This window comes from Oncorhynchus mykiss, chromosome 18, assembly GCF_013265735.2.
Source record: "Oncorhynchus mykiss isolate Arlee chromosome 18, USDA_OmykA_1.1, whole genome shotgun sequence".
NCBI lineage: Eukaryota > Metazoa > Chordata > Actinopteri > Salmoniformes > Salmonidae > Oncorhynchus > Oncorhynchus mykiss.
The window spans coordinates 23,888,652-24,032,500 of record NC_048582.1 but is presented as its reverse complement, the minus strand read 5'-3'; the positions used below and the strand labels follow the sequence as shown (position 1 = coordinate 24,032,500).

Here is a 143,849-nt window from a genome sequence, read left to right as displayed (position 1 = left end):
AATCTACCAAGACCTGGCCGTCCCTCTAAACTTTCAGCTCATACAAGGAGAAGACTGATCAGAGATGCAGCCAAGAGGCCCATGATCACTCTGGATGAACTGCAGAGATCTACAGCTGAGGTGGGAGACTCTGTCCATAGGACAACAATCAGTCGTATATTGCACAAATCTGGCCTTTATGGAAGAGTGGCAAGAAGAAAGCCATTTCTTAAAGATATCCATAAAAAGTGTTGTTTAAAGTTTGCCACAAGCCACCTGGGAGACACACCAAACATGTGGAAGAAGGTGCTCTGGTCAGATGAAACCAAAATTGAACTTTTTGGCAACAATGCAAAACGTTATGTTTGGCGTAAAAGCAACACAGCTCATCACCCTGAACACAACATCCCCACTGTCAAACATGGTGGTGGCAGCATCATGGTTTGGGCCTGCTTTTCTTCAGCAGGGACAGGGAAGATGGTTAAAATTGATGGGAAGATGGATGGAGCCAAATACAGGACCATTCTGGAAAAAAACCTGATGGAGTCTGCAAAAGACCTGAGACTGGGACAGAGATTTGTCTTCCAACAAGACAATGATCCAAAACATAAAGCAAAATCTACAATGGAATGGTTAAAAAATAAACATATCCAGGTGTTAGAATGGCCAAGTCAAAGTCCAGACCTGAATCCAATCGAGAATCTGTGGAAACTGCTGTTCATAAGTGCTCTCCATCCAACCTCACTGAGCTCGAGCTGTTTTGCAAGGAGGAATGGTAAAAAATGTCAGTCTCTTGATGTGCAAAACTGATAGAGACATACCCCAAGCGACTTACAGCTGTAATCGCAGCAAAAGGTGGCGCTACAAAGTATTAACTTAAGGGGGCTGAATAATTTTGCACGCCCAATTTTTCAGTTTTTGATTTGTTAAAAAAGTTTGAAATATCCAATAAATGTCGTTCCACTTCATGATTGTGTCCCACTTGTTGTTGATTCTTCACAAAAAAATACAGTTTTATATCTTTATGTTTGAAGCCTGAAATGTGGCAAAAGGTCGCAAAGTTCAAGGGGGCCGAATACTTTCGCAAGGCACTGTATGTATATTTTTCTGTGTGCTCTGGGGCAACGGTGTCTAGATGGAATTTGTGTTTGTGGTCCTGGTAACTGGACCTTTTTAGGAACACCATTATTCTGTCTTACTGAGATTTACTGTCAAGGCCCAGGTCTGACAGAATCTGTGCAGAAGATCTAGGTGCTGCTGTAGGCCCCTCCTTGGTTGGGGACAGAAGCACCAGATCATCAGCAAACAGTAGACATTTGACTTCAGATTCTAGTAGGGTGAGGCCGGGTGCTGCAGATTGTTCTAGTGCCCTCGCCAATTCGTTGATATATATGTTGAAGAGGGTGGGGCTTAAGCTGCGTCACTGTCTCACCCCACGGCCCTGTAGAAAGAAATGTGTGTTTTTTGCCCATTTTAACCAGACACTACAACACAACTTTCCATCCCTTTGTATAGCAGACCCTCATGCCAAATTGAGGCAAAAGCTTTTTTTGAAATCAACAAAGCATGAGAAGACTTTGCCTTTGTTTTGGTTTGTTTGTCAATTATGGTGTGCAGGGTGAATACGGAGTCTGTCGTAAGGTAATTTGGTAAAAAGCCAATTTGACAGTTGCTCAGTACATTGTTTCCACTGAGGAACTATCCAAGTCTGGTGTTAATGATAATGCAGAGGATTTTCCCAAGGTTGCTGTTGACGCATATCCCACGGTATGGTATTGCCCATCCGGAGTGGTGCAGCGGTCCAACGCACTGCATCTCAGTGCTAGAGGCGTCACTACAGAGCCTGGTTCGATTCCAGGCTGTATCACAACCGGCCGTGATTGGGAGTCCCATAGAGTGGCGCACAGTTGGTCGGGTTAGGGTTTTGCCGGGGTAGGCCGTCATTGTAAATAAGAATTTGTTGTTAACTGACTTGCCTACTTAAGTAAAGGTTACTTTTTTTTTTAAAGAACTGAACACACACTAGGCTGATGCTGACACAGTCGAGGTATTTATGACTCCAGGGCTGTGAACGCCATGGCATCCCGTTCCAGCAGACTACTCTTCTCTTCTCTCTCAGTGGAGCAGGAAGAACCCCCCATTGACCTGGGGATCCACAATAGCTCCCTGGGAGAGAGGGCTAGAGGGGGGGATGGAGCGGGGAAGTAGAGAGGGATGGAGGATGGGAGAGAGGGATGGAGGATGGGAGAGAGGGATGGAAGAGAGATGTAGAGAGGAAGTGAAAGAGGGAGGAGTGTAAAGAGGAAGGGGGAAGTCTCTCGCTCTCTCTCTCTCTCTCTCTCTCTCTTTCTCTCTCTCTCTCTCTCTCTCTCTCTCTCTCTCGCTCTCTCGTGACCGATAGTTGAACCTACTGTTTCTATACCCAGCACGTGTTGCCATAACACAGGAGCAAAGCCTTGATCTGCCTGTCAAGCTGACTAAATAAGAAGGTCTGGGGTCAAAGCTTTGCCGCTTAAAGGGCTTAATTCCATTCGGCCTTTCTTGTGTGAACTGTTGAATTCCAGGGTTTGTTGAGTATTAATTTAGAGCTCTATTCAATTCAAAATTCAGCGTTCCAGCTTGATTTGAAATTAATTTGATTAGAAATTTTCCTGTGTTAGCGTAGTCTGTCGGATCAATAGGAAATAACTTTGGCATTTCTAGTGTGCCATCTGTAACCCTTCAGCAATACAGATTGAATAGAGCCCTCTCTGCTCCAGAGATCAAGCTGTTCTACGCCTTTCACAGCCACAGTGAGGTGCCTTGAGTGAGTCTCTGAAATCACTCTGCTCAAACACACTGACATTGAGCACACCATTTAGAATGCAACTTCTGGTAAGAAGAGGGGAGGTTATGTGCGTGCCTGCTTGTCTGCCTGCCTGCCTGTCAGAAAAAGAGAGAGAGAGATCAACCAAAGATGCCATGCCCAGATGATGTCTTCACTGAAGCCTGCCTGGCCGTGTCTCTGTGTGTCTTCTGTCCTAATCTCTAATCCCATCTCTAGTCCCATCTCTGTCTTCTCTGAGTCTTGCTGGGGGAGGTGGAGAATGTGGAAAGTTGTAAGTTCCTCGGCGTACACATCACAGACAAACTGAAATGGTCTAACCACACAGACAGCGTGGTGAAGAAGGCGCGACAGTGTATCTTCAACCTCAGGAGGCTGAAGAAATGTGGCTTGTCACCGAAACACTCACAAACCTTTACAGATGCACAATCGAGAGCATCCTGTCGGGCTGTATCACCGCCTGGTACGCCCACAACCGTAAGTCTCTCCAGAGGGTAGTGAGGACTGCACAACGTATCACCGGGGGCAAACTACCTGCCCTCCAGGACACCTAAACCACCCAATGTCACAGGAAGGCCATAAAGATCATCAAGGACAACAACCACCCGAGCCACTGCCTGTTCACCCCGCTATCATTCAGAAGGCGAGGCCATCAAAGCTGGGGACGAGAGACTGAAAAACAGCTTCTATCTCAAGGCCATCAGGCTGTTAAACAGCCATCACTACCATTGAGTGGCTGCTGCCAACATACTGACTCATATCTCTAGCCACTTTAATAATAAAAAATTGGATGTAATAAATGTATCACTAGTCACTTGAAACAATGCCACTTTATGTCATGTTTACATACCCTCCATTTCTCATCTCATATGTACAGTCGAAGTCGGAAGTTTACATACACCTTAGCCAAATACATTTAAACTCAGTTTTTCACAAATCCTGAAATTTAATCCTAGTAAAAATGTCCTGTCTTAGGTCAGTTAGGATCACCACTTTATTTTAAGAATGTGAAATGTCAGAATAATAGTAGAGATAATTATTTATTTCAGCTTTTATTTCTTTCATCACATTCCCAGTGGGTCAGACATTTACATACACTCAATTAGTATTTGGTAGCATTGCCTTTAATTGTTTCATTTGGGTCAAACGTTTCGGGTAGCCTTCCACAATCTTCCCACAATAAGTTGGGTGAATTTTGGCCCATTCCTCCTGACAGTTGGTGTAACTGAGTCAGGTTTGTAGGCCTCCTTGCTCGCAAAAGGTTTTCAGCTCTGCCCACAAATTTTCTATAGGATTGAGGTCAGGGCTTTGTGATGGCCACTCCAATACCTTGACTTTGTTGTCCTTAAGCCATTTTGCCACAACTTTGGAAGTATACTTGGGGTCAGTGTCCATTTGGAAGACCCATTTGTGACCAAGCTTTAACTTCCTGACTGATGTCTTGAGATGTTGCTTCAATATATCCACAGAATTTTCTTTCCTCGTGGTGCCATCTATTTTGTGAAGTGCACCAGTCCCTCCTGCAGCAAAGCATCCCCACAACATGATGCTGCCACCCCCGTGCTTCACGGTTGGGATGGTGTTCTTTGGCTTGCAAGCCTCCCCCTTTTTCCTCCAAACATAACGATGGTCATTATGGCCAAACAGTTCTATTTTCTTCTCAAAAAAGTACGATCTTTGTCACCATGTGCAGTTGCAAACCTTAGTCTGGCTTTTTTTATGGCAGTTTTGGAGCAGTGGCTTCTTCCTTGCTGAGCAGCCTTTCAGGTTATGTCGATATTGGACTTGTTTTACTGTGGATATAGATACTTGTGTACCTGTTTCTTCCAGCATCTTCACAAGGTCATTTGCTGTTGTTCTGAGATTGATTTGCACTTTTTGCACCAAAGTACGTTCATCTCTAGAAGACAGAACGTGTCTCCTTCCGGAGCGGAATGACGGCTGCGTGGTCCCATGGTGTTTATACTTGCGTACTATTGTTTGTACAGATGAACGTGGTACCTTCAGGCATTTGGAAATTGCTCCCAAGGATGAACCAGACCTGTGGAGGATTACAATTGTTTTTCTGAGGTCTTGGCTGATTTCTTTTGATTTTCCCATGATGTCAAGCAAAGAGGCACTGAGTTTGAAGGTTGGCCTTTAAATACATCCACAGGTACACCTATAATTGACTCAAATTATGTCAATTAGCCTATCAGAAGCTTCTAAAGCCACAACATAATTTCTGGAATTTTCCAAGCTGTTTAAAGGCACAGTCAACTTAGTGTATGTAAACTTCTGACCCACTGGAATTGTGATACAGTGAAATTATAAGTTAAATAATCTGTCTGTATACAATTGTAGGAACATTTACTTCATGCATAAAGTAGATGTCCTAACCGACTTGCCAAAACTATAGTTGGTTAACAAGAAATTTGTGGAGCGATTGAAAAACTAGTTTTAATGACTCCAACCTAAGTGTATGTAAACTTCCGACTTCAACTGTATATACTGTACTCTATACTATCTACTGTATCTTGCCTATGCTGCACGGCCATCACTCATCCATATATTTATATGTACATATTATCATTCATTCCTTTACACTTGTGTGTATAAGGTAGTTGTTGTGAAATTGTTAGATATAATTTATAAAAATGGATCCCAACCCCATGCAGCTCAGAGGCCCTGCAATCAGCCCTGTCTCATCCTCCAGACATCTTTCTCCACCTCCACCATGAAGGTCGGGACGGAGGGTCATCTCATCTGTAAAGGAATGAGTTAGTCATATTTCTTCTCTCAAGGGAATCACATCCCTGTGTGACTTCCACACCAAATAAATGCCACGGCAGTATGTGTTTTACATAAGCGCATGTAAACTCAGCTAAAGACAGAAACGTCCCTTTTCGGGACCCTGTCTTTCAAAGATAATTGGTAAAATTCCAAATAACTTCACAGATCTCCATTGTAAAGGGTTTAAACACTGTTTCCCATGCTTGTTCAATGAACCATAAACAATTAGTGAACATGCACCGTTGGAACGGTCATTAAGACACTAACAGCTTACAGACGGTAGGCAATTGAGGTCACAGTTAGGAAAACTTAGGACACTAAAGAGCACTTCCTACTGACTCTGAAAAACACCAAAAGAAAGATGCCCAGGGTCCCTGCTCATCTGTGTGAACGTGTCTTAGGCATTCTGCAAGGAGGCATGAGGACTGCAGATGAGGCCAGGGCAATAAATAGCTTGTTGTCATTGCAGGCAATCTCAACTCTGTGCGTTACAGGGAAGACATCCTCCTCCCTCATGTGCTACCCTTCCTGCAGGCTCATCCTGACATGACCCTCCAGCATGACAATGCCACGAGCCATAATGCTCATTCTGTGTGTGATTTCCTGCAAGACAGGAATTTCAGTGTTCTGCCATGGCCAGCAAAGAGCCCGGATCTCAATCCCATTGAGCACGTCTGGGACCTGTTGGATCAAAGGGTGAGGGCTAGGGCCATTCCCCCAGAATTGTCCGGGAACTTGCAGGTGCCTTGGTGGAAGAGTGGGGTAACATCTCACAGCAAGAACTGGCAAATCTAGTGCAGTCCACGAGGAGGAGATGCACTGCAGTACTTAATGCAGTTGGTGTCTACACCAGATACTGACTGTTACTTTTGATATTGACCCCCCCTTTGTTCAGGGACACATTGTTCCATTTCTGTTAGTCACATGTCTGTGGAACTTGTTCAGTTCATGTCTCAGTTGTTGAATCTTGTAATGTTCATACAAATATTTCACACGTTAAGTTTGCTGAAAATAAACGCAGTTGACAGTGAGAGAACGTTTCTTTTTTTGCTGAGTTTATGTGTGTGTCAGCATGCATCGCTCTCTGTGTGTAATGAATAGTCAGGGAGAAAAAGGTGTAGATTCACACGCAGATCGCGGTAGATGTTAATTAAGCCTTCGCAGAAGGCAGGAATCATGGTCGCAGGCAATGGTCAAACACAGGTAGGTAGTCAAAAACAAACAATACCTCACAATCATACAAACAAAAATAACTGGACTAAATAGGGAGCTGATGAGACCAGGTGAGAAATGAACACAGGTGAAATCAATGAACAAAAATGGAAGACAGAGCTATGTTCCAGAACACAAAGAAACAGGGCTACGTTCAAGAACACAAAGACAAAGAACACAAGGTTGACTAAGAAAAGAAAAGCAGAACCTTACACTGTGTGAGGTGTGTGTGTCGCTCTCTCTCTATAGTGTGTGTGTACGTGTGTGTATGTGTGTGTGTTTATGTCCACATTCTCGCTTGAACTGCATGTAAGGGTGGGTGCTTACATATCTGTGCCTCCTCAGTCCATCAGCCCAGAGCAGCACAGAGAAGCCCAGAGCAAGGCCAGAGCAGGCCATAGCAGCCCAGAGCAGGCCAGAGTAGCCCAGAGCAGGCCAGAGCAGCAAAGAGCAGGCCAGAGTAGCCCGGAGCAGGCCAGAGCAGGCCATAGCAGCCCAGAGCAGGCCAGAGCAGCACAGAGCAGGCCAGAGCAGCCCAGAGCAGGCCAGAGAAGCCCAGAGCAAGGCCAGAGCAGGCCATAGCAGCCCAGGGCAGGCCATAGCAGCCCAGAGCAGGCCAGAGCAGCACAGAGCAGGCCAGAGCAGCACAGAGCAGGCCATAGCAGGCCAGAGCAGGCCAGAGCAGCACAGAGCAGCAAAGAGTAGCCCAGAGCAGGCCAGAGCAAGGCCAGAGCAGGCCAGAACAGCCCAGAGCAGGCCAGAGCAGCCCAGAGCAAGGCCAGAGCAGCCCAGACCAGGCCAGAGCAGCCCAGAGCAGGCCAGAGCAGCCCAGAGCAGGCCAGAGCAGCACAGAGCAGGCCAGAGTAGCCCAGAGCAGGCCAGAGCAAGGCCAGAGCAGGCCAGAACAGCCCAGAGCAGGCCAGAGCAGCCCAGAGCAAGGCCAGAGCAGCCCAGAGCAGGCCAGAGCAGCACAGAGCAGGCCAGAGTAGCACAGATCAGGCCAGAGTAGCCCAGAGCAGGCCAGAGTAGCCCAGAGCAGGCCAGAGCAGCCCAAAGCAAGGCCAGAGCAGCCCAGAGCAGGCCAGAGCAGCCCAGAGCAAGGCCAGAGCAGGCCATAGCAGCCCAGAGCAGGCCAGAGTAGCCCAGAGCAGGCCAGAGTAGCCCAGAGCAGCACAGAGAAGCCCAGAGCAGCACAGAGAAGCCCAGAGGAGCAGCACAGAGAAGCCCAGAGGAGCAGCACAGAGAAGCCCAGAGGAGCAGCACAGAGAAGCCCAGAGGAGCACAGAGAAGCCCAAAGGAGGCCAGAGAATCCCAGAGTAGCCCTGTAATTGCCCTAACCTTGTGTTCCTCTTCGCTAGACGTGTGACCTCTTTCCCAGCGGAGGCTAGCAGTTGTCTTTGCTAGTCCATGTCTGCAGGTCAGACAGTTCACACACTTCACATACTTACAGTGTATGTATCATTCTTCCTATAGTAGAGTAGTGGCTTGGGAAAAGTTGTTAGCTGCTGTCATGTGATCTTCTCTCTCTATTTCTGACCCCAACTAAAGTACTCATCACCACAGATGTGTGCACTCATCATCACCGTGACAGTTCAGTGCAGAGATTTACAGCAGTGTTTAGGTTGCCTCCGACCGGACACATCCTCTACTCCCACTGAGCTTTATCATGCCACTAATGACCATGTGGTCAAGTTTCTTGTGTAGAAACAATTGGCCGCTTGAACATCCTCCACAAAACCTTACCTCTCTCCCCTCCCCCCGGCCAGAGGTCTATGTTTAGGTTGCCCTACCCCTTTGAGCCCCAAGCCTCTACCCCTCTGTGCCTGTGGGAGGGAGAGGGGAGAGGGGGAGAGGGGAAGAGGGGAAGCGGGGGCAGCTAGTAATGAACCCAGGGCTATTTCTGGAAGGACAGCTCATGTGTTTTGCCTAATGGCGCGTTGCGTCTCCTTAGACTGTGATTGGCTGCACTCAGGGCTCCCTGGCACATTCTTCTGTCCATTCACTAGACAGACAGACAGATGGACGGACGGACGGACGAGGTTTAGGAGGGTCCTGAAACTGCCCCATAGCAATATGGGTTACAGTTAAACATAGACCAATACAATGATTATTTTGCAATGGCAGCTGAAACTTTAAAATGGATTCTCAATTCCTCTCTCCCTCTCTAAAACTCAAACCACTTATCGAATTCCAGCCCCTTCCTCTCTCTCTCCTGCTCTGGCATCTCTCTTGGTGTTCTGAGTGTGTTGCTCTGCTCACTGCTTTCTCACACAGGGGCATCTCAGTGCCATGACTAGACTCACACTGCGAGTGATCAGGCGTCAGGAAGCCTCTTCGTGTTCCCTCTCCACTCAGAGCTTAACCCAGTCAATCACACAGGAGGAGACTGTGCCTCCAGGAGTCATAGACACATACATGGCAGCCACACACAGATAAGACGTCTAGACACACATTTGTATCAGATAGTAAATGATTTGCATGTGTTACCTCGAAAGGACTAACTCCCTCCCAATAGAAAAGACATACCGGTACATCAAGGCACCAAATTGAAAAAGAATAGGGATGGAAGAAGTGAAAATTAAGGCCTGAATTCACTTGGAACATGAACCCTGTTCAACTGAGGAAGTGACAAAGATTTATTGAGAAGGGAGGACACATCTCCGACTTCAGAAGACGGAGGAGAACAGAGAGGAAAGAGAGAAGAAAGAGAAAAGGTCTGCTCTGCTCTCCCTTCAAAATGGCCACTGCACAATTCAGTCAAAGCCCCTACCCATGACCCTTTGACCCCCAGTGACCTCTGCGGGTCAGCAAATGATGCAAAAATCGAAAAGTGTTTTTGTCGTGCATGAACTGTGGCCAGGGCCTTGGGGCAAACATCTATAAAGAAAACAGAGGGGGGGAAAGAGAGAGGAGGCGGGGAGAGAGAGAGCGAGTGAGAGAGGACGGTGTTTGGCTACAACATTTGCCAGACTCTAAACTTCAGTAGGAGAGGGTGTTGACTGATAAATATTGATGACTTTGGGAACACTTGTGGTGTTGTGCAAGACTGAGGCTTGTTTGTGCAAGATGAGTCAGTGGGACAAGTGGAGGACTGAACAGAGGAGAAATACAATTAAAATCTCCATGATTTACATGAAAGACTTTACAGTGTCCTTATTACTATCACTAATTCATTACATAACATTTCATTCAAGAGACATTAGCAATACCAGTTGTATTAGCGACTCTTGAAATCAAGTAAAGATGGTCTGTCATTTGAGGTTGTGTGTAAACAGTGCACGTGAATGCATGCAGAGTTGGACCAGTTGGCTACTTTCTCCACAGAACCGTAGTTTATGTACCACGATCTCAGGGTCCTATAGCTCTAGATGCCTTTCAGACCACTTTTCAGTCTGCGTCTCTCCCTCAAGTTAGTCCGCCCACTCAAACTCCTCTTTTTTTGTATCCCCCTGCCTATTCTACACTTTCTCTTTGTCCTGCTCTACCCTTTTCCCTTACACCGGCCCTACTTCTTTCTCCCTCAACTCTCTCTCTTCTTTTTTTCTTCTCTTCTCCTCTCTTCTTTTCTCTCCTCCTCCCTGTGACTGACCTGTGGGAGGAGCTCTATTGTCCGGGGTATCCCAGGGTGCACTGGGCCCCCCCTTCAGGCAGCTTGTCATGTTAATGTGTGTGAATGGGATGGTAATGGGATGTTAATATCATGTGCTCTTTTAACATACCGTCCAACAGTGCAGGAATCCCCAGAACCCTTCCTGCCCTTTTTACGCAATATCTTTTATTTCATTTCAAAGACTTCATGGCATAAAAGGTGCTCTCTGAAATCTGACAATAGAGAATCTGAGAATGTCTAGAGAGGGTGTTGGGGTGGAGGTTTGTAGCTGGGGGTGTTGTTGTCACTCTTGTCACCCACGAGGCACTCTGTTTTAATTCCTCAATATGTAAAGGTTAACGGAGCCAATGCGTGGGATGAAAGCACAACTTTCTCCATATTCTTTGATATTATGAAATCAGAGATCAACGATGAATAAAGCCAGGTGAAGAAAGTCCCCCCCTGTGATCGTATAAGTCATTATGAGATTGGCTGATCTGTGATCGCGTCACAGGGTCTTTGGTTATAGTATCTTTGGTAATTTGGTAATTGAACTCCGGTGATGTCATGTCAGTGTCACAGTCTACTGGCTTCATTTCAGCTAGTTGCATCAGCTTCTCAGACAGGGCCAAGAGCCTCACACATAGTCTGTGACAGCAGTTGATTCTGTACGCACTACATTCCATATCCACTACACCACGGTCTGTATTACAACAGTCCAGTCAGATGACATCAGAGGGCCACAAACAGATGCACCCTTTCCACCCTAATGAAAGCAGGACGTATAATTACTAGCAAGCAAGTAACCCCTTATTAGTGTAATCATCAGAATACGACCATGTCCCTGCTACAGCCTTGTAGCAATGGTGGGGGTGACTACATTGGGTAAATGTATCAGAAAGTAGAGATCTAGATTCTAGGGGATCATCCAAATCACACGTGACACAGATCAATCAGAAGCCTTGTTTAAGCCGGTTACAATATGGTTCATATCAGTGGATAACCCCTTTTTTTTTTGAAGACAAAGCCCTGACTTTAAGTGGCTGTTTGAAGTGGTGGTTATCAGATTTGAGATGTACTGATGTTTCTTCCCCAGAGCCACTCTCCCATATCTAAGCTCTCCTCCTGAAACGGTCCCCTGGGAACCTTCCCAGAGCGGGCATCAAGGGGACGAGGGAAAGGGCTAAAGGGGAGATAAAGGTTGACTCTTTCTTTCACTTCATCCATCTGTCTGAGGCGCTCAACGGTATCACGTGACCAAGCAAGACCTGTGGAACAGCAGGAAAACGCATCATCAGCTGAGCAACGCCGACACAGCCGGACCATAGCGCTGCTCTGCTGGGAAACCAGTCCGTGGGTACATATCCACTTCTCCCATGGGTAAATCCTTCACTGCATTGCACTAGCAAATCCAAAGAGATGCTTTGTTGACTTTTCCAGGATGGATCTCTACCAATTTCACATAGAGTGCTGTATCAGTCCTGAGTTACACTTTATAGAGTTACTCAAGTCTTCTGGATGTGTATGTAATATCATGAAATTGGGGAAAGCCATAATCTATCTTTGTGTTGGTTCATCGCTGGGATCTTTATGTTGGCTCATCTCTGGCTGTCATTATGGGAATATTAGCTGTGAAAGAGCTTTGTGGTTCAGGGGCCCTTCGCTCTCACATCTGGCAAACGAATCAGAGAGACAATGGATAGCATACATCCCAGTCTGATATGTGATCCAACAAAGGGAGCCTACAACTCCCATTAAATGACTATTATAAACCGGGTAGCTTCAGTCCTGGATACTGAAACATCATTCCAGCCGTGTGTATACCAGACAACATACCACACAACTTGTTTACTGTTATATTCGAAATATAATAGCAATATGGCACCACATGGGTTTGTGACATATGGCCAATAAACTGCTAAGTGCTGTATCGAGGCACTCCGCTTCGCATCATGCGAATAAACCACCATTAGGCATGCCTTATTGCTATTATAAACTGGTTACCAACGTAATTAGAGAAGTAAAAATAAATGTTTTGTTATACCTGTGGTATATGGTCTGATATACTATGGCTTTCAGCCAATCAGCATTCGGGGCTCGAACCTCCCAGTTTATAATTAAGTGATAATGCCTGAGAAGCCGGTGTTTGGAGTATATATTGGCACGGGTGTTGTTATATTGGAAAGCTGTGCCTATATATCCCCCAAACACCAGCTTCGAGGGCCTTATCACTTTTATACAACGGGTTACCAACATATTCAAATAATGATTTACATATTTGAATAAAAAAGTTATTTGGATTAATTTATTCATACTATTTCATCCTTCCACAAGATATAGTCCCCACACAGATCTAGGGTTGCTACCCAAGCCGGCTGGTCGTTTGTTCTATCGGTTTGGTTGCCAGAGACGTGACACAGTCATTCAGTCTTTTTGTTCTGTATCTATGGACGCGACCCAGTCATTCGTTCTAAATGTTCCATTGCTATACTGGCTTGGCAACGTTCTTATCCCTTGCTCACAAGGGGTCTGAGGATCTCATCTCGGTACCTAATGGCAGTCAGGCTACCTCTGGCGAGCACATGGAGGGCTGTGCGGCCCCCCAAAGAAATGCCACCCCACACCATGACTGACCCACCGCCAAACCGGTCATGCTGGAGGATGTTGCAGGCAGCAGAATGTTCTCCACGGCATCTGTCACATGTGCTCAGTGTGAACCTGCTTTCATCTGTGAAGAGCACAGGGCGCCAGTGTCAAATTTGCCAATCTTGGAGTTCTCTGGCAAATGAAAAACATCCTGCACGGTGTTGGGCTGTAAGCACAACCCCCACCTGTGGACGTCGAGCCCTCATACCACCCTCATGGAGTCTGTTTCTGACCGTTTGAGCAGACACATGCACATTTGTGGCCTGCTGGAGGTCATTTTGCAGGGCTCTGGCAGTGCTCCTCCTGCTCCTCCTTGCACAAAGGCGGAGGTAGCGGTCCTGCTGCTGGGTTGTTGCCCTCCTACGGCCTCCTCCACATCTCCTGATGTACTGGCCTGTCTCCTGGTAGCGTCTTCCTGCTCTGGACACTACGCTGACAGACACAGCAAACCTTCTTGTCACAGCTCGCATTGATGAACCATCCTGGATGAGCTGCACTACCTGAGCCACTTGTGTGGGTTGTAGACTCCGTCTCATGCTACCACTAGAGTGAAAGCACCGCCAGCATTCAAAAGTGACCAAAACATCAGCCAGGAAGCAAAGAAGTGGTCTGTGGTCCCCACCTGCAGAACCACTCCTTTATTGGGGGTGTCTTGCTAATTGCCTATAATTTCCACCTGTTGTCTATTCCATTTGCACAACAGCATGTGACATTTATTGTCAATCAGTGTTGCTTCCTAAGTGGACAGTTTGATTTCACAGAAGTGTGATTGACTTGGAGTTATATTGTTATATTGTGTTGTTTAAGTGTTCCCTTTATTTTTGTATATAGATATAGATATAGTGTATATAGAAAATTATGCTGATTCCTTGACTCCCGACACTTTCATTACTATACGACAGCAGGAGATCGATTTTGAATATTGAAACAATGTTGCAAATGTCGGAGAGACAGAAAGCAAGATTTATATAAATCTCCAATGTTGAAAACAAAATGTTTGTCTAAAAGTGAGATGATGTGTAGATGCGTTTTATAGTGCAGATCAAGTTTATAAATTGCCTGGCTGGGCTGATGAGACAGTGGATTGCGCAGTAAGATGGAAGAGAGTAAATAGGCATTTTAATGCATATATTTAACTGGTGGTGTCACAACTTCTGCCGAAGTTGGTTCCTCTCCTTGTTCGGGCGGCGTTCAGCAGTCGACGTCACCGGCTTTCTAGCCATCGCCGATCCACTTTTCATTTTCCATTTGTTTTGTCTTTGTCTGTATTTGTGGCCTTGTATTTTTACGACTATTGTTAAATTATTGAGTAAAATTGCCTTCATTACTCATATCTGCTGTCCTGCGCCAGACTCATCTCACCAGCTACACACAGACGCATTACAGAATTACTCACCTGAAATGGAGTTAGCGGGAGCAGACGGCCCCCCTTTCTCGGTCGAAGAGCGAGTCCAGCAGCACGCGACCTTGTTACAACATCCGGGCACCGCCATGGATTGCGTGCTGCAGACGATGGATAGATGGGAGAGAGAAGGAAGTTTTCCAACGCCTCCACCAGCCTCACTACAGCGAGGTCCACGGTCCACTCCTCCTTCACCCAGTCCCAGCGTGATTCGGCTCGCACTCCTGAGGGAGTATGATGGGACGGCTGCCGGATGCCAGGGGTTCCTACTCCAGCTGGAGCTCTACCTGGTGACGTCCACCCGGCTCCTTCGGGACGTGAGAGCGTGTCCACCCTTATCTCCTGCCTCTCAGGCAAAGCCCTGGAGTGGGCCAACGCTGTATGGAGTGAGGGAGACACCGCGTTGGACCATTACGCAGAGTTCACCCGCCGCTTTCGGGCAGTTTTCGACCCAAAAGCGGCGAGGGTTGAGCGTCAGGGTCGAGCGTCTGTTCCACCTGAGGCAGGGGACAAGGAGCGCGCAGGATTTCGCTTTGGACTTCTGAACCCTAGCCGCCAGCGCAGGCCACAGAGTGCACACTGCTGGTAGGTGCTGGGGGGGTTCCTCAGGGAGTCAAGGCAGCAGGCAGGGTACTATCGTGTCACCCCAGGTGAGTCGACACCAGGCTCACCCAGATCCCCCTGTTGCTCACATGTACAGTGTGTGTACATGTGTTTATTCAATTTCCTGAGTTTTCCCCGCATCCCCAGCATAAGGCGCTCGTAGATTCAGGCGCAGCTGGGAATTTTAATGACCGTTCATTTGCCCATAGTTTAGGGATTCCCCTTGTTCCTGTGGATATGCCCTTCCCTGTGCACGCCCTAGATAGTCGACCATTAGGGTCAGGGCTGATTAGGGAGGCCACCGCTCCACTAGACATGGTTACTCAGGAGGGTCACAAGGAGAGAATCAGTCTCTTCCTTATTGATTCTCCTGCGTATCCCGTGGTGCTGGGCCTACCCTGGTTGGCCTGTCATGACCCCCACTATTTTGTAGCAACAGAGGGACCGACGTCGGCGGAAATCGTGACAGTACACCCCCCCTCCCGCGGCTACAGCAGCGCGCCAACACGGACCTCGGGGACGACCCGGAGGACAAGGTGCAGGGAGATCCGGATGGAGATGGTGGAACTTCTGCAGCATCGAACGGTCCAAGACGTCCTCCACCGGCACCCAGCATCTCTCCTCCGGACCGTACCCCTCCCACTCCACGAGGTACTGAAGGCCCCTTGCCCCGACGCCTCCAGTCCAGGATGGCTCGAACAGTATACACTGGGGCCCCCTTGATGTCCAGAGGGGGCAGAGGAACCTCCCGCACCTCAGACTCCTGGAGTGGACCAGCCACCACCGGCCTGCGGAGAGACACATGGAACGAGGGGTGAATACAGTAATCAGGGGGAAGTTGTAACCTATAACATACCTCGTTCCGTCTCCTCAGGACTTTGAATGGCCCCACAAACCGCGAACCCAGCTTCCGGCAGGGCGGGCGGAGGGACCGGGTCTGGCTCTCGACCCTCCACCTGCCCCTCCACCTGCCTGTCGGAAGCTGGGTCCCATGTTTGTTTGTGAGTAATTGTTTATTTGTATTGCGGTCCGTATTTGTGGCCTTGTATTTTTACGGCGTGTATTGTTATAGTATTGAGTAAAATTGCTTTCAGTACTCATATCTGCTGTCTTGCGCCAGACTCATCTCACCAGCTACACACAGACGTATTACAGGTGGTAACTTGTGGAATAGACACGGGCTGGAATACGGTTTTAACCAATCAGCATTCATGATTAGACCATTATAGGGCCATTATAAACTGGGTAGTTTTAGCCCTGAATGCTGATTTGCTGACAGCCGTGGTATTTCAGACCGTATATAATTACGTTGGTAACGTATATAATATGTAATTGTTGTACTGTATGTGTGTTTCTAGTTTTGTTTAATGTTGTGTTAGTGTATGTAAGTTGTTTTGTCTGAAACGTTGTTCCCCCTGCTGCTATTGGACCAGGTCTTTCTTGGAAAAGAGATATTATCTCAATGAGAAAAAAAACGGTATAAATAAAGGTACAATAAAAAAGAAAAAGAAAAAAGCATTTTTAATAGCAATAAGGCACCTCAGGGGTTTGTGGTATATGGCGAATATACCAGGCTAAGGGCTTTGTCCAAGCACTCCACGTTGCGTCGTGCATAAGAACAGCCCTTAGCCGTGGTATATTTGTATTTTGTATTTGTATTTATTATGGATCCCCAATAGCTGCCGAAGCAGCAGCTACTCTTCCTGGGGTCCAGCAAAACTAAGGCAGTTTATCACAGATTTCAGCACACACTGTGCCCTCAGGCCCCTACTCCACCACTACCACCATATCTACAGTACTAAATCCAAGTGTATGTACAGTGCGTATGTTATCGTGTGTGTGTGTGTGTGTGTGTGTGTGTGTGTGTGTGTGTGTGTGTGTGTGTGTGTGTGTGTGTGTGTGTGTGTGTGTCTGTGTGTCTGTGACAATATTTGGCTTCACAGTCCCCGCTGTTCCATAAGGTGTTTTTTATCTGTTTTTTAAATATAATTCTACTGCTTGCGTTAGTTACTTGACGTGGAATAGAGTTCCATGTAGTCATGGCTCTATGTAGTACTGTGTGCCTCCCATAGTCTGTTCTGGACTTGGGGACTGTGAAGAGACCTCTTGTGGAATGTCTTGTTGGATATGCATGGGTGTCCGAGCTGTGCACCAGTCGTTTAGACAGACAGCTCGGTGTATTCAACATGTCAATACCTCTCATAAATAAAAGTAGTGATGAAGTCAGCCTCTCCTCCACTTTTATTGGCCATATACCACACCTCCTCGGGCCTTACTGCTTAAATAAACCATCTATACAGATCCTATGTAATCTGTGAGGCTATGGTATCTCTGAGGTGGGCAATAACATAGGCCCAATGACCTCCAGTGTGTGTGTAGGTGTGTGTGTATCAGAGGGAGGAGAAGGGGAGATGGAGACACTGAGAGAGAGTGAGGGCGAGAGAGAGAGGGAGAGAGGGCAAGGGAGAGAGAGGTTAAGGGAGATAGAGAGATAGACAGAGAGAGATAGAGAAAGATCTGTTGGAGAGGAGAGGCCTGGACTTTCTCAACACCACTTTCTCTGGAATTCGGATGACGGGAGCATAATATAGTGGGGGAGATGAAAAGATGGAAGGAAGGGAAAGAGAGAGAGACTGAAAGAGTGAATGAGAAGGAGAGATATGCTTACTGGCAGGAGGTACGCAGGTTACAGGGATCCAGTTTGTGGGAGTAAGAGAAGCACTAATTAACAATGATTACTGACTTTAGTTTAAATAGTATCTGTCACTATGGCTGAGTAGTAACAGGCTGATCCTACATGGCCATGGATTTGTGAATAAAACAATACTGTATATGGTGAATGTTATCAATGTGTGCGTGCGTTCGTGTGTATGCGTTTGTGTGTATGCGTTCGTGTGAATGCGTTTGTGTGTATGCGTTTGTGTGCACGTGCATGCAGATAAATATATGTCTGAGTGTATGCCTGTAGGTGTGTGTGTTCATTTGTGCCTGTCGGTGTGTGTTTCAGGGAGGGAAGGGAGCTGGATAAATGAAACATGAGCCAGCCAGAGCAGTGTGTGTTTCAGGGAGTGAAGGGAGCTGGATAAATGAAACATGAGCCAGCCAGAGCGGTGTGTGTTTCAGGGAGGGAAAGGAGCTTGATAAATTCAACATGAGCCAGCCAGAGCGGTGTGTGTTTCAGGGAGGGAAAGGAGCTTGATAAATTCAACATGAGCCAGCCAGAGCGGTGTGTGTTTCAGGGAGGGAAGGGAGCTTGATAAATTCAACACGAGCCAGCCAGAGCAGTGTGTGTTTCAGGGAGGGAAAGGAGCTTGATAAATTCAACATGAGCCAGCCAGAGCGGTGTGTGTGTTTCAGGGAGGGAAAGGAGCTTGATAAATTCAACATGAGCCAGCCAGAGCGGTGTGTGTTTCAGGGAGGGAAAGGAGCTTGATAAATTCAACATGAGCCAGCCAGAGCGGTGTGTGTTTCAGGGAGGGAAGGGAGCTTGATAAATTCAACATGAGCCAGCCAGAGCGGTGTGTGTTTCAGGGAGGGAAAGGAGCTTGATAAATTCAACATGAGCCAGCCAGAGCGGTGTGTGTTTCAGGGAGGGAAAGGAGCTTGATAAATTCAACATGAGCCAGCCAGAGCGGTGTGTGTTTCAGGGAGGGAAAGGAGCTTGATAAATTCAACATGAGCCAGCCAGAGCGGTGTGTGTTTCAGGGAGGGAAAGGAGCTTGATAAATTCAACATGAGCCAGCCAGAGCGGTGTGTGTTTCAGGGAGGGAAGGGAGCTTGATAAATTCAACACGAGCCAGCCAGAGCGATGTGTGTTTCAGGGAGGGAAAGGAGCTTGATAAATTCAACATGAGCCAGCCAGAGCGGTGTGTGTTTCAGGGAGGGAAAGGAGCTTGATAAATTCAACATGAACCAGCCAGAGCGGTGTGTGTTTCAGGGAGGGAAAGGAGCTTGATAAATTCAACATGAGCCAGCCAGAGCGGTGTGTGTTTCAGGGAGGGAAAGGAGCTTGATAAATTCAACATGAGCCAGCCAGAGCGGTGTGTGTTTCAGGGAGGGAAGGGAGCTTGATAAATTCAACATGAACCAGCCAGAGCGGTGTGTGTTTCAGGGAGGGAAAGGAGCTTGATAAATTCAACATGAGCCAGCCAGAGCGGTGTGTGTTTCAGGGAGGGAAGGGAGCTTGATAAATTCAACATGAGCCAGCCAGAGCGGTGTGTGTTTCAGGGAGGGAAAGGAGCTTGATAAATTCAACATGAACCAGCCAGAGCGGTGTGTGTTTCAGGGAGGGAAGGGAGCTTGATAAATTCAACATGAGCCAGCCAGAGCGGTGTGGTTGCTGGTGCTGCCTCAGAATATAAATGTGTTTTCATTCGCTTTTACCTTCCATACTGAGAGTGGTGAGTAAGTAATCGCAAGACTCCTCTCTGGAGACTGCCCCCCCTTTAGCCCCCTCCCTCCAACTCCTCTTCCCCCCGCCCATCCCCCCCATTCAGTCATTTAATCCCTGTTCTCTATCCTTGTCACTCCATCGCACTTCTAACTTGTTTTAGCGCTCTCTTGCGGTTTCTTCTACTAGTATGTTTCACACTACACGTGTCCATGGACACACACACACACACCACCTTGTTGCTAAACCCGTGGGGTGCGCCGGATTGATGTTCACAGGTGTTAACCCATAGACATACTGTACAGTAGATCACAGTATGAGCTGGATAACACACATTTAACACAGACACACAATCTATCATCCCAGGTTAATGTAAGCTTAAATCCTCAGCTGTCTCAAGCAACCCTATGTTTATAAAATCCTCCATCTAGACCTGAGGCACAGCTCGTTTTAACAGAGCCAAACTCAAGAACCTCAGTGGGGGTTTCTCTCTTCATCTTGTTGTGATGAATCCAAGATGGCTGCCTGACATACCACTTAGTTTACACAAGGATTGTAAGACATCCAGTCATATCCCAGACTCTCACTGCCCTCTGCACCTCACACCCACGTACATTTTCAGTGGGAAATATCACTCATTTTTTCCGAATTTAAAAAAATGTTATTTTATAAATGGGGTTAATGCGTGGAGCATTGTGTGTATGTGTGTGTGTAAATTGGGTTCATGCATGGAGCATTGTGTGTGTGTGTGTGTGTGTGTGTGTGTGTGTGTGTGTGTGTGTGTGTGTGTGTGCGTGTGCGTGTGCGTGTGTGTGTGTGTGTGTGTGTGTGTGTGTGTGTGTGTGTGTGTGTGTGTGTGTAAATGGTGTTCATGCATGGAGCATTGTGTGTATGTGTGTGTGTGTGTGTGTGTGTGTGTGTGTGTGTGTGTGTGTGTGTGTGTGTGTGTGTGTGTGTGTGTGTGTGTGTGTGTGTGTGTGTGTGTGTGTGTGTGTGTGTGTAAATTGGGTTCATGCATGGAGCATTGTTGTGTGTGTGTGTAAATGGGGTTCATGCATGGAGCATTGTGTGTGTCTGTTTAAAATAAAAAATAATATTTCACCTTTATTTAACCAGATAGGCTAGTTGAGAACAAGTTCTCATTTGCAACTGCGACCTGGCCAAGATAAAGCATAGCAGTGTGAACAGACAACAACACAGAGTTACACATGGAGTAAACAATAAACAGGTCAATAACACAGTAGAAAAAAATAATCTATATACATTGTGTGCAAAAGGCATGAGGAGGTAGGCAATAAATAGGCCATAGGAGTGAATAATTATAATTTAGCAGATTAACACTGGAGTGATAAATGATCAGGTGAACATGTGCAGGTAGAGATACTGGTGTGCAAAAGAGCAGAAAAGTAAATAAATAAAAACAGTATGGGGGTGAGGTAGGTAAATTGGGTGGGCTATATACCGATGGACTATGTACAGCTGCAGCGATCGGTTAGCTGCTCAGATAGCAGATGTTTAATGTTGGTGAGGGAGATAAAAGTCTCTAACTTCAGAGATTTTTGCAATTCGTTCCAGTCACAGGCAGCAGAGAACTGGAAGGAAAGGCGGCCAAATTAGGTTTTGGCTTTAAGGATGATCAGTGAGATACACCTGCTGGAGCGCGTGCTACGGGTGGGTGTTGCCATCGTCACCAGTGAACTGAGATAAGGCAGAGCTTTACCTAGCATAGACTTGTAGATGACCTGGAGCCAGTGGGTCTGGCAACGAACATGTAGCAAGGGCCAGCCGATTAGAGCATACAGGTCGCAGTGGTGGGTGGTATAAGGTGCTTTAGTAACAAAACGGATGGCACTGTGATAAACTGCATCCAGTTTGCTGAGTAGAGTATTGGAAGCTATTTTGTATATGACATCGCCGAAGTCGAGGATCGGTAGGATAGTTAGTTTTACTAGGGTAAGTTTTGCGGTGTGAGTGAAGGAGGCTTTGTTGCGAAATAGAAAGCCGACTCTAGATTTGATGTGTGTGTGTGCGTGCGTGCGTGCGTGCGTGTGTGTAAGTAAGTAAATGAGGATCATGCATGGAGCAGCCATGCTTCATATTTGTAAGTAATAAATCATTCTGTCATCAACACTTTTTCCCGGGCCCCTGGTTGTTCCCAAGTGTGTCCCAAATGACACCCAATTCCTTATTTAGTGTACTACATTTGAGCAGGACCAATAGGGCTCTGGTCAAAAGTAGTGCACTATATAGGGAATAGGGTGCTATTTGGGATGCAACCCTGTGTTTTGGGAAGGAGATGTACACCCTTGCCCCTGTACTGCATGGGCTCTGTAGAGGGATTTGAGCCAGCTGCACTGAACCCACCACTCTCTTCTACATTCTCAACTCAATCAATTCATCACTACCAATACTCTACTAACCAGTCCTACGAAGCATGTATATGGTTTTGTAACTGTATATGCTTGAATTTGTGTGTATGCTTGTATTGTATGCTGATATGTTTAAGCTAGAGAAATTGAGAGCGAGAGAAATTGAGAGAGAAACAGAAAGAGAGAGGGAGGGAAAGCTAGAGATAGTAATTGAGGGAGAGATTGAAATAGAGAGAGAGAGGTTGACAGATCCACACCAGGCTGCTGCCTCCACACTGTTTTGCCTAAAAAGGGTCCTTTGCGGTGGGGTGTGTTTGGGTTAGTGGCATGGTATGTTTACGTTCCCCGCACATCTCCAGCGGTGAAATTACGGCAGGGTTGTGAGATATCCAGGGTCAGACGTGTCCTGCCGACAGCTGGCCTCTTGAGTTAAGAAAACAACTGGAGAGACAGAGAGACAGAGGATAAAGAGAACTAGAGAGAGAGAGAGATGGAGAGAGAGAGGATAAAGAGAACTAGAGAGAGAGAGAGAGAGAGAGAGAGAGAGAGGATAAATAGAACTAGAGGGAGAGAGACAGAGACAGAGGATAAAGAGAACTAGAGAGAGAGAGAGAGAGAGAGAGAGCGAGAGAGAGAGAGGATAAAGAGAACTAGAGAGAGAGAGAGAGAGAGAGAGAGAGAGAGAGAGAGAGAGAGGATAAAGAGAACTAGAGAGACAGAGACAGAGGATAAAGAGAACTAGAGAGAGAGAGAGAGAGAGAGAGGATAAAGAGAACTAGAGAGAGAGAGAGAGAGAGAGACAGAGGATAAAGATAACTAGAGAGAGAGAGAGAGAGAGAGATAGGATAAAGAGAACTAGAGAGAGAGAGAGAGAGAGAGAGAGAGAGAGAGAGGATAAAGAGAACTAGAGAGAGAGAGAGACAGAGACAGAGGATAAAGAGAACTAGAGAGAGAGAGAGGGGATAAAGAGAACTAGAGAGAGAGAGAGATAGAGGATAAAGAGAACTAGAGAGAGAGAGAGAGAGAGAGAGAGAGAGAGAGAGAGAGAGAGAGAGAGAGAGAGAGAAAGCCCCAGGACAGCAACACAACTAGACTCAAATTATGAGAAAGCAAAAAGATAACTATTTGACACACTGTAAATAATTAACAAAAAAACTGAGTTAATTGAAATGCTATCTGGCCCCAAACAGAGAGTACACAGTGACAGAATACCTGACCACTGTGCCTGACCCAAAAGCCTTGACTTTGTACAGTCTCAGTGAGCATAGCCTTGCTATTAAGGGAGGATGCCAATGGCAGACCTGGTTCTTGAGAGAAGACAAGCTATGCGCACACTGCCCACAAAATTATGTGGATACTGAGCTGCACTTCCGAACCTCCTGCCAAATGTATGACCACAGTAGATATACATATTTCCCACAGATCCCACAGACCCACAAATAATTAGAAAGCAAATCAAACATTGATCAACTCCCATATCTGTTAGGCGAAATACCGCAGTGTGGCATCACAGCACCAAGATTTGTGGCCTGTTGCCATGAGAAAAGGGTAACCAGTGGAGCACAAACAACAATGTAAATACAAACAATATTTGTCTGTTTATTTATCTTCCCCTACTATTCATAACAACACAATGTCTATCTTTTTGAAACCTTTGTGAGTGCAATATTTACTGTTCATTTCTAATAATTTTTTGTTGATGTTATTTTGTATATTCTCACTTTTGTTTATGGATTATTTCACATGCTTTCTCAATGTAAACACGATTCCCAATAAAGCCCCATTTAATTTAATTGATAGAGACACATAGAGAGAGCGAGAGAGAGAGAGAGAGGCTAAAGAGAACCAGAGTGGGAGAGAGTGGAAGAGAGAGAGCGAGACAGTGGGAGAGAGAGGAGTGCTAAGAGTGAATCACAATACAAAGACTGATGGCATGACACCCCCTGAAAAAATGTCCCATGCCATGTTGGATTTTTCAGCTGCATAAGAAGCAGTATTTGTGGACGTGTCATGAGTTAGATCAATAAAGCAGGAGGATGAGGAGGCAACATTGGTTCAAAACATTCCAGATGTCCATTCGAGAGCCCTGACCAGGTTATCAGTAGAGTGAGGGAAGCAGTGTGACCCCATGACCCTTCCATGACCCTACATACCCCAGATTCCCCCTGGCCACAGGTTGGCTCTGAGAGGAGCCCTGCAACTGGTGAAAGAAGAGAGGGAAGAGTGGGGGGGGGGTTGTCTTAATTCGCTAATTAAAGCCAGAGTTGAGTCCCTAACCCCCATCCTACCACAAGGACAAGCAAAGATAGTCTCCCCCACAGCGGACCTTCGGTAGCATTTGCATCGGAGAATTATAATAAAGAATATAACATTTAGGCCAGAGAATCAATGATTGTGCTAAGATCAAAGATCAATGGAATTTCTGAGCAAATCAAGGTCAAATGTTCTCTGGTACGCCTCAGTGTTTTCATCTAATATACTGTACCATGAAGACAATCAAATTGAATAGGAAGGAACTGCTTCACAGATCTATTTCAGTGGGCCAGAGTCAGACACATAGCTGTCTTATGTATGAGACGTTAGGGAGTCATCCCCCTCCTGAACAACTGCCAACTCCAAGCTGCTCCTTCAGTTGAACCCTTGGTGACCCAACTTGGTGCAGCACTCTGTATGCAGTCCAGATACATCTATCAGGACCACTGGACACTAGACAGTGTCTTATATTGTACATAGCTACCTCACTGAAGCTTTGATCTCAGGAGGTATGCTATGCTAAACCGATTTGAGCAATTACTTCCAATTTTGACTTCAGTACCACTCAAGGGCTGAGAGAAAACTGAAAGAAATCAAGGCAAGAAAATGGAACTGGTAGAGAGAAAGAGAAAGAGAGACAAAGAGAAATAGTCAGATAGATGAGAAAGAGAGAGAGAGAGGGGAAAGAGAGAGAGAGAGAGAGAGAGAGAGTAGGGGAGAGAGAAAGAGAGAGAGAGTGGGGAAAGAGAGAGAGAGAGAGAGAGAGAGAGAGAGAGAGAGAGAGAGAGAGAGAGAGAGAGAGAGAGAGGGAGAGAGAGAGAGAAAGCCCCAGGACAGCAACACAATTAAACTCAAATTATGAGAAAGCAAAAAGATAACTATTTGACACACTGAAAAGAATCAACCAAAAAACTGAGCAAATTGGAATGAGTTCAAATGACCATTCCCTTTTTGGCCCCCTAGGCTATGTATGATTGATGTTGGGAGCTCAGAGTGAAGTATACTCACCTCTCTCCGTCTCCAAATTTACATGGAGAACGCAAGCGTGCTGCTGCTATACTCTAACTATGATCTATTTTTTAAAACCCATTCCAGAGGTAGGCCGGGAAAGGTTTTTAATTCATGGAATACTGTAAATTAATCAATAACCGAACAGCATCAGTCATTGATGATGAGCTCTAAGACATGATTAATTGATTGATGGGTTAGATTTGCATGGATATCTTGCTGTGATGGAACCCTGCATGGTTTGAAGTGCAGATAGTGTTGCATACTTCCTTAACGAAGTCTCCTCTCTGTGAAACTTCAGTTAGTGTCATCAGTTCTTCAGTTCAGCTAAACTTAATCTCTCCATTTCGTCAGATGGCTATTTCTTTTTCAGTTGACTTTTTCATAACTACACTCACTACCAGTCAAAAGTCTTAGAACACCTACTCATTCAAGGGTTTTTCTTTATTTTTACTATTTTAAAATAAATCAAAATATATTTTATATTTGAGATTCTTCAAATAGCCACCCTTTGCCTTCATGACAGCTTTGCACACTCTTGGCATTCTCACAACCAGCTTCACCTGGAATGCTTTTCCAAAAGTCTTGAAGGAGTTCCCACATACTGTATGTTGAGCACGTGTTGACTGCTTTTCCTTCACTCTGCGGTCCGACTCATTCCAAACAATCTCAATTTGGTTGAGGTTGGGGGATTGTGGAGGCCAGATCATCTGATGCAGCACTCCATCACTCTCCTTCTTGGTCAAATAGCCCTTACACAGCCTGGAGGTGTGTTGGGTCATTGTCCTGTTGAAAAACAAATGATAGTCCCACTAAGCACAAACCAGATGGGATGACGTATCGCTGCAGAATGCTGTGGCAGCAATGCTGGTTAAGTGTGCCTTGAATTCAAAATAAATCACAGACAGTGTCACCAAGCAAAGCACCCCCACACCATCACATCTCCTCCTCCATGCTTTACAGTGGGAAATGATCATGAGTAGACACGGAGGTTGGAACCAAAAATCTGACATTTGGACTCCAGACCAAAGGACAGATTTCCACTGGTCTAATGTACATTGCTTGTGTTCCGGGACCCAAACAAGTCTCTTCTTCTAATTGGTGTCCTTTAGTAGTGTTTTTTTTGCAGCAATTTGACCATGAAGGCCTGATTCATGTAGTCTCCTCTGAGATGTGTCTGTTACTTGAACTATGTGAAGCATTTATTTGGGCTGCAATCTGAGGCTGGTAACTCTAATGAAGTTATCCTCTGCAGCAGAGGTAACTCTGGGTCTTCCTTTCCTGTGGCAGTCCTCATGAGAGCCAGTTTCATCATAGCGCTTGATGGTTTTTGCGACTGCACTTGAAGAGACTTTCAAAGTTCTTGACATTTTCGGGATTGACTGGCCTTCATTTCTTAAAGTTATGATGGACCGTCATTTCTCTTTGCTTATTTGAGCTGTTCTTGCCATAATATGGACTTGGTATTTTACCAAATAGGGCTGTATACCCCCCTACTATGTCACAACACAACTGATTGGCTCTAACGCATTAAGAATGAAAGAAATTCCACAAATTATATTTTGTGTTGTGGATTTTGTGTTAATTGAAATGCATTCCAGGTGATTACCTCATGAAGCTGGTTGAGAGAATGCCAAGATTGTGCAAAGCTGTCATCAAGGAAAAGGGTGGCTATTTGAAGAATTTGTTAAACACTCTTTTGGTGACTACATGATTCCATGTGTTATTTCATAGTTTTGATGTCTTCACTACTATTCTACAATGTAGAAAATAGTACAAATATAGAAAAACCCTTGAATGAGTATGTGTTTTAAAACTTTTGACCAGTAGTGTACGTATTGTTGTGGTTGAATGGAATTAAAATACACTGCTTGAACAGTGCGCAAGAGAAAGTATTGGCAAGCTCTGGCATACTCTACATGAATCAATAGAGACAAAGGCACTCTCACCAACATTTCCCATCAATGTTTCAAGATTTAGCAGCGAGATATTCATTCTCACTCCCTGGTAATAATCAACAGTCACAGGATGGCAAAACGGAGAGGCCACCTACTTAGGTTCTGTAGCAGCCACAGCGTAGTGTTAGGTATAACACACTGTTGCCAGTAGAGCAGAGCAAAAACAGAGCTTTCTAAAGAAAACCATCACCCACCTGGAGTCTGCGTCACAAATGGGCCCTGGTCAAAAGTAGTGCACTATATAATAAATAGTGGTGTAGCAATTGGATATCATTATAATGACACATTACATTAGATTATCTGGTGAATAAAACCCAATTAGATTGACCGTCCACTGCGTGAATCAGCATGCGTGTGTCCCTAGATACGGTGTATTATGCAGATCCCAAAGACTGTGTCTGTACAGTCATTCATAACAGATTACAAAGACTGTATCTGTATAGTCATTCATAACAGATGGAGATTGGGGTTAAGGTCTATAATGTGTTCATATAGGAGAGGGAACAGTGGTAGTCTTTAGGCTAGCAGGGCCCATTGAGAAACTGCAGTGACAGTTGAGGTATAAACACACACACACACACACACACGTCCGCCCGCACGCTCGCTCGCACGCACACACACACACACACACACACACACACACACACACACACACACACACACACACACACACACACACACACACACACACACACACACACACACACACACACACAGAGCTCTCTCTTTTTCAATGTAGCTTGCTTTCAGCCCTGAGTCCAAAACATTCCCATATGGTTTGCTGCATAGATTCAGAGGGATGGTATAAATACATAGCTGTACTTTCAGACCTCGGGGGTTGTGTTCTGCTGGTCTCTCTGAGGGGAACGGGGGAGGACGGGAGGGGTAGTACGGTATGGCTTTCTCTGCTCTGGGAGCCTCGATTGAAATACAGAACGTAAAAGAAATAAAGAGAGAGAGAGAGAGCAACAGCGAATCCATATGCTGGATGGGAAACATCAAGGCATTTCCTCCCTATAAGCTCTCCCAACGCAGTGGACCACCATCTCCACAGAAAACCAACAGTCATTATATTACACACACAATACAAAACAGCAAACTTCATGAAAACCATGTAGGGAAAATCTAGACCCACACTCAAAAAAAAGGTTATTTCTATCTTGAACTTAAAAGGGTTCTTTGGATGTCCCCATAGGAGAACCCTTTGAAGAACCCTTTTTGGTTCCAGGTGGAAACCTTTTGGGTTCCATGTAGAACCCTCTGTGGAAAGGGTTCTACATGGAACCCAAAATAGTTCTCCTATGGGGACAGCTGAGGAACCCCTTTAAAACCCTTTTTTCTAAGAGGATAGACTACTACTATGTAACTACATAAATGATACATCATATGGTTACATCATATAGGCTATGTGCTGCTATCTCATGATAATCCCTGTTGTGGGTGTGAAGATATCCAATCAAAATGAAAATGTGAAAAATTTTTAGGAATAATGTTTTTATTAACATTAATACATTACCATACAATAGGGTACAATTGTCACGCCCGAAGGCGCCAGGCTCCCCAGCATTACTCACTTCTGCCACCATCATTACGCACACCTGCCTTCCCCCCGTCAAGCGCATCAGCGATCACTGGACTCACGTGGACTCAATCACCTCTGTCATTACCACCCCCCCCCCCCCCCCCCCCCCCCCCCCCCCCCTATATCGGTCTGGTTCCCCGCTCTGTTCCCGGCTTCGGCATTAACTGTCGTTTGTCGTTGTTTACCCGTGTGCTGACGCTGTTCCTGTTCTGTTACCTGTCTGTTCCTGAATAAATGTTGACTCCCCGTACCTGCTTCTCATCTCCAGCGTCGGTCATTACAACAATAGCAGCCCATTAGTTTGACTCTATCACTGGCATTCAAGGCCATCTCTAGCACCATCCAGAAAACGACCTGACATTCACCAAGAATTACATTATAAGGACATTTGTTTTGAAAAACTCAACAAACAACTTAAAATTATATTTGATGAATAAGCCATGTGCAAAATTCTATAACATACTTAATGGAGAATCAAGTCCATGACTAAAATGTTATTGGCTGCCTGACAGTTTCTGCAGTCCATAAACCAAGATGATTTACCAGAAACTATAGGCCCCACTCTGAAATTAACAATACCATAAATATTACAATTATTGCTCTACTTTGTCACAGGCCTGGCTTACGAGTTTAACCCTGGACACTATCCTGACAAACAGAGTGAGATATAAGGCATGCAAAAGAACATAAATTACTTCACGTAGGTCTAAGAAGCTGAAAAGAGGTGGTCTAATGTTATTTTTCAACTTCTAATGCTTGAATGTCTCCTAAATGATCTATAGCCCGCTCCCAACATAGAATATACAAATATTTGATATAAACCGTTGATATTCTACACCATTTTAATTGAGTAGCAAATCAGTTTAAAAAAAAGCTCATCCAGGTTATCACTGAAGATAGCAGAAAACTCCACCCTCTTCACTTCACTCCAATCAATGACGAGATGGGAGAGAAAACAAATCATTCAATTGGTGGAGAAAGTGTGGTTTCAAGGCGCCCCTAAAAAGACGCATGTGTGGGCACCAAGAAACCGATCAAACTCAGTATGGTGTGGGGAATCAATCTGGCAAGTTTCTCCAGAAGGGCAGATCACGGTTTTAGCGGTGTGGGAAGAATTAGTTTGACGAGTAGTATGCTTTTTTTTGTGAAGAGATTTGACTTTTACTACAGACTTTGAGCCGGGTTCATCGTAGTAGATAGCCTACTAATGCGCCTCGAGCTGAACATTGGCTGAGTTGTAAAGGCGAGATGGAAAACCATGAGGTTTCGCAGACTTCAACTTTGCTTCAACCTATAATGTGATGTAACGAAGATTTGTGGGAATCTGGAAGAAATTAGTCTACGCATTCCATTTTCAAGTCATACGGTTGTTTCCAATACGAAGAAGCAGGTCAGTAAAGGAACGAACTGCAACAACAAAAAATAAACCGACTCTTTATTGGAATTTCTCAGGTTCTCAGTGGTTTGATTGGAATAAAAAAAATCCCTCACCAGCAATCCTCCATTTTCTTGGAGAGTTCTATGAACACTGGCATAAGGAATGTGGGGAGAGCGACCGAGGGCATTTTTCAAGCATTTAACTTTGTTTTAACTTTAGGCTCCTCTCCCTTTTTATATAGACGGAGAAGATAGGACATTTCAACCTTTTTGTGGACTGAGTTTGATTTGGGCTTTTTGCAGCTCCGGGGTGATATTCTAAGCCACTTTTTTTGTTCTGAACACAGGGGGCTGCTATCATGGCGGTAAGGATAACCTGTGAGTGGATTTGGATAACGGGGTGCGCGCTGGTGACTGTTTGCCTTCTGCTGGAGCCGTGTACCGGTCAGTATCATGGCGAGAAAGGCATTTCTATACCAGAACACGGTTTTTGTCAGCCAATTTCCATTCCCCTCTGCACGGACATTGCCTATAATCAAACCATCATGCCGAATCTTTTGGGACACACAAACCAGGAGGATGCGGGGCTGGAGGTCCATCAGTTTTACCCGCTCGTGAAGGTCCAGTGTTCCATGGACCTTAAGTTTTTCTTGTGTTCCATGTACGCACCGGTGTGCACAGTTCTAGAACAGGCCATCCCCCCATGCCGATCACTGTGCGAGCGCGCACGCCAGGGCTGCGAGGCGCTCATGAACAAGTTCGGGTTTCAATGGCCAGAGAGACTCCGCTGCGAGAACTTCCCCGTCCACGGCGCTGGGGAGATCTGTGTGGGTCAAAACACTTCAGACACGGACATCGCTACCTCGGACCCCACTCCCAACCTGCCAGAGCTCATGACCTTACCCCCAAACATCGGTCGCCCTGCTGCCCAGCCCTTCTCCTGTCCCCTACAACTTCAGGTCCCAACCTACCTCAATTACAAATTCCTGGGGGTGAAAGACTGTGGTGCCCCATGCGAGTCCACCAAGCCCAACGGACTAATGTATTTCCGCGAGGAGGAACTGAAATTCGGCAAACTCTGGGTGGGTATCTGGTCTATCTTGTGTTGCGTGAGTACACTGTTCACTGTGCTCACATACTTGGTAGACATGCGGAGGTTTCGCTACCCGGAGAGGCCCATCATCTTCCTCTCAGGCTGCTATTTCATGGTGGCGGTGGCCTACACAGCAGGCTTCTTCCTGGAGGATAAAGTGGTCTGCATAGACAAGTTTAAAGAGGACGGTTACAAGACGGTGGCCCAGGGCACCAAGAAAGAGGGCTGCACCATCCTCTTCATGATCCTTTACTTTTTTGGCATGGCTAGCTCCATATGGTGGGTCATCCTGTCCCTCACCTGGTTCCTGTCTGCTGGTATGAAGTGGGGTCACGAGGCCATCGAGGCCAACTCACAATACTTCCACCTAGCGGCTTGGGCGGTGCCTGCTGTCAAAACCATCACTATCCTGGCCATGGGGCAGGTGGATGGGGACCTTCTCACAGGGGTGTGCTACGTCGGCATCTACAGCGTGGATTCATTACGAGGGTTCGTCCTGGCCCCCCTGTTCGTCTACCTCTTCATCGGAACCTCGTTCCTCCTGGCCGGTTTCGTGTCTCTGTTCCGCATCAGAACCATCATGAAGCACGACGGCACCAAGACGGAGAAACTAGAGAAGCTGATGGTGAGAATCGGCGTGTTCAGCGTCCTGTACACCGTCCCCGCCACCATCGTCATCGCCTGCTACTTTTACGAGCAGGCCTTCCGCGACCAATGGGAGAAGACCTGGCACATGCAGACGTGTAAGCGTTTCGCGGTGCCTTGCCCGGCCAACAACTTTGCCCCGATGACCCCGGACTTCACGGTGTTCATGATCAAGTACCTGATGACTATGATCGTGGGCATCACGTCCGGGTTCTGGATCTGGTCAGGGAAAACATTACAGAGTTGGTGCAGGTTTTACAAACGGCTCAGTAACAGCAACCAAGGAGAGACGACCGTATGAACTTTCTAGAAGGTTAACGTGGAGGAGTTATACATGTTTTAATTTGTATTTTTTTATCCAACCGACTGAGCATATCCCTTCCCACCTCCTATTGGACATAGGACAATTTAACTCTGAAAAAAAGTACTTTTACTTTGGGAATGTCCCTCCTGACAACCTTATGAGCCATTGGCTGAACATTTGTTCATTATTTGGGGTGGGGGGGTAACTTTTCAGTAACCCCCATAACATTTTTTAAACATTCTATAATCTCATTTAAACCACAATGTGCCACCCAGTGATGTAACAGCAGCAACAACGAAAGTGTCTGTTTTGCCATTACCTTTTCAATATGTCTTCAACTATTTTGTATTATGAAGTAAGTTTCTCATCCAAGGAGCAACAAGGATACAGGGCAATGTCTGACAAGACCAATGATGTGTGTTATGTTTTGCGAGGAATTCCAAAGGTTTTTGGAATCTGCATTCCATTCCTTGCTTCTGTACTTTTTACATTTTTGTGCCCGTTTTTGTTACGTGTGGCTGTTACTTTTAGACTAACTTGCAGACATCTGAGAACATTCATCTTGGCACGGAGAGAAATGTCTAACACACTCACTTTATTTTAGTTGTGTATAGTGTTATATGTCGCAAATGGCGCCCTATTCCCTATATAGTGCACTGCTTTTGACCAGAGCCCTAGGAGCCCTGGTCAAAAGTAGTGAACTACATAGGGAATAGGGTGCCATTTGGGATGTGATCTAGCTGTAAGATGTTGCTATTAAATTGCCACGTTACAGGCCACATTTTGTAATTAATTCACTCTTTTTCAAAAGAACATATGTATTTATAAGAATTATAATCTTGCTGTTTCTACTTGATGTTTCTTAATGCAATATGGCTTGTATCTTGTACAGTTTCACAGAATAAAATTATGTTTTTAACCTGCTGTCACTTGAACGTCATTGCTGTTCATTTTTGGATGCTTTAAGCACATGTTTGTCTAAAATCTAAAATCCTTGAACGAGGCAATGTAAAACCAGCGAGATTGTGATGACTTCCTAAAACGTATCCAATGAGTTGAAAGGAAGGGTAAATGAAGGCCTAGAGATTCTGTTTTTAACATAGTTTGGAATATCAACAATTCCACACCTAATGTCCTCAGTTACTTTTACCATCTGCTTGCACAATACTCCCTATAAAGGCTGTAGTGTGGACACATTACCCTGTTATACAGTATGTTGCTATTTGGTTTCTCTGGTCGTCTCCTGTTCTATCCTCCAGGTCTAACTTCTACTCACTCTGCTTGCCTGTGGAATAGTATCTCTCTAAATGGTGTCAGGTCAATATATCAGAGCCATTGATAAAGATATGGTATTTCTGTAGAAAAAAAAATAACTAGCATGATGAGTTAAAGGGGGATTTGCCCTTAAAACTTACGAACAGGAAATCTCAACACACTGCCTTGAGCGGATCTCCTCCTTTCCTGATGAAATGTGAGATCTCCTTTTTGGCTTTCCTTGTTTTGAGTTCACCTCTCCCCTTTTTGTTTTGGTTGTGTGTTTTAGACAGGGCGGAGTGTAGCAAAGACGTTTTCTTTGAGGCAACATTTTGCGTCATCTGTTCTGTATCTATTACGGGTTGTGTTCAACTGGAGTGTCAGTAGACCTACAATAGTCACCTGAACGTGCGTTGTACCGTGCTACTGTTGCATGTGTTCAACGGAAAACAAAGAGTACTTAATCCAACAAGTGGACATGATTTTGTTGAACAATATGAAGAATGTTTGGGGAGAAACATACTATTGCTGTCTTATTTGCTTTAAAACTGTTGCAAAGACCGAAATGATATTGCAGTCTCCAATCAAGGACAGATGCCTGCAGTCAACGTAATCTGATTGAAAGAGTATGGACTTTTTGCACATTAACCCGACAAAACCTCAAGCTAATTTTAGGTCATTATCTCTTGCTGTGGTTCACATTTTTATAAGGTGATGTAACTGGTCACGGTTGGGTGGGTCAGGATCCACAAATTTGGGCAACTTTCAGTGTTCTGCGAGCACAATGGCATAAGCATAAGGCTGTAACTGAGTTGATATATTGCAGAGACACGTTCACTCTTCATATCGTGAGTTCACACACCATCCCCTCCCCCCCAGTCTCCTGGCTGGCCCACATCTGGTAATGTTTTGCCACTGTGAGGTATCCCAGGTTTAGAAACCAGATCTCCTCCAGGCAGTCTTAACCCACGGCCTGGACCCTGGGACTGATACACACACAGTTTACTGACCTGACCCTTAGTCTCTCTCTGCCCCCCACCCCCCACCCTCTCTGCTGATTCTCTTACCCTGTCACTGGTCAATGACTCTACTCCCCCACCTCCTCCTTTCCCCCCCTTCAGACTCCACGCCATTCTCCCTTCGCTGGGCCTCCATGAAATCGGACGCTTTACAAATAAGTATTCGCTCCGTCTGCAGCGATGTACGCATGAGGAACCTCCCTCTCTACAGTTCCACACTTGCCTTTTCCAGTTAAGATAGTGAGTAAACATACATTGAGAAGCATCACTGCTACATATTGGAGTAAAAGTGACATTTCCAACCAACATTATTTTTTAATCACAACCAACTGGACATTTCTTTTAAGATTATCATTTCGCTTTTTCCATTGTCCAAGGCCTTGAATGGAGGATAGGCAGCACTGTAAATTGCCTCTGCATGTGACTATGTACATGGCCAAAGTTGTTTTCATAAATGTATCACAATGTGAGATGTCAAATAAATACTCACTCACTCCTTGTCATAAACATGGCGAGAGTGCACTCTGGTGGACAGGAATCCAACCTGCAGTCCTAATTCAGAACATTATTGTTTGGTCTGCAATGGTATACATGTGTCAAAATTGGAAACTATCAGTCCTGTTTTTGTTAAACATTTTATTCAAAAAAAGAAACGTTATCTGCTTCAAACCATCCGGATCAATGCCTCCACAAGGAGTAATTTGTTGCATTGACTTTACTGTGTGTGGCTGTTGTACTGTTGTGGTTCAACACAGCAAGACATATTTTGATAAAAGGACAAACAAGAAAAAATATTTAAGTCCAATTAGAAGCCAGAGATTAAACAGAGTGAAACTTTAACCTCTTGAGATTATCTGAACTTGAACATAATTCCAATAAAAAGAACACCTAGGAAAGGCATCAACTAGATTCAGCCGCGGGCTGATTTTTTTCTTGGAACAGATGGTCAAGGGGCCAGAACATAATTACAAATTATTTGTAGACTGCAAATTGACCCCAAGAAACCCAGATATATTTGACTAAAACAATCATTTCAAGCCTTGCTTACATTTGTATATGATCACATATCTGTCTTTGAAACAGATATCCAAAATTAAAATCACTTATAGCAGGCTTGCTGGTGTTTTTACAGTCTTATGTCCAACAATTAAAAATGTTTTTGGCCCGTGGGAAAATAAAATTACCCACGGGCAAAATTCATCCCACCAGTTGGGGGAACCCGACATGAATAATTATTACGCACATGCTGGATGCAAAATATACACCATGATCATAAAAACAGTTTATATTTTGAATATCATTAGACCATATTCATTATGGTAGGAAACTGGGATTGTTAAACAGATTCAAAACAATGCTTTAGCATTCATAGGTGGTATATTCCAACTTTAGGTGCGAAAGAGGCGTGTGCAGCAGAGTCTAGAGAAAACCAGTCATTGTATGCGTGTCATCTCTCAATAGGGGGACATTCAGCTATGACACTGTCTGCACTACAATGTTACCTGCATTGTAAAGGAGGGAGAAGAAATGATTGTGCGAGGTGTTTAAAAGGAGGAAACAGATCGTCTATCCATTCTAACACAGTCGTTCTTTGTGCCCTCGCACATGGGAAGCCCCAATAGAGTGTGTGATCCAGATGGTGCAAAGCTCAAAAGCAAAATACATACAAAATTCTAAATGAGAAAAAAATATATAGCAAGTCTAATCATTCCAAAGTCCACCGGTCTGTTCCTGATACACTTCAATGACATCCTCATCTTCCATTCCAAGCTGGGGAGGGAGAGAAAGAAAGTCAGACATAGATGCAGGGGAAAGTTTATCTGCAAGCATGTTCAAGGTTTACAAAAAACAAATTGAAATGTCACTTAAAAAAATGTAATAAATTACAAAATTATTATTTTAAGAGACACAGTGGTGGTTGTTTAACCTGGGTGCCAGTCTGTTCATGTCTGGAATTGCCATTCCATAAGGGTTTGGCCAGAGAAACAGCCTGGCACGCAGGCTAGTGGTTGTATGGATGATACAAGGGAAGAGGGATGGGTTGGGGTACCTCTTTGGGAGTTTGGTTGTCTGAGATTCTCTGTCCTTCAAAAAGAAACCTTAGGGTGTTCATTGGTACACCCTGCAGGAAGGAATCACACATGGTTGCATCAGATACTGGGAACATGAAGATATTCATTTTGAAGTTCTGACCCACATTGTCAAAATGAGATGGGACAATCGTTGGGCTTCATAACTCTACCACTCTACCTGTCTTTGACTGTATGATTCCTTTAGCTTCTTTAGATGTGTTGTCATCTTCACTTTGAAGTGAATTTCGCTGTTGTCCTGAAAGTAAAGATAGAATTAGGCCTTTTGTTTTGCCTAACTGGTGAACACAACTCAGTCTTGTGTGCCAAGCTTCTAGGGGAACTTTCCCAGACACTATCAGGGGTGAGCAATTTCAGTCCTCAAGGGCCTGATTGGTGTCACAGTTTTGCCCCAGCCAACACACCTGACTCCAATTATCTAATCATGATCTTCAGTTTAGAATGCAATTTTATTAATCAGCTGTGTTGGCTTTGGATGGAGAAAAGGTGTGACACCAATCAGGCCCTCGAGGACTGGAGTTGCACTAGATCCTAGTACACTAGTCCCAGACTAAATAGCAAGATCAATGTAGAATTCCCATTTAAAATGCTTTCAAGTCCAGGATGTGGCCTTTTCTCAATTGGTTTTACTCAACTCCTGCATCCTCTCTCCTCCGTCCTCCTTTTGAAAAAGGAAATCAAAGGTAATCCAGGAGAGGCGGCAAGGAGATGGAAAGTGGACGGATATGCACTTGTATGAAATGAGACTAATGGTGTGTCATCATGCAAATGATATTTACAGGGAGGAATCCCCAAATAAATGTAAAAAGTGATAAATGAATTTAGCTAGTTGTGAAAGACATTTTAGAGATAAAAGGATAAGTAGCATATGTTTTTACATTTTTTTGCATGCTTTTCTCCTTTGAGAAAACAATAGCTTATTCAAACAGGGTGTGGCAGATTTCAAAACTCATCCTCGAAGGACTTTGGTAGGATACACTTTTGCCACAGAATGAACAATGAGCAAATTAAACAAATCTTAGCTTGCCAAAAGGAGGCTATCGAGGAAGGGAGGACCCTCTTCTATTTGCCAACTAACGAATTGACACTCTCCTCGACCACTTATCAGTTCCTGAGGAGAGAGGGCGGAGGAGAGCGGGAGTACAGAATTTTGCCCAAATGAGAAAAGGCCTATGGCTCCCCCAGTGTCCTTTCATATTAAACACATTTAGCAAAGGAAGAGGCAAGGAAGGGAACTCTCCTGTCTGAGATGCATCCACACTTCTCCATATTCTCTTACCTGACCAATCACCTTCAGTTTAATGTACTCTCCATCTTTCTTCTCACTTCCATCTCCACTTGAGGGTTTTGTCTCCTGGAATATACAGAAATGAACAACGTTAGACTACTGTAAGAAAAGTGTCCCATTGACATGTACATACAACATTACATCAGCATAGTCAGACAGCCTACTGCACATCCCTCCATGGTCACCAAACAGAATAAGTTGTAGAATTGTTTTTCTCCCTTTATTTAACTAGGCAAGTCAGTTAAGAACTAATTCTTATTTGCAATGACGGCCTACCAGGGTACAGTGGGTTAACTGCCTTGTTCAAGGGCAGAACGACAGATTTTTACCTTGTCCGCTCAGGGATTCGATCCAGCAACCTTTTCTGTTACTGGCCCAACACTTGGCTACCTGCCGGTAGGGTTACGTAGTATACCAAATGGAGAGCCATGTGACATAACTAGTTACATTTTTTAAAAAGTAAAACCTAATGTCATACCGTTCGTGCATAGCCAGTGGCACTGTTTTCGATCGAGCTACCTACAGTAGCTAGCTAGATAGCTTGTGTTAGCAAACACTACTCATCTCGGCCCACATAGCGGCTAACGTAGCTAGCAAGCATTGCTCAAGTATTATTGTCTCTTCAACCAATTCACAGACAAGCAAGACGTTAGTTAAACCGTGCCCCTACCGTGTCTGACATGGTATTGCTCTTGTGATGTTTATTTTATTCCACAAAACGTTAAGTTAAAAATGTAAACACTGCCTCGGGATTCTTGCTGTTTTGAGAAGCAGGTACCATTAATAAACTGACCCGGAAAGTGAATAGTCTTCTTTGTCTGTGGTATTTATATGGCGGTTGGGAACCGACTTTAAGGTGCTTTACCGCCCCGAGCTGGACTGGAGTGTGGACCAAAGACAGGGAAGTGCTCAATTCTACCAATTATTCTCGTCTCCTTAATTTTAAGGAAACTAAGTACATAATTAAACACTACACCTCTGAAGATTTTCTCAGCAGTTCACTTAAGCTTGGCTCTTCAACACCATTACTCCTTAAATATAATTACTCCCCTTTCCCTCCCATGTTGCTGGCACTGAAGTAGCATGTGTTCCACTGTCCCCATGTTTTCCTGACTGTGTTTACGTGTTTTCCCACCAATTTCAATGAACTGTTGAGCCTTGTATGTCCCAGTCTCAGCTTTGTGATTACACTTTCCTCCCTTCTTCTCAACCTGAGGACATCCCTGCCCCCCAGCTTTTCCTGGATCTTACACAGGTTTCTTCCCTTTCCCTCCCTGTTCCACATTGACATTTCTTTTTAACCATTGTTCTTATTAACACTTAGCTTATGCTTAACATGTCCTTATCAACATTAGGATGCTAGAGAGCCTGCTTGGCGAGAACATCCACCTCCTCATTCCCCGCTACAACTACATGAGCTGGTACCCAGAGGAACCTCAGAAATAACCACCTCTGTCTCACCCTAAACAGGCACTGCAAAATCTCAGACAAGACATCTTGTCTGCTTTGTGACAGAAATTAATTTAAGCTCATCAGTGCTGTACGAGTCAGAGCAGTTGACTACCCTGTCTGGCCTCACCTCCTCCACCCACTCTGCAGCCAAGAGTATGGCCAGCAACTCCATTGTGTAAACGGATAAATGATCCGTTGCTCTTTTTGTCACTGCCACCTGAAACTCAGGAACACTAAAAGCTGCACCTGTCCTCCTTGTTTTAGGGTCCTTAGATCCATCAGTGAATAGAGTATATTCAAGGCAGCATAGTACCCGCCACAGGGGGGCTGAACTCCTTCCCAAACAGCCCCGCCTCTCTCACTATGCCCTTACCTAACCACCCAAAACTTTTATTCAGATCAGGTTTATGCTCCCAGGACTCTAGGAGCACCTTCTTTTCCAGAAGGTTGTGTGACCTTATGTCCTTGAGGATTTACCCAATATGTCATGGTTAGTGATTGTCTTCTCATCTTTAAAGGCATCTCTCAAATCAAATCAAATGTTAATGGTCACATGCACATATTTAGCAGACGTTAATGCGGGTGGTTGTGTTCCTAGCTCCAACAGTGCAGTAATATCTAACAATTCACAACAATACACAAGAATCTAAAGTCAAAGAATGGAGTTAAGAAATATAGAAATACTAGGACGAGCAATGTCTGACTGCTCCTCAACATATTCTTAGAGCTTGAGCCTGGATTACGTCTAGCTTTTATAAAGATGTCAGAGCTGCTGATCCATATGCTACAGTACCATAGTCCAGTGATGACCTTGATATTGCTATACTCCATTCCTGACAGGCAACGCATCATATTCAATATTTGATTTCCTTTGCTAACTACTGTGTTCATATGTTCTGCCCATGTCATTCAAGTGTCAAATCAGACCCTCAGGAACCTGAACACTTCCACCGTCTCCACCTTCCTCCCGTAGAGCTTCAGGTATATTTCCTCCTGAATATTCCTTCCAGTAGAAAACCCAGTCTGTGTTTTCTCAACTGAGAACTTGAAGCGCCACCTGAGAGACCACTGCTCAACATCTCTGATCGCTTCTTGAACTCTCTCGGCTGTATGGGGAATTTTCCTCCCTCTCTTCCACAGCACCCCGTCATCCGCAAACAATCACTTCCCAATATCTGATCTCACCTGATGAATACATCATCAATCATAACGGAGAACAACAAAAGACTAATCACACTTCCCTGGGGGGGGGGTACCATTATCTACCTCATAACTTTCTCACATGCAACTCACCACACTCACTTGTATTGATCGTCCAAAAAGAAAGTCCTTTATCCAGTTAAAAACCCTTTCTCCAACCCCCATGCTATCCAGTTTGATAAGCAGGCCCCCCTTCTCCATCATATCATAGGCCTTCTCTAAATCAAAGAAAATGGCTACCCCCACCTCCTTATTTGCCTGTGCCTTCCATATGATTGACGAGACCCAGTACAGGATGCATCATTCCCCTGCCTTTCCTGAACCCACTTTGACCTGGTGACATTAGTCCTCCGCTCTCCAGGAAGTACGTCAGCCTTTCTGTTATCCTCCTTTCCATAAGTTTACAGACAGGAGATGTCAACGCTACCGGTCTATAACTTGATGGATTAATAGGGTCTTTCCCTGGTTTCCGTATTTCGTCCTGCCACACGTTATTGTAAAGGCCCAGTACTTTTCCCATGATGGAACACATCTCATCCTTCTCTCCTCTGACCCTGTCTTTCCAACGCTGTCCCTATTCCGTTAGATTATTTGTGCTGTGCACCTTCACAAAAGTCTGAGCTATCATCTCTGCCTTCTCCATGTCTCTCATTGCAACAGTCTACCCACTTTTCAGCACAGGGAGATCCCGATCTCGTCTGACCCCACTCATCCTCTTAATCATCCCCCATACCTCTCCCACAGAAGTAGTCCTTCTTATGTTTCCACAGAAAGTGAGTAGTTTGTTCTTCTAAATAAGAGTCCTTTTAATTTTGTGCTTCGGCCTTTGCATCACTAACTATTCGCCAGGAGGAGACCTGGTGGCACTGAAGAAGCAACCTGGAATTTGAAATGTTGGAGTAAAAACAATTACACACATTTCATGCACAAAATCATACACATTACACATTATTTAAGTACTGTAGCTAAATTGTATTGCCCAAGTGTGAATGCCAGGGTTAAATTGCAAAAACGTTGGGAGATTGAGATTGGAGTTGCATAGCGATGCACATAGTGAGATAGGAGGTGTATAGCAATGCATTCTGACCTATTATGAATCAAAACTGAATAATGTGAGATTTCTATAATATTGTATGGACATTTTAACTATGAAGTGCAGCACTAGGAGTGCAAGTTATTAACAAAGATATATATATATATATATATTATTTTTCAAGGTTACCCCTTCTGTCTGTGTTATTAATCTGACAGCCAAATCGAACGACCACATATTTTGATGACGAAACCAGAAGCACACACACATTTCTCTGACATCAACAAACTTGTGTTGTGGTTGGACTCTTCCAACTAGGCTTGCTGTTATTATTGGGGGAAGATTGCAGCTGAGCTGTGTTGGTAGAACCGTTTTCATGTAGCTAGCTTTATAAATCAAACAGACGTGTGGATTAAGTTTAAGTCAACGGATAGATATTCAAATGCTTGTTTTAATTAGTTCACATCGCCATTGTCAGTTTTCACGTCGAAGAGCATCTTGCACAACACAAGCGTTAGTGATATCTTGGCCTGAAACTCGGGGCCTTGGACTCAAGTAAAGTTCGAAGCGGACTCTAAACTTCTGCTTTCTCAAAGACCGCTATCCGCGGGGCCGGGGCTCTTGTCGCTGGCCCTGTGGATGAGGAAGTGAAGATACAGAATCCACCCAGGTAAATCAGAAACATTTTAGTTAACCGTTACAATTTACAGAAAGAAAGTACCTGACCTATTGATTTGCACGATGTGTGTGTGGCTCACGTCACGTAGCTAACTAGCTACGTATCGGTAGCAAGCAAGTTAATCGTGGAAAACATTTAGCTAGCTAATGTTAACCAGCTAACTCGACAACTTCCCTGTCAGGCGATGTAATCTAACGTTAGCTGTCGTTTGCAAATTGTTAACAAATAATATCAGTTTGCTAGCACAGATGCATGTCTACGTCGATAACCAACTAATACGTTAGCTAGCTGTCAACTTCTGTCATGAACCGACTGGTTAGCTGTGCAAGCTAGTAATTTAGGGTGTCTTGTGTTGATTTGGATCGCAGTGTTTAGCTAGCTAATGACCATAGGCATAGATCCGAATGTTACAGCTCAATTAGCTAGATAACCTTGCATTACTAAATAGCTTGAACGACAGCCTCATATGGGTTCGTTCCATTTGATTTCAATCACTTTTTGACCGCACCCCATTTGGTTTGAATGACACCTTTCTATATTTGCCAATGGTAGAGGTGGTCAGAATGCTAAAACATTTTAGTAGGTAGAGGGGTGCACAAATTTGACCAATTTTGCATACAGGCAATTACACTGTAAGTAACAGTGACGCTGAGACTCAGATTTGTCAGACTCAGAAAGGACTAACGTTAGCTACTTTTAACAATTTCCACTGAACGTTTTACATAAACACATTCACTTGAAAAAACAGTAGATGCAAAGTTTAGTAACAGAATGATGGCACAAACCGTCATTCTGTTACCAAAGTTTACATCTGCACTGTTCTTCAAGTAAATGTGTTTTTGTGAAAATGTAAAAGTAGTCATTGTGCATAAAGTTCAATGGTTTGTTTAGCTTTGTAATTGTTTTTTGTTTGACATTTTAACGTGAAAAAGTTTGTCACACTGTTATTGTGGAATTACACATACACCTACATTGCCAAATAAATCAGACTTTGATACCAATTATTGGTATACAGTATGAAACAAAGTACTGCAAAATCGTGGACATTTTCCTGACAGCCAGAATGTCGAATAAAATTATATTTGAACTTACTCTACCGGTTGCCTGTGTGGTTGGTCTTTCAGCTGCTCACATTTTTTTTGTTAAAATATCCACAGGAAACTATTGTTTACCTAACTTACTGAAGTTGAATTTTCTATAACCTGCCACATGCAAGACCATGAAAAGACCTGTTAGTCTGAATGAGTGCATGTACTTGTGCACGTGCCTTCGGTCATAATCAAACACATTTTGATTGCCACACACACAGACCCATGTTTTGAAGTCTGTTTAATAATACTTTCCTGTTGATATTTTGACCAGCTGAAGGACCAACACCACTGGACAATCGGCAGAGAATGTAATGGAATATAATACAATATAATTTTATTCAACATTTGTTGGCAGAGAATGTAATGTTAATTTCTCTACCATAAGCCGCCTCCAACATCGATTTAGAGAATTTGGCAGTATCTCCAACATGGTGGGGATATGGTATGGGCAGGCATAAGCTACGGAAAATGAACACAATTGCATTTGATTGGCAATTTGAATACACAAAAATACCGCTACGAGATCCCGAGGCCCATTTTTAAATGTTTTATTGAAAGGTATATGTCACCAACAGATGCATATCTGTATTCCCAGTCATGTGAAATATATAGATTATGGCCTGATGAATTTCTACTGCACAAAATATAAACCCAACACGCAACAATTTCTAAGATTTTACTTAGTTACAGTTCATATAAGGAAATCAGTTAATTGAAATAAATTCATTAGGCCCTAATCTATGGACTTTTTATCAGCTAGTCCGGATGGCCGGTCTCAGACGATCACGCAGTTGAAGAAGCTGGATGTGGTGGTCCTGGGCTGGCGTGATTACACGTGGTGTGCAGTTGTGAGGCTGGTTGGATGTACTGCCAAATTCTCTAAAATGATGGAGGTGGCTTTTGGTAGAGAAATGAACATTAAATTCTCTGGTAATAGCTCTGGTTGACATTCATGCAGTCAGCATGCCAATTGCATGGTCCTTCAACTTGAGAAATCTGTGGCGTTGTGACAAAACTGGTCACACCTGTCAGGTGGATGGATTATCTTCGCAAAGGTTATCTTCGCAAAGGAGAAATGCTCACTAACAAGGATGTAAACAAATTTGTGCACAACATTTGAGGTAAATGTTTTTTGTGCGTATGGAACATTTCTGGGATATTTTATTTCAGCTCATGAAACATATAACCAACACTTAACATGTTGCGTTTATATTTTTGTTCAGTATATTTCAATTGACTGATTTCCTCATATGAGCTGCAACTCAGTAAAAGCTTAGAAATTGTTGCATGTTGCTATTTTTTTGTTTGTTGCATATTTAGAAATGTCTTAATTTTGAATGAAAAAGTAAAAATATTTTTAACCTTGAACATCAATGATCAAAAAACCAAGTAAAATCTGATTTTATAAAAACAACATTTTCACATATGTTGTAGCTTAGACCCTATTTTACATTTGAGGTGTTTGTGTTGTGCCTGCCATCGGTTGATACACAGAATACTTTTGAATACAGGGTGGGTGTCATGTCAATCATAGATATATAATTCATACCCCTTCAGACCACTGCAATTTAATTGGTGCATCATTGGCATTTAAATTGAAATGACATTTTACTTCCATTTACTGCCACAAAGATGGCAGCTGGTCCACCCACCGTCGAATGTCAACTTAAATGGCAATGTCGGTTCTATTATCTATATTTCTGTGATTTCAATAGGTTTCCTATGGAGGACTGACGGTATAATTTAAAACAAATGATATTTCCATTAAAGTCAACATTCTTTGATGTGTGGACCTCCAATCATCTTTCTGCTACCATTTTGAAAGTTGAAAATAAAATGTTATTCCCATTTTAGTACATTTATCACACCCACCCTGTATTCAAGAGCATGCTGTGTCTCAACTGATGGCGGGCACAACACAAACATCACAGATGATGTCAAATAGGGTGTAAAATACACGTTTTTAGATAATTGACGTTAAAGCGCGTACATTTTTATTAAACTAGTTTGACAACCTTGTTTGTAAGCTTTAAAATGTATATCAAACTGAACCGTTTATCTTTTCCGGTGATGAAGACATGGATGTCTCATGGTAGGGTGGGGGTGTGCAAAATGTGTCATCTTTAAGCACCTTGATCTCCTAAATGTTTTGGCATTCAGGTCCAAAAAGTAACTTTCTGACCACTTCGACCATGGGCAAATTATGTGTAGAAAGTTTCATTCAAATGAAAAAAAGTGCGGTAACAAAGTGAATGAAATCAAATGGCACGACCCAATGTAAACCATATTTAGCTAGAAATGCAGAATGATTCTAGTGTGAATCAGTTTGCTAGTGAGTGACTCATTCTGTTTGTGTGCAATACTCAGATTTTACAGGAGAAAGGAACCCCTTTTGATGGGAGAATCCTCTATCCTGGACTCCTGGGTGAATCAACGTGTCAAAATGAGTATGTGTACATCCTCCCACACACTTTCTCCCAACACATAGACACAGTTGTAATACATCGGAACTGTCATGACACTAGGCCATATTTGATCATTTAAGGTGCCCTGGGAATGCTTTGCAATACTCTCGGTTCCGTGGCTAAGAACGGTACATCAAACAACAGAGAATGTTCTATGGCTTCTATTCTGTGTTTTCTGTTCTGAGCTTTCTACCTGCCCCAAACAGATGAACAGGAGGCGCTGAACTCTATAATGCAGGACCTGGCCGAACTGCACCGCTCTAGCCGCCCTGCCATGACCCTATCTGACCTGGGAAAACCCAAGGCCTCTTCACCCAAAAATCAGGTCTGTCCACTTGCCTCCACTTGGCACTCATCAGAGAACAGTCTCAATTAAATGAATGGCATTTCTCTTTCTCATCCCCTTTCCTCTCATGAATGCTGGTGTGTGTGTTTTACAGAACGATGTGCGAGTGAAGTTTGAGTTCAAAGGGGAGAAGAGGATCTTGCAGTTCTTTCGCCCAGTCAGGCTGGATGACCTGGGGAACAAAGCCAAAGTGGCCTTCGGTCAGGCCATGGACCTGCATTACACCAACAATGAGGTACTTATCACGATAACATCATCACCAAGTCACAGTGGGGCTGGGCGGTATACCGTATTTTACGATGTACTGGTGTTGATGCACCGACTAGTTTGGGTTTTTAACCTTACCTTCTATAACGGTATTTGAATGTTTGGTTTGTGATACGCCGTGTGTAACGTCCGTTATAGTTCGCTACTTGAGTCGTCTCTCTCCATGCCGCTTTCCACACAGACCTAGCCCCTGCCCCTGAAGGAGCGCATTTGTTGTTCCTCGACCACAAGACACTTGCATGTGTGTTTCTTTTGTTCATAATAATACTACAATAAAATGCAAAAAACGAATACAATAAACCGTGAGACACTTGTGTTCAGTCTGCATGGTCAATGCTGCATGGTCAACATCAATGATGTTGATGACAGCTATGATGTTTTCACTTTGCTTCTTAATATAAATCCACTAGTGTTCTATAATCACACCATTAGTTTGTGTTTCTTACATCTGCAAACAGCTAGTTTGTCTTTTGTTAGCAAGTTGGGCCTACATCGTGTTTGCCGCTAATGGCTAGTTAGCTGGCCAGTACATTTATTGTGTTTGCAGCTAATGGCTAGTTAGCTGGCCAGTACATTTATTGTGTTTGCCGCTAATGGCTAGTTAGCTGGCCAGTACATTTATTGTGTTTGCCGCTAATGGCTAGTTATCTGGCCAGTACATTTATTGTTTTTGCCGCTAATGGCTAGTTATCTGGCCAGTACATTTATTGTGTTTGCCGCTAATGGCTAGTTAGCTGGCCAGTACATTTATTGTGTTTGCCGCTAATGGCTAGATCTCAAATGAGTGCAGGAAATGCAGAAATGGATTAAAATGCAGGAAATGATTTTGGGTTGAATTGAACAGTATAAAAAAGTCAGATTGGAGAAAAACAAATTGAAATCACTTAGAATGTATGTGTTGCCACTCTAGGGTCATAAAGCAAATGTAGAACTTTTATTGTTCATAACATAAAATACCTTCATACCGTCCAATATTCTTTTAAATACCGTGATATGATATTTGGGCCATACAGCCCAGCCCCTAGTCACAATGTTGATCTCTGGCAGTCAAATAAGCACCAAAAGCCAATCATCAACACGTGTGAGCGAGAGAATGAATTGTTCTGTTAGAAACTACCAACACCTTTCTTTTCTATTTCACTCCCTTCTCTTGCTGCCGTTTCTTCCTCTTCTTCCAAGCTGATCTGTCTGTTTCCCTCTCTGTGGTTCTCTCCCCTCCTCCCTCCCAGCTGGTGATTCCTCTGACCACTCAGGATGACCTGGACAAGGCCGTGGAGCTGCTAGATCGCAGCGTCCACATGAAGAGCCTGAAGATCCTCCTGGTGCTCCAGGCCTCCTCTCAGGTTAGGACCACAGAGTTGGGAGTGCTGATCTAGGATCAGTTGAGCCTTTTGGATAATAATGAATAAGATTACGCGGACAGATCCTAAATCATTACTTTTACTCTGAGAAGCTTGGCAGATATGGGCCCAGATCACAGCACAGTGACTGTAGGGAATCGCACACAATCCATAGCATACTACTGTACTGGCTGATTGACCCATCAACAGCTCACTATGTTCAGCACACTTTCTTGAGTATTTACTTGAATAAATCATCATGAGACCTTTGTTTAAGCTGACATAAAAGCATTGTTTTATTCTGTAAAAGAAACGGTTGTATAGTAAAACTGTTTTGATATGGATGGATGGTGTTTAATTTCTCCTCTCAGACCTCCACGTCCAGCATGGACCTGCTGCCCCCACACGAAGACCTGGACAACACCCGCTTCAGGGCCACAGACAATAAAAGCATGCTGGCTTTGATAGGTGGGTCATCAACTCTGTGGTGTTTTCAATGACAACTATATCTGTGTGTGTAATTCATTTAATTAAATCTCTGAAATTGTCCTTCTAGTAAATACTTTTTCTTTCTTTCTTTCTTTCTTTCTTTCTTTCTTTCTTTCTTTCTTTCTTTCTTTCTTTCTTTCTTTCTTTCTTTCTCCAAATCCATTTGCTTCATGGCATTAGACGCATCCAAAACACCTTATATTTCACCACCAGTCTAGTAGTAAGTCTTCAGCTAGAAATGTGTGTAATTGTCTTTCATCCAGGGTCTCACTCCGGGGACCGCAGCTCTCCCCCTCCAGGCTACATTCCCGATGCCCTCCAGCAGGTGGCCAGAAACGGCTCCTTCACCAGCATTAACAGCGAGGGAGAGTTCATTCCAGAAAGCATGGACCAGGTAACCTCACCTATAGAGATGGATAGAGGACTCTCTAGCCATCTAACCCGCTTTAGCATTGACATTGACATTTAGGGCTTCCACCATTTTTAAAGTAGTCAACTGTTTGGGGATTCCTATGGGTTGGGAGCGATCAGCCACTAATAAGAGCATTGTCTTCTTCAAATTGGGTTGCCTATGGTTTGTAAATGGCTTTTAAACTGCGTCACCGCCATCAATTGGCTATAATAAATGAATGACACACACAATTTTGTCCAGGACTCCAGCACGGCATGTGGCGGTAAATCACAAATATTAGCTTCTCTCTTTTTTTTTTTATACACAAAAGACAAAAATGGACTACTTTAAAATGGAGATGGCCTCAATGGTGATGCCCATGCTGTCACAGTCGCCATAATGGTACAGCTACAAAGATGAGTCCTCTATCTAGCTCTATGACCTCACCTCAGAGACTGGGGATAGAGACAGTGGCCCAGATCAGGAACAGTCATACCAAGGCCTAGTCCCAACACTCTTGCCTACTCGTAACTGTCCTTCATTACCACTGTTATGATCATTTGAATTAACATGTTCAGAGTATGACAAATGACAGCAGAGTCACAAACTCAATCTCTCCTTTCTAGATGCTGGACCCTCTGTCAATGAGCAGTCCAGAGAACTCCGCATCGGGGAGTTGTCCCTCACTGGACAGCCCACTGGACAGGTGAGTCGTGGACATACAGCTAAGAACCACATAGCCAGCATGCATTGTGGTAACCTTCAACATTTCACCTTCTGAATCGAACCGTTTTTTAAAACATGTGTTCGCCCTGTATTTCCTTGCAGTGATAACTATCCTAAGTCCCGTATGCCCCGAGCCCAGAGCTACCCAGACAACCACCAAGTTTACCCAGAGTATGATATTCCAGTGTTTGAGAAGTCGGGGAAAGGGGGCACTTACCCACGGCGATACCACATTTCCTTTGGCCTTCAGGACTACAGTGATGGTAAAGGAACAAGCAAAAACACACCCTCTCTAAAACAAAAGTCAGTCAATTCAACCTTAAATCCGGGTGTCCCAATTCTTTATTTTTAGAGTATCACAGAAAACTATTGTTGTTTACCTTCATTCTCCCTCTCCCATCCTCCCCTGCAGGGCGTAAGACGTTCCCTCGAGCGAGGCGGACCCAGGTCCACGGTTTCCATTCCCCGGTCAGTTTCAGCCCCACAGAGCAGTCTCCCAGCACCAGCAGTGGCAGCAGCATATTCACCCCAGACCTGGAGGAGCCCGGGGGTCGCAGACGCAGGGGCAGCGACATCGAGCCCAACCCCACCCTCTCCGTTATGGACATCAGCCCACCCAGCCGCTGTGAGTAGAGCTGGATGGAGGGAGACAATAGGGAGGGAAAGGAGAAATTGAGAATGGAGAGAAGAATACAGATGTGGGGGTGGAAGGATGGCAGAAAGTTCAGCTGGAAGGATAGCTGGTCTGACCGTGTAGCTGCTAAGCACTTTTGCAACCAGTCTTATAAACGCACACAAATGACCTATTTTGATTTTCCCCCATGTCTGTCCAGCTCCACGTGCCCCTACTAACTGGCGGCTAGGTAAGCTGCTGGGTCAGGGTGCGTTTGGCCGGGTCTTCCTGTGCTACGATGCAGACACTGGCAGAGAGCTGGCTGTTAAACAAGTCCAGTTTGACCCAGAGAGTCCCGAGACCAGCAAGGTAAGTGGAACAGAGATTGTGTGTGGTCGAGAGTTGTGTACGCTGTGTACTCAACATATCTTGTCTATCTGCAGGAGGTAAGTGCCCTGGAGTGTGAGATCCAGTTACTGAAGAACTTGTGCCATGAACGGATCGTCCAGTACTACGGCTGTCTACGAGACTCCAACGAGAGAACTCTGTCCATCTTTATGGAGTACATGCCCGGGGTAAGTGTATAGTGTGTGTGTAGTGTACAGTGGGGCAAAAAAGTATTTAGTCAGCCACCAATTGTGCAAGTTCTCCCACTTAAAAAGATGAGAGAGGCCTGTAATTTTCATCATAGGTACACTTCAACTATGACAGACAAAATGAGGGAAAAAAATCCAGAAAATCACTTTGTAGGATTTTTTTATGAATTTATTTGCAAATTATGGTGAAAAATAAGTATTTGGTCACCTACAAACAAGCAAGATTTCTGGCTCTCACAGACCTGTAACTTCTTCTTTAAGAGGCTCCTCTGTCCTCCACTCGTTACCTGTATTAATGGCACCTGTTTGAACTTGTTATCAGTATAAAAGCCCACAACCTCAAACAGTCACACTCCAAACTCCACTATGGCCAAGACCAAAGAGCTGTCAAAGGACACCAGAAACTAAATTGTAGACCTGCACCGGGCTGGGAAGACTGAATCTGCAATAGGTAAGCATCTTGGTTTGAAGAAATCAACTGTGGGAGCAATTATTAGGAAATGGAAGACATACAAGACCACTGATAATCTCCCTCGATCTGGGGCTCCACGCAAGATCTCACCCCGTGGGGTCAAAATTATCACAAGGTGAGCAAAATGATCACACGGTGAGCAAAAATCCCAGATCCACACAGGGGGACCTAGTGAATGACTTGCAGAGAGCTGGGACCAAAGTAACAAAGCCTACCATCAGCAAGGGCATTGAAGATGAAACGTGGCTGGGTCTTTCAGCATGACAATGATCCCAAACACACCGCCCGGGCAACGAAGGAGTGGCTTCGTAAGAAGCATTTCAAGGTCCTGGAGTGGCCTAGCCAGTCTCCAGATCTCAACCCCATAGAAAGTCTTTGGAGGGAGTTGAAAGTCCGTGTTGCCCAGCAATAGCCCCAAAACATCACTGCTCTAGAGGAGATCTGCATGGAGGAATGGGCCAAAATACCAGCAACAGTGTGTGAAAATCTTGTGAAAACTTACAGAAAACGTTTGACCTCTGTCATTGCCAACAAAGGGTATATAACAAAGTATTGAGAAACTTTTGTTATTGACCAAATACTTATTTTCCACCATAATTTGCAAATCAATTCATTCAAAATCCTACAATGTGATTTTGTGGATTTTTATTTTTCTCATTTTGTCTGTCATAGTTGAAGTGTACCTATGATGAAAATTACAGGCCTCTCATCTTTTTAAGTGGGAGAACTTACACAATTGGTGGCTGACTAAATACTTTTTTTGCCCCACTGTATATGTTTGAATAACTGAACTTAGACCAACTCAAACCTGTCTCCGTCCACCAGTGTGGCGACGTAGGCTGCGTTCCAGGTTGTATTTGTTTCAGTGAAGTTTCACTGCTGATCGGCGCGACGCTGCTTCAGTAAAGATGACCTGGAATGGACCCGCGGGTTGCTTGCACTCTCATATGGTCACCCTCTGTCCCCAGGGCTCCATCAAAGACCAGCTGAAGTCGTACGGGGCCTTGACGGAAAACGTGACGCGTCGATACACCCGTCAGATCCTGGAGGGAGTGTCCTACCTACACAGCAACATGATCGTCCACAGAGACATCAAAGGTGCAGAATGAGAGAGGGATAAATGGATGGAATATTGGAGTACAATGTTGCTGGATTCTGATAGGAAGAACCATTATGACTCATAGAGTTCTCATGTTCATGTCGTGCTTATGACAGAATGTTGATGGATATTGAGGGGAACGTTGCTGTAACTCAAGCAGTGACTTCTGGGTAATGTAGTTTCTTATCAGAGAATGTACCTAAACCACCTCCTTACCTCTTCCTGTCCCTCCCCCTTTTTCCTCCATCTTTCTCTCCAGGGGCCAACATTCTGCGGGACTCTGTGGGAAACGTGAAGCTGGGGGACTTTGGGGCGAGCAGGCGGCTACAGACCATCTGTCTGTCAGGAACTGGGATCAAGTCAGTGACTGGTACTCCCTACTGGATGAGCCCAGAGGTGATCAGTGGAGAGGGCTATGGCAGGAAGGCTGATATCTGGTAAGACTGATTATTACTGAGGCAGAGTTATCAGCAAAATAGTTTCCACCTCGTCTCCTTCTCTTTCAAACCACTGGCTGAGACTTAAATCCCACATGCAGTCTTTGTAAAAAGAAAAAAAAAAAAAAAAAGTCATCACTGTTTATTTAATTAAAATAACTCTTCTTTTTTTTTTAAATCATTTATTTCCCTGAGCCTCCTTTCGCCCTTGCTCTGTCTGATCTTGTGGGTGTTAGGGAACAAACATTTGAAGATATTTATATAGACAGCCCTGATTGGCTAATAGGATGGTCTAGAGCCCACCCCCTTACCCAGATGAACTGTCATTGGTCTATTATAATCAGATCCCATTGTCATAATGTGGGCCGAAAGTTCCATCCCACCTGAACAGGCTGAAATTCCAGCCATTTTTTTCAAACTGCTCTTACACCAAAGCTCATCACAATTTGTACAGTTTCAGACTGTTATTTTGACCTCATATTGTGGAAATATCATAACCAAACTGCACCGTTAAGAGGTTTCGACCATATGATTTCCAATGAAGTCTCTTTAATTAGTGCTCAGAAAGGAGAGGGGATCTGGTAGACGAGTGTAACAGCCACTGAGAAAGTGTCTCCCTTTTTTTGCAATGTAAATCTTGGTGAGATGAGAACCAATAACGATCTTGATGTGTTGAGGGGATTGTGGGAGGCTGGTAGGAGGGGCTACAGGAGGACGAGCTCATTTTAATGTCTGGACTGGAATTAATGGAACGGAGTTTCCATATGTTGGATGTGTTTGGTACCAATCCATTGATTCCATTCCAGCCGTTACAGTGAGACCGTCCTCCTATAGCTCCTCCATGTCATGTCAACTGTTGATGATGATGTTGGCTAATGTCAGTGGTGTCCTCTCCAGGAGTGTGGGTTGCACGGTGGTGGAGATGCTAACCCAGCGGCCCCCCTGGGCCGAGTTCGAGGCCATGGCGGCCATCTTTAAGATCGCCACCCAGCCCACCAACCCCTCGCTGCCCGTCCACGTCTCTGACCACGGCCGCGACTTCCTCAAGCGCATCTTCGTGGAAACCAAGCTGAGGCCCTCGGCCGACGACCTTCTGAGGCACATCTTTGTTCACTAGCCCCTTCCCCCTGACCCCTGAACTGCCAGAGATGGCCTTAGATGATTCGCTGTCACTCCCCCTGACTCCGCCCTCCCAGCGCCAGACGGAAAACCCCCATTGGACCAGAGAGGACTTGGTGGGAGGTATCCATCTGGTGATTGGATGAGGTGGGTAGCGGTGGGGACTACAACTCCTGCGTCTCTGTTTTTAGGAGACTGGCAAGGAGGAATTAATGAATGAACTCATTTAGAGAAAGAAAGTTGCACCTTAATTTCAGAAATAGGGTAAGTTTCCCAACCAAGATGACAAAATAACCTTTTTTGAAAATGTTTTTATGATTAATATCTCCTGCTTTTGATTGTGGAGTAGGACTCAGTCACTCTGTGCTTCAGCTCACTGAGTCTACGTCGGTGATTCTGATCTGGACCTTAGTGGAGATTTGAGGTGATGATCATGATAATCTGGGCCACGTTTAATAGGCAAATGTTGTGGAACATTGCAGATAGAAATGGCATTATTAGAGCCGAAACGATTCCTTACTCTACACGTCTTAGAGGCAGGTTTGTTCTATATGCTATATCGATCTGAACGTCGCACAACGTCGTGTCCTGCTGAACGCACCCTTGGTGGTTAGTGTGGTCCTGACTCGACCCAGAATGTACAGCAGAAAACCCATAGCACGCTGGTATCGAATCCGCAACCAGAACACCGGGTGAGGAGAACACTCCTACCCCCCCACACACACTTCTTGTCACACTGCTGCCTATGTTGCTCCCCCCTCACTTGCACATTCAGTCTGTGTAGAACATCCACAACTCAACGGTTCTTCTTATTTATACTGTAGACATTCTATGATAAAAAATAATCATTTTGTTGCTTGGATCCCTCGCTTTACTTCAGTCTGTCCTGCGACTATTGTGAGTGTGTCTGTCTTGTCTGCTGTGTCAGTCAGGTCGCCTGTCTGTCAGGGTCTGTTGTCAAATCCCCTCCCAGTCTTTTGTTCTTTGCCGTGTGCCTTTTTAGCCGTGTAGGAACATGTCTTTGGTTGAAACGTTTTCGCTACGCATCAGACAGGTACCAGCCTATTTACGGTTCGGATCATATCCAAGTGTTTTTATCAGTGTGGTTCAGCCAGTGGTGCGCCGAATTGGTCTGCTCGCTCTGATCTGCCTTTTTTCTCTCTGTATCAGACTGGTGTTAGATCAGTTTTGGCACTGTTTTCTGCCTTCTCCTCGCCAGGGGTCATAGGTCTCTTACTGACCCCAGATCAGATACAATCGAGACACACCAAAGCAGAAACCTAGAGTGCTCATCATAATGGGTTTGGTGCTTCAGTTCTTAACAGAAATACATCGGAGCTCTGTGATTGGCCGTGTTGTACTGATGCCAGTTGATTGCTCAAAGTTTAGGCAGGCCTTAGTTGATTGGTAAAATGTACATTATGGCATTTTAAAACAGGAAGAGTGGAGAACCGCTAGCCAATTAGGATGCTTGTTACTCAGTTGTAGGCATACTGTATGTTATTATCAGGTACTACTTTGCGCTGAAGCACTCTCTACGTTAGCCAGTTTACACCTTGACTAAGATACTACTGCACTGAACAGTACTCAGCAAAAAGCTCTGCAATTATACCAATATCAATACTCGACAGTGCTGGTGAATACTCAGTTATACTCCACAGTGTTGGACACCATCTGGTACTATTGTGCCCTCTTGCCCTGCTATGCCTTGGGAAAGAAAGTACTGGTATGTTGTAGTAGTATGTGCTGTGTCATGTCTCCTCTCAAACACTCCTTTGGCGCACACACACACACACACACACACACACCAGAGCAGTTTTCAGTATGTTTCAGTTGGGGATGGGCTCGATGACTCGATTCTAGATTTGCATTGGAAATTTGCAAATGCAACTATTTAGCAGGTTCAAATGACATTTCAAACTTTAAGATGTGTTTTATTGTTTGGAGTGTGTCAAGTGCACTGAAAATATAGCGTTAAAAAAACATGAATTGAAGCAATCGATGGCATACTGCAAACTTGTTTTGCCTTCAGCCCTGTTTTGTGTTTGAATGCCAGTACACACAATAATTTGCATGAGAGTACTCAGACATTTCTTTTCAATGTCCATCCCTAGTTTCAGTGCTGTACTCAGCCACACCTCAACATTACTAACAAGTAGACTTATCAAAAATCACAGCCGTGCCAACTGTTTTGTGCTGCCAGGTACAGAGAATGTCAGATATATATTTGACCCATATTTTCTAGATGCAGTAGGATAGGTGTTAATTTCATGATGGAAGTGGTTGTCTATTTGACTCCAAGGGGTGGCGTTGTCATTGCCTGTAAGCTAACCCATAGGTACTCAAGGTATGGAAACACAAGCTCTTTTGTGTGAGGGGTTCGGGAAACCTACTGATCAACTAGCCTGAAAAATGATGGAGCATTTCTCCCATCATCGCCTAGGCACTTTCTCCCCTTAACCGTAGCACCACAAGTGACTAAGTCCGGTCTCTCTCGCGCGCTGAAGAAGTGCTGGTTAAGAAAAATAAAGGTTATTGACTCTTGTTTTCTTTTAGTCTGAGAAGCAAAATGGCGACCCGTGAGTGTTATCATCAGCTAAGCTGGTCCCCAAGAAGTTAGACCCCTTCCTTACCCTCCTGCATTGCGTTGCCTGTAAAAAATGTAACTGAACATTTCCATTAGCACTGGGACTCGCTGAGATCAACTCTCACCAGAAATGAGGACCGCATATGCACTATTTAAAACTGGTACATAATGCGTTCCCTACCGCTCGCTTCTTCAAGGTTACTCATTGGGACGATGGACTTCTACTCTGTTGAGCATAGTCTGTCTTGTGTTTCTGTTGTTAGCGATGACCTTTTTTGCACATTTTTTGAGACTATACAGATTTTTTACACTGATTGTAATACTTTTGCTTCTGTGTGTGTGTGCATGTGCGTGCGCACGTGTTGTATGTGATTGACTCCGTGTGGTTGTGTTGCACAAGGATCTTACAGTCAGGAATGTAATGTTTCATTCTCACCACCAGGTGGCCTCACACTCCCCTGTTGAAATGAGAAGTCAAGTCTATTCTAACTCTGAACACAGACTGGGTGGCTGTCCTCCACTTGGTTTAATTACACCTCCCCACTCAGAGGGACTGTTAGTTAGTGATGGTAGACGAGGCCTGAATCGCAAACCAATCAATCCCTAGCCCCTGCTCCCTACTTGTGTAGATCTGAGAGGATTGGACAGGTGGGTTTGGGATTCGGGCAAGACTATTAAAGTAATAGGCAGTGAACTGAAATACGGTATGATAAGTCACCACATGGTATTCCCCTGCTTCTTGAAAACCAACAAGATACAAACGAACTACACCAATATGGTACAATATGTGCTTTTTATAAGCCACTGCTGCCACTCCAAGGTGCTGTAAGCACTTCTCTCGTGTGTGTGTGTGTGTGACTGTGTGCGCGACTGTGTCTGTACTGCAATTTGTGCTCAAAGGACACTGGGGGCGGCCAAAATGCCTTGCGCATTCAGACTGTAAAAAAAAAAAAGATAGAATTGAAGAAGAATAAAAAATGTACAAATGTATACATTTGAAAAATGTACCCCTTTTTAAAAAGAAAGATTACACTTATATCCCTCACATTTGTTTTCTGTGTATTGTAAAAGAAGCCATGTTTATAATTCCATTTGGTTTGTGACCAATAAGCCTGTTTATATCAGAACTGTATATCAGTGGTATGCATCATTTTTTAATATATATTTTTATTTTTTATTTTTAAATGGGAGATTTTATGCATGGTTGGATCCTGAGGAGAGGTACAATGGTGGCAAGAGCCCCATTGGCTTTAGCCTGAGTGCCAGTCTGTGCCATCATGCTAATTCCATGACACTCATTGTTTTGACTTGTCAAATAACAGCAATGGAGTAAACAAGAACAGATCTGGGTCCAGGCTAAGGCCTATTGGCTCCTCTAAATGAATGCTGAAGAGAGGAGACCTCTTGATGGAAAAGGGTTGGGAGAGACTGTCAGTCTGTTGGCACTTTGATGTGTTAATAATTATGATGACAATGAAAATAATAAAATATATTTATTTCACCTGTTTTTCTAAGATTTACTTCTTTTTTTACCCCCCCCCCCCCCCTCCCCACACACAAAAAAATATTGAACCTGTTTTGTGTGTGAGATTTGTGAGCACAGTAGATTATTTTGTAAAGGCAGTTTGGACAGGCCTACTACAGGTCTGATTGCATTGTGCAAGCCTTTTAGGATGGGCATGTTGTTGACAGGCAAGTATAAGCAGTTTTTCCAGTAATGGACAACAGTGAAACGTAATAGTTTATCAAACTGTATTGTTGTCGTCTTGGCTCCATGTGAAGTGTATGAGCTATTAGCAGTGTTTCCCAGACTGTCCTGGGTGCCTCGAGGGGTGCATGTTTGTTTTTCTTTCCTAGCTCTACACAGCTAATTCAAATGAACTCATTTAAGATTTTATTTATTTTATTTATTTATTTAACCTTTATTTAACCAGGTAGGCAAGTTGAGAACAAGTTCTCATTTACAATTGCGACCTGGCCAAGATAAAGCAAAGCAGTTCGACAGATACAACAACACAGAGTTACACATGGAGTAAAACAAACATACAGTCAATAATAAAGTATAAACAAGTCTATATACAATGTGAGCAAATGAGGTGAGAAGGGAGGTAAAGGCAAAAAAAGGCCTTGGTGGCAAGGTAAATACAATATAGCAAGTAAAACACTGGAATGGTAGTTTTGCAATGGAAGAATGTGCAAAGTAGAAATAAAAATAATGGGGTGCAAAGGAGCAAAATAAATAAATAAATTAAATACAGTTGGGAAAGAGGTAGTTGATAGGGCTAAATTATATGTGGGCTATGTACAGGTGCAGTAATCTGTGAGCTGCTCTGACAGTTGGTGCTTAAAGCTAGTGAGGGAGATAAGAGTTTCCAGTTTCAGAGATTTTTGTAGTTCGTTCCAGTCATTGGCAGCAGAGAACTGGAAAGAGAGGCGGCCAAAGAAAGAATTGGTTTTGGGGGTGACTAGAGAGATATACCTGCTGGAGCGTGTGCTACAGGTGGGAGATGCTATGGTGACCAGCGAGCTGAGATAAGGGGGGACTTTACCTAGCAGGGTCTTGTAGATGACATGGAGCCAGTGGGTTTGGCGACGAGTATGAAGCGAGGGCCAGCCAACGAGAGCGTACAGGTCGCAATGGTGGGTAGTGTATGGGGCTTTGGTGACAAAACGGATTGCACTGTGATAGACTGCATCCAGTTTGTTGAGTAGGGTATTGGAGGCTATTTTGTAAATTACATCGCCAAAGTCGAGGATTGGTAGGATGGTCAGTTTTACAAGGGTATGTTTGGCAGCATGAGTGAAGGATGCTTTGTTGCGAAATAGGAAGCCAATTCTAGATTTAACTTTGGATTGGAGATGTTTGATATGGGTCTGGAAGGAGAGTTTACAGTCTAACCAGACACCTAAGTATTTGTAGTTGTCCACGTATTCTAAGTCAGAGCCGTCCAGAGTAGTGATGTTGGACAGGCGGGTAGGTGCAGGTAGTGATCGGTTGAAGAGCATGCATTTAGTTTTACTTGTATTTAAGAGCAGTTGGAGGCCACGGAAGGAGAGTTGTATGGCATTGAAGCTTGCCTGGAGGGTTGTTAACACAGTGTCCAAAGAAGGGCCGGAAGTATACAGAATGGTGTCGTCTGCGTAGAGGTGGATCAGAGACTCACCAGCAGCAAGAGCGACCTCATTGATGTATACAGAGAAGAGAGTCGGTCCAAGAATTGAACCCTGTGGCACCCCCATAGAGACTGCCAGAGGTCCGGACAACAGACCCTCAGATTTGACACACTGAACTCTATCAGAGAAGTAGTTGGTGAACCAGGCGAGGCAATCATTTGAGAAACCAAGGCTGTTGAGTCTGCCGATGAGGATGTGGTGATTGACAGAGTCGAAAGCCTTGGCCAGATCAATGAATACGGCTGCACAGTAATGTTTCTTATCGATGGCGGTTAAGATATCGTTTAGGACCTTGAGCGTGGCTGAGGTGCACCCATGACCAGCTCTGAAACCAGATTGCATAGCAGAGAAGGTATGGTGAGATTCAAAATGGTCGGTAATCTGTTTGTTGACTTGGCTTTCGAAGACCTTAGAAAGGCATGGTAGGATAGATATAGGTCTGTAGCAGTTTGGGTCAAGAGTGTCCCCCCCTTTGAAGAGGGGGATGACCGCAGCTGCTTTCCAATCTTTGGGAATCTCAGACGACACGAAAGAGAGGTTGAACAGGCTAGTAATAGGGGTGGCAACAATTTCGGCAGATAATTTTAGAAAGAAAGGGTCCAGATTGTCTAGCCCGGCTGATTTGTAGGGGTCCAGATTTTGCAGCTCTTTCAGAACATCAGCTGAATGGATTTGGGAGAAGGAGAAATGGGGAAGGCTTGGGCGAGTTGCTGTTGGGGGTGCAGTGCTGTTGACAGGGGTAGGAGTAGCCAGGTGGAAAGCATGGCCAGCAGTAGAAAAATGCTTATTGAAATTTTCAATTATGGTGGATTTATCAGTGGTGACAGTGTTTCCTATCTTCAGTGCAGTGGGCAGCTGGGAGGAGGTGTTCTTATTCTCCATGGACTTTACAGTGTCCCAGAATTTGATTATTTGAACCTGCTGTATAGTGCTAGGGCAAGAAACCAAATGTAGGACTGAGTTTGTGAAACACAATTAGTGACAGGTCTATGTGAGTGTCACACCCACACTGCCCTGACCCACCTAGATAAGACAAATACCTAGGGTGAGAATGCTGTTCATTGACTACAGCTCAGCGTTCGGCACCATTGTCCCTGTAAGCTCGTCACCAAGCTTAGGACCCTGAGACTGAACACTTCCCTCTGCAACTGGATCGTGGACTTCCTGACGGGCCGAACCCAGGTGGTGAGGGTAGGCAACATCACCACCACGCTGTCCCTCAACACCGGGGGGGCCCACAGGGGTTTGTGCTTAGTCCCCTCCTGTACTCCTTGTTCACCCACGACCGTGGCCATGCACGACTCTAACACCAAGTTTGCTGATGACACAACGGGGGTAAGCCTGATCACTGGCGACAATGAGGCGGCCTACAAGGAGGAGGTCAGAGACCTGGCAGTGTGGCGCCGGAACAACAACTGTCACTAAGACCAAGGACCTGATCGTGGACTACGGGACACAGGGGGATGAGCACGCTCCCATCCACATCGCAGGGACTGCAGTGGAGCGGGTCAGGAGCTTCAAGTTCATCAGTGTCCAAAGCACTTAAGAACTTAAAATGGTCCGCGCACAGTTGTGAAGAAGGCACATCAGCGCCTCTTGCCCCTCAGAAGGTTGAGAAGGTTTGTCATGTACACTCAAATCCTCAAAGTTCTACAGCTGTAACATTGAGAGCATCTTGACTGGCTGCATCACTGCTTGGTATGCCAACAGCACCGCCCTCGATTGCATGGCGCTACAGAGGGTGGTGCGGACAGCCTAGTACATCACTGGGGCTGAGCTCCCTGCCATCCAGGACCTCTATATCAGGCGGTGTGAAAGGAAGGCCCGGAAAATCATTAAAGACTCTAACCACCCAAGCCATAGAATATTTGCCGTGCTGCCACACGGCAAGCGGTACCAGTGCATAAAGTCTGACACCAACTGGCTCCTGAACAGCTTCTATTCCCATGCCATAAGATTGCTAACAAAATGGCTACATGGACTGAGTTGACCTTTTTGTATTTTATTCTTCGCACTCTCTCTATGCACATTACTGCACACAAGCACTCACTCCATCATTTGCTCACAAACACACATGCACATACATTTATACTGACTCACACCCCCACTCACATCATCATATACCCTGCTGCTACTCTGTTTATCATATATCCTGACGCCTAGTAGCTCTATAGGGCCAATATCCCTACACATTAGTAAATATGGTACTGGAACTGAACCTGCATATATTGTAGTATGCTTGTTTTATCGTGTTCTTTTAATATCTCGTGTTTTGATTCTACCTTATTTTTAGTATTACATAGTTCTTGATAACTGCATTGTTGTCGTTAGAGCTTGCAATAAAGGCATTTCACTATGTTTGTGCATGTGATGTTGAAATGTGAAATTTATGGGCGAGTCCTAATATGCCACAGGGCAAACTGTACTAAAAAGCCACAGGTGGCAGATTGCGCCTTTACGCGCTCCACTCAACATGTGTAGCCTTTCTGCGGTGACCAGGACGCTCCAACTCACAGTTCACCACCGCCAGACACTGTCAGTGGCGCTGGACGGCTTTGTGTCTGGTGGTCGGAGGTTCAAATCCGGAGCCAGCAGACATGTAGGACAAAATTGGCTGACAACGATAGAAACAACTCCGGGGAAGTACAAAACAATAGACGATCTACGTGGACCTAGTTTGGCCACGACGGTGTATTGGCTGTTCGTGAAGGGATATGCAGATAAGAGCCATGCGATGCAGGTAAAATGAATCCCACAGTGCCTCGCTTAATTCCTTGTGTATGGCTAACTGCCTACGTGTAGTGAGTGCACGTTATCGAGCGAATTAAGGAATATCGACGTCATTTTTAACGATGTAGACTAAGAAGCTAAATTCGATTTTCCATCACAATTATAATGAATGTGAATTTTAAGAATATTTCGCAAGAGAAAAGTTAAGTCACTTATTAAACTATCCAGATCATTTCCCATCAATGAATGTCGATGTAACTTGTTTTGATGACAGCTATGATTAAAAAAATGTAAAGGGTTGCGCTGATCGAATCTGGTATCAGGTTAAGTATGACACTGGGTCACCGATTTTATGCTATGTATTTTTTATTAGCTAAGTAATAAGTGGTAAATGCAATTTTCTTATATATGGGCTCTCTTTCTCACCTTGCATGGCAAATAGAGAACTGACTTGTTCCTGACAACGATATTATAATATACTCTTGACAGAAGTAGTTCCTGCTTCTGAGCCGGCCTGTCAGAGTAGAGACTGGGCGTGGTTTAGACTCACCCAGCCTATCGTTGATTGTTGGCACAGAGCTGGTCCCAGCCCCCGGGCGCTCCAGCGGTCAGTCCTTGTAGTTGTGTAGAATATACAGTTATCAGGCACCTGGCTCCTGTTATCTAACAAAATACCGTTTGTTCTCGCAACACTAAGTTCTGAATGTGCCCCTCCAACTCATTGCACAGTTCCTGTCTTCATGTTATTCTGTATTTTTCCATCACGAGAAAAGCCCATGGCCCTAAAACTGTTAACAATGTCTCAAGTCAGCTATGTTGCATAACACATATACCCACACAAGCCAACAGCAAATAATATTCCATCACATATGATATGGTAAGGGCTATAGTGTATAACACAGAACCTCACACAAAGCCTGAGGTGTGGTGTATATACCACAAAACCCAGAGGTACCTTATTGCAATTATAAACTGGTTACCAACGTAATTAGAACACTTATAATGAATTATACACTGCTCAAAAAAATAAAGGGAACACTTAAACAACACAATGTAACTCAAAGTCAATCACACTTCTGTGAAATCAAACTGTCCACTTAGGAAGCAACACTGATTGACAATAGATTTCACATGCTGTTGTGCAAATGGAATAGACAACAGGTGGAAATTATAGGCATTTAGCAAGACACCCCCAATAAAGGAGTGGTTCTGCAGGTGGGGACCACAGACCACTTCTCAGTTCCTATGCTTCCTGGCTGATGTTTTGGTCACTTTTGAATGCTGGCGGTGCTTTCACTCTAGTGGTAGCATGAGACGGAGTCTACAACCCACACAAGTGGCTCAGGTAGTGCAGCTCATCCAGGATGGCACATCAATGCGAGCTGTGGCAAGAAGCTTTGCTGTGTCTGTCAGCGTAGTGTCCAGAGCATGGAGGCGCTACCAGGAGACAGGCCAGTACATCAGGAGACATGGAGGAGGCCGTAGGAGGGCAACAACCCAGCAGCAGGACTGCTACCTCCGCCTTTGTGCAAGGAGGAGCACTGCCAGAGCCCTGCAAAATGACCTCCAGCAGGCCACAAATGTGCATGTGTCTGCTCAAAAGGTCATAAACAGACTCCATGAGGGTGGTATGAGGGCCCGATGTCCACAGGTGGGGGTTGTGCTTACAGCCCAACACCGTGCAGGACATTTGGCATTTGCCAGAGAACACCACGATTGGCAAATTCGCCACTGGCGCCCTGTGCTCTTCACAGATGAAAGCAGGTTCACACTGAGCACGTGACAGACGTGACAGAGTCTGGAGACGCCGTGGAGAACGTTCTGCTCTCTGCAACATCCTCCAGCATGACCGGTTTGGCGGTGGGTCAGTCATGGTGTGGGGTGGCATTTCTTTGGGGGGCCGCACAGCCCCCCATGTGCTCACCAGAGGTAGCCTGACTGCCATTAGGTACCGAGATGAGATCCTCAGACCCCTTGTGAGACCATATGCTGGTGCGATTGGCCCTGGATTCCTCCAAATGCAAGACAATGCTAGACCTCATGTGGCTGGCGTGTGTCAGCAGTTCCTGCAAGAGGAAGGCATTGATGCTATGGACTGGCCCGCCCGTTCCCCAAACCTGAATCCAATTGAGCACATCTGGGATATCATGTCTCGCTCCATCCACCAACGCCACGTTGCACCACAGACTGTCCAGGAGTTGGCGGATGCTTTAGTCCAGGTCTGGGAGGAGATCCCTCAGGAGACCATCCGCCACCTCATCAGGAGCATGCCCAGGCGTTTTTGGGAGGTCATACAGGCAAGTGGAGGAAACACACACTACTGAGCCTCTTGTTTTAAGGACATTACATCAAAGTTGGATCAGCCTGTAGTGTGGTTTTCCACTTTAATTTTGAGTGTGACTCCAAATCCAGACCTCCATGGGTTGATAAATTTGATTTCCATTGATAATTTTTGTGATTTTGTCAGCACATTCAACTATGTAAAGAAAAAAGTATTTAATAAGAATATTTCATTCATTCAGATCTAGGATGTGTTATTTTAGTGTTCCCTTTATTTTTTTGAGCAGTGTATATTTTTGGGTCATTCCCGTGGTACACGGTCTGACGTTATTTTGTGGCAGATGTAAAGACTAAAAACTGTTATAAATGGCCTATTTGCGAGATTTACTTATTTCAATAGGCATAGGCTACTGACTAAAATCTGGGTTTATAATTGCAATTCAATTTTGACATGGTTTGCTGAGTTGCATGCAGGTAGCCTATAGCCCCCTGATAGGCCAACATCTAATTTTAGGGAAAAGTCTACAATGAAAATGTTTAGAATGATACATTTGCAATAGAGCTGTGACCATGATCACAATTGATAACTGCAGCACTCTCAACCGGTGCTCTCTTTTTCAGTCTCACCCCTACCAATTGAATGAATGTATACTATTGTTACACAGAAATATGGTATAAGAATACCCTATACTCATCAAGAAAAAGCACAAACAACAGTACCTGGTTTCCCTTACCTATTGAAATCAAGAAGAAGAAAATAATAATGATGAAATAGACCAGTTTACTGCTGTGCTATGTCACATGTACTGTATCTATATCTGTTACGGTGAGTGAATGAGGACCCAAAAGCGAACTAACTTAAACAGAGCTTCTTTAATAACCAAACATAGGTAGGCTCAGATAGACCGGCAGATTCCGACAGGACAGGACAAGGTTACAGCAAACATGACGATAGTCTGGCTCAGGCATGAAACACAACAAACAAGAATCCGACAAGGACAGGAACAAAAACAGAGAGAGATATAGGGGACTAATCAGAGGGAAAAAGGGAACAGGTGGGAAACGGGGTGACGAGGTAGTCAGGAGGAGACAAGGAACAGCTGGGGGAAAGCGGGGGAGAAAAGGTAACCTAATACGACCAGCAGAGGGAGACAGGGTGAAAGGAAAGGACAGAGACACAACATGACAATACATGACAATATCAATAAAGACTAGGGTAGGCCAATTTTATTTTGTAGATATTCTTAATTGAAATAAAAGATCAAGGTGGTTCTGGAAGTATTCTCAGGGTGATTATTGGGTTGTATAAACATCAGTGCTCCCCCCCCCCCCCCACAATGCTGGCCTTCAAATTAGTTTCTAAAGTCAGGCAAGACTGCCTCTGACAGGCCTGCTGCCTGAGGTTCAGAGAAACAACCCTTCTCTAACTGTGTAGCCTACTAGAAACCAGTTCTTTCAAAAGGGCATAATGCTGTCTTGAACTTACATAGTTGAGTCTAATGTAACCGTTACAAATTATCAGTCATTTTGAGAAATAGGGCTCACATGCGAGCTGTCACTTCGCATAAGAAACCTTCTCTATTTGAAAAATATCCTTTTCTATAATTCTCATTTGCAATTATGAATTTACCATGTTAAATATAACTGTACTTATTTATTTGTTAAACGTTAGCCCACAGAATGAAGGGTTTTCAAGCCTTGTACAACTTTTTTTACCCCTTCACAAACCATGGGTCGGACCAAACCGAAAGCATAATTGGCAGCAGGGCGATCCAATCATAACATTTGGAATTGAGTAGTACTGTGAAAGCCAGTATATATGGTGGTTAAATCATTTCACATCCATCAAATTTATCATAGCATATTATTGAGGGGGTCAAATTGGCTCTGATATGTGAGATCATGACCCCCCCCCCCCCCAAGTTATGCACCTGGCTTCATGGTTGATTTGACTAATTAGGTTAATAAGTAGTTTATATACACTGAACAAAACATTAGGAGGACCTTCCTAAAATTGAGTCCACCACCTTCTTCCCTCAAAACAGCCTCAATTTGTTCGGGAATAGACTATAAGGATGCTGGCCCATATTGACTCCAATGCTTCCCACAGTCGGGTCAAGTTGGTGTACATTTCCAGAATCAAAGATCTTCTCTTTTCCCCCAACCCAGGTTGAACACAAGAAACTGTACGGGCCCATCTGGCGCTCGCGGTTCGGCCCGTTTGATGTGGTGAACGTGGCGTCTCCAGAGCTTATATCCCAGGTGATCCGTCAGGAGGGCCGCTACCCAGTCCGGACAGAGCTGCCACACTGGAAGGAGTACCGCGATATGAGGGGACAGGCCTATGGACTCCATGTGGAGTGAGTGGCCGATGAACCACATCAAGGACTATTCCTAGATTGGGTGTAGGAAAGGGAATAATACTTACACCCACTGTTCCCTCAAAAAATGTTGGGGCACTGAGGACATTTTAGTTCTTGTGAGCGGAAACTTTCATGTGAGAATTTTGTGCAACTTCCGCCGCACGTTTACAGTAAACCCTGCGGCTGTACCATTACAGTTTTAGACAGTAGCCAATAGGCTATTGTGGCTATTTGAGCGTAATGTAGGTCTACTGTACCAATAAAACCAATGGAACAAATCCCATAACATTTTCACGTGGAAATAGCTTTTGATTTCTGTGATATAGCTTACAGTAGTGTCATGTCTTTACTATCATTAACTGAAGACTGATAGTTTTTATCAAAGATTCTCTGTAATTAGTTACTATGCGATCAACTGAATAATCACGTAATTATTTAACTATGAAATCGGGGCACCAAGGAAAAATATTCGGATTACAAAGTTATAATTTCCTATGAGTCATCCATACATCAATTGTCTTAAATCATTGATTTATTACTAACTAAGTAATTCATAGAAATGAACCGGCATGGCGGCTAGTTAGACAAAGGGGAAATGGGGGGGGTCGACTAAGAAGTCACTACAGAGTTAATTATAACCATTAAAATGCTAATCCTTTACACATGAACGCTCACTCATTCGGGAACAATTGCAATCAATATATATATATATATATATATATTTACGCTCAGTGTGTCGTCTTGATCGCTGGTGAAAAGTCTTTCTTTTGTAGAATTGTCCGTCTCTCTCCCTCTCTCTCTGTCTTGGTTAGAGGGGATAGTTAAAAGTGACATTCGTTTTAGAATGGATGTTTCGGCGGTTGTCGTTCTTCACGTTCAATGATACCAAATTCCTAGCTGCAGACTAGTAATCAATATCAAAGACTTGTTCTTATTCTGTCGGTATCGATAGTCTTAAGAGTTTAACCACGTGGGATGGTTAAAAGATTCTACAACCTTTAGCCATCTCGTAATTGAGGTAAGCTCGGTCTACAACCTTTGTCCCCCTCCTAATGGAGAAAAACATGGTCTAATGATAATTTCTGAAAGTTGGGTTTTATTCAGAATGGCAGAAGAGGGCTGTCCCAGGATGTCTGACCCTAACTGGGCTCAGGGGCGGTCCTCTGATTTAGTTCAAATCAAAAGGGAATTGTATTTTTCTTCATTAAACAGTCCACAATCATATTACACCATTATACAAACAGTATCATACTCACTCATTCATCTTATACAACAATTAGATGTAAACCCCATATCTGAGGCTATTATATAAACAGTGTTATGGTAATGTGGCCACACCGTCTCTCTTGAGCTTCCCAAGTTGTGACAAACGCACCAGTTTGTAGCTGGATTCTTCACCGATCTTTTACACTTTCTCTGGAACATGAAATGTGTTCGTACCTCAAGTTCTGTGAGGTGGAAGGATTTCCTTTGCCCTCTGTGAAAGTTTACCCTCTCTCTAATACTGTGTGTCTATGAGGTCTTCTCGGGAATTTACGACCTCTGACCACAGCAGTCTGGTTGTATAAGCAGAGAGCGGGGGATGGTGCTCGCTGTACTCAAAGAGGGCAACGTCATGACATACCCCCCTGGTGGTTTGGTTCTTGTTTGTTCTGCAAGTTACAAATCAACATAAAATTATGAATACGTGATGTCCTGTTTGTAGATCATCGTTGCAGTCCCCTCTGGTGGTTGAACTTGGTAGGCTTCTCTGAAAGCAGAGCAGTCCACCACAAGGATGGCAGTTGATGTCCGGTTTTGTGATCGCCGTTGCGGTCCCTTCTAGTGATGTACCTTAGTAGGTTCCCTGGAACCTGCAAAGTACCCCAGGGAGGGCCAGGGGATGTCCTGGTTGGTGATTGCCGTTGCGGTCCCCCCCCCCCCCCCCCCCCTCTGGTGGTTTACCTTGGTAGGCTCTCTGACGGCGGGGCATGCCGCCACAAGGATGGGCCGTGGGTGTCCGGATTTGGGGTCGCCTTTCCGGACCCGTCGTCTGGTCGTCGTCCAGACTGGAAGATCTGGGCAGTAACTTCGGCAGATGTTAACAACGCACACACACTCATGAAATATATATAATTACATTAATTCCCCAATGAGCGGCGTTGTGGCACTAAGTGATGGTTGTATGGGGACTTTGTTTATGGCTCTATCACTTCCGAAGTGTCAAAGGAACTGAACTGAAAAGGAATGAAAGCATAAACAAAAGATATGCGAAATATAGTTCTCACACAAAAAAAAACCCATCTAATTGGACTGTATTCTGTATACGTCCAATGTTCTGGCAAAATGACTATCATGGCATTGTCTCTAATGCCATATCTAGGGTTTTCCTACTTGGTGTGTTGCTTAGGTATGATCCTAAGTTGATAATTATATGATAAGTTTACAACTGTAAGGCAGTAGTTTTGGGCAGTCTACAGGGATGACCTATGGACTTCTGGGAAGAAACTGGTGAGTGCTGTAGAGTCAAAGGCCTAGAAGTAAATGTTCAACTTTATTTACTAAGGCTGGTATTTTGCTTGGACCCTTCTAGCATAAATCCTAATTGGATGTTCCGTTGTGCATGTGAGTTCATGCTTACACAAGCGCACATGTCAAGGGAAGAAAAGCAAGTATCCTGGCAGATTACAACCCGTTCAGAATGAGTCTGACGTAGTCAGGTAATTTTCAGGTCTTGGGTGGTAAGACATCAGGGCTAGACTGGAGAGAACCTTTACGAGGCCTGCGCCCGATGGTTGATTTTGGAAAGCGTTGTTGTCTGCTTTTCCACTAATGGCATAATTAGGGTTGGTATCGCTGCTGAGGTCAGAGATCAATCCATTTGCGAGTGGAGGTCTTCTAATTAGCGGGCGAGTGGGGACTACCCCCTCTGATAGCGAGTGGGGACTACCCCCTCTGATAGCGAGTGGGGACTACCCCCTCTGATAGCTTGCACATATTAGAACATTTTGAAAGGAAAAAAATGTTTTTCCTAATTTTCCAAAGTTTGTTTTTGGAATATATTGGGAGCTGCAAAGACGATTTGAATCTATTTATAGACGTTAATGAACCATCAGTACTGGACAGTACTGTGGAAGTTGGATGTGAATGAATTTGCAAAAGTAAATTGAATTAATCAATGATAATGAATAATCAAACCTGTATAGGCTATCTGGGAATTACACTTTAAATTCACCTGGGAAGTTGGTTCATCTAGGTTACTATTGCTCAGTTTAAGGTGTCTCATTTAATTGGAAGAACCTAGAAAGGTATGTCCGACAATTTAAATAAATAAATTGAATGAGACGATAATACCCAAGCAATTGAGATTGCTGGATTATTTTAACGTGATCCACGTTTAGATTTCTAACCCTTTTATTTTTTAAAGAGATGTACTTGTGATTCTTCACCACCAGTGATGCTGAATGCTGAAATCAAACGGAAGTACAAAGGGCGGGGCTTCCGTCGAGCAAGGCGGAGGAATTTAAACGGAACACAGGAAGTGAAAAATGTTCCCTCAGCTTAGCCTCTCGTGCCAGCTACAGTGCCTTGCGAAAGTATTCGGCCCCCTTGAACTTTGCGACCTTTTGCCACATTTCAGGCTTCAAGCATAAAGATATAAAACTATTTTTTTGTGAAGAATCAACAACAAGTGGGACACAATCATGAAGTGGAACGACATTTATTGGATATTTCAAACTTTTTTAACAAATCAAAAACTGAAAAATTGGGCGTGCAAAATTATTCAGCCCCCTTAAGTTAATACTTTGTAGCGCCACCTTTTGCTGCGATTACAGCTGTAAGTCGCTTGGGGTATGTCTCTATCAGTTTTGCACATCGAGAGACTGAAATGTTTTCCCATTCCTCCTTGCAAAACAGCTCGAGCTCAGTGAGGTTGGATGGAGAGCATTTGTGAACAGCAGTTTTCAGTTCTTTCCACAGATTCTCGATTGGATTCAGGTCAGGACTTTGACTTGGCCATTCTAACACCTGGATATTTTTATTATTGAACCATTCCATTGTAGATTTTGCTTTATGTTTTGGATCATTGTCTTGTTGGAAGACAAATCTCCGTCCCAGTCTCAGGTCTTTTGTAGACTCCATCAGGTTTTCTTCCAGAATGGTCCTGTATTTGGCTCCATCCATCTTCCCATCAATTTTAACCATCTTCCCTGTCCCTGCTGAAGAAAAGCAGGCCCAAACCATGATGCTGCCACCACCATGTTTGACAGTGGGGATGGTGTGTTCAGGGTGATGAGCTGTGTTGCTTTTACGCCAAACATAACGTCTTGCATTGTTGCCAAAAAGTTCAATTTTGGTTTCATCTGACCAGAGCACCTTCTTCCACATGTTTGGTGTGTCTCCCAGGTGGCTTGTGGCAAACTTTAAACAACACTTTTTATGGATATCTTTAAGAAATGGCTTTCTTCCATAAAGGCCAGATTTGTGCAATATACGACTGATTGTTGTCCTATGGACAGAGTCTCCCACCTCAGCTGTAGATCTCTGCAGTTCATCCAGAGTGATCATGGGCCTCTTGGCTGCATCTCTGATCAGTCTTCTCCTTGTATGAGCTGAAAGTTTAGAGGGACGGCCAGGTCTTGGTAGATTTGCAGTGGTCTGATACTCCTTCCATTTCAATATTATCGCTTGCACAGTGCTCCTTGGGATGTTTAAAGCTTGGGAAATCTTTTTTTATCCAAATCCGGCTTTAAACTTCTTCACAACAGTATCTCGGACCTGCCTGGTGTGTTCCTTGTTCTTCATGATGCTCTCTGCGCTTTTAACGGACCTCTGAGACTATCACAGTGCAGGTGCATTTATACGGAGACTTGATTACACACAGGTGGATTGTATTTATCATCATTAGTCATTTAGGTCAACATTGGATCATTCAGAGATCCTCACTGAACTTCTGGAGAGAGTTTGCTGCACTGAAAGTAAAGGGGCTGAATAATTTTGCACGCCCAATTCTTCAGTTTTTGATTTGTTAAAAAAGTTTGAAATATCCAATAAATGTCGTTCCACTTCATGATTGTGTCCCACTTGTTGTTGATTCTTCACAAAAAAATACAGTTTTATATCTTTATGTTTGAAGCCTGAAATGTGGCAAAAGGTCGCAAAGTTCAAGGGGGCCGAATACTTTCGCAAGGCACTGTATATCACGTTCTAAGGACAAAATAGGGTCCCTTTCACCATGGAAAGGGTGGGTTTACTAGTGATGTCTCACATTAAGCCTTTCGGCATACTTTGCTAGCGTTATGTTGACCGGAGCGACACGGTACATAATATGATATGCCTGTAGTCTGTCCACACTGGTGTAGGCAACTAAATACTTGGGCTCGGTCACCGAACGAATATCTTCTAATTTCTAACCTTTCTGACTCTAGTACCGTTTGGCCTAACGGACTAAATCTGGAATTTATCACTCATTGCTCTGATGCTAAAAACCACTACTGGAGACGCTCTGGAGCCTCTTCAAATGGGAACACACACACACAACCAATTTGAATGTATACAAAGCAGTCTGTTTGCACAATTGATATATAGAATTCCACAGCGAAGTCTAATTCTATCAAAGTCTAATTATATTATTTTCCTCACAACGGGGCGTCATAAATGTATATTATCAAAATGACCCAAACGTGCATCCTAGTTTTAAAGTCCTCACAGGGGGCACCAGACTTCATTAACTTAAGACTGATAGTTTTTTATAAAAGATTCTCTGTAATTAGTTACTATGCGATCAACTGATTAATCACGTAACTATAATTAACTATGAAATTGGGGCACCAAGGAAAAATATTCAGATTACAAAGTTATAATTTCCTAAAATAACTTTTCAGATATTTTATCTGATCAATTAGTCTTCAAATTAATGAATTGTTTATTTTAACTCACGTTAGTCTCATTCCAAACGTTGGTTATCTGCACAAACCCAGTCTTCACTATAATTGTCTTAAATCATTGATTTATTACTAACTAAGTAATTCACAGAAATGAACCGGCATGGCGGCTTGTTAGACAAAGGGGAAATGGGGGGGTCGACTAAGAAGTCACTACAGAGTTAATTATAGCCATTAAAATGCTAATCACTTACACATGAACGCTCACTCATTCGGTAACAATTGCAATCAATATATATATATTTACGCTCACTGTGTCGTCTTGATCGCTGGTGAAAAGTCTTTCTTTTGTAGAATTGTCCGTCTCTCTCCCTCTCTCTTGGTTAGAGGGGATAGTTCAAAGTGCCATTCGTTTTAGAATGGATGATCATTTCTCAAAGTTGGGTTTTATTCAGAATGGCAGAAGAGGGCTGTCCCAGGATGTCTGACCCTAACTGGGCTCAGGGGCGGTCCTCTGATTTAGTTCAAATCAAAAGGGAATTGTATTTGTCTTCATTAAACAGTCCACAATCATATTACACCATTATACAAACAGTATCATCCTCACTCATTCATCTTATACAACAATTAGATGTAAACCCCATATCTGAGGCTATTATATAAACAGCGTTATGGTAATGTGGCCACACCGTCTCTCTTGAGCTTCCCAAGTTGTGACAAACGCACCAGTTTGTAGCTGGATTCTTCACCGATCTTTTACACTTTCTCTGGAACATGAAATTTGTTCGTACCTCAAGTTCTGTGAGGTGGAAGGATTTCCTTTGTCCTCTGTGAAAGTTTACCATCTCTCTAATACTGTGTGTCCATGAGGTCTTCTCAGGAATTTACGACCTCTGACCACAGCAGTCTGGTTGTATAAGCAGAGAGTGGGGGATGGTGCTCGCTGTACTCAAAGAGGGCAACGTCATGACAGTAGCTTATATGTGGTGTTCAATGCAGGCCTATATTGCATTAGATTTTTAATAGCGTTTTTACATTATGAAACGCTTGTATTAATAATGTTTTACTTGGTCTGTAACACCATGGGCCAAATAGTTGACTGTAAATGGTATTGTATGATGCAAGAAACCACTTTACAAAATAAAATGTATTATTGCTGCCATACAGAGAATTAGACAAGGTAGGACATTCAAGCATGTCTCAAAATACAACACTGCCCCTTTAATTAAGATGTAAGCTTTTTACCTGATTAGCTTTTCAAAGAGAGTACTCACCCCCCTTGGCATTTGTCCTATCTTGTTGCCTTACAACCTGGAATTAAAATATATATTTTTTGGGGGGGGGTTGTATCATTTGATTTACACAACCACCACTTTGAAGATGCAAAATATATTTTGTGAAACAAACAAGAAATAAGACAAAAGAAACAGAACTTGAGCATGCATAACTATTCTTCATAACCTCTCTTGGCAGGTTTGTTGTGGTGCCATATTATTTCCATTGTTTAAATAATGGATTTAAATGGTTCTCCGTGGGATGTTCAAAGTTTCTGATATTTTTTTAGAACCCAACCCTGATCTGTACTTCTCCACAACTTTGTCCCTGACCTGTTTGGAGAGCTCCTTGGTCTTCATGGTGTCGCTTGCTTGGTGGTGCCCCTTGCTTCGTGGTGTTGCTGGGGCCTTTCAGAACACGTGTGTGTGTGTATACATACTGAGATCATGTGACACTTAGATTGTACACAGGTGGACTTTATTTAATTAATTATGTGTCTTCTGAAGGTAATTGGTGCACCAAAGAAAATAGGAAAAACGCCAAGGGGGTGAATACTTTTGCAAGGCACTGTATATTTGAGCAATAAGGCACCTCGGGGTTGTGGTATATGGCCAATATACCACAGCTAAGGGATGATCTTATGCACGACACAACATGGAGTGGCTAGATACAGCCTGTCAGAAAAATCCGCATTCAGGGCTCGAACCACCCAGTTCATAATTTTGATACGATCACAGAAGAAAAAAAACGTTAATCTATATAGTGCAAACTAATGCGGCGAACTCAAGAAAGTTAGGTCTCTGCATGGCATTTCTTCAGCTCGCCAGTCCTGGAGGAGGTGCGTAGCATAGAGGGAACATTGCTTACACCCTATGCTTCAAAGATACACTATGACTGTTATTGGTGATAAATCATTGCCTTGGGTAAAAGCAATGTTTGTCTGGTTTGAGGAAACCATGGTCCTACAGGTAAACTTGTTTCAGTAGTTCCTCCAACTCAACATTATCCATCTAACCTACAGGTAACTGCCAAAATAAAGGAAACGCCAACATAGCGTCTTACATGGGGCATTGGGCCGCCGCTGGTCGCCAGAAAAGCTTGAATGCGCCTTCGCATAGATTCTACAAGTGTCTGGGAACTCTATTGGAAGGATCTGACACCATTATTCCATGAGAATGTAATCGTTTTGTTGATGGTGGTGGAAAGAGCTGTCTCAGACACCGCTCTATAATCTTCCATAAGTGTTCAATTGGGTTGAGATCTAGTGACTGACATACACACTTTAAACCCCCTTCGCTCCATTGAGAATTTCAATTTCAAAAGTCACTGAGATCTCTTCTTCTAGCCACGGTAGCCAAAATAATAGGCAACTGGGCATTTTTAGACATGACCCGAAGCTTGGTGGGATGTTCCCCTGCTTAATTAACTCAGGAACCACACCTGTGTGAAAGCAGCTGCTTTCAATATACTTTGTATCCCTCGTTACTGAAGTTTTCTCTTTATTTTGGCCGTGACCTGTAGATATACCTCCACCCCTTTATTCTGAATATCTACTGTAGATTCACTGTCTGTCTTCTCTCCTCTCCTACAGTAAAGGCCTACAGTGGTACCGTATCCGTAGTGTCCTGAATCCAAAGATGCTGAAGCTAGCGGAGGTGTCTGCGTACGCGCCTGTCATCCACCAGGTGGTAGGAGACCTGCTACAGCGTATTGAGAGGCTCCGCCTCCGCAGTCAGGACCACACCACCGTACCAGACCTCACCGCAGAGCTCTACAAGTTTGGCTTTGAAGGTGTGATACCATTGGTTCATTCACAATTTTTGTATGCCCCTTCAGAAACACACACACACCCAGTGGGGTTGGAAGCCAGGGTCTGCCACAGTGCCCATAGAGCAGCTTAGGTGCCTTGCTCAGGGGCACATCGGCAGGAGATGGCATCTCGGATACCTAGAATCCCACCAGCTCTGTGTAGTCCTCATTGTTCACTGTGTTCTGTCCATCCCTGCAGGGATCTCTTCCATCCTGTTTGAGACGCGGCTGGGTTGTCTGCAAGAGGAGATCCCTAAGGACACGCTGAAGTTCATCGCTGCAGCCAACGACATGCTAACCCTGTCTGAGACCGTCCTCTTCCTCCCGCTCTGGACACGCAACGTCCTGCCCTTCTGGAAGCGATTTGTACAAGCCTGGGACGACATGGTGAATGTAGGTATGTTTGCAAATAATGTCAGGGGCTCCTTCTATTGAGCGACAAGCGGACTTAAATGTGTAGGTGGAAAGTAGATATGGTAGGTTCGACCTCCACAATGCAAGCATATGGTTGTTTCTATTGCCCTGTCAATTGCACGTCAGCCGCTAAGCACCGTTGAGAAGTGTCGGAAATCGCAGACCTATGTGGGAACTTTGTTAATGTGGGAGGCAACCCGTCTGCCTAGGGAGACTAACTGTTGAGCTATGTTCACTATTGAGACTCATTTTGTGTGTGTTTGTGTGCATCCCCTGCATGAACGTGTGTGTTGAATGTATTTCTACATAAACCCTCAGCTCAGGGTCTGATTGACCATAAGTTGGCGCAGATGGATGCTCAGGTGCTTGCTGGGAAGAAGTTGGACGGGATGTACCTCACCTACCTGCTGTCCTGTGATAAACTGACCCTGGGAGAGGTGTACATCAGCATCACAGAGCTGTTGCTGGGCGGAGTGGACACGGTGAGAGGAGAGGGTCATGGGAGGTCATACAGAGAGGAGGGTGGTGCCATGCACAACAGCAGGGTCACGTTCAGTAGGGTACACCGTAAACAAAACTTTTGAAACAGAAAATGAACATGTGAATTTCTCATTGGCAAAATGCTATTATTTACTCTATATTTCAGTGTTTTCTTCTGTTTTGTGACTACTGGACACGTCCTAGGGAATGAGGTGTATTTTGGCTTTAAGATTACATGATCCCAGGTGGCGCAGTGGTTAAGGGCGCTGTACTGCAGCGCCAGCTGTGCCATCAGAGTCCCTGGGTTCGCGCCCAGGCTCTGTCGTAACCGGCCGCGACCGGGAGGTCCGTGGGGCGACGCAGAATTGGCCTAGCGTTGCCCAGGTTAGGGGAGGGCTTGGTCGGTAGGGGTGTCCTTGTCTCATCGCGCACCAGCGACTCCTGTGGCGGGCTGGGCGCAGTGTGCCCAGCCCGCCACAGGAAAAAAAAAGATTACATGATTCTGCCCAGGCCATAAATTCCTTTAGTTTGTTGATATTTTGATATATTGATATTTTGATATATTGTTGTTGATATTTGCAGTGTAATTATTATTATTTTTTAGTGGGTACAATATGTAGTCGTACACAACCGCATGTAACCACAGACATACACACAGTAACCATACAAACACAGCAGGACCTGCCTGACTGCATTCCCTGGTGCAGTCTGGGCTTGTCTTTGTCAAGAGCCACTTGCTGCTATCTGGGATCTGTTGCGGAGTAAAACGCCAAGCCTCGAGCTCTATTTATTCCACCCTTTATGTAACGTCATCAAGATAAAAATGTGTTTTGCTCACTGGAAATCAGTGTTTTCACTTTTATTCAATGACTAGATGTCACTTGAAAGGATCTAATGTTCCAAAGTCATTTCCTCAGCTGCTTTAATGATGAATTGATATCAATAAATGTTGATGATCACTTGATAACTTGTCTCTGATACAGCCTCCACCACTCCCTCAACTTAATTTTTGTAAAAAAAATTTAACATCAGCATTTTAATTGTCCAAGTCAAATTTCCCCGCAGGGGCAATAAAGTATACTGAACAAAAATCTAAACGCAACAATTTCAAAGATTTTACTAAGTTACAGTTCATTTAAGGAAATTAGTCAATTGAAATGTATTAATTAGGCCCTAACCTATCGATTTCACATGACTGGGAACACAGATATGCATCTGTTGGTCACAGATACCTTAAAAGAAAAAGTAGGGCCTGCCAAGTGGCACAGCGGTCTAAGGCACTGCAGGGCTTGAGGCGTCACTACAGATCCAGGTTCGATCCCGGACTGTGTCGCAGCTGGCCGCGACTGGGAGACCCATGAGGGGACGCATAATTGTCCCAGCGTCATCCGGGTTAGGGGAGGGCGCATGTACCTTGACACGGTCGCCAGTTGTACGGTGTTTCCTCCGACACATTGGTGCAGCTGGTTTCCGGGTTAAGCGAGCAGTGTGTCAAGAAGCAGTGCGGCTTGGCAGGGTCGTGTTTCGGAGGACGCGTGGCTCTTGACCTTCACCTCACCCGAGTCCGTATGGGAGTTGCAGCGATGGGACAAGACTGCAACTACTAATTGGGGTAAAAATAATAATAAAATGAGAGAAAAGCTGGGGCATGTATCAGAAAACCAGTCAGTATCTGGTGTGACCACCATTTGCCTCATGCAGCGCGACATCTCTTTCACATCGAGTCGATCAGGCTGTTGGTTGTGGTATCTTACTCCTCTTCAATGGCTGCAAATTTGCTGGATATGGGCGGAACTGGAACACGCTGTCGTACACGTCGAACAAGATTATTCCAAACATGCTCAATGGGTAACATGTCTGGTGAGTATGCAGGCCATGGAAGAACTGGGACATTGTCAGCTCCCGGGAATTGTGTACAGATCCTTGCGATATGGGGACGTGCATTATCATGCTGAAACATGAGGTGATGGCAGCGGATGAATGGCACGACAATGGACCTCAGGATCTCGTCACGGTATCTCTGGGATTTCAAATTGCCATTGCTAAAATGCAATTGTGTTCATTGTCCGTAGCTTATGCCTGCCTATACCATAACCCCACCGCCACCATGGGGCATTCTGTTTACAATGTCGACATCATCAAACCGCTCGCCCACACGATGCCATACACGTGGTCTGCGGTTTGGAGGCCGGTTGGACATACTGCCAAATTCTCTAAAACAACATTGGAGGTGGCTTATGGTAGAGTAGTGAACATTCAATTCTCTGGCTACAGCTCTGGTGGACATTCCTGCAATCAGCATACCAATTGCACGCTCCTTCAAAAATTGAGACATCTGTGGCAGTGTGACAAAACTGCACATTTTAGAAAAGAACCCAGAGTCTCTGGTGGCACAGCTAGCACTGCGATGCAGTTCCTTAGACCACTGCGCCACCCGGGAGGCCTTTAATCGGCTTCTTGATGTGCCACCCGTGTCAGGTGTATGGATTATCTCGGCAAAGGAGAAATGCTCACTAACAATTGTGCACAACATTTGAGAGAAATAAGCTTTTTGTGAGTGGACAATTTCTGGGATCTTTTATTTCAGGTCATGAAACATGGGACCAACACTTTACATGTTGCGTTTTTTTATATTTTTGTTCCGTATATATCATATCACTTCACCCTAAGTAAACCCCTCTTTCTTTCTATCGTCCTTCTCCTTTCGCCTCAGACGTCCAACACCTTGTCGTGGGCATTGTACCAGTTGGCTCGCGACGCCGCGTCTCAGGACAGGCTGTACCTTGAGATCATGTCTGTGTGTCCGGGAAGACAGCAGCCCAGATCAGAGGACCTGAGCAGGATGCCCTACCTGAAGGCTGTCATCAAGGAGACTCTGAGGTGAACACACACACGCACGTAGGCACGGGTGCATGTACACGCACACACATCCAGGTTCTGAGGTGAACACACACACGCACGTAGGCACGGGTGCATGTACACGCACACACATCCAGGTTCTGAGGTGAACACACACACACACGCGAGCGCACCAAGAACAGCGACCTGCAACTGGCCTCTTGTTTTGAGCATGCCTGGTCAAAGAGAGATTGTGTGCATGCGTGTGCTTGCATTTCCCTTTCCCTAATTATACCGATGATGATAATGACTGATAAGTGAGTGCAGAGGGTCAAGGTATGGGACATGCTTTTTGGACAGTGTATATAAGGGGGGGGGGCGGCAGTGTCCTTATATAACCTGAACGGTGTGTTCAAATGTTGTAAAGAACAGGTGTAAACTAACAGTGAAATGCTTACGGGTCCTTCCCAACAATGCAGAATACAATATATATATTTTTAATAATAATAATAAATAAAAGACATTAACACAAGGAATAAATACACAATAAGTCATGTTTACTTGGCTATATACACGAGGTATCAATACTAAGTCGATGTGCAGGGGTATGAGGTAATTGAGGTAGATATGCATATATCGGTAGGGGTAAAGTGACTAGGCAACAGGATAGGATAGACAGAAGCAGCAGCGTATGTGATGAGTGTGGATGTGTGTGTGTGTGGCAAATGTGTGCCTGTGTTACCTGTGGTTGAGTGTGTCAAGAGAATTTAGTTCTCGTGTTCATTAACCAATATAGTTCACAAGCCGTCTCACATTGTCTGCCACCTGTTAAACAATAATACAAGCCCAAGGGCTCTCCCCTCCCTGGGTGAGGACAGAATGTCCTGTAAGGAACACAGTATTCCAGCCGGTCTGACGATAACTCCATTAGTTTCTAACAAGGAACAGAAAGTCTTTGTTCTAATTCAGAACTAAAACCACACACATTATATTCAGTGTTATGATTATAATAAGATGCATACATTCATTACAGTGACAGTAGTGTTCTGTTTAGTTATAGTTCTACGTTAAATGTATACATCCTTTAGTCATTATTCATAAAAATCCCATAACAAGTGTGTGTATGTGTAAGTATGCGTCAAAAAGAGTGTAAAAAGGGTCAATGCAGATAGTTCAGGTACCTACAGTTGAAGTCGGAAGTTTACATACAAATATGTTGGATTCATTAAAACTCCACACATTTCTTGTTAACAAACTATCGTTTTGGCAAGTCAGTTTGGACATCTACTTTGTGAATGACACAAGTCATTTTTCCAACAATTGTTTACAGACAGATTATTTCACTTATCATTCACTGTATCACAATTCCAGTGGGTCAGAAGTTTACATACACTAAGTTGACTGTGCCTTTAAACAGCTTGGAGAATTCCAGAAAATGATGTCATGGCTTTAGAAGCTTCTGATAGGCTAATTGACATCATTTGAGTCAATTGGAGGTGTACCTGTGGATGTATTTCAGGGCCTACCTTCAAACTCGGTGCCTTTTCGCTTGACATCATGGAAAATCTAGTCTGGAAATTGCTCCCAAGGATGAACCAAAACACCTGAAGGTACCACATTCATCTGTACAAACATAGTACGCAAGTATAAACAGCATGGGACCACGCAGACGTCATACCGCTCAGGAAGGAGACACGTTCTGTCTCCTAGAGATGAACGTACTTTGGTGCGAAAAGTGCAAATCAATCCCAGAACAACAGCAAAGGACCTTGTGAAGATGCTGGAAGAAACAGGTACAAAAGTATCTTTATCCACAGTAAAATTAGTCCTATATCGACATAACCTGAAAGGCCACTCAGCAAGGAAGAAGCCACTGCTCCAAAACCTCCATAAAAAAGCCAGACTACGGTTTGCAACTGCACATGGGGACAAAGATCGTACTTTTTGGAGAAATGTCTTCTGGTCTGATGAAACAAAAATAGAACTGTTTGGCCATATTGACCATCGTTATGTTTGGAGGAAAAAGGGGGAGGCTTGCAAGCCGAAGAACACCATCCCACCCGTGAAGCTCGGGGTTGGCATCATGTTGTGGGGGTGCTTCACAAAATAGATGGCATCATGAGGCAGAAAAATTATGTGGATATATTGAAGCAACATCTCAAGACATCAGTCAGGAAGTTAAAGCTTGGTCGCAAATGGGTCTTCCAAATGGACAATGACCCCAAGCATACTTCCAAAGTTGTGGCAAAATGGCTTAAGGACAACAAAGTCAAGGTATTGGAGTGACCATCACAAAGCCCTGACCACAATCCTATAGAAAATTTGTGGGCAGAACTGAAAAAGCGTGTGCGAGCAAGGAGGCCTACAAACCTGACTCAGTTACACCAGCTCTGTCAGGAGGAATGGGCCAAAATTCACCCAACTTATTGTGGGAAGCTTGTGGAAGGCTACCTGAAACATTTGACCCAAGTTAAACAATTTAAAGGCAATGCTACCAAATACTAATTGAGTGTATGTAAACTTCTGACCCACTGGGAATGTGATGAAAGAAATAAAAGCTGTAATAAATAACTATTATTCTGACATTTCACATTCTTAAAATAAAGTGGTGATCCTAACTGACCTAAGACACAGAATTTTTACTCTGATTAAATGTCAGGAATTGTGAAAAACTGAGTTTAAATGTATTTGGCTAAGGTGTATGTAAACTTCCGACTTCAACTGTATATGGTTAACTATTAATTAGAAGCTGTTCAGGAGCCTTTTGCTCCCAGACTTAGTGCTCCGGTACCGTTTGCTGTGCGGTAGCAGAGAGAACAGTTGATGATTTGGGTGGCTGGAGTCTTTGACAATTCATAGGGCCTTCCTCTGACACCAGCTAGTATGGAAATCCTGAATGACAGGCTTATAGAAAGAAATTGGCCCCCTCCACCTCTTCCTATATGGTCATAGCCATTTCTCCCGTGTGTCCTTGATTTTCTAATGATTCAAATGCTCAATAACAGCATCTAGGTCAGAATCACAACCTGCCATTGCCAACTCTCTCTGGTGTTCAGGTGTATTAAAACTTTACTAAATACCAATGCTAAGTACCTTAGTACCTTACTGAACATTCCTCGCCACACAAAGGATTATTTAAGGCAGTCCTACAGAGGCTCCCATGTTGCTGAAGCTGTTCTCTCTGCAGGATGTACCCTGTAGTTCCAGGGAATGGCCGTCTAACCGTAGACAATGACGTTGTTGTGGACAACTACTGGTTCCCAAAGAAGGTAGGGGCAGGCGATGACGAGAGAAAGATAAACACCCCTCTCTTTCACCTTTGTCAATACTTAAGATTTTTTTTTTTTTTTATCCCCCGAAGGATGTGATGTAATTTCCATGAAATTCTGTCACTCTCTTTACTTCCTATACATCTACTTCTTCCTATTCCCCTCTCCCAGACCCAGTTCCATCTGTGTCACTATGCTGCCAGTCATGACGAGCGGGAGTTTGTGGATGCAGAGTGTTTCAGGCCTGAGCGTTGGCTGCGAGGGGACCCAGAGTCGTACCAACACCACCCCTACAGCTCTATACCCTTCGGGGTGGGCGTGAGAGCCTGTGTGGGCAAGAGAGTGGCAGAGCTAGAGATGTACTTTGCCCTCTCCAGGGTGAATAAGAGAAGTATTTCATTGAGATTTTCAAGGAAGTATTGAGTAATAAAAAGCCATCAGTGCCAAAATGATGTTACCAGACGGTTGAAGGTGATTGTTGTTGGATGATTTTGTCCATCATCTGTGGTGATTGGCTAATGTTAAGTCCCCAGAAGCAATCGGAGAGAGTGTGGGAACTTAAGTGTGCAACACTTACTACAGGGGTGACGAACCCCATTTTTATGAGCTGCGCAATATTCTGCTTTTACTACCCCAGTTGACAAAATTTGGCATGGGATATTATAAAATACTTAATTTTATGGTTGTAAACTGATTATCTGGCTAGAGAGACATCAGACAACCAGGTGGCCCATTAACACTAAACCCTTGACCTTGAACTCTTGTCGCCCCGCTACAGCTGATGCAGCATTATGAGATCCAGCCAGAGGACGGGGCCCCGACCACAGAGCCCAAGACTAGAACACTGCTCATCCCGTCCAAACCCATCAACCTGCGCTTCCTACCCCGAGCCTGAGGAGGGTGCCAGGGAGTTATAGAAAGGGATTGACAGGAGGGCCTGGTGTTGTGCTGTGATGTGGTAACCTCCAGTCCCCTAGATCCCCTTAAACATAGCCGCAGGAAGTAGTTTGGGTGGGGGGCGATGCTGAAAAATAAAGTTTGCTCGTGATGGCTATATCGGATACAATACAATACTTTAATAAATGCACATTGGTGTTGAGGAGAAATTTATCACTGTGTGTGTGTGTGAAGGGCATTATAATTAGATGCTAACACACTTTGAATATTTGTCTAGGGTATTGGCCATCAACCTTTTACTGCATTAAAAGTCTCTATGAAATGTGAACTTATTGTTTTCCTATGTCCTATATTAGCATTTAACAAGTGCTGGAAACTCTGTGGTCCATACACAGATTAAAAGATGGGTTTTTATTTACGTTAAATATTAGTTTGTATTGATGTTATTTATTAGGTTTAACTAAAGTTGTGTTAAATACAGTAGGTTGCAACTTGAAATATAGGTTTGTTAATAATATAACATAACAGTTGGCGTTGAATCACATATTTGGTTTCAACAAATTAATTTTTTATTTTATTTATTTAGAACATAACTCATTTACTTGTAACTTGTTGAAGCATATTTTTTTTTACAGTACAGGCCACATAAGCACCAATACTGTCGGCAGTTTTATGGATGATTAGGCCTACATTTTACATCTCACATGTGGGCTATATTATAGGCCCATAGCCAACCTAGACATATTTATTAAGTAGCCAATATGGACCACAGCCACAGCTACGTAAAGGCAACTCCGAACACTGGATGTATTTAGTTGATGTTTAGAATAGTTCAACAAAAAAAGTGTATTCAGAACATCTCACATGGGTCGGGCCCACTGTCCTCCTCCATATTTTGTCCTCGAGCGCTTCCTCCTTCTTATCCTCATCCATCCAGCCCTGCACTTTTCCCTAGAATGGTATGCCCCAGAATGGTATGCCCCGGCATGAGCCTATTGATGCGATATGTCTCCTCTGTACACTCTGGTAGCTCATTATTATTTTTGTCGGCACTCTGCAAAGCCTCGAATGTGTATTGGACGAAGATGTAGGGTACATCTCTAAGATGATGCTATACAAGTGTAGTATATGTTATATAAATGTAGACTAGTCACTGTATATTTTTGAATTAGGCTACAGTTGCCTTGTGTGCCTGGCTACGTTGGATTAACTGGAGAAGCTAGGATCATCGGTCGCGCCCTTGTGGGCTTTGACTTGTCTATCATATTCACAGGGAGTGAGTATCAAAATGAGGGATGCCGAAGGAGTCGTTTTTGGACAAGATGCGGACAGAATGGTTGGGGCAGTGCTTCGTAGGATGCTGAGGCTTTTCGATGGTGAGTTGCCGCAGACGGGTCGCCTCTTTATTTGTTCATCATAGGAACCATTCGAGTGGACATTCCATGCCGCGGGCATCCCAGGCCGAACCATTTTCCATTGGACTAGCTACTCAATGGCAATTGGTTCGGTCGCTAATTTCAAATGAAAGATGTTGCATTATTTGATCCTACGGAATGGTTGTTTACGTCTAATTAAATAGGTCAGACCTCTACAAGTCCGACGGCACTATAGCATCAATTCCATCATCATTTAATTCCTGCATTGTCCATGTTGTCCACAAAGCACAAGTGTGCAAAGATTCCATTCCAGTCAATGGTGCTTCAACCACGGGGTCATTGCCCGTTACATTACAATACAAATGTGGTGTAGACGCTTTGGGAAGTCAACCTAGCATAATCTATTATAAAGCGCAAACCAGGGAAATACCACCGCCATACATCCAGTCTAAATAGATAGGTAGGCTGAGCCTCTGGAGGTGTGAGTGACAGACTGGGTTTCAGCCCAGGTCGTTTGCGCACCTCAATGCTGTGGAATAGCCCACTGAGCTAAACGCCTAGGCAATTAGCTCAGGGAAACAAAGTCTTTAGTTCTCACCGGTGTGTTGTGGAAAGAAAGCGTCCAGTTGTCATTGAGTCACAGGGTAAACACGTTGAAGATAATAGTACCTGCTCTGTCGCCTAACAGACAGGATATCACTGTATGGCTGTCTGTGTTATTATTCTAGTGAGGGAGTCAATCTGTCAGCCCCACAGCCTTCACGCCGTGAGGTTTTCCTTAGCCTGTTGGTGGTGCACACTGGTTTGAATGATCCTAGAGGAAAAACAAACAGACAGCATCTTGAGCCTTGTTGACAACAATCTGGCGTCTGTGTCTCTCTCGTTTCATATCTCTCGGTCTTTCTTAGCCGATCTCGCTCTCTCGCTTTCTGATCTCGCTCTCTCTTTCTATCTCTCTCCATATTTCTCATGTTTCGTGTAGATTCTGTCTCCTAGTGTGAACATCTGCCTTCCAGAGAAATCTCAGGCTATGATAACACATGGAAAGGTGTGTGTGTGTATGCGTGTGTACACGTGTTTGTCAGTGGGGGAGATTGAGTGGCACGTTTGCCCATTGATTTCCATGGCAGCAGTGGAACAGCCGTGCCCTGAAAACAAACCTGCCCCGACACTGATCCAATTGGAAATTCCAACCCCTTCAATTCCAACCCCTTCTCAGAACAGGCCAGGCAGCACCAGTCAATGTCAATAGACCTACATAGGAACAAACCACTGTGGCTGAGTGAGCATCTAATTAGCGCAGTCTGTCTGTCCTCATCGTGACCTTTTATTGGCATCCTAACTGTCATGTGTTGTCATATCGACCAATGGAAGCATTGTTCTTTTGACAGCAAAAACAAGTCTAATTGCATGGGATTTATTCCATTAATTAATCACTGCGTTGATTGAATTTCACGATAGCTCCACTGATGAGGGAGTTCATGAAGACGATTGATTGATTCACGACAGAGGTCGTTGCTGTGTTGTTATTTGACAGTGTTAGTTTAGAGGTCAGGGTCATATGAGTCTTTTCTCGACATGCACACAAACAGGAATGTCGTATTGCTTATCAGACAGGTGTTTTGTTTTACATTCTGAAAACCTCTATTTTTGTGAGTGACCTTTTTGTACACAGATTTATGGAGATTAAGGAATTTGTTTTAATTATGGAGATGAGCGTAGCTATGATGCTCTAATCCCATGTCCTGATGAGCTGCTGAGATATTTTTTTAGATTGTTGCGTTAAATGAAATGACTTAATTCGGAGAGAGAGAGAGAGATACCTTTATTGCCTACTACGTGTGGTCGAATGATGGCTAAGTGTTAGGCTGCCAGTAGTTTAAGTGCACGACTTCCTCTCATTCCCTTCCCATCATCGCCTCTGTATTCGAGGAACAAATCATCCAGTCATGCATTTCAAACCATTGCGAAGAGACGAGGAGAGGAAACACACGTTTGAGAGTATAGAGGGATGAGGATGTGGCGAGCTGAATCATCATGCCGCAAGATACCGTTCCTGAATGATCAAGGGTGGGATGTTTTTGGGATCTTATCGAACTCCTTCCTCGGGGTGCACAGGGAGAGAGTGGCGTAGGGGTTCAGTGAGGGGGAAGTGTCGTGAACACCGAGGGGCCTACACTGCAGGAGCGTCTTGAAGACAGGGGGAGACGGGAGGCTTTGTTGGTCAACTGTCCCAGTTATGTAACAATGACGAGGCGAGGGACATGGAGGAACAAGAACAGGGAGAACGTAGAGACATGATAAGAGATGGAGGGATGGGATGCACATGTACGAAGGAATGATGGCAGAAGACGCAATATAAAAGGTGTGGGATACAGATCGAGATGGAGAGAGCGAATAAGGGAAAGGGAGGTGAATTGAGGAGAGGTGTAACGTGTATGCACGAGGGCTGTGAATGAGGTGGAATTGTAATAGCATTCATCCAGTCCTCTGCTGTCCTTCCCCCTGGCTACACATACAGATAGCAGGTCCCAATCACATTATCTGTCTAAGTTCAGAACACACACACCAGATCAGACTGACACAGACTGGGACTAACCCGAATCATAAGTATGAAGAGCACAAACAGTAATATGCTGGATTTAGTTTTACAACTGCCTAAGGTCTAGCCCTTGTTTCTGGACCTTAATTATTTGGCCTCGTGAACAGATACAGGTGAGTCGATTCAATTAGAAGAGTCAGTAGAGCGAGAGACTCTTTTCTATGTGAATAATAAAACCACTGCAAGTCACCTCTAGGTCCACACACAGAAGGAATTCAACTCGCTTAGATTCCCACCAGACTGCCTGGGTCTCTTTGAGAGATGCGTTAAGTGGTCTGTTCAGTTCATTAACGACTCCAAAGGAACTCCATCCCAGAGAGAGTGTAGGAGCTGCAGCCTCCGCAGTCTGCTGGGGGAAACAATTGGTAGCATTCATGGCCATGTCCGCTGACACACAAAGCTCTCATAGATAAACCCATCGCTCTCTCTATCTGCCCCCGGATCCACCCCACCACCACCACCACCCCCTTTTATGGGCAGAATGAAGAGATTTCTAGTCCATCCAGTCTGATGGGTTAGCTGACCCATTGATGAGAGCCAGTTGGGTTTACGTGACAGTTGCTGTCACTGCCATTATCTGCTATACCAGGCAGGATTTACTGAAGTAGGATCCTATATACACTGCTCAAAAAAATAAAGGGAACACTAAAATAATACATCCTAGATCTGAATGAATGAAATATTCTTATTAAATACTTTTTTCTTTTCATAGTTGAATGTGCTGACAACAAAATCACACAAAAATTATCAATGGAAATCAAATTTATCAACCCATGGAGGTCTGGATTTGGAGTCACACTCAAAATTAAAGTGGAAAACCACACTACAGGCTGATCCAACTTTGATGTAATGTCCTTAAAACAAGTCAAAAAAAAGGCTCAGTAGTGTGTGTGGCCTCTACTTGCCCGTATTTATTTTATTATTTTTATTTACCTTTATTTAACTAGGCAAGTCAGTTAAGAACAAATTCTTATTTTCAATGACGGCCTAGGAACAGTGGGTTAACTGCCTGTTCAGGGGCAGAACGGCAGATTTGTACCTTGTCAGCTCGGGGGTTGGACTTGCAACCTTCCGGTTACTAGTCCAACTCTCTAACCACTAGGCTATCCTAGGCTATGACCTCCCTACAACACCTTTGCATGCTCCTGATGAGGTGGCGGATGGTCTCCTGAGGGATCTCCTCCCAGACCTGGACTAAAGCATCCGCCAACTCCTGCACAGTCTGTGGTGCAACGTGGCGTTGGTGGATGAAGCGAGACATGATGTCCCAGATGTGCTCAATTGGATTCAGGTCTGGGGAACGGGCGGGCCAGTCCATAGCATCAATGCCTTCCTCTTGCAGGAACTGCTGACACACTCCAGCCACATGAGGTCTAGCATTGTCTTGCATTAGGAGGAACACAGGGCCAACCACACCAGCATATGGTCTCACAAGGGGTCTGAGGATCTCATCTCGGTACCTAATGGCAGTCAGGCTACCTCTGGCGAGCACATGGAAGGCTGTGCGGCCCCCCAAAGAAATGCCACCCCACACCATGACTGACCCACCGCCAAACCGGTCATGCTGGATGATGTTGCAGGCAGCAGAATGTTCTCCACGGCGTCTCCAGACTGTCACGTCTGTCACATGTGCTCAGTATGAACCTGATTTCATCTGTGAAGAGCACAGGGCGCCAGTGGCGAATTTGCCAATCTTGGTGTTCTCTGGCAAATGCCAAACGTCCTGCACGGTGTTGGGCTGTAAGCACAACCCCCACCTGTGGACTTCGGGCCCTCATACCACCCTCATGGAGTCTGTTTCTGACCGTTTGAGCAGACACATGCACATTTGTGGCCTGCTGGAGGTCAGTTTGCAGGGCTCTGGCAGTGCTCCTCCTGCTCCTCCTTGCACAAAGGCGGAGGTAGCGGTCCTGCTGCTGGGTTGTTGCCCTCCTACGGCCTCCTCCACGTCTCCTGATGTACTGGCCTGTCTCCTGGTAGCGCCTCCATGCTCTGGACACTACGCTGACAGATACCACAAACCTTCTTGCCACAGCTCACATTGATGTGCCATCCTGGATGAGCTGCACTACCTGAGCCACTTGTGTGTGTTGTAGACTCTGTCTCATGCTACCACTAGAGTGAAAGCACCGCCAGCATTCAAAAGTGACCAAAACATCAGCCAGGAAGCATAGGAACTGAGAAGTGGTCTGTGGTCCCCACCTGCAGAACCACTCCTTTATTGGGGGTGTCTTGCTAAATGCCTATAATTTCCACCTGTTGTCTATTCCATTTGCACAACAGCATGTGAAATTTATTGTCAATCAGTGTTGCTTCCTAAGTGGACAGTTTGATTTCACAGAAGTGTGATTGACTTGGAGTTACATTGTGCTGTTTAAGTGTTCCTTTTATTTTTTTGAGCAGTGTATTTTGCCCATTATGTGCCACCTTTGGGCCACCGACTAACCAGGTGATCCCAAGGCCAGACATCCTCGTCTAACCCAGGTCCACACCACTCTGTCTGGGCCTCCACGGAGAAGCTCTGCCTGGGCCTAGTATCAAAACCAGAGCCGGAGGACAAATAAATAGGCCAACAACGAGCCTAAAGTGGCCAAGTCTAACACCATGTCTCCTTTCTCTGGTAGAATTTGACATTTTAGTTGAATCACTATCTACTGCCACCTCAAGTGTTTCTCATTGTCCCTATGGTGCCCCGACACAGCAGCCTGGCTCTCACCGTGCCCTCCCTATGGTGTTGACATACACACCAATGATCTTTCTTGCCACCGCAGCTGTCCTAGTTACCACGGCGGCACAGCCTGTCGCGTTTCCACAGCGACCACAGTCAGTCAGACATCAGTGATGGATATTGATCGACATGTGCGGGCGGCTTTAGAGGTTCAGGGTTGAATTGAACAGCTATATTGATTGATAACTGTCACTGTTATCGCCGCTAAACCCTTGTGTCCAATTCCACGAGTTGTAGCTCTTCGTCAGAAAGTGTCTCTGATAGGAAGTGTGCGATCTAAATCTGTGAGCTCGGTCTGTCCCACACACCTCACGGAATTCTCACAGTAGTTCATTGGCCTTCCTTCAGTTACGTGGGCATCCATACATTCATCCTAGCCTGGCTGGTCCCAGATCTGTTTCTGCTCTTGCCAACTCCTTTGGTGTCATTGTTTGGCATAACAATTCAATAAGGAGTTGGCAAAAGAACAGAAACAGATCTGGGACCAGCCAGACTTCATTGATCTCAAAATGTTCTACATAACCTCGTGTCTGCTGCACTAGGTTGTGCCCTTAATTCAATTGGGGAGAGAACAAGAGATAAGACCCGCAAACCCAAAGATATCTGTAGCTACCGATTAGGGGAAGGGAGAGACCGAGGAAACGAGAGAATGGAATGATGCAATCTTACTTGATCAGACTACTGATTATGAAGTTGATGAAGGAGGAGATCGGAAGCAAAAAAAGGAACGTAACCGGCAACACAGTTTGTATCTGTGCGACTGGGATTGGACACAAAAATATAGTTACAGCCGATGGAAGAAATAGAACGTGAAAGTGTATATTTCCTGAAGAAAATGTGCGCTTGCTTCATTGTATTTTTTGAAAAGCCCACTAATTGTCCTCCTAGCTCCAAAACAGTGCGAGAACATCTGGGCAACCCTATGAAGACATTTGGTAGCAGCGACAGACTAAAGCCCACAGCAGCAGTAACACAGTGGGAAAACATCTGATGAAGTCTATAAAAGACATTTAGTAGCAGCGACAGACCAGATCCCACAGCAGCAGTAACACAGTGAGAAAACATCTGATGAAGTCTATAAAAGACATTTAGTAGCAGCGACAGACTAAAGCCCACAGCAGCAGTAACACAGTGAGAAAACATCTGATGAAGTCTATAAAAGACATTTAGTAGCAGCGACAGACTAAAGCCCACAGCAGCAGTAACACAGTGCGAAAACATCTGATGAAGTCTATAAAATACATTTAGTAGCAGCGACAGACTAAAGCCCACAGCAGCAGTAACACAGTGAGAAAACATCTGATGAAGTCTATAAAAGACATTTAGTAGCAGCGACAGACTAAAGCCCACAGCAGCAGTAACACAGTGAGAAAACATCTGATGAAGTCTATAAAAGACATTTAGTAGCAGCGACAGACTAAAGCCCACAGCAGCAGTAACACAGTGAGAAAACATCTGATGAAGTCTATAAAATACATTTAGTAGCAGCGACAGACTAAAGCCCACAGCAGCAGTAACACAGTGAGAAAACATCTGATGAAGTCTATAAAATACATTTAGTAGCAGCGACAGACTAAAGCCCACAGCAGCAGTAACACAGTGAGAAAACATCTGATGAAGTCTATAAAAGACATTTAGTAGCAGCGACAGACTAAAGCCCACAGCAGCAGTAACACAGTGAGAAAACATCTGATGAAGTCTATAAAATACATTTAGTAGCAGCGACAGACTAAAGCCCACAGCAGCAGTAACACAGTGAGAAAACATCTGATGAAGTCTATAAAAGACATTTAGTAGCAGCGACAGACTAAAGCCCACAGCAGCAGTAACACAGTGAGAAAACATCTGATGAAGTCTATAAAAGACATTTAGTAGCAGCGACAGACTAAAGCCCACAGCAGCAGTAACACAGTGAGAAAACATCTGATGAAGTCTATAAAAGACATTTAGTAGCAGCGACAGACTAAAGCCCACAGCAGCAGTAACACAGTGAGAAAACATCTGATGAAGTCTATAAAAGACATTTAGTAGCAGCGACAGACCAGATCCCACAGCAGCAGTAACACAGTGGGAAAACATCTGATGAAGTCTATAAAAGACATTTAGTAGCAGCGACAGACCAGATCCCACAGCAGCAGTAACACAGTGAGAAAACATCTGATGAAGTCTATAAAAGACATTTAGTAGCAGCGACAGACCAGATCCCACAGCAGCAGTAACACAGTGAGAAAACATCTGATGAAGTCTATAAAATACATTTAGTAGCAGCGACAGACTAAAGCCCACAGCAGCAGTAACACAGTGAGAAAACATCTGATGAAGTCTATAAAATACATTTAGTAGCAGCGACAGACTAAAGCCCACAGCAGCAGTAACACAGTGAGAAAACAACATCTGATGAAGTCTATAAAAGACATTTAGTAGCAGCGACAGACTAAAGCCCACAGCATCAGTAACACAGTGAGAAAACATCTGATGAAGTCTATAAAAGACATTTAGTAGCAGCGACAGACTAAAGCCCACAGCAGCAGTAACACAGTGAGAAAACATCTGATGAAGTCTATAAAAGACATTTAGTAGCAGCGACAGACTAAAGCCCACAGCAGCAGTAACACAGTGAGAAAACATCTGATGAAGTCTATAAAAGACATTTAGTAGCAGCGACAGACTAAAGCCCACAGCAGCAGTAACACAGTGGGAAAACATCTGATGAAGTCTATAAAAGACATTTAGTAGCAGCGACAGACTAAAGCCCACAGCAGCAGTAACACAGTGAGAAAACATCTGATGAAGTCTATAAAAGACATTTAGTAGCAGCGACAGACTAAAGCCCACAGCAGCAGTAACACAGTGGGAAAACATTTGATGAAGTCTATAAAATACATTTAGTAGCAGCGACAGACTAAAGCCCACAGCAGCAGTAACACAGTGAGAAAACATCTGATGAAGTCTATAAAAGACATTTAGTAGCAGCGACAGACTAAAGCCCACAGCAGCAGTAACACAGTGAGAAAACATCTGATAAAGTCTATAAAATACATTTAGTAGCAGCGACAGACTAAAGCCCACAGCAGCAGTAACACAGTGAGAAAACATCTGATGAAGTCTATAAAAGACATTTAGTAGCAGCGACAGACTAAAGCCCACAGCAGCAGTAACACAGTGAGTAATGCATTATGAAGTCTATAAAAGACATTTAGTAGCAGCGACAGACTAAAGCCCACAGCAGCAGTAACACAGTGAGAAAACATCTGATGAAGTCTATAAAAGACATTTAGTAGCAGCGACAGACTAAAGCCCACAGCAGCAGTAACACAGTGAGAAAACATCTGATGAAGTCTATAAAAGACATTTAGTAGCAGCGACAGACTAAAGCCCACAGCAGCAGTAACACAGTGAGAAAACATCTGATGAAGTCTATAAAAGACATTTAGTAGCAGCGACAGACTAAAGCCCACAGCAGCAGTAACACAGTGAGAAAACATCTGATGAAGTCTATAAAAGACATTTAGTAGCAGCGACAGACTAAAGCCCACAGCAGCAGTAACACAGTGAGAAAACATCTGATGAAGTCTATAAAAGACATTTAGTAGCAGCGACAGACTAAAGCCCACAGCAGCAGTAACACAGTGAGAACATCTGATGAAGTCTATAAAAGACATTTAGTAGCAGCGACAGACCAGATCCCACAGCAGCAGTAACACAGTGAGAAAACATCTGATGAAGTCTATAAAAGACATTTAGTAGCAGCGACAGACTAAAGCCCACAGCAGCAGTAACACAGTGAGAAAACATCTGATGAAGTCTATAAAATACATTTAGTAGCAGCGACAGACTAAAGCCCACAGCAGCAGTAACACAGTGAGAAAACATCTGATGAAGTCTATAAAAGACATTTAGTAGCAGCGACAGACCAGATCCCACAGCAGCAGTAACACAGTGAGAAAACATCTGATGAAGTCTATAAAAGACATTTAGTAGCAGCGACAGACTAAAGCCCACAGCAGCAGTAACACAGTGAGAAAACATCTGATGAAGTCTATAAAAGACATTTAGTAGCAGCGACAGACTAAAGCCCACAGCAGCAGTAACACAGTGAGAAAACATCTGATGAAGTCTATAAAATACATTTAGTAGCAGCGACAGACTAAAGCCCACAGCAGCAGTAACACAGTGAGAAAACATCTGATGAAGTCTATAAAAGACATTTAGTAGCAGCGACAGACTAAAGCCCACAGCAGCAGTAACACAGTGAGAAAACATCTGATGAAGTCTATAAAAGACATTTAGTAGCAGCGACAGACTAAAGCCCACAGCAGCAGTAACACAGTGAGAAAACATCTGATGAAGTCTATAAAAGACATTTAGTAGCAGCGACAGACTAAAGCCCACAGCAGCAGTAACACAGTGAGAAAACATCTGATGAAGTCTATAAAAGACATTTAGTAGCAGCGACAGACTAAAGCCCACAGCAGCAGTAACACAGTGAGAAAACATCTGATGAAGTCTATAAAAGACATTTAGTAGCAGCGACAGACCAGATCCCACAGCAGCAGTAACACAGTGAGAAAACATCTGATGAAGTCTATAAAAGACATTTAGTAGCAGCGACAGACTAAAGCCCACAGCAGCAGTAACACAGTGAGAAAACATCTGATGAAGTCTATAAAAGACATTTAGTAGCAGCGACAGACTAAAGCCCACAGCAGCAGTAACACAGTGAGAAAACATCTGATGAAGTCTATAAAATACATTTAGTAGCAGCGACAGACTAAAGCCCACAGCAGCAGTAACACAGTGAGAAAACATCTGATGAAGTCTATAAAAGACATTTAGTAGCAGCGACAGACTAAAGCCCACAGCAGCAGTAACACAGTGAGTAAACATCTGATGAAGTCTATAAAAGACATTTAGTAGCAGCGACAGACTAAAGCCCACAGCAGCAGTAACACAGTGAGTAATGCATTATGAAGTGGTTATGTAAGCTAACACTGGGGAATGGGGAGCCCATTGGTTAGATCTGGCCTTGTATCTTTCTTTTTTTCTTTCTTTTCTTTATTTTTCTTGTTCTCCTTTTTCACTCTTATTCACCCTTTCTTTTCTTTCTTCTGTGTAGTCTCAGGTCTCATTCATGTAATTCACTTCCTGCTCTCACCCCATGTTCTTGGGGAATGCTACAAAGGGACGTAGAGTGTATGTGGGGTCGTACATATGAGAGTTATGCTATATGGCTCCCTAAGACACTGCATCTCAGTGCAACAGCCCCCGGTTCGAATCCAGGCTGTGTCACATCCGGCTGTGATTGGGAGTCCCACAGGGCTGCGCACAATTGGCCCAGCGTCGTCTGGGTTTGGCCGGGGGGTTAGGCCATCATTGTAAATAACAATGTGTTCTTTACTGACTCGCCTAGTTTAAATAAAAAGTTAAATATGGTTGGCATTGGAAGCCAAGCCTGTGCTGGGTATCACACGTGTCACAGCTATTGCTGTTGCCCACTCACCACAGTGGGATGATCATACACGGTGACATGTCCACTGGTGTTCTTCTCACGACACTGTGTAATTGTGAGAAAGAGAGAGACTGTCATCTGTAGTGACACGTTTGTATTGACAAGAACACTGAGATGACTAAATGGGTTAGTGCAATCTGCTAATGGAGTAATGGAGGCAGCCACACACACACACACACACACACACATCCCTCTCCCTCCAACACACAACCCCCCCCCCCCACACCAAGGTACATACTGTCCTTAAACATATACCAAAAGGTGTCTGTGGAGCCGTAGGAGGATGAGTATTATATTATGTCTGCGTACTAAATGGCACTCTATTCTCTATTTAGTGCACTGGGTTCAGGTCAAAAGTAGTGCAGTATATTGGGAATAGAGTGCCATTTGGGATGCAGCCGATGTCCTGCTGGTTGTGTGTGGGGAGACTGGAGCGAGTCCAGTTCCTGTATGGTGGGTTGTGGCTAGTCACCAGTCAGCACATCACCTCCAGACTGCACTGCCAGGCTGTAGCACGACAACAGCTTTGCAGGAAGAGGAGGAGGCTTGAGTGGGCAGTGTGGGGGGGGGGATCCGGACTGTGTGTGTGTCAGCGTATCTCCAGTCATTCACTGGGCTACTTATTTGGTACACGCTTTGGCTAGGCGTCAGTCACGACGACTGTGGCACAGACGCAGAAATACAGTCACCCACATACACCCATTCAGCACTGATCATTGTTGTATCTAAATGACTGACGGAATACTTTGTTAGAATTCTCACCCCCATTGTTAGTCAGCCCTCTTTTTGAAGGCTTTGATGACATTTCCATCCTAAACATACAGTCAGTCACTACACTATGGTGCCACATCAGTCAATCAATCAAATGTATTTATAAAGCCCCTTTTTACATCAGCCGATGTACAGAAACCCAGCCTAAAACCCCAAACAGCAAGCAATGCAGGTGTAGAACCAGCTAAGAACAACTCTCTGAGAGTACTATAGAGATTGGTCCTGTTTGTGAATGAGGCTTATGAGCGTTGCAGACACACACACACACAGTCAAACATATTCATCTCCATGTTGCTAAGAGCTGAGGCACTCAGCAAGATGATCTGGGGCTGACTAAAGCCATGGCTTCCTGTCCCTCCTAGCCCCTCTCTTTGCCCTCTTTTCCCCACAACACTAGAATCAATCCGAAATGCCAGGGCTATTATACTGAGAGATACCACCCCTTTCACTGTCATCCCTCTGTACAGACACACACACATTTATATATATATAAATATATATACATATTTATATATATATCTATATATCTATATATATATACACAGTGCCTTGCGAAAGTATTTGGCCCCTTTGAACTTTGCGACCTTTTGCCACATTTCAGGCTTCAAACATAAAGATATAAAACTGTATTTTTTTGTGAAGAATCAACAACAAGTGGGACACAATCATGAAGTGGAACGACATTTATTGGATATTTCAAACTTTTTTAACAAATCAAAAACTGAAAAATTGGCCGTGCAAAATTATTCAGCCCCTTTAAGTTAATACTTTGTAGCGCCACCTTTTGCTGCGATTACAGCTGTAAGTCGCTTGGGGTATGTCTCTTATCAGTTTTGCACATCGAGAGACTGACATTTTTTCCCATTCCTCCTTGCAAAACAGCTCGAGCTAAGTGAGGTTGGATGGAGAGCATTTGTGAACAGCAGTTTTCAGTTCTTTCCACAGATTCTCGATTGGATTCAGGTCTGGACTTTGACTTGGCCATTCTAACACCTGGATATGTTTATTTTTGAACCATTCCATTGTAGATTTTGCTTTATGTTTTGGATCATTGTCTTGTTGGAAGACAAATCTCCGTCCCAGTCTCAGGTCTTTTGCAGACTCCATAAGGTTTTCTTCCAGAATGGTCCTGTATTTGGCTCCATCCATCTTCCCATCAATTTTAACCATCTTCCCTGTCCCTGCTGAAGAAAAGCAGGCCCAAACCATGATGCTGCCACCACCATGTTTGACAGTGGGGATGGTGTGTTCAGCTGTGTTGCTTTTACGCCAAACATAACGTTTTGCATTGTTTCCAAAAAGTTCAATTTTGGCTTCATCTGACCAGAGCACCTTCTTCCACATGTTTGGTGTGTCTCCCAGGTGGCTTGTGGCAAACTTTAAACAACACTTTTTATGGATATCTTTAAGAAATGGCTTTCTTCTTGCCACTCTTCCATAAAGGCCAGATTTGTGCAATATACGACTGATTGTTGTCCTATGGACAGAGTCTCCCACCTCAGCTGTAGATCTCTGCAGTTCATCCAGAGTGATCATGGGCCTCTTGGCTGCATCTCTGATCAGTCTTCTCCTTGTATGAGCTGAAAGTTTAGAGGGACGGCCAGGTCTTGGTAGATTTGCAGTGGTCTGATACTCCTTCCATTTCAATATTATCGCTTGCACAGTGCTCCTTGGGATGTTTAAAGCTTGGGAAATATTTTTGTATCCAATTCCGGCTTTAAACTTCTTCACAACAGTATCTCGGACCTGCCTGGTGTGTTCCTTGTTCTTCACGATGCTCTCTGCACTTTTAACGGACCTCTGAGACTATCACAGTGCAGGTGCATTTATACGGAGACTTGATTACACACAGGTGGATTGTATTTATCATAATTAGTCATTTAGGTCAACATTGGATCATTCAGAGATCCTCACTGAACTTCTGGAGAGAGTTTGCTGCACTGAAAGTAAAGGGGCTGAATAATTTTGCACGCCCAATTTTTCAGTTTTGGATTTGTTAAAAGAGTTTGAAATATCCAATAAATGTCGTTCCACTTCATGATTGTGTCCCACTTGTTGTTGATTCTTCACAAAAAAATACAGTTTTATATCTTTATGTTTGAAGCCTGAAATGTGGCAAAAGGTCGCAAAGTTCAAGGGGGCCGAATACTTTCGCAAGGCACTGTATATATATATATATATATAGTACCAGTCGAAAGTTTGGACACCTACTCATTCCAGGGTTTTTCATTATTTTTACTATTTTCTACATTGCAGAAAAATAGTGAGGACATCAAAACTATGAAATAACACATATGGGATCATCAAAAGTATTAAACAAATAAATATATTTTTAGATTGTTCAAAGTAGCCACCCTTTGCCTTGATGACAACTTTGTACACTCTTGGCATTCTGTCAACCAGCTTCACCTGGAATGCTTTTCCAACGATCTTGAAGGAGTTCCCACATATGCTGAGCACTTGTTGGCTGTTTTTCCTTCACTCTGTGGTCCAACTCATCCCAAACCATCTCATTGGGTTGAGGTCGGGTGATTGTGGAGGCCAGGTCGTTTGATACAGCACTCCATCGCTCTCCTTCTTGGTCAAATTGCCCTTACACAGCCTGGTCATTGTGCTGTTGAAAAACAAATGATAGTCCCACTAAGCACAAACCAGATGGGATGGTGTATCGCTGCAGAATGCTGTGTCTATGCTGGTTAAGTGTGCCTTGAAGTCTAAATGAATCACGGACAGTGTCACCAGCAAAGCACCATCACACCTCCTCCTCCATGCTTCACGGTGGGAACTACACATGCAGAGATCATCCATTCACCTACTCTGCGACTCACAAAAACACGGTGGTTGGAACCAAAAATCTACATTTGGACTCATCAGACCAAAGGACAGATTTCCACTGGTCTAATGTCTAATGTCCATTGCTCATGTTTCTTTGCCCAAGCAAGTCTCTTCTTCTTATTGGTGTCCTTTAGAAGTGGTGTCCTTTACAGCAATTTGACCATGAAGGCCTAATTCACGCTGTCTCCTCTGAACAGTTGATGTTGAGATGTCTGCTACTTGAACCTTGAATCTGTTACGGTGCGTGAATGAGGACCCAAAAGCGAATTAACGTAAACAGAGCTTCTTTAATAACAAAACAAACGTAGGCTCAGATGGACCGGCAGATTCCGACAGGACAGGACAAGGTTGCAGCAAACATGACGATAGTCTGGTTCAGGCATGAATAACACAAACAAGAATCCGACAAAGACAGAAGCAAAAACAGAGAGAGATATAGAGGACTAATCAGAGGGAAAAAGGGAACAGGTGGGAAAAGGGGTGACGAGGTAGTTAGGAGGAGACAAGGAACAGCTGGGGGAAAGAGGGGGAGAAAAGGTAACCTAATAACGACCAGCAGAGGGAGACAGGGTGAAGGGAAAGGACAGAAACAAGACACAACATGACAATACATGACAGTACCCCCCCACTCACCGAGCGCCTCCTGGCGCACTCGAGGAGGAAACCTGGCGGCAACGGAGGAAATCCTCGATCAGCGCACGGTCCAGCACGTCCCGAGAGGGAACCCAACTCCTCTCCTCAGGACCGTACCCCTCCCAATCTACTAGGTACTGATGACCACGGCCCCGAGGACGCATGTCCAAAATCCTACGGACCCTGTAGATGGGTGCGCCCTCGACAAGGATGGGGGGGGGGGGGGAAGACGAGCGGGGGCGCGAAGAACGGGCTTGATACAGGAGACATGGAAGACCGGGTGGACGCGACGAAGATATCGCGGAAGAAGAAGTCGAACTGCGACAGGATTAATGATTTGAGAAATACGGAACGGACCAATGAACCGCGGGGTCAACTTGCGAGAAGCGGTCTTAAGGGGAAGGTTCTGAGTGGAGAGCCAAACTCTCTGACCGCGACAATATCTAGGACTCTTAGTTCTACGCTTATTAGCAGCCCTCACAGTCTGCGCCCTATAACGGCAAAGTGCAGACCTGACCCTCTTCCAGGTGCGCTCGCAACGTTGGACAAAAGCCTGAGCGGAGGGGACGCTGGATTCGGCGAACTGAGATGAGAACAGCGGAGGCTGGTACCCGAGGCTACTCTGAAAAGGAGATAGCCCGGTCGCAGACGAAGGAAGCGAGTTGTGGGCGTATTCTGCCCAGGGGAGCTGTTCTGACCAAGACGCAGGGTTGCGAAAAGAAAGACTGCGTAAGATGCGACCAATAGTCTGATTGGCCCGTTCTGCTTGACCGTTAGACTGGGGGTGAAAGCCGGAAGAGAGACTGACGGAAGCCCCAATCAAACGGCAAAACTCCCTCCAAAATTGAGACGTGAATTGCGGACCTCTGTCCGAAACGACGTCTGACGGAAGGCCATGAATTCTGAAAACATTCTCGATGATGATTTGTGCCGTCTCTTTAGCAGAAGGAAGCTTAGCAAGGGGAATAAAATGAGCCGCCTTAGAGAACCTGTCGACAACCGTAAGAATAACAGTCTTCCCCGCTGACGAAGGCAGTCCGGTGACAAAATCTAAGGCGATGTGAGACCACGGTCGAGAGGGAATGGGAAGCGGCCTGAGACGGCCGGCAGGAGGGGAGTTACCGGACTTAGTCTGCGCGCAGACTGAACAAGCAGCCACGAAGCGACGCGTGTCATGCTCCCGGGTGGGCCACCAAAAACGCTGGCGAATGGAAGCAAGCGTACCCCGAACGCCAGGGTGGCCGGCTAACTTGGCAGAGTGAGCCCACTGAAGAACGGCCAGACGAGTAGGAACGGGAACGAAAAGAAGGTTCCTGGGACAAGCGCGCGGCGACGGAGTTTGAGTGAGTGCTTGCTTTACCTGCCTCTCAATTCCCCAGACAGTCAACCCGACAACACGCCCCTCAGGGAGAATCCCCTCGGGGTCAGTGGAGGCTACTGAAGAACTGAAGAGACGAGATAAAGCATCAGGCTTGGTGTTCTTAGAGCCCGGACGATAAGAAATCACGAACTCGAAACGAGCGAAAAACAGCGCCCAGCGCGCCTGACGCGCATTAAGTCGTTTGGCAGAACGGATGTACTCAAGGTTCCTATGGTCAGTCCAAACGACAAAAGGAACGGTCGCCCCCTCCAACCACTGTCGCCATTCGCCTAGGGCTAAGCGGATGGCGAGCAGTTCGCGGTTTCCCACATCATAGTTACGTTCCGACGGCGACAGGCGATGAGAAAAATACGCGCAAGGGTGGACCTTGTCGTCAGAGAGGGAGCGCTGAGAAAGAATGGCTCCCACGCCCACCTCTGACGCGTCAACCTCGACCACGAACTGTCTAGAGACGTCAGGTGTAACAAGGATAGGAGCGGATGTAAAACGATTCTTGAGGAGATCAAAAGCTCCCTGGGCAGAAACGGACCACTTAAAGCACGTCTTGACAGAAGTAAGGGCTGTGAGAGGAGCTGCCACCTGACCGAAATTACGGATGAAACGACGATAGAAGTTCGCGAAGCCGAGAAAGCGCTGCAGCTCGACGCGTGACTTAGGGACGGGCCAATCAATGACAGCCTGGACCTTAGCGGGATCCATCTTAATGCCTTCAGCGGAAATAACAGAACCGAGAAATGTGACGGAGGAGGCATGAAAAGTGCACTTCTCAGCCTTCACAAAAAGACAATTCTCTAAAAGGCGCTGGAGGACACGTCGAACGTGCTGAACATGAATCTGGAGTGACGGTGAAAAAATCAGGATATCGTCAAGGTAAACGAAAACAAAGATGTTCAGCATGTCTCTCAGGACATCATTGACTAATGCCTGAAAGACAGCTGGAGCGTTAGCGAGGCCGAAAGGAAGAACCCGGTATTCAAAGTGCCCTAACGGAGTGTTAAACGCCGTCTTCCACTCGTCCCCCTCCCTGATGCGCACAAGATGGTAAGCGTTACGAAGGTCCAACTTAGTGAAAAACCTGGCTCCCTGCAGGATCTCGAAGGCTGAAGACATAAGAGGAAGCGGATAACGATTCTTCACTGTTATGTCATTCAGCCCTCGATAATCTATGCAGGGGCGCAGGGACCCGTCCTTCTTCTTAACAAAAAAAAACCCCGCTCCGGCGGGAGAGGAGGAGGGGACTATGGTACCGGCGGCAAGAGCTACAGACAAATAATCTTCGAGAGCCTTACGTTCGGGAGCCGACAGAGAGTATAGTCTACCCCGGGGGGGAGTGGTTCCCGGAAGGAGATCAATACTACAATCATACGACCGGTGTAGAGGAAGAGAGGTGGCCCTGGACCGACTGAACACCGTGCGCAGATCGTGATATTCCTCCGGCACCCCTGTCAAATCACCAGGCTCCTCCTGTGAAGAAGAGACAGAGGAAACAGGAGGGATAGCAGACATTAAACATTTCACATGACAAGAGACGTTCCAGGAGAGGATAGAATTACTAGACCAATTAATAGAAGGATTATGACAAACTAGCCAGGGATGGCCCAAAACAACAGGTGTAAAAGGTGAACGAAAAATTAAAAAAGAAATGGTTTCGCTATGATTACCAGAGACAGTGAGGGTTAAAGGTAGCGTCTCACGCTGAATCCTGGGGAGAGGACTACCATCCAAGGCGAACAAGGCCGTGGGCTCCCTTAACTGTCTGAGAGGAATGTCATGTTCCCGAGCCCAGGTCTCGTCCATAAAACAGCCCTCCGCCCCAGAGTCTATTAAGGCACTGCAGGAAGCTGACGAACCGGTCCAGCGTAGATGGACCGACAAGGTAGTGCAGGATCTTGAAGGAGAGACAGGAGTAGTAGCGCTCACCAGTAGCCCTCCGCTTACTGATGAGCTCTGGCTTTTACTGGACATGAAGTGACAAAATGACCAGCAGAACCGCAATAGAGACAGAGGCGGTTGGTGATTCTCCGTTCCCTCTCCTTAGTCGAGATGCGGATACCTCCCAGCTGCATAGGCTCAGCACCCGAGCCGGCAGAGGAAGATGGTAGTGATGCGGAGAGGGGGGCAACGGAGAACGCGAGCTCCTTTCCACGAGCTCGGTGACGAAGATCAACCCGTCGCTCAATGCGAATAGCGAGTTCAATCAAGGAATCCACGCTGGAAGGAACCTCCCGGGAGAGAATCTCATCCTTTACCTCTGCGCGGAGACCCTCCAGAAAACGAGCGAGCAAAGCCGGCTCGTTCCAGCCACTGGAGGCAGCAAGAGTGCGAAACTCAATAGAGTAGTCTGTTATGGATCGATTACCTTGACATAGGGAAGACAGGACCCTGGAAGCCTCCTCCCCAAAAACAGATCGATCAAAAACCCGTATCATCTCCTCCTTAAAGTCCTGATACTGGTTAGTACACTCAGCCCTTGCCTCCCAGATTGCCGTGCCCCACTCACGAGCCCGTCCAGTAAGGAGAGATATGACGTAGGCGACACGAGCAGTGCTCCTGGAGTAAGTGTTGGGTTGGAGAGAAAACACAATATCACACCGGGTGAGGAACGAGCGGCATTCAGTGGGCTCCCCAGAGTAACACGGCGGGTTAATGATTCTGGGCTCCGGAGATTCGAACGCCCTGGAAGTGGCCGGTGGATCGAGGCGGAGATGGTGAACCTGTTCTGTGAGGTTGGAGACTTGGGTGGCCAGGGTCTCAACGGCATGTCGAGCAGCAGACAATTCCTGCTCGTGTCTGCCTAGCATCGCTCCCTGGATCTCGACGGCTGAGTGGAGAGGATCCGAAGTCGCTGGGTCCATTCTTGGTCGGATTCTTCTGTTACAGTGCGTGAATGAGGACCCAAAAGCGAATTAACGTAAACAGAGCTTCTTTAATAACAAAACAAACGTAGGCTCAGATGGACCGGCAGATTCCGACAGGACAAGGTTGCAGCAAACATGACGATAGTCTGGTTCAGGCATGAATAACACAAACAAGAATCCGACAAAGACAGAAGCAAAAACAGAGAGAGATATAGAGGACTAATCAGAGGGAAAAAGGGAACAGGTGGGAAAAGGGGTGACGAGGTAGTTAGGAGGAGACAAGGAACAGCTGGGGGAAAGTGGGGGAGAAAAGGTAACCTAATAACGACCAGCAGAGGGAGACAGGGTGAAGGGAAAGGACAGAAACAAGACACAACATGACAATACATGACAGAATCATTTATTTGGGCTGCAACTTCTCCGGCCAGTAACTCTAATGAACGTATCCTCTGCAGCAGAGATATCACTGGGTCTTCCTTCCCTGTGGCGGTCCTCATGAGAGCCGGTTTCATCGCAGCGCTTGATGGTTTTTGTGACTGTATATCTGGTTTTTGCGTCGGAATACCTATCTTCTGTAGTCCACCCCTACTTTGTCACAACACAACTGATTGGCTCAAACACATTAAGAAGGAAAGAAATTCCACAAATTAACTTTCAACAAAGGCACACCTGTTAATTGAAATAAATTCCTGGTGACTACCTCACGAAGCTGGTTGAGAGAATGCCAAGAGTGTGCAAAGCTGTCATCGAGGCAAAGGGTGGCTAGAATCTGAAATCTAAAATGTGTTTTGATTTGTTTAACACTTTTTTTGGTTACTACATTATTCCAAATGTGTTATTTCATAGTTTTGGTGTCTTCACTATTATTCTACAATGTAGAAAATAGTAAAAATAAAGTAAAACCCTGGAATGAGTAGAGAGGGAGCACAAACCCTCAGTCTAGAGGTGATTATAGCCTGAGCACAACCCCTTATACTGGCTTTCCATGCCAATAAAGCCCTTTGAATTGAATTGAACTGAATTGAGAGAGAGAGAGGGAGCAGGTTTGACCAGAAGGAGAGGTGCAGCTGTGTGTGTGTGTGTGTGCATATACCTGCTCTCTCTCTCTCTCAATTCAGTTCAATACACTTTCTGAAAACTAAAATTAGCTTTTTGGTCTTAATTTAAGATGAGGGTTAGCAGTGTGGTTAGGGTTGGGTTTAAAATCAGATTTCATAACTTTGTGGCTGTGCCAGCTAGTGACCACTCTGCAGAGCTGCCTCCAGAACAATGAAAAATGTGTCAGAAAATAGTGGAATAGGGGTAACAAATGTATCAAAATATATTCATATTGTGCCTTTTGAACATTTGTGAGTAGAAGTGGGAGGCAGGTACTGTATAATGTTGTCAACGTGCCTTTTTTCCACATATGCTTATGTCCTTTTCCTATGACAAGGTTGACCTGTAAAGCCCACAGTCCATTCAGTGAAGTCTCTAATTTGTCCACACCAGCAGACACCACATAAGGGGGGTTCACAGCAGCTATATTAATGCTGTCTGTTAACATATGGCTGAGTAGATTTGAGCATCTGTCAGATGAGATGATGTCAGCAAGTACAGCTGTCTGCTCTGGTTGCCCCACTGGCTGAGGGGAAGTCATCGACAGTACACACACACACACAGGCCAGCTGAATGTCTGCTAGACTAGAACATGATGCTGCTGGGCAGTGGACAGACTCCACCCATCTCACAGGATAGGCTACACTTCACAGCACCTATAGTATATAAATACCATGGTTTTATCCACACCACATTGCCCTCTATCATATGATATTCTTAGATCCTGAGTTTGCCCTGAACCTGTGACCTGACCAGGAGAAACGCCAGTTACTCGATTGATTCTGTTCTAAAAAAGATATGATGTGGAAAGCCATTCAATGAGTGTGTTTGCAGTTTCCACCCTGTCCAGGTAATCACCAGTGTATAGACACTCCATATGGAGTTTAAATGGCTGGGACTAAATTTAGGATCTAACACTATTCCACACTTTCACACCAGCCTCTAGTTTTGGCATCAGCTTGCAGCCGATTTGATTAATAAAGTTCAAGCAAAAGTCCATGTGCCTTGGTTTCGAATGAATCAAATGTGGTCTAAAGATGGAAAGGGTCGTTTGTAGAAAAATAATTCAAGAGGAATTGTTATGATCTTCCCTGTGCTAAGTAGACTAAATATGTCGTTTAAAATGTATCGGGCTGAAAGCTAAGGTTTATCAATATCAGTGAAACAATTGCAGCCTACCTGTCGATTTCGACCATAGCTTGGCATATAGTTTAGGCAGGCTACGGCTGGATAACTTGGGGAACTCGGATTTCAAGAGAGAATACTGCTATGTGGAAAGAACGAGACGTATCTAGTTATTTTATAAACGGCTCGTGTTTACGAGCTACAACTCTCCTCACGTTCGTGAGCCAGCATACGCTACGCGGTGTATGTGAATGGACGCTCGCTACTCTCGCACACCAACTCCACGACGTTGACGGACACTGGATGAGTGTGAGGCAAAATAATCCAGCAAGGCCACTATGTGTTGTGTTCTGTATCTTGAGTCATTGTTTTACATCTGACATGAGCGGAGACTTGTCAAACGGAGAGAGCTGGAAGGCTGTGAACAAGTAGACAGGAGAGGACGGAGAGATACTAACCAACAGAGAGGAACAGCCAGACTGGCACTGATTGGCTCTCTGACTGTTGCTATGGTGGTTTAGGCAGCTATCCCATTGGTCAGACAAGCAACTTGGACAAGGACATGCTCGGGAATCCAAACATCCTCCTGTCGTCATGACAATAGACAGGAAGTGGGAATGTGTTACTGTGGAAGAATGCCAAGCTGTTTTCCACTGAACTGTGTTTTTTTAACAGAGGATCTCTTGTGAACATAGAAACTCTCTATTCTAACCCTGGATCTGCTTCAAGAACAGCTTAGTGGCGCTCCATCCCGCTCTCGGGTGTTCAGCTGAGATGGGGTAATCCGCACGGAAAGATGATGATTATTATAACATGTCTGGATGAGAGGAGAGCAGCTAGATGTGATTTATGGGGTTGGAAGGATTTAGTCAGCGTCAGAAGGAGACAGCGAGATCCTATTCTCCTTGTCCACTTCCATCTAAACTAGCGACCCTAACTAGACATGTTTCTTAATGTAATAACTCAATAGCTAATCATGTCGTCTACACACCTACTACATACGTAGAGTCCTGTCCAATCCAGTTTTAGCGCAGTACATGTTGGCGTAGTGCAAAAGAGAAGGCCTCCAACCCAATTCTATTTTTAATCCATACCTCAGGGAGGGTTTCATAAATCCAAGTTGACACTGTAGAGTCAGCCAGGGATCCATGATGTTTCACTAGACCCGGTATCCCACAGAGACCTATTGCAGCTTCAGTTTATTTACATCAATGTGTTTACTCTGCCTTCAGGTGGATGATACATCACTTCAGACACACAGCTTCATGCTGGGCCATTGATCAGGCCTGACACTGGCACTGAGCCACCTAGAGAAACAAACGCACACACACACACACACACACACACACACACACACACACACACACACACACACACACACACACACCTGGCTTTCTGGTTGATGCATATGCAGAGGCCTTGGTAAATGCTGACATGCTAATACTGTCTACCCAAGCAGCACCTTCACCTCTGTGATGTTAAATGGTGTGAAACCTGTTAGCAGTAACCCCATAGCTGTCAGAGCCACACCTTCTTGGAGAGAAATAATGAAACCTGCCATGGGAGAGAGAAAATTGAGGAGAGAGGGAGAGAGAGAGAGGAAAGAGAGAGAGAAAGGGGAGGAGTGAGAGAGGGGTGAAGTTTAGGTGAGGGTGAGTGATAGCGAGGTATCGGGGAGGTGAAGTGATGCATGCTGGGAACAATATGGAGCTCATGAATATCATGAGACTAGCTCATTAACACACACTGGGCTCCTTATGTAACCCAACATCTGACCCAGAAACCTCCTCGCACAGAAGGCTGGAGAGACAGAGAGACGGGAGAGAGAGAGAGAACAAAGGAGGAAGAGTGGGAATGAGGGAAACGAGGTCGTTGGGTGAGCGCTTTAATGAAGCACATGTCAGTGTCTTTGTGTGGGAGAGAGTCAGTCACTGTTCAAATAGAAGAACGTGCGTGTAGAGCAATACGACTGTGTCGCTGATGTTTGTTCCAATGTGTTGAGAGATGATATTCATACTTAAATGCTTGATCCAAACACCAGGGAGCCTGTCCTCTGTAACTCTTGATCAATGCTCTACTTAACACCTGTGTGTGTGTGTGTGTGTGGAGGTATTTTGCAACAACTATAGTAAATGCGTACATGTCTAACGTTGTCCTCTCTTTCGCTCTCTCTGTCTCTGTGTCTCTGTCTCTCTCTCTCTGTCTCTCTCTGTGTCTCTGTCTCTCTCTCTCGCTGTCTCTCTCTCTCTCTCTGTCTCTCTCTGTTTCTACAGGTGGATTCTTGTGGATGGGAAATGCTCCCTAATCTTCCCTGCCCTCCTCCTCCCTCTCCTGAAAACCCCAATCCCTCCATCTCTCGTTCTCACTTTCTCCATCACTACATCACTCCCTGGTCGCCATGACGTCCGCGCTGCAAACGCTGGGGCTTAAGCTGGCCCCGCCCCCTCAGGACCTAAACCCTGAGCGGTTGGACGGCTGCGAGGAGACGGGCCGGCGCTACAAAGTGGTTCCCTCCGTCGTGTGCTCCATGTGTTGCCTCTTCGGCATCATCTACTGCTTCTTCGGTGAGCAAAAGAGATTCTTTGTAGTGGTAGTATGGACATAGTGTTTCCAAGGAGGAAGGAGCTACGGGTTATTTCACTAGTCTCCGTGGTGAAGTTCATCTGACACTGCTGCAGAACCTCTCTGAGACTATGATAAACAGGGTGAAGCACAAGTGATGATTTTATTTCAAGCAACACTGGGCTAATATTCTGGAGAATTTAGCCGCTCCGGGGCTATGCATAGGGTAATCATCTCCTCTCGCTCTCTCTCTCGCGCTCTCTCTCTCTCTCTCCCCCCATCTCTCTCTTTCTCTCTCTCAGATAAAAAATGTGTCTCTCGCTATCCCAATCCAATTTAATTGAATAATACTATTGACGTGGTACGTTTATGTACACTGCCAAGGTAAACGCATGACAGAGATGGTCAAACAAGACCATCTCAAGGCCGCAGAATTAAAAGGAACACAATTTGGTGGTTCTCTATGCTCAAGACAAGACTCCCTGTCTCTCTCTCTCCTCAGGCTACCGTTGTTTCAAGGCGGTGATGTTCCTGACGGGCCTGATGTTTGGCTCCATCGTCATCTTCCTGTTGTGTTATAAGGAGCGCGTCCTGGACACCCAGCTCAGTGTTGAGGCCTCTGTGGGCATCGGCCTGGGCATCGGCACCCTCTGCGGCCTGGTCACCATGCTGGTTCGCTCCGTGGGTCTCTTCATGGTGGGTCTCCTCCTGGGCCTCTTGGTGGCTGTGGCCACCCTGGTGGGCATGGAAGAGCTGTCCAACAGCCCCCCGAGGTCGGTCTGGGTCCCCCTGGGGGTGCTGCTCGGCCTGGGCATGCTGTTCGCCGTTCTCACCCTCCAATGGCAGCGCTTCTTCACCACCGTGTCCACGGCCGTGTTCGGGGCGGCGGTGATCACCGTGGCGCTGGACTACTTTGTGGAGCTGTTTGCCCTGGTGCTGTACCTGTACGAGAGGGTGAAAGCGGCGCCCAGGGGGAGACCCGTCTGCTGGATCACCTGGGTGGTGCTGGGGGTGTGGCCTGTTCTGACGCTCCTGGGGGTGCTAATACAGTGGAAGGTGACAGCAGAAGGATACTCCCACACCAAGGGTGAGTCTGAGATCTGGGTGCTGGAGAGGTTACACTGACGTCAATGCTAAAGGTTGTGGACTTTTTATTTTGAGAGTGACAGAGCTATTTATTAGAGAGAGAGAGAGAGAGAGAGAGAGAGAGGTGCTTGAAAGGAAAGGGGGATACCTAGTCAGTTGTCCAACTGAATGTATTCAACTGAAATGTGTCTTCCGCATTTAACCCTCTGAATCAGAGAGGTGCGGGGGGCTGCCTTAAATTACATCCACGTCTTCAGCGCCCGGGGAACAGTGGGTTAACTGCCTTGCTCAGGGGCGGAATGCCAGATTTTGACCTCGTCAGCTCAGGGGTTCAATCCAGCAACCTTCCGGTTACTGGCCCAACGCTCTAACCACTAGGCTACCTGCCGCCCGAATGTAAGCAAAGAGGAGAACAAGAGTGAGAGAAAAAGAGAGGGAGGGGGAGAGACAAAGAGCAGGTAGCTTAAGGGGAAGAGAGAGAGAGAGAGAGAGAGTGAAGCAGATTATTGCTGGGTGAACTCCCTGGCTGCCAGATGGTGCCTGGCTCTGCTTGTCTAGTCTAAATAAAAAAGATGAACACAATCAGAACACAATCATGTGGAGCAGGGCAACTGTCAAAGGGCGCGTTGGGTCGTTCTTCTGCGTGTTTGAAAACATCTGCTGGCTAGCTGCACAGTGTCATTGCGTGTGTAGGTGTGTTCTTTGACTGTGTGTACAGTGTGTGTGTGTGTAATGTCTGAACCCCGTCTTCCATCTCCCTCAGTGATAATCAGTCGTCAGCAGCGTCGGGTCCAGCTGATGCGTATCCGTCAGAAGGAGGAGCGGAGGGACCGCAGCAGGAAGAGGAAGAATAAGCAACAGAGAGACTCCACCCACAGCTCTCACCCTCCCAAACCCCTGCACCCCGAGCCCGCCTATCGCAGGAAACCCAACCCTATACGACGCTTTGACGGGGACGTCCTATCGCCTGTGAGTGTACAAGTGTGTGCTCTCTCTCTCTCTCTCTCTCTCTCTCTCTCTGTCCATTCTCCTCATCTCTTCTTGCTCAGTGTCTTATCAGCATTCATCCATTTTTTTTGTCTCTTTTCCTCTTGCTCCCTCTCTCTCTCCCTTTATCTCTCATCACTGATCTAACATGCAATATTAATCTCTCTCTCTCTCTCTCTCTCTCTCTGTGTCTCTCTCTCTGTCTGTCTCTGTCTCTCTGTGTCTCTCTCTGTCTCTCTCTCTGTGTCTCTCTCTGTCTCTGTCTCGCTATCTCTCTCTCTGTCTCGCTATCTCTCTCTCTGTCTCGCTATCTCTCTCTCTACAGAGTTACATCCAGAGTTTCCGGGACAGACAGGTGGAGGCTAGGCCGTATCCTGGAGGGGGCAGACTGATGGGGGGAGGAGGGGCTCACACCAATGTGGATGTGGACTATGACTGCGGCTCCACCACGCCCCTCACTGCGGCGGCAGGCCCCTTACTACGAGTCTGAACACTCCCCTAACCACTGGTCCGACCACACCCCCAGAAACCTGTACAGCAGTATGAATCTGGCAGCCACATCACACCCCCCAAAAGGTGTGACCACACCCCCATAGGCCTGTATTGCAGTTTAGGTCTGACTGACCACTCCCCCACCACAATGCTGGAGCCAATCAGAGTATGTGAATAGTAAAGGCCTGAACTCCTTTTTCTGTTTCACACACACACACCAGCCACATGCATGAAAATACTGTACACACATCCACAAACACTGCAGTGGAACTGGACCTGGTGAACAGAGAGAGAAATACAGGGCCTCCAACTGGATGGATAGATGTTACCTGAGGCTTCTCTCTCTCCATCCAGTCTCCATCAGGACACAGTTTAAAGAAGCATGGCTCAGGTTTCGAACGAGGCATCGTTTTACCACGGACACCGGATTACAATCCTCTCTTCAGGATTTTGAAAAGATTTTAAAGTGTGTCTGCTCCGGCAGTCTTAATTCCTCAAATCGTTCCCTGTCGTCAACAGGCAGTTCCTTTTGTACTGCATTTCTACGGTTCCATCCTTCTATGGAGTTGGGACCTTCTGATGAGAACTGACTAGTAATAAACACCCCTGCTCTGTGCCATGCTCTGTGCCATGCCAGCCCAACAACAGATCACCTCCTGGGAAGGAGAAGAATATGTCTTTTAAGAGGAAGCATTATGCATTCTTGGTGCTGGACGATATCCGTCTTTGGAAAGCAGTTTGAACTCCCCCTTCTTTAATGGAAGTTGGGAGATCCGGTGGATTTATGGGTGCCTTGTGATTGCCCTTACTTGGACTGTACCATTCAGCGGTGGGATAGGGGTTATCGGCAGTGGTCACTGAATGAGACATGTGAGAGACTATATGATAACGTGCTATATTATTATAGTGACAGACAACAAATTTGTTGCGATAGGAATGAGGGTAGGCCTATGTCTAGCAGAGGAGCAACAGTGAACCAATCAGGGAGCAAGCAAGGAAACAGTGGATTGGTCTAACCTGCCCGGGGCCCTACCAAAAGGAACACTACAGGAAGTCAGCACAGGGTCAGTAAGGGGTCAATAAAGAGTTCAATAAAGAGTTCAAAACAGAAAGGGGTCAGAATAAACGATCGACCAATACAACGAGAGTATTGACCACTCTACAGAGAGGACCATTCAGGTCACAGAGGATAGCCTAACAAAGAACCCCCTACATAATGTGCATTGGTGTTCTGAATATGGGTTAAAACATTCTGTCTGTAGTGTATCAGTAAATTACAGGACGTCTATGGTTTATTATTGTCTTTGACTCAGACTGTGATAATATAATACAGGCTTGATGTTGTTATTATTAGGATTGCCCCATTGGGCTGTGGGGTCAGGACATGGTATAAGAATCGGAAGTTCCTTTCCCAGAATCTTCCAGGGGAAACCTACCTGGCTGCATGACTCAGTGGTTCCTTCCTGTTCCTGTCCCCCTCTCTTATCTGTCTCCCGTGGCATTGTCCTCCTCACCTCACCAGACAATGGTTCCTATCCCCCTCTAGCCTGATCGCCCCACATCTAACAACCACGTGCATAGTTCGTAACACTTCTCATGAATGGCTTCTTAATAATGCATTATAAGCACATGTATAATGCCTTATGAGCTATGTATAATGCACTATAATGCATAGAGATTAAATTGATATTCATGAGCACTTATTATGCGCTTATTGTACATTATGAAGAGCGCATTCATAGGAAGTGTTAGCAAATTAGCCTGAGTGCCAGTCTTGTTTAAGCCATCATGTCAACTCCTTGCCACTCAATGTCTTGTCAAACATGCTTTAGCGTGACAAGGAGTTGGCTTGGTAGCACAAGCAGATCTGGGACCAGGCTATGACAGAGATGGCGGTACAGCACAAACAGTAGAGATGTGTAACTCCTCACTGTCTCCCTCCGGTGTGCATTCTTCTGACCTTCTGTCTTGTACATAAACAATGTTACAGTACTTTTTTCCTTGTATTTCTTGCTTAATTTGATTGTTTTAGTTTTTCTCATGGGTTTATTTTAGGATACTTGGTTTTATTTATATGAAATAATGTGTCCTTTCTGAAGTACTGTATGTATATTTATTTATCAGGTAATTTATTGACATCTTTTGACTTCAGGAGTGCAGCCTCATAAATGTAGGCTGGTGATATTCCATGCTTCTTATTAAAAGTATTATTATTATTATTATTATTAAAGCATGTGTTTTTATGGGCCTATATATGATAAACAAAGTGATTCTACAATGTCTTTGGCTGTTAATTCAACACACACACACACACACACAGAGAGAACATGATAGACAGGTACAGAGACTGGCAGACTGAATCTGATGACCGTGTGTCGCTGTTTGTTTTATTTGTTAACCAACCTATAGGCCCACCATTCAGAACAGCATAAGCGATTGTCAGCCTCACTCTCATTCCATATTCCCTCTTTCCATCTTTCATTTTGTCTCACCTGTTTCACCCCCCCCCCCCCCCACATCTCCTTTTCCCTAGACACATCTCTCCCTTCTCACCCCTCTCCTCTGTCTCTCTGTCCATTGAGAACCCTCCTCATACTAACGTCAGCCTTGTGATAGAACGTACAGTATCATATATATATAGTCATAAATAAAGGCAAACGGTGCACATAGATGTAGTAGGAAGTTACAAACAGGTCGGCTCGTACTTGAAGTCACTCAGCTTTTTGACCATTTAACTCGAGGGAACGACCTTTGTGTCTTTAAAACACTTAACGTCTTTCAAATAAGAACAGCTAAGGGCCACCAGGGTGAGTTGTTAAAGTCCTTTTCCTTTTCATTTCGTCTTGTTGTCTTCCCGCGGTCTTCATCTTCTCTTCTGCTGTCTGTTACATGATATCCTGCTGGTGCTGTGTTGACTCAGAGACCACCTATAGGGGGAGACAAAGGAGACATTTACTGTATCTTGAGGAAAAGAAAGCTGGAGATTGGTGCATCAGAAGTGAGATAACAAGCCTGTTATACTATTAGGAAAGATACAGGTGCAAGGTAAAGCTACAATGTGTGTTGATAGAACAGTATGGCTTGTGAGAACTTGAGTCGGGTGGAACGGAAACCTTCGGTGGATTACATTGTTGTCAGCGGGAGGAGAGGAGTTTTAGATTTTCTCTCAAATACAAGTCTGTGGGTGTCTCTAGGTTCACACTACAAACAGGTGTGTGTCTGTCAGGGTGTGTGTGTGTGTGTTACCTCTCCGTCGCGGGTCTCGATGGTCTTGATCAGGACACTTTTCTTTGAGTGTGACTCAGCAACGCGATGATGATGCTCTGGGCTCGTTTCTGTCCAGACAGACAACCGTAAAATTAAATATTCATCTTCTTTACAACAATTCTGTTCACCTTTTTCAATTTTGTGTCACCCCTTAAAATGAATGAATGAATGGTTCTATTTATGCATCAGCAGTGAGGGGTCAAGTGAGGATCATTTGAAGTTCCATCCTGTCACTTTCGATTTCTGCTGAAGTAAACTGTAAAAGACTTAGCTACTTGTATCAATTGTGCCCTCTTGTGGCGTGATGCTGTAACTCATCTATTTTGCAGCAGTTTTTGACAAATACATTGTGTGTGTGTGTGTGTGTGTGTGTGTGTGTGTGTGTGTTCTTACCACGGAAAGTCATGGTGGAATAGTTCTGTATGGGCAGGGAAATCCTACAGAGGGAGAGAAGGGGGATGTCAGTTTTTAGCAGTGATACCAAATACCGTTGTCATACAAGATAATCCATCACCCCTCTGTCCTCAGCACTCTCCTCCTTTCTCCTCACTCTATTCCTTCAGCCCTCCTTCAACCCCCTGCCACTGTCTTCTCTTCCTTTCCCCTATCTCCTGCCCTCCTCTATCGCTCCATCTCTCCTGCTCTCCTCTATCGCTCCATCTCTCCTGCCCTCTATCTCTCTATCCCTCTGTCTCCTGCCCTCCTCTATCGCTCCATCTCTCCTGCTCTCCTCTATCGCTCCATCTCTCCTGCCCTCCTCCCTCTCTCTCTCTCCTGCCCTCCTCTATCGCTCCATCTCTCCTGCTCTCCTCTATCTCTCTCTCTCTCCTGCTCTCCTCTCTCTCTCCATCTCTCCTGCTCTCCTCTATCTCTCTCCATCTCTCCTGCTCTCCATCTCTCTTGCCCTCCTCCCTCTCAATCTCTCCTGCCCTCTATCTCTCTATCCTCTATCTCTCTCTCCTGCCCTCTATCTCTCTCTCTCCTCTATCTCTCCAATCTCTCTATCTCTCCTGCCCTCCTCTATCCCTTTCACCTCTATCCCTTCCTCTCTCCTGCCCTCCTCTATTCCTTTGTCCTGCCTCCCTCCTCCTGCTTCTCTGTCACCCCCCCCCCCCCCCCAATCGAACCTGCTCTCCTCTCCTCATTCCTCTCTCTCCTCTTCTCCCTCCATACCTGCTCTCCTCTCCCTCCAGCAGTTTCCTATAGGTTGCTATCTCCACGTCCAGGGCCATCTTGACGTTGAGCAGGTCCTGGTACTCTCTCAGGTGCCTGGCCATCTCATCCTTCATGTTGGCGATCTCGGCCTCCAGACGGGAGATGGTGTCCTGGAACCCGCCGGCCTCCCGCCCGTGGCGCTCCTCCATCTCTCTCATCTGCCTCATCAGAGACTCGTTCTGCCGGGAGGGAGAGGGAGTTAGGGGGAGGATGGGAGAGTGGGAGAGTGGTAGGAGGAGGGTGGAGGTGAGGTGGAGGAGTTGAGAGGGTGGAAGAGGGGAGGGGGAGAAAAGGAGGGGGAGAGAAATTAGAGAAAGAGATTGACATGGAGATGTGTGCCGTCATGTTTCTTGGAAGTGAACTTGCAGACCAGGCAAGGACAAAGTGAAGAAAATGAGAAGGAGAGGAATGAAAGCGTGGTGGTAAGACTTATGAAAGAACAGAAGGATTTGAGGAGGAATAAAGGGTGTCGTGAGGATAGTATTCAGACAGAGACTTACGGTGCCTTTAAGTGAGTCAATCTCACAGGTGTAGGACTGGAGCTGGTGTCTGAACTCCATGGTCTCCATCTTGGCCTGCTTCAGAGCCTCGTTGTTCTTGTTCACCGCCTGGTTCAGGTCTGTCACCTACAGGAAGTACATCACTTTATCTGACGTCACAGTAATTGCGCCCCCCCCCCCCCCCCCCCGATTGATCTCTCTCTTTCTCTATTCTCTATCTATCAATCTCCCAATCCCCCCCCCCCTCTCTCCCCCTTCCTCTCTGTCTCCCCACCCCCCAATCACCTTAGACTTGTACCACTCCTCGGCCTCCGAGATGTTCTTGGCTGCGATGCCCTCGTACTGGGCCCTGATGTCCCTGAGGGCAGCTGTCAGGTCCGGCTTGGACATGTCCATCTGGATCTGCACCTGGGTCTCCTGCATCTGGGACTGCATCTCACGGATCTCCTGCAGGTGAGGTGTGGAGGGAGGTGGAGGTGGGGAGAGGTAGAGAAGAGGGAGGGGTGAGGTGAAGTAGAGAGGAGGGGGGAGGTCGATAGGTTAAGGTTTCTGCAGATTTCTCTTCTCCATTGTCTGTTAAGAGGCACATACACACACACCCACACAAATAGTGTTGCTTGACCTTTTATAAAACAGTGTGAGTGTTTGCTAAATAGTTAGTCTGTGTTAGCTATTGGTTAACTATTTAAATATCTGCATTGATCCTTTAGACTCATCACGTACACTGCTGCTACTGTTTATGATCTGTCACTTTACTCCTAGTTATATGTACCTATCTACCTCAATGACCTTGTTCCCCTGCACATGGACTCGGTACTGGTACCCCTTGTATACAGCCAAGTTATCGTCACTCATCGTGTATCTATTATCACGCGTTTGACTTTTCTATCATTTGAATATTTTCTTTCTCTCTGCGTTGCTGGGAAGGGTCGGCAAGTCAGCATTTCACTGTTAGTCCACACCTGTTGTTTACAAAGCATGTGACACAAACCTTGATTTGATTTGGTTTGTGTGTATCCACTCCTGTCTCAGAGAGTAATGAGTCTGTTGTAGGAGATTACACAGACCTTGTACAGCAGCCCACAGGCCCAGTGCCAACTGCCCACTGCGCCTGCAGAGATTGTGTGTGTGTGTGTGTGTGTGTGTGTTTGTGTGATGTGTCTGTTTTCATGTGTGTGTGTGTGTGTTTTTGTTCATTCCTACCACAGAGAGACAGACAGATGGAATGACCAGATGCACTGACAGACAGACAGACCAACTGTAATAACACATAGCACATTAAAATACACAGACTTGAGTAACGTACCTCCTCATGAATCTTCTTGAGGAAGGCGATCTCCTCCTGTAGGGTCTCGATGCGTCTCTCCAAGTCTAGACGGGCCAGAGTGGCAGCATCAACATCCTAGAACAGACAGACGTTAGACGAGATGAATTCAACAGATCTCACTGGGCAAAAACTGATTGGATCAACATTGTTCCCACGTCACTTCAACCCTCCAAAATAAATGTGATGACTTTGAATCAACGTGGAAAACTAAGGGCATTTGGTATTTTTTTTCACCCAACTTTGAACCTAAATCCAATGATATAGTGATTTATTTTAGCTGAGAAGTCAAAACGATCTTAGCGTTAAACCGACTGACATCTGTGCCCAGCGGGGTGGCAGTTCAAATGACGATCCGGTCTGCATTTCGATGAAAAGGAAGGAACATACTAGTAGTGAGACATGAACACGTTATCATATTCATAACCTGTGTTGATTTAATAGTGTTGGACTCACAGCTCTGAAAGCAGCCAGGTTGTTCTCTGCGTCCTCCCTCTGAAGGATCTCTTCCTGCAGCCTGGAAACACAGTCGGACAAAGAGATGGAGTGAGACCCGATCACAATTGTGTCTTTTGTGTGTCCGCACCTTTCATTTTGTATTTTTTAATTGATTTAACCTTTATTTAACTAGGCGCGTCACCTGTCTAATAACAAGTGATTTGCCACCCGGAAATAGTTTAAGACTGCCGTGTGGATCTAACGTGCAAATGTGGTGATAATCCAAACCCAGGCCCCATTTTGAATCCCAGCTGTAGACGCCAAGAGGCCGTACTGACAGATGGCCAGATCTGGATTGTATCTGTCTGAATACAGATGTTTTAATTCCTGGCCTTTTATAGAGTCGGACCCGTGGCGACAGTAAGGACATGCCTCTGTAAGGGCTAGAGGCTTAGACCATACCCTAATGTAAGAAGTAGGCTGGGTCTAGTCCTTCAGAAGGAGGCTGGGTCTAGTCCTTCAGAAGGAGGCTGGGTCTAGTCCTTCAGAAGGAGGCTGGGTCTAGTCCTTCAGAAGGAGGCTGGGTCTAGTCCTTCAGAAGGAGGCTGGGTCTAGTCCTTCAGAAGGAGGCTGGGTCTAGTCCTTCAGAAGGAGGCTGGGTCTAGTCCTTCAGAAGGAGGCAAGGTGGGGGATGGATCTTGTTGACTTAAAAGGTCCACTGGAGTTGGGACAAGACTCTTTCTTTCTTCGCCAGTCTTTATTAATCGCTAGCGCTTCTCTCCTACTTCATGGGTTGAATGAGAATGCCACGGAAGATTCTGTGCTGCTGCTCAGCCCCACACATGCACTGCGTATTTAATATGTCATCCAGGCCTACACTTCAACAGCAGAGGGGGCATGCTGATCGCGCAGCTATACAAATGGCAGTAAGACTATCACACATTTGATAAAACCTGAAGCGGAAACACGTCCCATTTTACTTGCAGTAAGAATCCAAATGCACAACGTCTTCAACAGCACCTCACAATCAGTCCACTTGTACTGAGCGATATGACCAAGTTTAAAAATACTTGCCGTGACCACAACAAACAAACCAGCAAAACCCCAACAGCTAATCGAGAGGCACTGACTGAAATCCCAGGGGACTGTATGCATGAACCAGCCGTGATATCAGTGCTGCTTTTGGTGGCTGAAATGTCACGCTTACTTTACACTAGGATCTACACTCCTAGAGTTCTCCTCTCTCTAATCTTACCCATTATCCTCTCCTTCATCCACGTATCCACCAATCAGAAACTACACCCCTGTAGTCTAACATCAACTGAGCAATTATTCAATCAATCAAATGTATTTATGAAGTTCTATTCACATCAGTAGTTTTACAGTAACTTCTAGTTGCCATATTTCTCCCCTCTTTCTCCCCCTGCTCTTCCTCAGTCTCCTACCCCCTCCTTCCCTTCCACTCCCCCTCATCCTGCTCCTCTCGCCTCTCTTCCTCCCTTCTCCCCCTCTTTCCTACCTGAGTTTGAGTTTGTCCAAGTCTTCTCCCAGGTTGTCCCTCTCCACCTCGGCACGGCTCCTCTGATTGGTCAAGGCCTCCACCTGGCGACGCAGGTCCCTCATCTCCTCTTCGTACAGGTCGGCGATGCGTGTGGGTTCACGCCCCCGCAGCCTCTCAATCTCCACCACCAACGTAGCGTTCTGCTGCTCCAGGAAGCGAACTTTCTCGATGTAGCTGGCGAAGCGGTCGTTCAGGTGCTGCAGCTCGACCTTCTCGTTGGTGCGCGTGTGGAGGAACTCCTGGTTCAGCGCGTCGGCCAGGCTGAAGTCCAGCGTCTCCCCCATCCCCGCGTAGGACCGCGAACCGTGTGCGGTTGATGACATCACAGGTCCGCCGAAGTGAGACGAGGTGCGGTAGCCGGAGTAAGACGGCGAGGCGGAGGTCTTGGTGACTTCGTAGACCCGGGAGGAGATGTGCCCGGAGCCGCCATGTCCGAGTCCGAGGCCCCCGCCCGAGCCCCGGCTGCTGTAGAGGGAATGTGACATGGCAGGGCTGTACCCTGCGCCAAAGGTGCGGCGGTAGGAGGAGGAGCCAGACTGGGCCGACTGAGCAGAGGAGCGGTAGGAGCTCATGGTGAAGCAGGAGAAGGGGCTGGGCTGGAGCAGGAGAAGGGTCTGGGCTGGAGCAGGAGAAGGGTCTGGGCTGGAGCAGGAGAAGGGTCTGGGATGGCTGCTGGAGTGGACTAAAGCAGGGAGGCTGACTGAGGGACACACAGAACTCACTCTGGCTATTTGTAGTACCTACCCCCTCATAGCCCCTCCCTCAAATCCTCTATACACCCTCCCCTCTTTCCGTCTTTACTCCAATTCTTCCCTTCTCTGTCTCTCATCCCCCCTCCCTCCCTCTCCAGAATGGACTGTCACAGGTCCTGGTGTGGGGTCTGGTATTTGGTTCAGATTGTGTTCCAGAGTGACAGGAGGGTTCTGGGAGGCTGTGTCCACCCTGACCGTCACAGCAGCCTGACTGAGCTCACAGTGGCCAGCTAGACCTCAGCTCAGCTTCTTGTCCACACCCCAGCTCAACCCTAACCTTAGCCTCAACCATAACCCTAACCCTAGCTTCATGTCCACACCCCGCTTCAACCATAACCCTAACCCTAGCTTCATGTCCACACCCCGCCTCAACCATAACCCTAACCCTAGCTTCATGTCCACACCACAGCTCAACCCTAACCTTAGCCTCAACCATAACCCTAACCCTAGCTTAATGTCCACACCCCAGCTCAACCCTAACCTTAGCCTCAACCATAACCCTAACCCTAGCTTAATGTCCACACCCCAGCTCAACCCTAACCTTAGCCTCAACCATAACCCTAACCCTAGCTTAATGTCCACATCCCAGCTCAACCCTAACCTTAGCCTCAACCATAACCCTAACCCTAGCTTAATGTCCACACCCCAGCTCAACCCTACTCCTTGGGTTAGAAAGGGAGTAGGGTTGATACTACACCACTCAAAGCAAAGCTAGGATTATATCAATGCCACTCTTTCACTCTTTCATTTCTAAATGGGTTTGTAGAATATCATTTGTAGGATTGCTGCTCTGTCTGTTGTAGTTTGATGGAGCTGATTGGTTGATTCAGACATGCTCCAATGACTCATGTTCTTCAGAACAGTATATTAAAGGTTTACTGGATCGCTAAATACGAAAGCATAGTCATTCATCGACAGCATTTAGTACACAATACATCATATTAGTACACCATACATCTTTTGAAGTGCTTCCGCAGGGAAGACCTGGCTTCACTGACTTCATGACAGAACAATTTAATGATGTGGGTTTAAATGCTGCATCATCCACACATGGTTAGGCAGAGTGTTCTTCTCGGTGCGGGAGGTTAGGCCAACCTGCCTTAAAAAGGAAACGCATCCCAAAGAGGAGAGCGGTATGTGCCTGGCCTGCCCTCTCTCCTCCAAGAAAAGAGCAAGAGAGCCATCATCGTTCCTAAGCAAAACGTGGCCTAAACAAAGGGGTGCCATTAATGATGATGTCATCATAAACATCTGTCACAGCTCTCACTGGCTGACGGAAGGGGGCTTTAACTTTCTAAGGGCCTCGTATGGACTATGGATGCCATGATGGGATGAGAGGGGAAAAAAGCACTTCTCAGGAGACCCCATCCTCTCAGATTACCCCAGACTCTACTGACTTTTATTGAGAATTTTATGTAGGGGTGAAGTCAGAAGACATACTATCCTACTCATGCAAGACGCTTTGGGTTTGGCCCTTGAGTCTCACATTGCTCCTAGGGGCTGAGTGTGATAAGCCATTATCTACCTAGAGAGCGGAGTGGTACCATACCACTACAGAATTATCACTGAATTATCACAATGAATTATTGTAATGTTTGTTTATTTGTCAATTAATGATTTGTCAATTTGTCAATTATTGTTAAATCACCAATTGGTGATTTAATACGAAAATGAAATATCTATAATTCATTTGTCATTCACTCATTCACCAGTAGTATCACATAGGCACAACAACCTACCCCAGAGGCCATCACTGTTGGGCCCAATGAGTGAGTGAGGTGTGCAGTGATGCCTCCTCCCCTACCCAGGCCTGGTTGTGTCAGAGATATATATATATATAGCTCTACCAGACTGAACACTGTGATCACAGTGGAAAAGACCCAAGCAGAGCAGTGTCTCTGGGCTTCCTCAACACTCAGCAGAGAGAGAGAGTCAACTTGACAAGACATGTAAACAAAGAGCAAAGTGTTACCTCCCTTCCTCCTTCCTTTCTTTCTACTCTCCCCCTCGTCTTCCATCCCTCGCTCTCTCTGTGTCCCCCCCTCTCTCCCTCTCTGTCCCCCTCTCTCTCTCTCTATCTCTCTCTGTCTCCCCCTCTCTCTCTCTGTCTCCCCCCTCTCTCTCTCTATCTCTCTCTGTCTCCCCCCCCCCTCTCTCTCTCTCTCTCTCTCTGTCCCCCCCTCTCTCTCTCTCTCTGTCTCCCCCCTCTCTCTCTCTCTCTCTATCACTCTCTGTCTCCCCCTCTCTCTCTCTCTGTATCTCTCTCTCTCTCTGTATCTCTCTCTTTCTGTCCCCCCCCTCTCTCTCTGTCTCCCCCTCTCTCTCTCTCTATCTCTCTGTCTCCCCCTCGTCTTCCATCCCTCGCTCTCTCTCTCTGTCTCTCTCTCTTTCTCTGTCTCTCTCTCTCTTCCCTCTATCTCTCTCTCTCTCTCTCTCTCTCTCTCTCTCTCTCTCTATCTTTATCCTCTCTCTTTCTCTCTCTCTCTCTGTGTCTCTCTCTTTCCATCCTTCTCATACTCTCTCTGACAAGGTATGTAAACAAAGACCAGTGCTCTGTCCTTCCTTCTTTTCTTTCTACTCTTCTCCTCCTCTTCCATTCCTCTTTCTCTCTCTCTCTCTCTCTCTATCGTCCTCTGCTCTGTGCGGCCCAGCGCTATATAAGGCCGGGTGCTGCTAGGTCTGATGGTGGTGGTGTTAAATGACAAGCATGAAGACCAGCAGATGGAGACTAATATGAATGAGAAGCAGAGCAGGGCAAGACCATGTTTATGATCTCTCTGTGCTTTGTTAAGATGACCTCAGAACAGAATGATGGCCTAGTTTTCATTCCAAATGTTCAGATGTTTCCACTGTATTGGTTATTGAACTTGTTTTGAACCTGTTTGACACTTTAAACCATCAAGTAGCAGAACAAAGGAGATGGACTGGGCCAGAGAAAGTCTGGACTGAGCCAGAGAAAGCCTGGACTGGGCCAGAGAAAGTCTGGACTGAGCCAGAGAAAGCCTGGACTGGGCCAGAGAAAGTCTGGACTGAGCCAGAGAAAGCCTGGACTGGGCCAGAGAAAGTCTGGACTGAGCCAGAGAAAGTCTGGACTGGGAAAGTCTGGACTGGGCCAGAGAAAGTCTGGACTGAGCCAGAGAAAGCCTGGACTGGGCCAGAGAAAGTCTGGACTGAGCCAGAGAAAGCCTGGACTGGGCCAGAGAAAGCCTGGACTGGGCCAAAGAAAGCCTGGACTGGGCCAGAGAAAGTCTGGACTGAGCCAGAGAAAGCCTGGACTGGGCCAGAGAAAGTCTGGACTGAGCCAGAGAAAGCCTGGACTGGGCCAGAGAAAGTCTGGACTGAGCCAGAGAAAGCCTGGACTGGGCCAGAGAAAGCCTGGACTGGGCCAGAGAAAGCCTGGACTGGGCCAGAGAAAGTCTGGAATGAGCCAGAGAAAATCTGGACTGGGCCAGAGAAAGCCTGGACTGGGCCAGAGAAAGCCTGGACTGGGCCAGAGAAAGCCTGGACAGGGCCAGAGAAAGCCTGGACTGGGCCAGAGAAAGCCTGGACAGGGCCAGAGAAAGTCTGGACTGAGCCAGAGAAAGCCTGGACTGGGCCAGAGAAAGCCTGGACTGGGCCAGAGAAAGTCTGGACTGGGCCAGAGAAAGTCTGGACTGGGCCAGAGAAAGCCTGGACTGGGCCAGAGAAAGCCTGGACTGGGCCAGAGAAAGCCTGGACTGAGCCAGAGAAAGCCTGGACTGGGCCAGAGAAAGTCTGGACTGGGCCAGAGAAAGTGCATGGGCTGCTGGATCAAGACGATCTGATCGTCCTTCCAGTTATTATCGTGATTTTGGTTACAAGGCCAGGACACCAAGAAGGTTTTATCTCCCGTTTAAAGGCCTTTGGACTGATACTATGTGAAATATGCTACTTTTATTGAGATGGTTGAATCGATTACAGACGGTAGCGTGATTCTTTTTTCTTCTTTTTTTTTACCGCGGTTAGATGCTCGTTTACCATACTATTTGTATTTGTATTTATTGAGGATCCCCCATTAGCTGTTGCCATGGCAGCAGCTATTCTTCCTGGGGTCTGGCAACATTAAGGCAGTTATATACAATAACAAAGTATTACATGACATTACATTTCATAACACTTTTCACAACACATTAAGTGTGTGCCCTCAGTCCACTACACTACTGCCACATGTCTACAATACACAAATCCATGTGTACGTGTGTAGAGTGTGTGTCTTATCATGTGTATGTGTGTCTGTGCCTGTGTGTGTGTCTCTTCACAGTCCCCGCTGTTCCATAAGGTGTAAATACTGAGGAGTATTTCTGTCGGTAATAAAGCCCTTTTGTGGGGAAAGACCTATTCTGATTGGCTGGGCCTGGCTACCCAGTGGGTGGGCCTGGCACCCATGTGGGTGGGCCCCTGCCCAGTCATGTGAAATCTATAGATTAGAACCTATTGAATTAATTTCAATTGACTGATTTCCTTATATGAACTGTAACTCAGTAAAATCGTTTCAATTGTTGCGTGTTGCGTTTATATTTTTGTTCAGTGTACTTCTCTTCCCTGTTTAAGTGTTCTATGCCTCCATTTTGTCCCTTTAACCTGTGTGCACCTTCCTTATATCTCCCTCTTCAGGTGACACCATTGTGCGTCTGAGCTTTACGTTGCCGGGGCGACAGGATCCCTGTTCTCTCACACTCTAAAATAAACACACAGCAGAATGGGAACAAAAGCCCTCAAATGCTTCCAGGCAGTGACATTCCAGTTAGGCTGCGTCAGGGGGGAGCAAGTCCCTGGTAGGTCTACTGTACACTGAGTGAGCAAAACATTAGGAACACCTTCCTGATATTAAGTTGCACCCACTTTTGCCCTCAGAACAGCCTCAATTCGTCAGGGCATGGACTCTACAAGGCGTCAGAAGCGTTCCACAGGGATGCTGGCCCATGTTGACTCCAATGCGTCCCACAGTTGTCATAAGTTGGCTGGATGTCCTTTGGGTGGTGGGCCATTCTTGACACACACGGGAAACTGTTCAACGTGAAAAACCCAGCGGCGTTGCAGTTCTTGACACACTCAAACCGGTGCGCCTGTGACCTACTACCATACCCCGTTCAAAGGCAGTTAAGTATTTTATCTTGCCCCCCCCCCCCATCTACACTGACTGAAGTGGATTTAACAAGTGACATCAATAAGGGATCAGAGCTTTCACCTGGTCAGTCTATGTCAGGGAAAGAGCATAATATTCTTAAGGTTTTGTACATACAGTGTAACCAGGTGAACGCTATGATCCCTCATTGATGTCACTTGTTAAATCCACTTCAGTCAGCGTAGATGAAGGGGAGGAGATGGGATAAAGGATTTCTAAGCCTTGAAACGACTTGAAGACGTGGATTGTGTATGTGTTCAAATTCAGAAGGTGAATGGATAAGACAGCATATTTTTTGCCAGAAAATAATTGTGAAATAATGAATATATGAATAACATTCCGCCCATGAGGCCACTGGGTCATTTGACTGCAGGAAAGGGCTACCTATGAGTTACTTTGAAAAAGTGGTTCACTACATCCAAACTACTTTGTGTTTAAACTATCAGGTGTCAATCTGAAATGTCATAGACTGCAAATTGCAGGGTCGTGCAGGCGTAGGATCTCAAACTGAGCCAGTTTGCGACAGCGGGAAAAGAATCACGCAGCAACAGGAAGCGTGAATTACTATGTCAAATTAACAGAATGTATCATTTTGCATATTAAACTTGAAAACCATGTTTCAGGTGAGAATTAGATAGGTCTGAAGTAAAAAAATAAAAAAGAAAGGAAGTGTTTGCCTAATGTTTGCCTAGTGTGTAGTTCCAGTAGTTAGCTACACCTCTACACTGCGAAAAAACACAACCGACATTTGAATTGAGTTCATCTACCACCAAGCTCTTGCAAAATACAGTTAAATGACTTGCTGAACTACATCTAGTTCACTACTCCCCAACACTGTTGTGCACTTTAAGTGCTCTAAATAAGTGTGTTACAAGTGAATCTCAACCAGTAGATGTCAGTCAAGTAACACGTGTGAATGTGGGCTTCATCCATGTTTCTTCTATCAATCAACACGCCCCATTGCATTGATCAAAAACTAACTAAAGATATTTCATGAACACTTCAGGGGACAAAAATGCATGTCTGGTCTTACATACCTAAAGACCACATATGGTTGTCCACCAGAGAAGTTCTACAGGGACTCCTAGGATATAGGACCCACAGCACCGACCACCACAGATCTCTCCAACCCCCGTTGAACCCCAGAGAGGTTCAGTTTCCATGTTTTCCCCCAATCTGTCATAGTACATTTCATTAACCCCCGAGGAGCACCGGGCCCTTTCAGGGGGGTCATCTAACACCCGCAGCTCAAACAGAGCCACTCTGACCTTCAACCTACTTCCCCAGCCTGCAACAAAATGAAACCGGCTCCCTGTTGTGCTGAATCCCTCATCCTCCATTTGGGGTCTCTGAACTCTCTGTCTGAGGGATGGGAGAAGAAGTGTGTGTGTGTGTGTGTGTGCCCGCCAACATGCTTGCGGGCATGCGTATGTGAACGTGTTTAACTCTGAACTCTCTGTCTGAGGGATGGGAGAAGAAGTGTGTGTGTGTGTGTGCCCGCCAACATGCTTGCGGGCATGCGTATGTGAACGTGTTTAACTATACTTGTGGGGACAAGAAGTGCCCATGAGAAAATTCTTGACCAACTGGGAACATTTTGTTAGTCCCCACAAGGAAAAAAAATGCTATTTCTAAGAGGTTTAGGGTTAAGGTTAGAATTCGAGGGACAGAGCTGGTCATGAGGGACAGAGCTGGTCATGAGGGACAGAGCTGGTCCTGGACCAAGGTAAGGTTGCTGTCTCCCTGGGCACATGTGCATCCAACACGATCCTTAAATGCTGATTTCTCGCATAGATGCACACATTCGTTCAGGTTGTAGACCATGTAACCAGGCCTAGGACCGTGTAGGCTACAGTAGTTATGGGTTTCGTGTGTGTGTGAGACAGATTGCGCAATCGTCCCAAATCCTCCCTGACTCTCTTGGCTTCGTTTCACAGTGAGCATACGGTGAACTGTTCAAGTCCTATTCTCCCAGCAATTGTAATGGGAGCGTTGCAGGCACAATAACACTAATAACATCCACATGTGACATAAACCTGTCATTTCTATATTTATATTCCATCGTAAACGATACCTATTGTGATTTTTCAGCCGTAATGAGACGCTGCTTCCCTCCTCAAGAGTTGCAGATGAGTCTGTACCCTGAGATTGTATTACTCATACGCCATGACTCACTTATTGTGAAAACACTTTTTGTGCCAAATAGTATGGCGTAAACATAATAGTTCCCAGTATTAGGCATCCATTTCCATATTTGTGTCTTTGATTGCCAAGAACTTTGTTTACGTGGTATTATGCTAAACACATTTCTAAGAACGGCAGCTCTAAAAAGAGGAAGGAGGATGAAAGGTATTTTCCTGGTGACATTTTAAGCTTAAACTCAATGCTTTCTATGGCAGGAAGTGGTATCCATATCAGGAGCATGAGATGCTTTCCTGTTACAGTTTTGTTCAATCATGGCTAATGTTTCAAAAGTCTAAGCACATTTTGAAATTGACCGAGTACAACAAACAAATTCACAGTCACTTGCACCAAATGACTCTTTCTATTTGCTAAATATTCTGTCTAAGTATCTGCTTTTCAAAATGCACTTTACTTGATATGATTTTCTTGTCATTTTCTAATGATACCATTTTTTTTTAAAAATATCGCTTTGGTGCAATTTTCACAGGTATGTGGTACATTTTCACAGGTATGTGGTACATTTTCACAGGCATGTGGTACATTTTCACAGGCATGTGGTACATTTTCACAGGCATGTGGTACATTTTCACAGGTATGTGGTACATTTTCACAGGTATGTGGTACATTTTCACAGGTATGTAGTACATTTTCACAGGCATGTGGTACATTTTCACAGGTATGTGGTACATTTTCACAGGCATGTGGTACATTTTCACAGGCACGTGGTACATTTTCACAGGCACGTGGTACATTTTCACAGGCACGTGGTACATTTTCACAGGCATGTGGTACATTTTCACAGGCATGTGGTACATTTTCACAGGCATGTGGTACATTTTCACAGGCATGTGGTACATTTTCACAACTCTTAGTAAAAAAAACTCTAAACAGATCATCAAAAAGGCAGCTTGTTTCAAAACTCTCTCAAAAGCACTTTTTAAATTGACTAAGTGCAACACACAAAATCATACAGTCCCCTTTTCACCAGACTTTTAATCGATGTTTCATCTAGAAATACATGTTTCACATTGCAATACATTTTCATTTAAAGTAATTGCATTTTACAATGCAATGCTCACAGTACTTTTGATATGATTCTCTTCTCTTTTGTTCAAATATTGAATCTGACTGCTCTTAATTGATGACCACTTAAACGTTTGGTAAACCTATAGGGTTTACGTGTCAACAGGTTTGTTTGTTACAGATTTTGTGAACTACATAATGAAAATGTCTGTAAAGTAGAAACCCCCAAAAAAAGTCGGATTTATACTCAAATGTACTACTATTGTCACACCCTGGTCAAAGTATTTTGTGTTTATCTTTATTTATTTGGTCAGGCCAGGGTGTGGCATGGGTTTTTGTATGTGGTGTGTATGTGTGGGGATTGTAGCTAGTGGGGTGTTCTAGCTAAGTCTATGGCTGTCTGAAGTGGTTCTCAATCAGAGGCAGGTGTTTATCGTTGTCTCTGATTGGGAACCATATTTAGGCAGCCATATTCTTTGAGTTTGTCGTGGGTGATTGTCCTTGTTGTCCTTAGTGTCCTGATGTCATTGTTCTGTGTTAGGATACACAAGTATAGGCTGTTTCGGGTTTTGTTAAGTTTATTGTTTTGGTAGTGTTTGTGTTTAGTGTGTTAATTCATTAAACATGGATTGCAATAGACACGCCGCATTTTGGTCCGACTCTCCTTCTCATCAAGAAAACCGTTACAGAATCACCCACCACAAAAGGACCAAGCAGCGTGTCAACAGGCAGGAGCAGCGCGAGGAGACGCGCAATAAGGATTTCTGGACATGGGAGGAAATCCTCGACGGGAGAGGACCCTGGGCTAAACCAGGGGAGTGTAGCCGCCCAAAGGTGCAGCAGGAGAAGAGGCAACAGGAGCAGCCCAAAGAGGAGGTATGGACATGGGAGGACGAATTAGAAGGAAGAGGACCCTGGGCTCAGCCAGGAGAATATCTCCGCCCCAAAGAAGAACTGGAGGCGGCGAAAGCGGAGAGGCGCAGATATGAGGAGGCAGCACGACGTAGCGGATGGAAGCCTGAGAAGCAGCCCCAAAAATTTATTGGGGGGGGGCTAACAGGGAGTATGGCTACGCCAGGTAGGAGACCTGGGCAGACTCCCTGTGCTTACCGGGGGGCTAGAGAGACCGGACAGGCACCGTGTTATGCAGTGGTGCGCACGGTGTCTCCAGTGCGGGTGCATAGCCCGGTGCGGTATATTCCAGCTCCGCGTGTTGGCCGGGCTAGATTGAGCGTCGAGCCTAATGCCATGAAGCCGGCTCTACGCAGCTGGTCCCCAGTGCGTCTCCTTGGGCCGGCTTACATGGCACCAGCCTTGCGCTCGGTGTCTCCGGTTCGCCTGCATAGCCCAGTGCGGGCTATTCCACCTCGCCGCACTGGCAGGGCGACCGTGAGCATTCAACCAGGTAAGGTTGGGCAGGCTCGGTGCTCAAGAGCTCCAGTGCGCCTGCACGGTCCGGTTTTTCCAGTACCACCTCCACACCCCAGCCCTCCGGTAGCAGCTCCCCGCACCAGGCTTCCTGTGCGTGTCCTCGGCCCAGTACCACCAGTGCCAGCACCACGCATCAGGCCTACAGTGCGCCTCGCCTGTCCAGCGCTGCCAGAGCCTCCCTTCTCTTCAGCGCTGTCGGAGTCTCCCGCCTGTTTAGCGCTGTTAGAGCCTGCCTTCTCTACAGCGCTGCCGGAGTCTCCCGCCTGTTCAGAACTGCCAGTTAGCATAGAGCTGCCAGTTAGCATAGAGCTGCCAGTTAGCATAGAGCTGCCAGTTAGCATAGAGCTGCCAGTTAGCATAGAGCTGCCAGTTAGCTTAGAGCTGCCAGTCTGCAAGGAGCTGCCAGTCTGCAAGGAGCTGCCAGTCTGCATAGAGCTGCCAGTCTGCATGGAGCTGCCAGTCTGCAAGGAGCCGCCAGAGCTGCCAGTCTGCAGGATGCCGCCAAAGCTGCCAGTCTGCAAGGAGCCGCCAGAGCTGCCAGTCTGCAAGGAGCCGCCAGAGCTGCCAGTCTGCAAGGAGCCGCCAGAGCTGCCAGTTAGCATGGAGCAGCCAGGGCCGCCAGTCAGCATGGAGCAGCCAGGGCCGCCAGTCAGCATGGAGCAGCCAGGGCCGCCAGTCAGCATGGAGCAGCCAGTCAGCATGGAGCAGCCAGTCAGCATGGAGCAGCCAGAGCAGCCAGTCAGCATGGAGCAGCCAGAGCTGCCAGTCAGCATGGAGCAGCCAGTCAGCATGGAGCAGCCAGAGCTGCCAGTCAGCATGGAGCAGCCAGTCAGCATGGAGCAGCCAGAGCTGCCAGTCATCATGGAGCAGCCAGTCAGCATGGAGCATCCAGATCCGCCAGTCGACCAGACTCTTCCAGATCTGCCAGTCGACCAGACTCTTCCAGATCCGCCAGTCGACCAGACTCTTCCAGATCTGCCAGTCGACCAGACTCTTCCAGATCTGCCAGTCGACCAGACTCTTCCAGATCTGCCAGTCGACCAGACTCTTCCAGATCTGCCAGTCGACCAGACTCTTCCAGATCTGCCAGTCAGCCAGGATCTGCCGAAACCACCAGCCAGCCAGGTAGATTCATCAACCTGCCTGAGCTTCCTCTCACTCCTGAGCTTCCTCTCACTCCTGAGCTTCCCCTCAGTCCTGAGCTGCCTCAGTCCCGAGCTGCCCCTCAGTCCCGATCTGCTCCTCAGTCCAGTGGGGTTCTGGGTGAGGACTACTAGGCCATGGTCGGCGGCGAGGGTGGACTATCCAGGGACGCGAGGAGAAGGGACTAAGACATTGATTGAGTGGGGTCCACGTCCCGCACCGGAGCCGCCACCATGGACAGACGCCCACCCGGACCCTCCCTATTGTTTTGAGGTGCGTTCGGGAGTCCGCACCTTAGGGGGGGGGTTCTGTCACACCCTGGTCAAAGTATTTTGTGTTTATCTTTATTTATTTGGTCAGGCCAGGGTGTGGCATGGGTTTTTGTATGTGGTGTGTATGTGTGGGGATTGTAGCTAGTGGGGTGTTCTAGCTAAGTCTATGGCTGTCTGAAGTGGTTCTCAATCAGAGGCAGGTGTTTATCGTTGTCTCTGATTGGGAACCATATTTAGGCAGCCATATTCTTTGAGTTTGTCGTGGGTGATTGTCCTTGTTGTCCTTAGTGTCCTGATGTCATTGTTCTGTGTTAGGATACACAAGTATAGGCTGTTTCGGGTTTTGTTAAGTTTATTGTTTTGGTAGTGTTTGTGTTTAGTGTGTTAATTCATTAAACATGGATTGCAATAGACACGCCGCATTTTGGTCCGACTCTCCTTCTCATCAAGAAAACCGTTACAACTATGATGATGACTATTCTGACCTCACAGTAAAGAAATAAAACATCTGATACTGACGAGATCAGATATATGTAACGAATGAATTCAAATCAAAGTTTATTGGTTGCGTAAACAGAATAGCAGATGTTACAGCAAATGCTTGTGCTATGTGTTTCTAGCTCCTACGGTGCACTAATACAATATTAATACAATGCAATACCAATATGCAAATAATCCAGAAAGTCCAAAACAAGAATGAACTCAAAATATATAGCTTGCGGATGGAAATACCCTCAAATTAAAGCTGACTGTCTGCACTTCAACCTCATAGTCACTGTATATAGTTTGATAACTGCTGAACACTGTACATTTCTATATTTTTTTACCTCAAATGTATCAACTTGACATCCGTGGAAGATGAAACCAAATCATATATGGACGCGGCTGTAAATACTACATTATCATTCTCCATCAGCCAGTCTGCTTCAATTGGACAAAGTGGAACGAGTCGCTCTCTTGTGCCACCATTTTGGAATTCTAGTGTAGTGTACAATGTGCTGCTGAAATACCTGGGTTGTGTATAACAATATATTCCAAAAACATTTGGGGGGGGGGGCACACGGGGAGTGTGGCAGAGTCAGGTTGGAGACCTGAGCCAACTCCCCGTGCTTTCCGTGGCGGGCGTCGTGTTATGCGGTGGAGCGGGGATACCATTAAGGTATCTTTACTTTTACTCAAGTATGACAATTGGGTACTTTTTCCACCACTGTATGCCACTTACTGTACATCCGAAAAATGTGTCAAAGTGATTGAAAGAAACAGAAACTGGATGGCCTATAACACAGTATTCTGCACCACAATGTGGGTGTGTGGTTTAGTTTAGTTTAGTTTCATTTATTAGGATCCCCATTAGCTACTGCACACGCAGCAGCTACACTTCCTGGGGTCCACATAAAACCTACAAATACGTATAAGAGTTATACACTGTGTGTACAAAATAGTAAGAACACCTGCTTTTTCCATGACAGACTGACCAGGTGAATCCAGGTGAAAGCTACGATCCCTTATTGATGTCACTTGTTAAATCCACATCAATAACTACAAATAAAGGGGAGGAGATAGGTTCAAGAAGGATTTTTAAGCCTTGAGACGATTGAGACATGCATTGTGCCTGTGTGCCATTCAGAGGGTGAATGGATAAGACAACATGTTAAGTGCCTTTGAACACGGTAGTAGGTGCCAGGCGCACCGGTTTGTGTCAAGAACTACAACGTTGCTGGGTTTTTTCTCGCTCCACAGTTTCCCGTGTATACATGGTCCAGCACCCAAAGGACATCCAGCCAACTTGACACGACTGTGGGAAGCATTGGAGTCAACATGGGCCAGCATCCCTGTGAAAACACTTTTGACAGCTTGTGGAGTCCATGCCCCGACATATTCTGTTCTGAGGGCAAAAGGGGGTGCAACTCAATATTAGGAAGGTGCTCTTAATATTTTGTACACTCAGTGAAAGACACCAAGAGACAACAAAAATACTAATTACACACTATTCATATAGACATACTAACATTCTTATAGACAGTACAGTTACATTTCATCTTTAGAAAGAGGAGCTGTGATACAATATCCGTTTTGTAAAAGCTACACTCGCTTTCCGCCTGAGTAACCTCTGGCGGAAGAGCATTCCACGATGACACGGCTCTATGCATAACTGAGTGACGCATGAAATGTGTTTTTGGTTTGGGTACCGTGAAGAAACCTATGGTGGCGTCTCTGGCGGGGTATGCATGTCTGTTCGAAGCGTACGCAAATAGATGATACTGTTGGTTAGGCATTTTGTCAACACACAAATGTTTCTTGAGAAGAGTAAAAGAGAAGTAGTCCATTTCTCCTCAACCCTCAGCCACGAAAGACTATCGTGGATGTTGTTGATGGGTGGTGATGCCTGTGTGGGATTTTCCAAGCATTTCTCAGCATTCTATTTGAAGGGCTCACAACCACAGAACTGGGTCAGTGCAGTCCCATATCCTAACCGATAGACTGAGAAGCCTAAAAAGCCCAAAGGTCTCTACATACTGTAGAACATCAATGCCATGGCACTACTTCTTCATATGTGGGTCAGTGAATTCATGAGATCGATGGATGAATAGTTGGCAAACGATCAATATGTGCACGTAAATGGCCTGTAGATATTTCAATGTGTCTTGCTATACCTGAGAACAAAGTAACAGTCAAACTCAAAGAGCTGTTGGTGAATAGCCCTTTTTGTTTAACTACCAATAAATAAGCAGGATTTAACTACTAAGTATAAAAACCTACTTTCTTCATTGTGGCAGCCGTAGATGACCCTTTAACCAGATAAGATTGAACCTTTCACTTGCTTGGGCACATTAGAGGCTGCTTTGTAACCTGATCTGACCGTGAAACCGTAATACTGGCTGCAGAGGAAACGAGGAGGGAATCTGATGCCATAAGAGCCTCTGAGTAGCTCTGTCCTAAATGGATTTGGGCCGGGCTGGCTGCTATAGTCCTCCTAAAGGAGAAACACACAGACCACCACAATCTGTAGTCTATATGGATGGTAATAAAGACACGTTGAAGAATAACAGACATTTGTATACACCAGAGATGCATTTCAAACTTTGTTACATGTCTGTTTAGTGTGCTGTTGCATAGTTGAGCGCTACGACAATGACACATTCTTCTTTATTCATTTTCTTTATTTTTAATGGTTTAATGACGGCTGGCCCTCATGTGCTCAAGTAAATTGAGTTAAATTTGACTTATTTCCTCCTACTGACGTTTGTTCCCTGACCACACTATCATCTTTTAGTTTCTCTTACGAGGTCCTTGAGTTTGTTACATGGACTGGTCTGTTCCCTTTGTCCTGGTCAAAAGCTCTTATACTGTGAATAAAATGCTCCTTTGTCTCTGGTAGGTCTCCAACCGGATGTGGCATTTCCTTAGCTGTGTTCTCTGTGGTGAGTGTTGTGTAATAGCCATGTCCTCTATGGTATGTGAGTAATGCAAACTCCCCTCTTTCCTGCAGCAGGAATGCTGGCTATGCCAGACGCCAGACCCACCACCGTCTCCACACCCCACCAGGCTCCCAGCCCACCCAGCCCTGCCTACACACCATGATCATACACAACAGATGTAGCAGTGGGTAAACCCAGAGTGTCGTGGGTAAATAGGTAGGTAAATCCTTGTGCAAAAACACTTCTCTGACTTAATATGTGGGTTTGCGCTTATCACCAAATTAAAAGGTGGTTGTTTACTTCCGTTGACTTGAGCATAGCACCCCCCTCCTCTATATCACTGATTCACAGCCACAGATCAAAGGTCAAATGCCAGCAAAGCCCTTCTCAAACAGAAAATGGGGAAATAGTGAATGTGTGTTCTAGTGTTGCTTTGAAGTAACCTTCTCCTTTTGTACGATTCCAATACTGTAATAACATTGTAAGAACACACATGCATGGACTTAGTTGCAGTATCGTCAGGTAAGTCTAGGGGGAACTGGGAATTGGGAAGTCAGAACATAGGGAAGAGAGTTTGCTTTGCTTTGCTTTGCTGATTGAGACAGACCAAATCTACAGATCACATTTCAGAGGTCCTGGGCCAACTATCTCAGGAATTATAATTGGCAACAAAACAAAGATAGGAAGGAAGTTATTCCTCGATACATCTAAACTAATTTTGACCAGGAATATGGATCGGAGATGGTTTGATTTTAAAAATATTAAGCGTTATGGAACATAGCTAAACTCCTTCTCCCCTCTCCCTGGTGTACAATGACTGACTACTTGCCCTACAGTACAGAAACATAATTTACTTTAAGTTAACTAAATAGAAATGACTCAAGTTAACTTAGTGAATTGAATTTAGCTGCTGAGGCCTAGAAAAGAGAACATCATGTGCCAATCAGAATTCTATTCACACCAAAAGGCAGAGGTTTAAAGAACTACTACTGTTGTGTAGTGTGGATTTACATTGGATACTACGTAAGTTCTAAATTGTATGTTCTATCAGAATCTTTCACTATGCCGGCTCTATTGTGGATCTAGCATTCTGATACAAGGAACGTTGCTACCAACACAAAGTAGGAAACACAGATTGAGTGAGTGGCTGGTTCCTATCAGAAGACAGCTGCTAATGGAATCTAAGCGGCACATGATAGTGTTGTTGTTATCTTTAAAGGGGTGGACTAGGAGAGGAGGCGGTTTTCCACTGGCAGGGCCTTACAAGGTCAACTGTACATGTACAGTCCATGAATAACACACACACATATATATATATATATATATATATATATATATATATATACAGGATATATATTTACATAAACATATATGGGGGATTGGATATGATGCAGACAATTACATTGATAGAAGCCACAATCTATCTGCAAGAGTAAAGCTGATCTACAGGTGTGACACATATATATATATATATATATGTCAGGTGGATGGATTATCTTGGCAAAGGAGAAATGCTCACTAACAGGGGTGTTTCAGGTTATTGTCCTGCTGGAATGTGAATTCACCACCCAGTGTCTGGTGAAAAACAGACTGAACCAGGTTTTCCTCTAGGATTTTGGCTTTGCTTAGCTCCATTCTGTGTCTTTTTTATCCTGAAAAACTCCCCAGTCCTTAACAATTACAAGCATACCCATAACATGATGCAGCCAACACTATCCTTGAAAAGATGGAGAGTGATACTTAGTAACGTGTTGTATTGGATTTGCCCCAAACATAACACTTTGTATTCAGGACAAAAAGTGAATTGCTTTGCCACTTTTTTTGCAGTATGACTTTAGTGCCTTGTTTGTAAACAGGATGCATGTTTTAGAATATTTGTATTCTGTACTGGCTTCCTTCTTTTCATGTTCATTGTAGTAACTACAATGTTGTTGATCCATCAGTTTTCTCCTATCACAGCCATTAATTAAACTCTGTGACTGTTTTAAAGTTCCATTGGCCTCATGGTGAAATCTCTGAGCGGTTTCCTTTCTCTCCGGCAACTGAGTTAGGAAGGACGCATGTATCTTTGTAGTGACTGGGTCTATTGCTGCACCATTCAAAGTGTAATTAAGGCCAGGCACCACAGACTAATAGGGATTTTTTCTTCTTCTTTACTCTCATCAGGTTGAAACTTTACCAGTTGAAAGTATACATAAATACAATATATTATTGTATTACAAGTTGTATTTATTTTAAAATTAAGATGTGCAAATTAGGCAAAAAAATATGCGCTCATTTGCTTATTACAAGAATTCGTTTTTCAACACATTGCTTCAAGGCAGAATGTTTTTATTTTATTATTGTGATAAGACACTCAATGGTCAGACTTTTACAGATCAGTTGATCAAAATATTGTCATTTCAAAAACACTATTCACATGTATGACGGATGCATATTTTGCCCATAAAATGACAGTTAAAATCAAAACGACACAAGATATTTAAAAAAAGCCTCTGTAAAAGTCTGACTACTAAGACCTAAGAAACTGTGTGTGGAATAATGGGAATGTACGTCCTTTGAAGACTAAGAAAAATGAATTGGCCACCGAGAACATGTCATTTTGAGAAAATGGCCGATAAAGATAGGCTAATGCAATTCAAATGTACTTTCCATAAATATGACAATTTATGTCACATTAATTATACTCTTATTCATATATCACTTCTAAACTGACAAATAAACATAAAATATCCCTTTTACAAATACATTATCACGTTTAATACATTTGTTTCAAGCAATAGAGCATATGCTTTGAATACTGGTCTGTTGGGCAAATATGCAGTTTTGGGCAAATTGTCATATCACTTTGCTCAATTTGTCACATACAAGGATTTTGTATGGCTGTTGAAATGTGCAGAACATTAACCAGCTATGTCTGTCCCATATGTAAGGTCCTCTTTGAGTTGTTGCTGGTGACACTTTCTTGACTGTGTCATGGGACCTGCGCCTACGCTTGGCACACTCCATCGAAGCAGCATCAGCTCTCACAACTCCTCTCTGATTGCTCCAGTGTCACCAAAGTGCTGTCAAGCCATAATTTGTTCATCACATTTGTTATAGCAGTGGCTCCCTCATTGAACGTGGCTATTGCCATACTGGCTGCTCCGTCAATGCGGCTTTTGCCCACAGAGACAGTTCTGGGGCATCGCGACCATATTACAGAGTTCAGACATTCATTTGCATTCTGGGTTTCCTTCGTGCTACATTCTTTTGAGGACGTTATCATTTGAAATCCTATGATATACAGGTGACATTTTCTGTGCAGCCTCTCTATTAAATAATGTATGGCCTCCAAGGTTTTTGTGACAGGGTGGATCTTCACCATTTTCTATGGCTCGCTGGTACCAGCACCAATGCACACACCTATCCCGTATTCGGAAGTGAATCCTCTCTTGTGCCAAGTGCCATCGAAGGATACATTGATGTCTATGACGGCATCCTCGTCCTCCTTCAGCAACTCTGCTATGTCTCGCTCTACATCTGCGTATGCTCTTCTAATTAGCTTTACAGCAGTCTCCATTGACTGTAGCCCTCTCTGAATCTCTGCAACTAAAGTGTGTGTGTGGGGGGGGAGTACTTATTATGTCTGTCGACATTACAGACATAACTGCAGGACTAAATATCAGCATGTTACCCTATGTAAATATTAGCATATCAGCATGTTACCCTATGTAAATATTAGCATATCAGCATGTTACCTGATGTAAATATTAGCATATCAGCATGTTACCTGATGTAAATATTAGCATATCAGCATGTTACCTGATGTAAATATTAGCATATCAGCATGTATTTACTTTATGTAAAGCTAATTTCTCACCAATCACATTAGGCTACAGCCCTATAACGCAGTAGGCTTAAATGACTGTCCCATTGTATAGTTATGTTTTCCTATCACTCTGTTTTGTTAACTTTGAATACATTCGCTGGGGCAAGGAAATAAGTATTATTTATACACAGCAAGTCACCTGACAATAATGGGCCACTCCCCTTTTTATTTACCTGTCATGTCTCTGGTATGAGCTGAGAAGCAAGGAAGGAATCCCGAGGACTTTGCATATTTTCTTTAGAGGTACATAACCAAGTCCAAGTTCGTGGGCTAGAAGAACCATCCTCACATTTATATCAAATGCCACATCTCCCCTGGGGCACTCCTGCAGCCTGGAGGAAGTGTAAACAGTCCTCCTAAATGCATCACCATCACCTTCACAGTCTGCACATTCTATCATGACATAATATAAGAATCACTGGTTGGTAAAGTCTATGGCGATTTTCAGTCCAGTGTTTAGACATTTAGGGCAAATCAAATCATGTACAAGTTGGTTTATTTGAGACATATGGAATAAAAGCCACTGTTGGCTGTTTGCTTTCTGGTTGATCGCTTCTAATCGTCATCTTCGTCTCAACGGCTGCCGCGGCTACCTCCTTTTCCTCATCTATCTGTACTGCCACTGCCTCGATCGGCGGATCAGGCACATTTTTTTCTTTCATTCACTGCTTTTCTCGCATTGGCTAACTGAGATCGCCTATTTTTATTCACATACTGTAGGTATATTCTTCGAGATTTTCTCATTTTGTCTCTCGTTACGTCTATTGTTCGCGGGAAATATTTTCAAACAAGGAAGTGCTGCGTGAGGCCTTTTAACTAATCAGGTTGTCGGAAAGGGCCTTTAAATGCCAGTAACCAATCGGATGTCAGGAACTAACTCATCTTTCAACACGAAGCACTACGTCTACAAACGAAATAGCCATGTATGGACTAGTTAACGATATGCTCCGGAAAACAATCTTTTGAATGATATATGATTCAACATGGAAAGTTGTAAAAAATAGCAGTTGAGTTTTACATGAAACATGCTATCAAGAACGACATTTATGGTAGGTGTAGTTGACGGAGTTTGGATAAAATGATACAAAGATACAAATAAAGTATTTATATACATTATTGTAGATGTATTTGTACATTTTATGAAAGTATGGAAGTTATAGTTGCAAAATATCCCAAAATCTGAAAATTGCCTGTGGTGCCTGGCCTTAATAACTTCACCAAAGGGATATTCGTTGTCTGCTTTTATTTATTTTTTACCCATCTCCCTGGTCTTTGTGGTTGAATCTGTTTGAAATGCACTGCTCGACTGAGGGACCTTACAGATTATTGTATTTGTGGGTACACAGATAAGGTAGTCATTCACAAATGATGTTAAACTCTATTATCACACACAGAGTGAGTCCATGAACTGAGCTGCAACTTATTATATTACTTGTTAAGCAAATGTTTAGTCCTGAACTTATTTTGGCTTGCCATAACAAAGGTGCTGAAAACGTATATTGACTGATTACATCTCAGCTTTTCGTTTTTAATTCATTTGTCATAATTTCAACAAATATAATTCCACTTTGCCATTATGGAGTATTGTGTGTAGACCTGTGACAAAAACATATTTTTTTAAATTCAGCCTGTAACACAACAAAATGTGGAAAAAGTAAAAGGGTATGAATACTTTTTGAAGGCAATGTATGTGTTACAATGTGTATATAAAGTATATATGTTTGTATATATAAATATATATCTATATATATATATATATATATGTATATATATATATATATATATATATATATATATATATATATATATATATATATATATATATATATGTGTGTTAAAATGTGTATATACACATTTTAACATACATGAATGAGACTGTCTTCAACAAAATACCACTGAATGGTACAGATAGAGTTGAATATTCAAAGATGCAGTGGTGTAAAGTAACTAAAGTAACATTGAAGTACTACTTAAGTAGTGTTTGGGGGTATCTGTACTTTACTGTATTGTTTATATTTTGGACAACTTTTACTGCACTTCTTTCCTATAGAAAATATGTATTTTTTTCCTCTCATACATTTTCCCCGAGTCGTTATATTTCAGATGCTTAGGACAGGAAAATTGTCCAATTCACACACTCATCAAGAGAACACATGGTCATCCCTACTGCCTCTAATCTGGTGGACTCACTAAACAAATTATTTTTTGTAAATTATGTCTGTGTGTTGGAGTGTTGGAGTGTGCCCCTGGCTATTTGTGAATAAACAATTACAAGACCATTGTGCCTTCTGATTTATAGTGTTTACTTTTAATTTGATACTTAAGTATATTTAAAACCAGATACTTTTATACATTTACTCAAGTAGTATTTTACTGAGTGACTTTTACTTGAGTCTATTAAGGTACTGTAACTTTACCTTTACTCAAGTATGATAATTGGGTACTTTTTCCGCCACTGCAAAGATGCTTATTGTTGATAAATATCAGGTGAATTAGTAATGGTTTCCTCTAGCCTAGTAAATCATTCAAGGCGGTCTGAGTGCAGTGAGATCTGACATGAATATACCCTCCCATTACAGATTGGACTTTTAGAGTGCACTTTTTAGTGATCATAGATCAGTCTATATTTAGTTTCTACTCCCACCGTCCTTAGGTCTACATCATCACAGGAGCTGGAGGAAATAGCCTACAATAGATCACCATTTCTAACCTATATCCTTCCTATCTCTATCCCTGTCCCTTTTAAAAGCACCCTAGACACGGCATTGTCTTGACTATTCATGTTAGTGAGGCACAAACCAATGACATGTTACAGTATTTTGCTTATCTAACAGAACTGCCTATCCTTTACATCCTGACCTGTCAATTCTCATCTCTCGCTTTAACCATTGGACTCCGGGAGGGGGAGGGAGTCAATGGGGGAGGGGGTAAAGAATGTATGGTATGTGTGGGCGTCAACAAAACGCGGGGTATGGGGAACGACAAATTGATACAATGTATTAATTTGCGTATTACATGTATCTTTCATGGTAGTGATTGTGTTGTGTTGATTGTCAAACATTTAAACGCGTTTTGTGTTCAGAATATTAATACTAACCGTACTCAATAAGAAGGTTATTTGATTATATCTTGAAACTCACCTCTATTGTATGCGCAATGGTTTGGTCTGTAGTAGGTGGGACTCAGGAGTGGTCAGCAGGACGTCGTAGATCAATGAACTGAACTGAGTTTTGATGCCTGGGTTGGACGACACTTTGGTGGGATTAAACCATATAACCTACGCAGTGTAGCCTATGTTAGGTAGCCTACGGATGTGACAACGCGACAAGGACATTTGAATCAGGATCGAAAACGGAGTCTATTTCAAACCCGGTCGATATGCGGATTTTTTCCAAATAAACCCACTGGCTTTAAATAAACGGGTCTGCATGTAGCTGAATTTTTGTGGGGAAACAAGCTTTTTATCTCGGAATAACTGGAATAGGCTATCCAGGATGATCTTTGCAAACACTGCCAACCCGTTGAAGAGCACATATCGGAAGCAGGTAGGCCAAAAAAGCCCTGGCTGGGATGGTCCAAAACGGTGCCATAAGTCCTTTGAACGCATCCAATTCGAATGTGCGTACGGCCCAGCTGTCTTATCACCTCAGTTAACACGGTCACGAGAAGCGACAGTCGTTATTATAGTGTTATAACACCGCTCACCGACAGTCAGGTTGCAAAGTGATGTAGTGTGACTGTCCGTAGCTAGCTACACTACATTTTGGTCAAGTATGTTCTGTGCATTAGTGTCCATTTTATATTATCGGCTTTGTCCTTGAATTAGCATTACAGAATAGCCTATCTAGAAGCTTTTATTGTATTAGGGCCTAATGGCTTATAACAACTATCATCCAAATAGATTGATTCCCTAAATAGGATAACATTTTTTAACATTCAGATACGCATCGAATTGCTCATTCAGAAGGTAACTGATGAAGGAACAGGCCTATATGATGTATGATATAATTACGCATTAATTTACTGGAGGACAGAGGGAGAGAGAGAGAGAGACCCTCCGCATGGTCCAGGTAACCCAGGTTTAGATGCTGAACATTTGTTAGGCCTACTGCTATAATAACATTGCTATAATGTTCACAAGAAGAATCACCTATACTCTGAACATACACGGTTTTATTCTCCCGGCTTTTCAAATGTAGGCCCACGTTATTCTATCTCTACCTCCCCAAGTCTTGGAGGAGAAACCCATGATTTCTTCAGCATGTTTTTAATGAAAATAGGCCACGCAGGTCACACACAAATGTATGGCATTGAAATTGTAGTTCATATGTCCCATTTGTTCGATTCCTTGTAGGTTTTTATAGAATAGCAATAGAATAGAACAGAGTAATATAGAATATAATAGTTATGATGATGCATAGCTACAGAAGGCCTACTACATCTTAGATTCCTTGTTGGTATTGTTAGAATAGAACATGCTCTGTATAGACCTAGTACTGATACAGTAGGCCCTGCTCACCTGTGTTTTGGTTTTGCTCAGTAGGCCTTCTAGTGAGCGGCGTGCTCAGCTTCTGCCTAATGTGGGTCAGTGTGCTGGAGTGAACATGGGTGTTCATGCCTCTATAATGAGCCTTTTCAGGTGTAGCTACCTATGCAGTGGTTCTGTACCACTACTCTGTAGTTCACCACTGATTCAGCCATCTAGTCCACAAGATGGAGGTGATTGCGATTTGTAGCTATATCCGCCCTGAATGATTCCAATAGGCCTAATAATCAGGTAGTCATCTAAATGAGTTGGTACTTCAGTCCTT

General features: G+C 44.8%; 7 protein-coding genes across 18 annotated transcripts in view; 5 read left to right on the top strand and 2 right to left on the bottom strand.

The window, feature by feature from the left end:
* The first annotated feature begins 29,575 nt into the window (after positions 1–29,575).
* LOC110495872 (frizzled-7-A) lies at positions 29,576–32,930 on the top strand. Its single transcript, XM_021571369.2, has 2 exons — positions 29,576–29,977; positions 30,312–32,930. Exon 2 carries the CDS (start codon positions 30,324–30,326, stop codon positions 32,001–32,003), a length of 1,680 nt encoding a protein of 559 aa, XP_021427044.1. The 5' UTR covers positions 29,576–29,977; positions 30,312–30,323; the 3' UTR covers positions 32,004–32,930.
* Positions 32,931–34,898: 1,968 nt separating this feature from the next.
* On the bottom strand, positions 34,899–38,479 carry LOC110495871 (small ubiquitin-related modifier 1). The gene is made up of 5 exons (XM_021571368.2): positions 38,328–38,479; positions 37,649–37,723; positions 36,530–36,607; positions 36,330–36,401; positions 34,899–36,049 (listed from the first exon to the last, which is right to left on the bottom strand). The coding sequence occupies exons 1-5, from the start codon at positions 38,337–38,339 to the stop codon at positions 35,981–35,983; spliced, it is 306 nt and encodes a 101-aa protein (XP_021427043.1). The 5' UTR covers positions 38,340–38,479; the 3' UTR covers positions 34,899–35,980.
* Positions 38,480–41,598: 3,119 nt separating this feature from the next.
* Positions 41,599–57,560, top strand: LOC110495870 (mitogen-activated protein kinase kinase kinase 2). The gene is made up of 15 exons (XM_021571367.2): positions 41,599–42,012; positions 45,480–45,559; positions 45,784–45,902; positions 46,018–46,158; positions 47,420–47,533; positions 47,902–47,998; positions 48,283–48,413; positions 49,037–49,116; positions 49,239–49,399; positions 49,549–49,761; positions 49,970–50,118; positions 50,193–50,324; positions 51,786–51,915; positions 52,176–52,353; positions 53,251–57,560. The coding sequence occupies exons 2-15, from the start codon at positions 45,508–45,510 to the stop codon at positions 53,468–53,470; spliced, it is 1,917 nt and encodes a 638-aa protein (XP_021427042.1). The 5' UTR covers positions 41,599–42,012; positions 45,480–45,507; the 3' UTR covers positions 53,471–57,560.
* A 3,626-nt stretch (positions 57,561–61,186) lies between these two features.
* LOC110495869 (cytochrome P450 27C1) lies at positions 61,187–83,777 on the top strand. Of its 2 annotated transcripts, XM_021571365.2 has the most exons (9): positions 61,644–61,973; positions 66,413–66,603; positions 75,337–75,536; positions 75,754–75,951; positions 76,287–76,450; positions 79,162–79,328; positions 82,474–82,555; positions 82,727–82,933; positions 83,334–83,777. In XM_021571365.2, the coding sequence occupies exons 1-9, from the start codon at positions 61,707–61,709 to the stop codon at positions 83,448–83,450; spliced, it is 1,593 nt and encodes a 530-aa protein (XP_021427040.2). In that variant the 5' UTR covers positions 61,644–61,706; the 3' UTR covers positions 83,451–83,777. The 2 variants fall into 2 exon arrangements, 1 of the variants encoding a protein (XP_021427040.2); XR_002469483.2 differs by lacking the exon at positions 82,474–82,555 and having other exon boundaries at positions 61,187–61,973.
* A 652-nt stretch (positions 83,778–84,429) lies between these two features.
* LOC110495867 (transmembrane protein 198-B) lies at positions 84,430–113,773 on the top strand. Of its 3 annotated transcripts, none has more exons than XM_021571364.2 (6): positions 84,430–84,539; positions 84,726–84,828; positions 108,642–108,932; positions 109,433–110,017; positions 110,780–110,985; positions 111,329–113,773. In XM_021571364.2, exons 3-6 carry the CDS (start codon positions 108,767–108,769, stop codon positions 111,491–111,493), a joined length of 1,122 nt encoding a protein of 373 aa, XP_021427039.1. In that variant the 5' UTR covers positions 84,430–84,539; positions 84,726–84,828; positions 108,642–108,766; the 3' UTR covers positions 111,494–113,773. The 3 variants fall into 3 exon arrangements, with proteins under 3 accessions (XP_021427039.1, XP_021427036.1, XP_021427038.1); XM_021571363.2 differs by having other exon boundaries at positions 84,462–84,544; XM_021571361.2 differs by having other exon boundaries at positions 84,451–84,828.
* An 82-nt stretch (positions 113,774–113,855) lies between these two features.
* On the bottom strand, positions 113,856–120,522 carry LOC110495865 (desmin-like). Its single transcript, XM_036952331.1, has 9 exons — positions 119,759–120,522; positions 118,258–118,318; positions 117,784–117,879; positions 116,763–116,924; positions 116,478–116,603; positions 115,936–116,156; positions 115,156–115,199; positions 114,742–114,830; positions 113,856–114,422 (listed from the first exon to the last, which is right to left on the bottom strand). The coding sequence occupies exons 1-9, from the start codon at positions 120,370–120,372 to the stop codon at positions 114,381–114,383; spliced, it is 1,455 nt and encodes a 484-aa protein (XP_036808226.1). The 5' UTR covers positions 120,373–120,522; the 3' UTR covers positions 113,856–114,380.
* Positions 120,523–142,078: 21,556 nt separating this feature from the next.
* LOC110495863 (RNA-binding motif, single-stranded-interacting protein 1) overlaps positions 142,079–143,849 on the top strand; it is a 16,754-nt gene continuing 14,983 nt past the window's right edge. For 3 of the 9 annotated variants that reach the window (XM_036952328.1, XM_036952323.1, XM_036952320.1), the window contains exon 1: positions 142,080–142,583. In XM_036952328.1, coding sequence (XP_036808223.1) covers positions 142,533–142,583 — 51 coding nt within the window. In that variant the 5' untranslated portion in view covers positions 142,080–142,532. Of the gene's footprint in view, positions 142,584–143,849 lie in introns of all 9 variants that reach the window. The other 6 variants (XM_036952325.1, XM_036952322.1, XM_036952327.1 and 3 more) reach the window with 4 other exon arrangements.

Bases quoted from the DNA above. Each gene is read 5' to 3' on its own strand.
- LOC110495872 (XM_021571369.2), top strand. From the start codon at position 30,324: ATGGCGGTAAGGATAACCTGTGAGTGGATTTGGATAACGGGGTGCGCG.
- LOC110495871 (XM_021571368.2), bottom strand. The intron at 36,402-36,529 runs GTAGAGTGGTAG...TCCTTCCTGCAG, and splicing joins AATCATACAGTCAAAGACAG to GGTGTACCAATGAACACCCT. The intron at 36,050-36,329 runs GTACCCCAACCC...CTCCCTCCCCAG, and splicing joins ACAACCAAACTCCCAAAGAG to CTTGGAATGGAAGATGAGGA.
- LOC110495870 (XM_021571367.2), top strand. From the start codon at position 45,508: ATGGGAGAATCCTCTATCCTGGACTCCTGGGTGAATCAACGTGTCAAA. The intron at 50,119-50,192 runs GTAAGTGGAACA...GTCTATCTGCAG, and splicing joins AGAGTCCCGAGACCAGCAAG to GAGGTAAGTGCCCTGGAGTG. The intron at 51,916-52,175 runs GTGCAGAATGAG...CTTTCTCTCCAG, and splicing joins CGTCCACAGAGACATCAAAG to GGGCCAACATTCTGCGGGAC.
- LOC110495869 (XM_021571365.2), top strand. From the start codon at position 61,707: ATGTGTAGCCTTTCTGCGGTGACCAGGACGCTCCAACTCACAGTTCAC. The intron at 75,952-76,286 runs GTATGTTTGCAA...ATAAACCCTCAG, and splicing joins GGACGACATGGTGAATGTAG to CTCAGGGTCTGATTGACCAT. The intron at 76,451-79,161 runs GTGAGAGGAGAG...CTTTCGCCTCAG, and splicing joins TGCTGGGCGGAGTGGACACG to ACGTCCAACACCTTGTCGTG.
- LOC110495867 (XM_021571364.2), top strand. From the start codon at position 108,767: ATGACGTCCGCGCTGCAAACGCTGGGGCTTAAGCTGGCCCCGCCCCCT. The intron at 108,933-109,432 runs GTGAGCAAAAGA...CTCTCTCCTCAG, and splicing joins CATCATCTACTGCTTCTTCG to GCTACCGTTGTTTCAAGGCG. The intron at 110,986-111,328 runs GTGAGTGTACAA...CTCTCTCTACAG, and splicing joins ACGGGGACGTCCTATCGCCT to AGTTACATCCAGAGTTTCCG.
- LOC110495865 (XM_036952331.1), bottom strand. From the start codon at position 120,372: ATGAGCTCCTACCGCTCCTCTGCTCAGTCGGCCCAGTCTGGCTCCTCC. The intron at 116,925-117,783 runs GTACGTTACTCA...CCTCACCTGCAG, and splicing joins TCAAGAAGATTCATGAGGAG to GAGATCCGTGAGATGCAGTC. The intron at 116,157-116,477 runs GTAAGTCTCTGT...CCCTCCCGGCAG, and splicing joins TTGACTCACTTAAAGGCACC to AACGAGTCTCTGATGAGGCA.